This window comes from Gorilla gorilla, chromosome 5, assembly GCF_029281585.2.
Source record: "Gorilla gorilla gorilla isolate KB3781 chromosome 5, NHGRI_mGorGor1-v2.1_pri, whole genome shotgun sequence".
NCBI classification, from domain to species: Eukaryota; Metazoa; Chordata; class Mammalia; order Primates; family Hominidae; genus Gorilla; species Gorilla gorilla.
The window spans coordinates 4,339,152-4,483,330 of record NC_073229.2 but is presented as its reverse complement, the minus strand read 5'-3'; positions in this window follow the sequence as shown (position 1 = coordinate 4,483,330).

Sequence of the window (144,179 nt, the reverse complement as noted above, 5' to 3'; positions counted from 1 at the left end):
TTCATACAGATGGCGGTGAAGATATTTCCATGTTCATACAGATAGCGGTGTAGATATTTCCATGTTCATAGAGATATTGGTGTAGATATTCAGATGTTCATACAGATAGCGGTGTAGCTATTTCCATGTTCATGGAGATAGCGGTGTAGATATTTCCATGTTCATCCAGATGGCTGTGCAGATATATCCATGTTCCTACAGATGGCGGTGAAGATATTTCCATGTTCATACAGATAGCGGTGTAGATATTTCCATGTTTATACAGATAGCGGTGTAGATATTTCCATGTTCATTCAGATAGCGGTGTAGCTATTTCCATGTTCATTCAGATAGCGGTCTAGATATTTCCATGTTCATCCAGATGGCTGTGTAGACATATCCATGTTCATACAGATGGCGGTGAAGATAATTCCATGTTCATACAGATAGCGGTGTAGATATTTCCATGTTCATACAGATAGTGGTGTAGATATTTCAATGTTCATACAGATAGAGGGGCTGATATTTCAATGTTCATACAGATAGCGGTGCTGATATTTCCATGTTTATACAGGTAGCGGTGTAGATATTTCCATGTTCATACAGATAGCGATGTAGATATTTCCATGTTTATAGAGATAGCGGTGTAGATATCTCCATCTTAATACAGATGGCGGTGTAGATATTTATATGTTCATACAGATGGCCGTGCAGATATTTCCATGTACATACAAAGGGCGGTGGAGATATTTCCATGGTCATACAGATAGCGGTGTAGTTATTTCCATGTGTAAAGAGATAGCGGTGTAGATATTTCCATGTATATGCAGATAGCTGTGTAGATATCTCCATTTTCATGCAGACAGCGGTTTAGATATTTCCATGTTCATACAGATGGCGTTGAAGATATTTCCATGTTCATACAGATGGCGGTGTAGATATTTCCATGTTTACACAGATAGCGGTGTAGATATTTCCATGTCCATGGAGATAGCTGTGTAGATTACTCCATTTTCATGCAGATAGCTGTTTAGATATTTCCATGTTCAAACAGATAGAGGTTTAGATATTTCCATGTTCATACAGATAGCGGTGTAGATATTTCCATGTTTATACAGATAGCGGTGAAGATATATGCAAGTTTACACAGATAGCGGTGAAGATATTTCCATGTTCATACAGATAGCGGTGTAGATATTTAAATGTTCATCCAGATGGCTGTGTAGATATATCCATGTTCATACAGATAGCGGTGTAGATATTTCCATGTTCATACAGATAGTGGTGTAGATATTTCCATGTTCATACAGATAGCGGTGTAGCTATTTCCGTGTTCACACAGATAGCGGTGTAGATATTTCCATGTTCATACAGATAGCGGTGCTGATATTTCCATGTTTATATAGGTAGCGGAATGGATATTTCCATGTTTATACAGATAGCAGTGTGGATATTTCCATGTTTATACAGATAGCGGTGTAGATATTTCCAGGTTTATACAGATAGCGGTGTAGATATCTCGATCTTAATACAGATGGCGGTGTAGATATTTATATGTTCATACAGACGGCGGTGCAGATATTTCCATGTTCATACAGATGGCGGTGTAGCTATTTCCATGTTCGTACAGATAGCGGTGTAGCTATTTCCATGTTCATGCAGATAGCGGTGTAGATATTTCCATGTTCATCCATAGGGCTGTGTAGATATATCCATGTTCATACAGATGGTGGTGAATATATTTCCATGTTCATACAGAAAGCGGTGTAGATTTTTCCATGTTCATACAGATAGTGCTGTAGATATTTCCATGTTCATACAGATGGCGGTGTAGCTATTTCCATGTTCATACAGATAGCGGTGTAGATATTTCCATGTTCATACAGATAGCGGTGTAGCTATTTCCATGTTCATACAGATAGCGGTGTAGCTATTTCCATGTTCATGCAGATAGCGGTGTAGTTATTTCCATGTGTAAAGAGATAGCTGTGTAGATATCTCCTTGTATATGCAGATAGCTGAGTAGATATTTCCATTTTCTGGCAGATAGCGGTTTAGATATTTCCATGTTCAAACACATAGCGGTGTAGATATTTCCATGTTCAAACAGATAGCGGTGTAGATATTTCCATGTTCATACAGATAGCGGTGTAGATATTTCCATGTTCATACAGATAGCGGTGTAGCTATTTCCATGTTCATACAGATAGCGGTGTAGATATTTCCATGTTCGTACAGATAGCGGTGTAGATATTTCCAAGTTCATACAGATAGCGGTGCTGATATTTCCATGTTTATACAGGTAGCGGTGTGCATATTTCCATGTTTATACAGATAGTGGTGTGGATATTTCCATGTTTATACAGATAGCGGTGTAGATATTTCCAGGTTTATACAGATAGCGGTGTAGATATCTCCATCTTAATACAGATGGCGGTGTAGATATTTGTATGTTCATACAGATGGCGGTGCAGATATTTCCATGTTCATACAGATGGCGGTGTAGCTATTTCCATGTTCACGCAGATAGCGGTGTAGATATTTCCATGTTCATCCATATGGCTGTGTATACATATCCATTTTCATACAGATGGTGGTGAAGATATTTCCATGTTCTTACAGATAGCGGTGTAGATATTTCCATGTTCATACAGATAGTGCTGTAGATATTTCCATGTTCATACAGATACCGGTGTAGCTATTTCCATGTTCATACAGATAGCCGTGTAGATATTTCCATGTTCATCCAGATGGCTGTGTAGATATATCCATGTTCATACAGATGGCGGTGAAGATATTTCCATGCTCATATGCATAGCGGTGTAGATATTTCCATGTTCATACATATAGTGGTGTAGATATTTCCATGTTCATACAGATAGAGGGGCTGATATTTCCATGTTCATACAGATAGCGGTGCTGATATTTACATGTTTATATAGGTAGCGGTGTAGATATTTCCATGTTTATACAGATAGCGGTGTAGATATTTCCATGTTTATACAGATAGCGGTGTAGATATTTCCATGTTTATACAGATAGCGGTGTAGATTTCTCCATCTTAATACAGATGGCGGTGTAGATATTTATATGTTCATACAGATGGCCGTGCAGATATTTCCATATTCATACAGATGGCGGTGTAGATATTTCCAAGTTCATACAGATAGCTGTGCTGATATTTCCATGTTTATATAGGTAGCGGTGTGGATATTTCCATGTTTATACAGATAGCAGTGTGGATATTTCCATGTTTATACAGATAGCGGTGTAGATATTTCCAGGTTTATACAGATAGCGGTGTAGATATCTCGATCTTAATACTGATGGCGGTGTAGATATTTATATGTTCATACAGATGGCGGTGCAGATATTTCCATGTTCATACAGATGGCGGTGTAGCTATTTCCATGTTCATACAGATAGCGGTGTAGCTATTTCCATGTTCATGCAGATAGCGGTGTAGATATTTCCATGTTCATCCATATGGCTGTGTTGATATATCCATGTTCATACAGATGGCGGTGAAGATATTTCCATGTTCATACAGAAAGCGGTGTAGATATTTCCATGTTCATACAGATAGCGGTGTAGATATTTCCATGTTCATACTGATAGCGGTGTAGATATTTCCATGTTTATCCAGATGGCTGTGTAGATATATCCATGTTCATACAGATGGCGGTGAGGATATTTCCATGTTCATACAGATAGTGGTGTAGATATTTCCATGTTTATACAGATAGCGGTGTAGATATTTCCAAGTTTATACAGATAGCGGTGTAGATATCTCCATCTTAATACAGATGGCGGTGTAGATATTTGTATGTTCATACAGATGGTGGTGCAGATATTTCCATGTTCATACAGATGGCGGTGTAGATATTTCCTTGTTTATAGAGATAGCAGTGTATTTATTTCCATGTGTAAAGAGATAGCTTTGTAGATATTTCCATGTATATGCAGATAGCTGTGTAGATATTTCCATTTTCATGCAGATAGCGGTGAAGATGTATGCATGTTTACACAGATAGCGCTGTAGATATTTCTATGTTCATACAGATAGCGTTGTAGATATTTCCATGTTCATCCAGATGGGTGTGTGGATATATCCATGTTCATACAGATGGCGGTGAAGATATTTCCATGTTCATACAGATAGCGGTGTAGATACTTCCATGTTCATACAGATAGCGTTGTAGATATTTCCATGTTCATACAGATAGCGGTGTAGATATTTCCATGTTTATACAGATTGTGGTGTAGATATTTCCATGTTTATACAGATAGCGGTGTAGATATTTCCAAGTTTATACAGATAGCGGTGTAGATATCTCCATCTTAATATAGATGGTGGTGTAGTTATTTATATGTTCATACAGATCACGGTGCAGATATTTCCATGTTCATACAGATGGCGGTGTAGATATTTGTATGATTATAGAGATAGCGCTGTAGTTATTTCCATGTGTAAAGAGATAGCTTTGTAGATATTTCCATGTATATGCAGATTGCTGTGTAGATATTTCCATTTTCATGCAGATAGTGGTGTAGATATTTCCATGTTCAAACAGATAGCGGTGTAGATATTTCCATGTTCAAACAGATAGCAGTGTAGATATTTCCATGTTTGTACAGATAGCGGTGAAGATGAATGCATGTTTACACAGATAGCGGTGTAGATATTTCCATGTTCATACAGATAGCGGTGTAGATATTTCCATGTTCATCCAGATGGCTGTGTAGATATATCCATGTTCATACAGATAGCGGTGAAGATATTTCCATGTTCATACAGATAGCGGTGTAGTTATTTCCATGTGTAAAGAGATAGCTGTGTAGATATTTCCATGTATATGCAGATAGCTGTGTAGATATTTCCAGTTTCATGCAGATAGCGGTTTAGATATTTCCATGTTCAAACAGATAGCGGTGTAGATATTTCCATGTTCATAGAGATAGCGGTGTAGATATTTCCATGTTCATACAGATAGAGGGGCTGATATTTCCATGTTCATACAGATAGCGGTGCTGATATTTCCATGTTTATACAAGTAGCGGTGTAGATATTTCCATGTTTATACAGATAGCAGTGTAGATATGTCCATGTTTATGGAGATATTGGTGTAGATATTTCCATGTTCCTACAGTTGGTGGTTTAGATATTTCCATGTTTACACAGATAGCGGTGTAGATATTTCCAAGTTTATGCAGATAGCGGTGTAGGTATTTCCACTTTTAGGCAGATAGCGGTGTAGATATTTCAATGTTCAAACAGATGGCGTTGTAGATATTTCCATGTTCCTACAGAAGGCGGTGTAGATATTTACATGTTTATAGAGATGGCGGTTTAGACATTTCCACGTTCATGCAGATGGCGGTGTAGATATTTCCATGTTTATACAGATAGCTGTGTAGTTATTTCCATCTTTATGCACATAATGGTGTGGATCTTTCCATGTTTTTTGAGATAGCAGTGTAGATATTTCCATGTTTACACAGATAGCGGTGTAGATATTTCCAAGTTTACACAGATAGCGGTGTAGATATTTCCATATTTATACAGATAGCGGTGTAGATATTTCCATGTGTATACATATAACTGTGTAGATATTTACATGTTCCTAGAGATGGCTGTGTAGATATTTCCATGTTTATACAGATAGCGGTGTAGATATTTCCATGTTTATAGAGATAGCGGTGTAGATGTTTCCATGTTCCTACAGTTGTTTTTTTAGATATTTCCATGTTTACAAGAGAGTGGTGTAGATATTTCCAAGTTTATGCAGATAGTGGTGAAGAGATTTCCACTTTTATGTAGATAGCGGTGTAGATATTTCCAAGTTTATACAGAAAGCGGTGTAGATATATCTATGTTCCAACACATGGCGCTGTAGATATTTCCATGTTTATAGAGTTGGCGGTTTAGACATTTCCATGTTCATACATATGGCGGTGTAGATATTTCCATGTTTTTACAGATAGCAGTGTAGATATTTCCATCTTTATACACATAACGGTGTAGATATTTCCATGTTTATACAGATGGCGGTGTAGATATTTCCATACCCATACAGATGGCGTTGTAGATATTTCCATGTTTATAGACATAGCGGTGTAGTTATTTCCATGTTTATAGAGATATCAGTGTAGATATTTCCAGGTTTATACAGAGCGTAGTGTAGATATTTCCATGTTTATATAGATGGCTTTGTGGATATTTCCATGTTTATAGAGATAGCGGTATTGATATCTCCATGTTTACACAGATAGCAGTGTAGATATTTCCATGTTTACACAGATAGCGGTGTAGACATTTTCATGTTCATACAGATAGCGGTGTAGATAATTCCATGTGTATACAGATAACGGTGTAGATATTTACATATTCCTACGGATGGCTGTGTAGATATTTCCATGTTTGTACAGATAGCGGTGTAGATATTTCCATGTTTACACAGATAGTGGTGTAGATATTTCCATGTTTACACAGATAGCGGGGTAGATATTTCCATGTTTATACAGATAGCGGTGTAGATATTTCCATGTCTATACAGATAGCAGTGTGGATATTTCCATGTTTATACAGATAGCATTGTAGTTATTTCCATGTTTATAGAGACAGCAGTGTAGATATTTCTTTGTTTATACAGATCGCGATGTAGTTATTTCCGTGTTCATACAGATGGCGGTGAAGATATTTCCATGTTTATAGAGATAGCCCTGTAGATACTTCCATGTTTACACAGATAGCGGTGTAGATATTTCCATGTTTACACAGATAGTGGTGTAGATATTTCCATGCTTATACAGATAGCGGTGTAGATATTTCAATGTTTATAGAGTTGGCGGTGTAGATATTTTCATGTTCAAACAGGTGGCGGTGTAGATATTTCCTTGTTTATATAGATGGCAGAGTAGATATTTCCATGTTCATACAGACGATGGTGAAGATATTTCCATGTTTATACACATAACGGTGAAGATATTTCCAAGTTTTAAGAGATGGCGGTGTAGATATTTCCATGTTTACACAGATAGCAGTGTAGATATTTCCATGTTTATACAGATAGCGGTGTAGATATTTCCATGTGTATACAGATAACTGTGTAGATATTTACATGTTCCTACAGATGGCTGCGTAGATATTTCCATGTTTTTACAGATAGCGGTGTAGATATTTACGTCTTTAAACACATAATGTTGTAGATCTTTCCATGTTTTCAGAGATAGCGGTGTAGATCTTTCCATGTTTACACAGATAGCGGTGTAGATATTTCCATGTTTATACAGATAGCTGTGTAGATATTTCCATGTTTATAGAGATAATGGTGTAGATATTTACATCTTCCTACAGATGGCTGTGTAGATATTTCCATGTTTATACAGATAGCGGTGTAGATATTTCCATGTTTATGGAGATAGTCGTGTAGATATTTCCATGTTCCTACAGTTTGTGGTTTAGATATTTCCATGTTTACACAGACAGCGGTGTAGATATTTCCAAGTTTATGCAGATAGCGGTGTAGATATTTCCACTTTTAGGCAGATAGCGGTGTAGATATTTCAATGTTTAAACAGATAGCATTGTAGATATTTCCATGTTCCTTCAGATGGAGGTGTAGATATTTACATGTTTAAAGAGATGGCGGTTTAGACATTTCCACGTTCATACTGATGGCGGTGTAGATATTTCCAAGTTTATACAGATAGCGGTGTAGATATTTCCGTCTTTATACACATAATGGTGTAGGTCTTTCCATGTTTTTAGAGATAGCAGTGTAGATATTTCCATGTTTACACAGATAACGGTGTAGATATTTCCATGTTTATACAGATGTATACAGATGACTCTGTAGATATTTCCATGTTTACAGAAATTGTGGTGTAGATATTTCCATGTTTACACAGATATCGATGTAGATATTTCCATGTTTACACAGATAGCGGTGTACATATTTGCATGTATATATAGATAGCGGTGTAGATATTTCCATGTTTATAGAGTTGGCAGTGGAAATATTACCATGTTCATGCAGAAGGTGGTAAAGATATGTCCATCTTTATACACATAACGGTGTAAATATTTCCAAGTTTTAAGTGATAGCGGTGTAGATATTTCCATGTTTACACAGATAGCATTGTAGATATTTCCATGTTTATACAGATAGCAGTGTAGATAATTCCATGTGTACACAGATAACGGTGTAGATATTTACATATTCCTACATGTGGCTGTGTAGATATTTCCATGTTTATACAGAGAGCAGTGTAGATATTTCCATGTTTACCGAGATAGCGGTGTAGATATTTCCATGTTCCTACAATTGGTGGTGTAGATATTTCCATGTTTACACAGATAGCGGTGTAGACATTTCCATGTTTACACAGATAGCGGTGTAGATATTTCCATGTTTACACAGATAGCGGTGTAGATGTTTCCATGTTTATACAGATAGTGGTGTAGATATTTCCATGTTTATAGAGTTGGGGGTGTAGATATTTCCATGTTTATATAGTTGGCAGCGGAGATATTTCCATGTTCATACAGATGGCGGTGAAGATATTTCCATGTTTATTCACATAACGGTGTAGATACTTCCAAGTTTTAAGAGATAGCGGTGTAGATATTTCCATGTGTATACAGATAGCGGTGTAGATATTTACATGTGTATACAGATAATGGTGTAGATATTTACATGTTCCTACAGATGGCTGTGTAGGTATTTCCATGTTTATACAGATAGCGGTGTAGATATTCCGATGATTACGGAGATAGCGGTGTAGGTATTTCCATGTTCCTACAGTTGGTGTGGTAGATATTTCCATGTTTACACAGATAGCGGTGTAGATATTTCCAAGTTTATGCTGATAGCGGTGTAGATATCTCCACTTTTATGCAGATAGCGGTGTAGATATTTCCATGTTTAAACAGAAAGCGGTGTAGATATTTCCATGTTCCTACACAAGGCTCTGCAGATATTACCATGTTTTTAGAGTTGGCGGTTTGGGCATTTCCATGTTCATACAGATGGTGGTGTAGATATTTCCATGTTTATACAGAAGGCGGTGTAGATATTTCCATGTTTATACAGATAGCGTTGTAGATATTTCCATGTTTATAGAGACAGCAGTGTAGATATTTCCATGTTTATACACATGGCGATGTAGATATTTCCATGTTCATACAGATGTCGGTGAAGATATTTCCATGTTTATAGAGATAGCCGTGTAGATACTTCCATGTTTACACAGATAGCGGTGTAGATATTTCCATGTTTACACAGATAGCAGTGTACATATTTCCATGTTTATACAGATAGTGGTGAAGATATTTCAATGTTTATAGAGTTGGCGGTGTAGATATTTTCATGTTCAAACTGATGGCGGTGTAGATATTTCCATGTTTATATATATGGCAGTGTAGATAATTCCATGTTCATACAGATGACGGTGAAGATATTTCCATGTTTATTCACATAACGGTGAAGATATTTCCAAGTTTTAACAGATGGCGGTGTAGATATTTCCATGTTTACACAGATAGCGGTGTAGCTATTTCCATGTTCTTACAGTTAGAGGGGCTGATATTTCCATGTTCATACAGATAGCGGTGCTGATATTTCCACGTTTATACAGGTAGTGGTGTAGATATTTCCATGTTCATCCAGATGGCTGTGTAGATATATCCATGTTCATACAGATAGCGGTGTAGATATTTCCATCTTCATACAGGTAGTGCTGTAGATATTTCCATGTTCATACAGATAGCGGTGCAGCTATTTCCATGTTCATACAGATAGCGGTGTAGATATTTCCATGTTCGTACAGATAGCGGTGTAGATATTTCCATGTTCATACAGATAGCGGTGCTTATATTTCCATGTTTATACAGGTAGCAGTGTAGATATTTCCATGTTCATACAGATAGCAGTGTAGATATTTCCATGTACATCCAGACGGCTGTGTAGATATATCCATGTTCATACAGATGGCGGTGAAGATATTTCCATGTTCATACAGATAGCGGTGTAGATATTTCCATGTTCATAGAGATATTGGTGTAGATATTCAGATGTTCATACAGATAGCGGTGTAGCTATTTCCATGTTCATGGAGATAGCGGTGTAGATATTTCCATGTTCATCCAGATGGCTGTGCAGATATATCCATGTTCCTACAGATGGCGGTGAAGATATTTCCATGTTCATACAGATAGCGGTGTAGATATTTCCATGTTTATACAGATAGCGGTGTAGATATTTCCATGTTCATTCAGATAGCGGTGTAGCTATTTCCATGTTCATTCAGATAGCGGTCTAGATATTTCCATGTTCATCCAGATGGCTGTGTAGACATATCCATGTTCATACAGATGGCGGTGAAGATAATTCCATGTTCATACAGATAGCGGTGTAGATATTTCCATGTTCATACAGATAGTGGTGTAGATATTTCAATGTTCATACAGATAGAGGGGCTGATATTTCAATGTTCATACAGATAGCGGTGCTGATATTTCCATGTTTATACAGGTAGCGGTGTAGATATTTCCATGTTCATACAGATAGCGATGTAGATATTTCCATGTTTATAGAGATAGCGGTGTAGATATCTCCATCTTAATACAGATGGCGGTGTAGATATTTATATGTTCATACAGATGGCCGTGCAGATATTTCCATGTACATACAAAGGGCGGTGGAGATATTTCCATGGTCATACAGATAGCGGTGTAGTTATTTCCATGTGTAAAGAGATAGCGGTGTAGATATTTCCATGTATATGCAGATAGCTGTGTAGATATCTCCATTTTCATGCAGACAGCGGTTTAGATATTTCCATGTTCATACAGATGGCGTTGAAGATATTTCCATGTTCATACAGATGGCGGTGTAGATATTTCCATGTTTACACAGATAGCGGTGTAGATATTTCCATGTCCATGGAGATAGCTGTGTAGATTACTCCATTTTCATGCAGATAGCTGTTTAGATATTTCCATGTTCAAACAGATAGAGGTTTAGATATTTCCATGTTCATACAGATAGCGGTGTAGATATTTCCATGTTTATACAGATAGCGGTGAAGATATATGCAAGTTTACACAGATAGCGGTGAAGATATTTCCATGTTCATACAGATAGCGGTGTAGATATTTAAATGTTCATCCAGATGGCTGTGTAGATATATCCATGTTCATACAGATAGCGGTGTAGATATTTCCATGTTCATACAGATAGTGGTGTAGATATTTCCATGTTCATACAGATAGCGGTGTAGCTATTTCCGTGTTCACACAGATAGCGGTGTAGATATTTCCATGTTCATACAGATAGCGGTGCTGATATTTCCATGTTTATATAGGTAGCGGAATGGATATTTCCATGTTTATACAGATAGCAGTGTGGATATTTCCATGTTTATACAGATAGCGGTGTAGATATTTCCAGGTTTATACAGATAGCGGTGTAGATATCTCGATCTTAATACAGATGGCGGTGTAGATATTTATATGTTCATACAGACGGCGGTGCAGATATTTCCATGTTCATACAGATGGCGGTGTAGCTATTTCCATGTTCGTACAGATAGCGGTGTAGCTATTTCCATGTTCATGCAGATAGCGGTGTAGATATTTCCATGTTCATCCATAGGGCTGTGTAGATATATCCATGTTCATACAGATGGTGGTGAATATATTTCCATGTTCATACAGAAAGCGGTGTAGATTTTTCCATGTTCATACAGATAGTGCTGTAGATATTTCCATGTTCATACAGATGGCGGTGTAGCTATTTCCATGTTCATACAGATAGCGGTGTAGATATTTCCATGTTCATACAGATAGCGGTGTAGCTATTTCCATGTTCATACAGATAGCGGTGTAGCTATTTCCATGTTCATGCAGATAGCGGTGTAGTTATTTCCATGTGTAAAGAGATAGCTGTGTAGATATCTCCTTGTATATGCAGATAGCTGAGTAGATATTTCCATTTTCTGGCAGATAGCGGTTTAGATATTTCCATGTTCAAACACATAGCGGTGTAGATATTTCCATGTTCAAACAGATAGCGGTGTAGATATTTCCATGTTCATACAGATAGCGGTGTAGATATTTCCATGTTCATACAGATAGCGGTGTAGCTATTTCCATGTTCATACAGATAGCGGTGTAGATATTTCCATGTTCGTACAGATAGCGGTGTAGATATTTCCAAGTTCATACAGATAGCGGTGCTGATATTTCCATGTTTATACAGGTAGCGGTGTGCATATTTCCATGTTTATACAGATAGTGGTGTGGATATTTCCATGTTTATACAGATAGCGGTGTAGATATTTCCAGGTTTATACAGATAGCGGTGTAGATATCTCCATCTTAATACAGATGGCGGTGTAGATATTTGTATGTTCATACAGATGGCGGTGCAGATATTTCCATGTTCATACAGATGGCGGTGTAGCTATTTCCATGTTCACGCAGATAGCGGTGTAGATATTTCCATGTTCATCCATATGGCTGTGTATACATATCCATTTTCATACAGATGGTGGTGAAGATATTTCCATGTTCTTACAGATAGCGGTGTAGATATTTCCATGTTCATACAGATAGTGCTGTAGATATTTCCATGTTCATACAGATACCGGTGTAGCTATTTCCATGTTCATACAGATAGCCGTGTAGATATTTCCATGTTCATCCAGATGGCTGTGTAGATATATCCATGTTCATACAGATGGCGGTGAAGATATTTCCATGCTCATATGCATAGCGGTGTAGATATTTCCATGTTCATACATATAGTGGTGTAGATATTTCCATGTTCATACAGATAGAGGGGCTGATATTTCCATGTTCATACAGATAGCGGTGCTGATATTTACATGTTTATATAGGTAGCGGTGTAGATATTTCCATGTTTATACAGATAGCGGTGTAGATATTTCCATGTTTATACAGATAGCGGTGTAGATATTTCCATGTTTATACAGATAGCGGTGTAGATTTCTCCATCTTAATACAGATGGCGGTGTAGATATTTATATGTTCATACAGATGGCCGTGCAGATATTTCCATATTCATACAGATGGCGGTGTAGATATTTCCAAGTTCATACAGATAGCTGTGCTGATATTTCCATGTTTATATAGGTAGCGGTGTGGATATTTCCATGTTTATACAGATAGCAGTGTGGATATTTCCATGTTTATACAGATAGCGGTGTAGATATTTCCAGGTTTATACAGATAGCGGTGTAGATATCTCGATCTTAATACTGATGGCGGTGTAGATATTTATATGTTCATACAGATGGCGGTGCAGATATTTCCATGTTCATACAGATGGCGGTGTAGCTATTTCCATGTTCATACAGATAGCGGTGTAGCTATTTCCATGTTCATGCAGATAGCGGTGTAGATATTTCCATGTTCATCCATATGGCTGTGTTGATATATCCATGTTCATACAGATGGCGGTGAAGATATTTCCATGTTCATACAGAAAGCGGTGTAGATATTTCCATGTTCATACAGATAGCGGTGTAGATATTTCCATGTTCATACTGATAGCGGTGTAGATATTTCCATGTTTATCCAGATGGCTGTGTAGATATATCCATGTTCATACAGATGGCGGTGAGGATATTTCCATGTTCATACAGATAGTGGTGTAGATATTTCCATGTTTATACAGATAGCGGTGTAGATATTTCCAAGTTTATACAGATAGCGGTGTAGATATCTCCATCTTAATACAGATGGCGGTGTAGATATTTGTATGTTCATACAGATGGTGGTGCAGATATTTCCATGTTCATACAGATGGCGGTGTAGATATTTCCTTGTTTATAGAGATAGCAGTGTATTTATTTCCATGTGTAAAGAGATAGCTTTGTAGATATTTCCATGTATATGCAGATAGCTGTGTAGATATTTCCATTTTCATGCAGATAGCGGTGAAGATGTATGCATGTTTACACAGATAGCGCTGTAGATATTTCTATGTTCATACAGATAGCGTTGTAGATATTTCCATGTTCATCCAGATGGGTGTGTGGATATATCCATGTTCATACAGATGGCGGTGAAGATATTTCCATGTTCATACAGATAGCGGTGTAGATACTTCCATGTTCATACAGATAGCGTTGTAGATATTTCCATGTTCATACAGATAGCGGTGTAGATATTTCCATGTTTATACAGATTGTGGTGTAGATATTTCCATGTTTATACAGATAGCGGTGTAGATATTTCCAAGTTTATACAGATAGCGGTGTAGATATCTCCATCTTAATATAGATGGTGGTGTAGTTATTTATATGTTCATACAGATCACGGTGCAGATATTTCCATGTTCATACAGATGGCGGTGTAGATATTTGTATGATTATAGAGATAGCGCTGTAGTTATTTCCATGTGTAAAGAGATAGCTTTGTAGATATTTCCATGTATATGCAGATTGCTGTGTAGATATTTCCATTTTCATGCAGATAGTGGTGTAGATATTTCCATGTTCAAACAGATAGCGGTGTAGATATTTCCATGTTCAAACAGATAGCAGTGTAGATATTTCCATGTTTGTACAGATAGCGGTGAAGATGAATGCATGTTTACACAGATAGCGGTGTAGATATTTCCATGTTCATACAGATAGCGGTGTAGATATTTCCATGTTCATCCAGATGGCTGTGTAGATATATCCATGTTCATACAGATAGCGGTGAAGATATTTCCATGTTCATACAGATAGCGGTGTAGTTATTTCCATGTGTAAAGAGATAGCTGTGTAGATATTTCCATGTATATGCAGATAGCTGTGTAGATATTTCCAGTTTCATGCAGATAGCGGTTTAGATATTTCCATGTTCAAACAGATAGCGGTGTAGATATTTCCATGTTCATAGAGATAGCGGTGTAGATATTTCCATGTTCATACAGATAGAGGGGCTGATATTTCCATGTTCATACAGATAGCGGTGCTGATATTTCCATGTTTATACAAGTAGCGGTGTAGATATTTCCATGTTTATACAGATAGCAGTGTAGATATGTCCATGTTTATGGAGATATTGGTGTAGATATTTCCATGTTCCTACAGTTGGTGGTTTAGATATTTCCATGTTTACACAGATAGCGGTGTAGATATTTCCAAGTTTATGCAGATAGCGGTGTAGGTATTTCCACTTTTAGGCAGATAGCGGTGTAGATATTTCAATGTTCAAACAGATGGCGTTGTAGATATTTCCATGTTCCTACAGAAGGCGGTGTAGATATTTACATGTTTATAGAGATGGCGGTTTAGACATTTCCACGTTCATGCAGATGGCGGTGTAGATATTTCCATGTTTATACAGATAGCTGTGTAGTTATTTCCATCTTTATGCACATAATGGTGTGGATCTTTCCATGTTTTTTGAGATAGCAGTGTAGATATTTCCATGTTTACACAGATAGCGGTGTAGATATTTCCAAGTTTACACAGATAGCGGTGTAGATATTTCCATATTTATACAGATAGCGGTGTAGATATTTCCATGTGTATACATATAACTGTGTAGATATTTACATGTTCCTAGAGATGGCTGTGTAGATATTTCCATGTTTATACAGATAGCGGTGTAGATATTTCCATGTTTATAGAGATAGCGGTGTAGATGTTTCCATGTTCCTACAGTTGTTTTTTTAGATATTTCCATGTTTACAAGAGAGTGGTGTAGATATTTCCAAGTTTATGCAGATAGTGGTGAAGAGATTTCCACTTTTATGTAGATAGCGGTGTAGATATTTCCAAGTTTATACAGAAAGCGGTGTAGATATATCTATGTTCCAACACATGGCGCTGTAGATATTTCCATGTTTATAGAGTTGGCGGTTTAGACATTTCCATGTTCATACATATGGCGGTGTAGATATTTCCATGTTTTTACAGATAGCAGTGTAGATATTTCCATCTTTATACACATAACGGTGTAGATATTTCCATGTTTATACAGATGGCGGTGTAGATATTTCCATACCCATACAGATGGCGTTGTAGATATTTCCATGTTTATAGACATAGCGGTGTAGTTATTTCCATGTTTATAGAGATATCAGTGTAGATATTTCCAGGTTTATACAGAGCGTAGTGTAGATATTTCCATGTTTATATAGATGGCTTTGTGGATATTTCCATGTTTATAGAGATAGCGGTATTGATATCTCCATGTTTACACAGATAGCAGTGTAGATATTTCCATGTTTACACAGATAGCGGTGTAGACATTTTCATGTTCATACAGATAGCGGTGTAGATAATTCCATGTGTATACAGATAACGGTGTAGATATTTACATATTCCTACGGATGGCTGTGTAGATATTTCCATGTTTGTACAGATAGCGGTGTAGATATTTCCATGTTTACACAGATAGTGGTGTAGATATTTCCATGTTTACACAGATAGCGGGGTAGATATTTCCATGTTTATACAGATAGCGGTGTAGATATTTCCATGTCTATACAGATAGCAGTGTGGATATTTCCATGTTTATACAGATAGCATTGTAGTTATTTCCATGTTTATAGAGACAGCAGTGTAGATATTTCTTTGTTTATACAGATCGCGATGTAGTTATTTCCGTGTTCATACAGATGGCGGTGAAGATATTTCCATGTTTATAGAGATAGCCCTGTAGATACTTCCATGTTTACACAGATAGCGGTGTAGATATTTCCATGTTTACACAGATAGTGGTGTAGATATTTCCATGCTTATACAGATAGCGGTGTAGATATTTCAATGTTTATAGAGTTGGCGGTGTAGATATTTTCATGTTCAAACAGGTGGCGGTGTAGATATTTCCTTGTTTATATAGATGGCAGAGTAGATATTTCCATGTTCATACAGACGATGGTGAAGATATTTCCATGTTTATACACATAACGGTGAAGATATTTCCAAGTTTTAAGAGATGGCGGTGTAGATATTTCCATGTTTACACAGATAGCAGTGTAGATATTTCCATGTTTATACAGATAGCGGTGTAGATATTTCCATGTGTATACAGATAACTGTGTAGATATTTACATGTTCCTACAGATGGCTGCGTAGATATTTCCATGTTTTTACAGATAGCGGTGTAGATATTTACGTCTTTAAACACATAATGTTGTAGATCTTTCCATGTTTTCAGAGATAGCGGTGTAGATCTTTCCATGTTTACACAGATAGCGGTGTAGATATTTCCATGTTTATACAGATAGCTGTGTAGATATTTCCATGTTTATAGAGATAATGGTGTAGATATTTACATCTTCCTACAGATGGCTGTGTAGATATTTCCATGTTTATACAGATAGCGGTGTAGATATTTCCATGTTTATGGAGATAGTCGTGTAGATATTTCCATGTTCCTACAGTTTGTGGTTTAGATATTTCCATGTTTACACAGACAGCGGTGTAGATATTTCCAAGTTTATGCAGATAGCGGTGTAGATATTTCCACTTTTAGGCAGATAGCGGTGTAGATATTTCAATGTTTAAACAGATAGCATTGTAGATATTTCCATGTTCCTTCAGATGGAGGTGTAGATATTTACATGTTTAAAGAGATGGCGGTTTAGACATTTCCACGTTCATACTGATGGCGGTGTAGATATTTCCAAGTTTATACAGATAGCGGTGTAGATATTTCCGTCTTTATACACATAATGGTGTAGGTCTTTCCATGTTTTTAGAGATAGCAGTGTAGATATTTCCATGTTTACACAGATAACGGTGTAGATATTTCCATGTTTATACAGATGTATACAGATGACTCTGTAGATATTTCCATGTTTACAGAAATTGTGGTGTAGATATTTCCATGTTTACACAGATATCGATGTAGATATTTCCATGTTTACACAGATAGCGGTGTACATATTTGCATGTATATATAGATAGCGGTGTAGATATTTCCATGTTTATAGAGTTGGCAGTGGAAATATTACCATGTTCATGCAGAAGGTGGTAAAGATATGTCCATCTTTATACACATAACGGTGTAAATATTTCCAAGTTTTAAGTGATAGCGGTGTAGATATTTCCATGTTTACACAGATAGCATTGTAGATATTTCCATGTTTATACAGATAGCAGTGTAGATAATTCCATGTGTACACAGATAACGGTGTAGATATTTACATATTCCTACATGTGGCTGTGTAGATATTTCCATGTTTATACAGAGAGCAGTGTAGATATTTCCATGTTTACCGAGATAGCGGTGTAGATATTTCCATGTTCCTACAATTGGTGGTGTAGATATTTCCATGTTTACACAGATAGCGGTGTAGACATTTCCATGTTTACACAGATAGCGGTGTAGATATTTCCATGTTTACACAGATAGCGGTGTAGATGTTTCCATGTTTATACAGATAGTGGTGTAGATATTTCCATGTTTATAGAGTTGGGGGTGTAGATATTTCCATGTTTATATAGTTGGCAGCGGAGATATTTCCATGTTCATACAGATGGCGGTGAAGATATTTCCATGTTTATTCACATAACGGTGTAGATACTTCCAAGTTTTAAGAGATAGCGGTGTAGATATTTCCATGTGTATACAGATAGCGGTGTAGATATTTACATGTGTATACAGATAATGGTGTAGATATTTACATGTTCCTACAGATGGCTGTGTAGGTATTTCCATGTTTATACAGATAGCGGTGTAGATATTCCGATGATTACGGAGATAGCGGTGTAGGTATTTCCATGTTCCTACAGTTGGTGTGGTAGATATTTCCATGTTTACACAGATAGCGGTGTAGATATTTCCAAGTTTATGCTGATAGCGGTGTAGATATTTCCACTTTTATGCAGATAGCGGTGTAGATATTTCCATGTTTAAACAGAAAGCGGTGTAGATATTTCCATGTTCCTACACAAGGCTCTGCAGATATTACCATGTTTTTAGAGTTGGCGGTTTGGGCATTTCCATGTTCATACAGATGGTGGTGTAGATATTTCCATGTTTATACAGAAGGCGGTGTAGATATTTCCATGTTTATACAGATAGCGTTGTAGATATTTCCATGTTTATAGAGACAGCAGTGTAGATATTTCCATGTTTATACACATGGCGATGTAGATATTTCCATGTTCATACAGATGTCGGTGAAGATATTTCCATGTTTATAGAGATAGCCGTGTAGATACTTCCATGTTTACACAGATAGCGGTGTAGATATTTCCATGTTTACACAGATAGCAGTGTACATATTTCCATGTTTATACAGATAGTGGTGAAGATATTTCAATGTTTATAGAGTTGGCGGTGTAGATATTTTCATGTTCAAACTGATGGCGGTGTAGATATTTCCATGTTTATATATATGGCAGTGTAGATAATTCCATGTTCATACAGATGACGGTGAAGATATTTCCATGTTTATTCACATAACGGTGAAGATATTTCCAAGTTTTAACAGATGGCGGTGTAGATATTTCCATGTTTACACAGATAGCGGTGTAGCTATTTCCATGTTCTTACAGTTAGAGGGGCTGATATTTCCATGTTCATACAGATAGCGGTGCTGATATTTCCACGTTTATACAGGTAGTGGTGTAGATATTTCCATGTTCATCCAGATGGCTGTGTAGATATATCCATGTTCATACAGATAGCGGTGTAGATATTTCCATCTTCATACAGGTAGTGCTGTAGATATTTCCATGTTCATACAGATAGCGGTGCAGCTATTTCCATGTTCATACAGATAGCGGTGTAGATATTTCCATGTTCGTACAGATAGCGGTGTAGATATTTCCATGTTCATACAGATAGCGGTGCTTATATTTCCATGTTTATACAGGTAGCAGTGTAGATATTTCCATGTTCATACAGATAGCAGTGTAGATATTTCCATGTACATCCAGACGGCTGTGTAGATATATCCATGTTCATACAGATGGCGGTGAAGATATTTCCATGTTCATACAGATAGCGGTGTAGATATTTCCATGTTCATAGAGATATTGGTGTAGATATTCAGATGTTCATACAGATAGCGGTGTAGCTATTTCCATGTTCATGGAGATAGCGGTGTAGATATTTCCATGTTCATCCAGATGGCTGTGCAGATATATCCATGTTCCTACAGATGGCGGTGAAGATATTTCCATGTTCATACAGATAGCGGTGTAGATATTTCCATGTTTATACAGATAGCGGTGTAGATATTTCCATGTTCATTCAGATAGCGGTGTAGCTATTTCCATGTTCATTCAGATAGCGGTCTAGATATTTCCATGTTCATCCAGATGGCTGTGTAGACATATCCATGTTCATACAGATGGCGGTGAAGATAATTCCATGTTCATACAGATAGCGGTGTAGATATTTCCATGTTCATACAGATAGTGGTGTAGATATTTCAATGTTCATACAGATAGAGGGGCTGATATTTCAATGTTCATACAGATAGCGGTGCTGATATTTCCATGTTTATACAGGTAGCGGTGTAGATATTTCCATGTTCATACAGATAGCGATGTAGATATTTCCATGTTTATAGAGATAGCGGTGTAGATATCTCCATCTTAATACAGATGGCGGTGTAGATATTTATATGTTCATACAGATGGCCGTGCAGATATTTCCATGTACATACAAAGGGCGGTGGAGATATTTCCATGGTCATACAGATAGCGGTGTAGTTATTTCCATGTGTAAAGAGATAGCGGTGTAGATATTTCCATGTATATGCAGATAGCTGTGTAGATATCTCCATTTTCATGCAGACAGCGGTTTAGATATTTCCATGTTCATACAGATGGCGTTGAAGATATTTCCATGTTCATACAGATGGCGGTGTAGATATTTCCATGTTTACACAGATAGCGGTGTAGATATTTCCATGTCCATGGAGATAGCTGTGTAGATTACTCCATTTTCATGCAGATAGCTGTTTAGATATTTCCATGTTCAAACAGATAGAGGTTTAGATATTTCCATGTTCATACAGATAGCGGTGTAGATATTTCCATGTTTATACAGATAGCGGTGAAGATATATGCAAGTTTACACAGATAGCGGTGAAGATATTTCCATGTTCATACAGATAGCGGTGTAGATATTTAAATGTTCATCCAGATGGCTGTGTAGATATATCCATGTTCATACAGATAGCGGTGTAGATATTTCCATGTTCATACAGATAGTGGTGTAGATATTTCCATGTTCATACAGATAGCGGTGTAGCTATTTCCGTGTTCACACAGATAGCGGTGTAGATATTTCCATGTTCATACAGATAGCGGTGCTGATATTTCCATGTTTATATAGGTAGCGGAATGGATATTTCCATGTTTATACAGATAGCAGTGTGGATATTTCCATGTTTATACAGATAGCGGTGTAGATATTTCCAGGTTTATACAGATAGCGGTGTAGATATCTCGATCTTAATACAGATGGCGGTGTAGATATTTATATGTTCATACAGACGGCGGTGCAGATATTTCCATGTTCATACAGATGGCGGTGTAGCTATTTCCATGTTCGTACAGATAGCGGTGTAGCTATTTCCATGTTCATGCAGATAGCGGTGTAGATATTTCCATGTTCATCCATAGGGCTGTGTAGATATATCCATGTTCATACAGATGGTGGTGAATATATTTCCATGTTCATACAGAAAGCGGTGTAGATTTTTCCATGTTCATACAGATAGTGCTGTAGATATTTCCATGTTCATACAGATGGCGGTGTAGCTATTTCCATGTTCATACAGATAGCGGTGTAGATATTTCCATGTTCATACAGATAGCGGTGTAGCTATTTCCATGTTCATACAGATAGCGGTGTAGCTATTTCCATGTTCATGCAGATAGCGGTGTAGTTATTTCCATGTGTAAAGAGATAGCTGTGTAGATATCTCCTTGTATATGCAGATAGCTGAGTAGATATTTCCATTTTCTGGCAGATAGCGGTTTAGATATTTCCATGTTCAAACACATAGCGGTGTAGATATTTCCATGTTCAAACAGATAGCGGTGTAGATATTTCCATGTTCATACAGATAGCGGTGTAGATATTTCCATGTTCATACAGATAGCGGTGTAGCTATTTCCATGTTCATACAGATAGCGGTGTAGATATTTCCATGTTCGTACAGATAGCGGTGTAGATATTTCCAAGTTCATACAGATAGCGGTGCTGATATTTCCATGTTTATACAGGTAGCGGTGTGCATATTTCCATGTTTATACAGATAGTGGTGTGGATATTTCCATGTTTATACAGATAGCGGTGTAGATATTTCCAGGTTTATACAGATAGCGGTGTAGATATCTCCATCTTAATACAGATGGCGGTGTAGATATTTGTATGTTCATACAGATGGCGGTGCAGATATTTCCATGTTCATACAGATGGCGGTGTAGCTATTTCCATGTTCACGCAGATAGCGGTGTAGATATTTCCATGTTCATCCATATGGCTGTGTATACATATCCATTTTCATACAGATGGTGGTGAAGATATTTCCATGTTCTTACAGATAGCGGTGTAGATATTTCCATGTTCATACAGATAGTGCTGTAGATATTTCCATGTTCATACAGATACCGGTGTAGCTATTTCCATGTTCATACAGATAGCCGTGTAGATATTTCCATGTTCATCCAGATGGCTGTGTAGATATATCCATGTTCATACAGATGGCGGTGAAGATATTTCCATGCTCATATGCATAGCGGTGTAGATATTTCCATGTTCATACATATAGTGGTGTAGATATTTCCATGTTCATACAGATAGAGGGGCTGATATTTCCATGTTCATACAGATAGCGGTGCTGATATTTACATGTTTATATAGGTAGCGGTGTAGATATTTCCATGTTTATACAGATAGCGGTGTAGATATTTCCATGTTTATACAGATAGCGGTGTAGATATTTCCATGTTTATACAGATAGCGGTGTAGATTTCTCCATCTTAATACAGATGGCGGTGTAGATATTTATATGTTCATACAGATGGCCGTGCAGATATTTCCATATTCATACAGATGGCGGTGTAGATATTTCCAAGTTCATACAGATAGCTGTGCTGATATTTCCATGTTTATATAGGTAGCGGTGTGGATATTTCCATGTTTATACAGATAGCAGTGTGGATATTTCCATGTTTATACAGATAGCGGTGTAGATATTTCCAGGTTTATACAGATAGCGGTGTAGATATCTCGATCTTAATACTGATGGCGGTGTAGATATTTATATGTTCATACAGATGGCGGTGCAGATATTTCCATGTTCATACAGATGGCGGTGTAGCTATTTCCATGTTCATACAGATAGCGGTGTAGCTATTTCCATGTTCATGCAGATAGCGGTGTAGATATTTCCATGTTCATCCATATGGCTGTGTTGATATATCCATGTTCATACAGATGGCGGTGAAGATATTTCCATGTTCATACAGAAAGCGGTGTAGATATTTCCATGTTCATACAGATAGTGGTGTAGATATTTCCATGTCCATACAGATAGAGGGGCTGATATTTCCATGTTCATACAGAGAGCGGTGCTGATATTTCCACGTTTACACAGGTAGCGGAGTAGATATTTCCATGTTTATACAGATAGCGGTGTAGATATTTCCATGTTTATACAGATAGCGGTGTAGATATTTCCATGTTTATACAGATAGCGGTGTAGATATATCCATCTTAATACAGATGGCAGTGTCGATATTTATATGTCCATACAGATGGCCGTGCAGATATTTCCATGTTCATACAGATGGCGGTGTAGATATTTCCATGTTCATACAGATAGCGGTGTAGTTATTTCCATGTGTAAAGAGATAGCTGTGTAGATATTTCCATGTATATGCAGATAGCTGTGTAGATATTTCCATTTTCTTGCAGATAGCGGTTAAGATATTTCCATGTTCAAACAGATTGCGGTGTAGATGTTTCCATGTTCATACAGATAGCGGTGTATATATTTCCATGTTTATTCAGATAGCTTTGAAGATGTATGCAAGTTTACACAGATAGCGGTGAAGATATTTCCATGTTCATACAGATAGCGGTGTAGATATTTAAATGTTCATCCAGATGGCTGTGTAGATATATCCATGTTCATACAGATAGCGGTGTAGATATTTCCATGTTCATACAGATAGCGGTGTAGATATTTCCATGTTCATACAGATAGCGGTGTAGCTATTTCCATGTTCATACAGATAGCGGTGTAGATATTTCCATGTTCGTACAGATAGCGGTGAAGATATTTCCATGTTCATACAGATAGCGGTGCTGATATTTCCATGTTTATACAGGTAGCGGTGTGGATATTTCCATGTTTATACAGATAGCGGTGCGGATATTTCCATGTTTATACAGATAGCGGTGTAGATATTTCCAGGTTTATACAGATAGCGGTGTAGATATCTCCATCTTAATAGAGATGGCGGTGTAGATATTTATATGTTCATACAGATGGCGGTGCAGATATTTCCATGTTCATACAGATGGCGGTGTAGCTATTTCCATGTTCATACAGATAGCGGTGTAGCTATTTCCATGTTCATACAGATAGCGGTGTAGATATTTCCATGTTCATCCATATGGCTGTGTAGATATATCCATTTTCATACAGATGGCGGTGAAGATATTTCCATGTTCATACAGATAGCGGTGTAGATATTTCCATGTTCATACAGATAGTGGTGTAGATATTTCCATGTTCATACAGATAGCGGTGTAGCTATTTCCATGTTCATACAGATAGCCTTTTAGATATTTCCATGTTCATCCAGATGGCTGTGTAGATATATCCATGTTCATACAGATGGCGTTGAAGATATTTCCATGCTCATATGGATAGTGGTGTAGATATTTCCATGTTCATACATATAGTGGTGTAGATATTTCCATGTTCATACAGATAGAGGGGCTGATATTTCAATGTTCATACAGATAGCGGTGCTGATATTTACATATTTATACAGGTAGCGGTGTAGATATTTCCATGTTTCTACAGAAAGCGGTGTAGATATTTCCATGTTTATACAGATAGCGGTGTAGATTTCTCCATCTTAATACAGATTTCGGTGCAGATATTTATATGTTCATACAGATGGCCGTGCAGATATTTCCATGTTTTACAGATGGCGGTGTAGATATTTCCATGTTCATACAGATAGCTGTGCTGATATTTCCATGTTTATATAGGTAGCGGTGTGGATATTTCCATGTTTATACAGATAGCAGTGTGGATATTTCCATGTTTATACAGATAGCGGTGTAGATATTTCCAGGTTTATACAGATAGCGGTGTAGATATCTCGATCTTAATATAGATGGCGGTGTAGATATTTATATGTTCATACAGATGGCGGTGCAGATAATTCCATGTTCATACAGATGGCGGTGTAGCTATTTCCATGTTCATACAGATAGCGGTGTAGCTATTTCCATGTTCATGCAGATAGCGGTGTAGATATTTCCATGTTCATCCATTTGGCTGTGTAGATATATCCATGTTCATACAGATGGCAGTGAAGATATTTCCATGTTCATACAGAAAGTGGTGTAGATATTTCCATGTTCATTCAGATAGTGTTGTAGATATTTCCATGTTCATACAGATGGCGGTGTAGCTATTTCCATGTTCATACAGATAGCGGTGTAGATATTTCCATGTTCATCCAGATGGCTTTGTAGATATATCCATGTTCATACAGATGGCGGTGAAGATATTTCTATGTTCATACGGATAGCGGTGTAGATATTTCCATGTTCATACAGATAGAGGTGTAGATATTTCCATGTTCATACAGATAGAGGGGCTGATATTTCCATGTTCATACAGATAGCGGTGCTGATATTTCCACGTTTATACAGGTAGCGGTGTAGATATTTCCATGTTTATACAGATAGCGGTGTAGATATTTCCATGTTTATACAGACAGCAGTGTAGATATTTCCATGTTTATACTGATAGCGGTGTAGATATCTCCATCTTAATACACATGGCGGTGTAGATATTTATATGTTCATACTGATGGCGGTGCAGATATTTCCATGTTCATACAGACGGCGGTGTAGATATTTCCATGTTCATACAGATAGCGGTGTAGTTATTTCCATATGTAAAGAGATAGCTGTGTAGCTATTTCCATGTATATGCAGATAGCTGAGTAGATATTTCCATTTTCTGGCAGATAGCGGTTTAGATATTTCCATGTTCAAACAGATAGCGGTGTAGATATTTCCATGTTCATACAGATAGCGGTGTAGATATTTCCATGTTTATACAGATAGCGGTGAAGGTGTATGCAAGTTTACACAGATAGCGGTGAAGATATTTCCATGTTCATACAGATAGCGGTGTAGATATTTGAATGTTCATCCAGATGGCTGTGTAGATATATCCATGTTCATACAGATAGCGGTGTAGATATTTCCATGTTCATACAGATAGTGGTGTAGATATTTCCATGTTCATACAGATAGCGGTGTAGCTATTTCCATGTTCATACAGATAGCGGTGTAGATATTTCCATCTTCGTACAGATAGCGGTGTAGATATTTCCAAGTTCATACAGATAGCGGTGCTGATATTTCCATGTTTATACAGGTAGCGGTGTGGATATTTCCATGTTTATACAGATAGCGGTGTGGATATTTCCATGTTTATACAGATAGCGGTGTAGATATTTCCAGGTTTATACAGATAGCGGTGTAGATATCTCCATCTTAATACAGATGGCGGTGTAGATATTTGTATGTTCATAAAGATGGCGGTGCAGATATTTCCATGTTCATACAGATGGCGGTGTAGCTATTTCCATGTTCTCGCAGATAGCGGTGTAGATATTTCCATGTTCATCCATATGGCTGTGTATACATATCCATTTTCATACAGATGGTGGTGAAGATATTTCCATGTTCTTACAGATAGCGGTGTAGATATTTCCATATTCATACAGATAGTGCTGTAGATATTTCCATGTTCATAGAGATAGCGGTGTAGCTATTTCCATGTTCATACAGATAGCCGTGTAGATATTTCCATGTTCATCCAGATGGCTGTGTAGATATATCCATGTTCATACAGATGGCGGTGAAGATATTTCCATGCTCATATGGATAGCGGTGTAGATATTTCCATGTTCATACATATAGTGTTGTAGATATTTCCATGTTCATACAGATAGAGGGGCTGATATTTCCATGTTCATACAGATAGCGGTGCTGATATTTACATGTTTATACAGGTAACGGTGTAGATATTTCCATGTTTATACAGATAGCGGTGTGGATATTTCCATGTTTATACAGATAGCGGTGTAGATATTTCCATGTTTATACAGATAGCGGTGTAGATTTCTCCATCTTAATACAGATGGCGGTGTAGATATTTATATGTTCATACAGATGGCCGTGCAGATATTTCCATGTTCATACAGATGGCGGTGTAGATATTTCCATGTTCATACAGATAGCGGTGCTGATATTTCCATGTTTATACAGATAGCGGTGTAGATATTTCCAGGTTTATACAGATAGCGGTGTAGATATCTCGATCTTAATACTGATGGCGGTGTAGATATTTATATGTTCATACAGATGGCGGTGCAGATATTTCCATGTTCATACAGATGGCGGTGTAGCTATTTCCATGTTCATACAGATAGCGGTGTAGCTATTTCCATGTTCATGCAGATAGCGGTGTAGATATTTCCATGTTCATCCATATGGCTGTGTTGATATATCCATGTTCATACAGATGGCGGTGAAGATATTTCCATGTTCATACAGAAAGCGGTGTAGATATTTCCATGTTCATACAGATAGTGGTGTAGATATTTCCATGTCCATACAGATAGAGGGGCTGATATTTCCATGTTCATACAGAGAGCGGTGCTGATATTTCCACGTTTACACAGGTAGCGGAGTACATATTTCCATGTTTATACAGATAGCGGTGTAGATATTTCCATGTTTATACAGATAGCGGTGTAGATATTTCCATGTTTATACAGATAGCGGTGTAGACATATCCATCTCAATACAGATGGCCGTGTAGATATTTATATGTCCACACAGATGGCCGTGCAGATATTTCCATGTTCATTCAGATGGCGGTGTAGATATTTCCATGTTCATACAGATAGCGGTGTAGTTATTTCCATGTGTAAAGAGATAGCTGTGTAGATATTTCCATGTGTATGCAGATAGCTGTGTAGATATTTCCATTTTCTTGCAGATAGCGGTTTAGATATTTCCATGTTCAAACAGATTGCGGTGTAGATGTTTCCATGTTCATACAGATAGCGGTGTAGATATTTCCATGTTTATTCAGATAGCGGTGAAGATGTATGCAAGTTTACACAGATAGCGGTGTAGATATTTCCATGTTCATACAGATAGCGGTGTAGATATTTCCATGTTCATACAGATAGAGGTGTAGATATTTCCATGTTCATACAGATAGAGGGGCTGATATTTCCATGTTCATACAGATAGCGGTGCTGATATTTCCACGTTTATACAGGTAGCGGTGTAGATATTTCCATGTTTATACAGATAGCGGTGTAGATATTTCCATGTTTATACAGACAGCAGTGTAGATATTTCCATGTTTATACTGATAGCTGTTTAGATATCTCCATGTTAATACACATGGCGGTGTAGATATTTATATGTTCATACTGATGGCGGTGCAGATATTTCCATGTTCATACAGACGGCGGTGTAGATATTTCCATGTTCATACAGATAGCGGTGTAGTTATTTCCATATGTAAAGAGATAGCTGTGTAGATATTTCCATGTATATGCAGATAGCTGAGTAGATATTTCCATTTTCTGGCAGATAGCGGTTTAGATATTTCCATGTTCAAACAGATAGCGGTGTAGATATTTCCATGTTCATACAGATAGCGGTGTAGATATTTCCATGTTTATACAGATAGCGGTGAAGGTGTATGCAAGTTTACACAGATAGCGGTGAAGATATTTCCATGTTCATACAGATAGCGGTGTAGATATTTAAATGTTCATCCAGATGGCTGTGTAGATATATCCATGTTCATACAGATAGCTCTGTAGATATTTCCATGTTCATACAGATAGTGGTGTAGATATTTCCATGTTCATACAGATAGCGGTGTAGCTATTTCCATGTTCATACAGATAGCGGTGTAGATATTTCCATGTTCGTACAGATAGCGGTGTAGATATTGCCAAGTTCATACAGATAGCGGTGCTGATATTTCCATGTTTATACAGGTAGCGGTGTGGATATTTCCATGTTTATACAGATAGCGGTGTGGATATTTCCATGTTTGTTCAGATAGCGGTGTAGATATTTCCAGGTTTATACAGATAGCGGTGTAGATATCTCCATCTTAATACAGATGGCGGTGTAGATATTTGTATGTTCATAAAGATGGCGGTGCAGATATTTCCATGTTCATACAGATGGCGGTGTAGCTATTTCCATGTTCTCTCAGATAGCGGTGTAGATATTTCCATGTTCATCCATATGGCTGTGTATACATATCCATTTTCATACAGATGGTGGTGTAGATATTTCCATGTTCTTACAGATTGCGGTGTAGATATTTCCATATTCATACAGATAGTGCTGTAGATATTTCCATGTTCATAGAGATAGCGGTGTAGCTATTTCTATGTTCATACAGATAGCCGTGTAGATATTTCCATGTTCATCCAGATGGCTGTGTAGATATATCCATGTTCATACAGATGGCGGTGAAGATATTTCCATGCTCATATGGATAGCGGTGTAGATATTTCCATGTTCATACATATAGTGGTGTAGATATTTCCATGTTCATACAGATAGAGGGGCTGATATTTCCATGTTCATACAGATAGCGGTGCTGATATTTACATGTTTATACAGGTAGCGGTGTAGATATTTCCATGTTTATACAGATAGCAGTGTGGATATTTCCATGTTTATACAGATAGCGGTGTAGATATTTCCAGGTTTATACAGATAGCGGTGTAGATATCTCGATCTTAATACTGATGGCGGTGTAGATATTTATATGTTCATACAGATGGCGGTGCAGATATTTCCATGTTCATACAGATGGCGGTGTAGCTATTTCCATGTTCATACAGATAGCGGTGTAGCTATTTCCATGTTCATGCAGATAGCGGTGTAGATATTTCCATGTTCATCAATATGGCTGTGTTGATATATCCATGTTCATACAGATGGCGGTGAAGATATTTCCATGTTCATACAGAAAGCGGTGTAGATATTTCCATGTTCATACAGATAGTGGTGTATATATTTCCATGTCCATACAGATAGAGGGGCTGATATTTCCATGTTCATACAGAGAGCGGTGCTGATATTTCCACGTTTACACAGGTAGAGGAGTAGATATTTCCATGTTTATACAGATAGCGGTGTAGATATTTCCATGTTTATACAGATAGCGGTGTAGATATTTCCATGTTTATACAGATAGCGGTGTAGACATATCCATCTTAATACAGATGGCGGTGTAGATATTTATATGTCCATACAGATGGCCGTGCAGATATTTCCATGTTCATACAGATGACGGTGTAGATATTTCCATGTTCATACAGATAGCGGTGTAGTTATTTCCATGTGTAAAGAGATAGCTGTGTAGATATTTCCATGTATATGCAGATAGCTGTGTAGATATTTCCATTTTCTTGCAGATAGCGGTTTAGATATTTCCATGTTCAAACAGATTGCGGTGTAGATGTTTCCATGTTCATACAGATAGCGGTGTAGATATTTCCATGTTTATTCAGATAGCGGTGAAGATGTATGCAAGTTTACACAGATAGCGGTGAAGATATTTCCATGTTCATACAGATAGTGGTGTAGATATTTAAATGTTCATCCAGATGGCTGTGAAGATATATCCATGTTCATACAGATAGCGGTGTAGATATTTCCATGTTCATACAGATAGCGGTGTAGATATTTCCATGTTCATACAGATAGCGGTGTAGATATTTCCATGTTCGTACAGATAGCGGTGTAGGTATTTCCATGTTCATACAGATAGCGGTGCTGATATTTCCATGTTTATACAGGTAGCGGTGTGGATATTTCCATGTTTATACAGATAGCGGTGTGGATATTTCCATGTTTATACAGATAGCGGTGTAGATATTTCCAGGTTTATACAGATAGCGGTGTAGATATCTCCATCTTAATACAGATGGCGGTGTAGATATTTATATGTTCATACAGATGGCGGTGCAGATATTTCCATGTTCATACAGATGGCGGTGTAGCTATTTCCATGTTCATACAGATAGCGGTGTAGCTATTTCCATGTTCATACAGATAGCGGTGGAGATATTTCCATGTTCATCCATATGGCTGTGTAGATATATCCATTTTCATACAGATGGCGGTGAAGATATTTCCATGTTCATACAGATAGCGGTGTAGATATTTCCATGTTCATACAGATAGTGGTGTAGATATTTCCATGTTCATACAGATAGCGGTGTAGCTATTTCCATGTTCATACAGATAGCCTTGTAGATATTTCCATGTTCATCCAGATGGCTGTGTAGATATATCCATGTTCATACAGATGGCGGTGAAGATATTTCCATGCTCATATGGATAGTGGTGTAGATATTTCCATGTTCATACATATAGTGGTGTAGATATTTCCATGTTCATACAGATAGAGGGGCTGATATTTCCATGTTCATACAGATAGCGGTGCTGATATTTCCATGTTTATACAGGTAGCGGTGTAGATATTTCCATGTTTATACAGATAGCGGTGTAGATATTTCCATGATTATACAGTTAGCGGTGTAGATATTTCCATGTTTATACAGATATCGGTGTAGATATCTCCATCTTAATATAGGTGGTCGTGTAGATATGCATACGTTCATACAGATGTCGGTGCAGATATTTCCATGTTCATACAGATGGCAGTGTAGATATTTCCGTGTTCATACAGATAGCGGTGTAGATATTTCCATGTTTATACAGATTGCGGTGAAGATGTATGCATATTTACACAGATAGCGGTGTAGATATTTCCATGTTCATACAGATAGCGGTGCAGATATTTCCGTGTTCATCCAGATGGCTGTGTAGATATATCCATGTTCATACAGATAGCGGTGTAGATATTTCCATGTTCATGCAGATAGCGGTGTAGATATTTCCATGTTTATACAGATAGCGGTGTAGATATTTCCAAGTTTATACAGATAGCGGTGTAAATATCTCCATCTTAATACAGATGGCGGTGTAGATATTTGTATGTTCATACAGATGGTGGTGCAGATATTTCCATGTTCATACAGATGGCAGTGTAGATATTTCCATGTTTATAGAGATAGCAGTGTAGTTATTTCCATGTGAAAAGAGATAGCTGTGTAGATATTTCCATTTTCATGCAGATAGCGGTTTAGATATTTCCATGCTGAAACAGATAGCGGTGTAGATATTTCCATGTTCATACAGATAGCGGTGTAGGTATATCCATGTTTATACAGATAGCGGTGAAGATGTATGCATGTTTACACAGATAGCGGTGTAGATATTTCCATGTTCATACAGATAGCGGTGTAGATATTTCCATGTTCATCCAGATGGCTGTGTAGATATATCCATGTTCATACAGATAGCGGTGTAGATATTTCCATGTTCATACAGGTAGTGCTGTAGATATTTCCATGTTCATACAGATAGCGGTGCAGCTATTTCCATGTTCATACAGATAGCGGTGTAGATATTTCCATGTTCGTACAGATAGCGGTGTAGATATTTCCATGTTCATACAGATAGCGGTGCTTATATTTCCATGTTTATACAGGTAGCAGTGTAGATATTTCCATGTTCATACAGATAGCAGTGTAGATATTTCCATGTACATCCAGACGGCTGTGTAGATATATCCATGTTCATACAGATGGCGGTGAAGATATTTCCATGTTCATACAGATAGCGGTGTAGATATTTCCATGTTCATAGAGATATTGGTGTAGATATTCCCATGTCCATACAGATAGCGGTGTAGCTATTTCCATATTCATGGAGATAGCGGTGTAGATATTTCCATGTTCATCCAGATGGCTGTGCAGATATATCCATGTTCCTACAGATGGCGGTGAAGATATTTCCATGTTCATACAGATAGCGGTGTAGATATTTCCATGTTTATACAGATAGTGGTGTAGATATTTCCATGTTCATTCAGATAGCGGTGTAGCTATTTCCATGTTCATTCAGATAGCGGTCTAGATATTTCCATGTTCATCCAGATGGCTGTGTAGACATATCCATGTTCATACAGATGGCGGTGAAGATAATTCCATGTTCATACAGATAGCGGTGTAGATATTTCCATGTTCATACAGATAGTGGTGTAGATATTTCAATGTTCATACAGATAGAGGGGCTGATATTTCAATGTTCATACAGATAGCGGTGCTGATATTTCCACGTTTATACAGGTAGCGGTGTAGATATTTCCATGTTTATACAGGTAGCGGTGTAGATATTTCCATGTTCATACAGATAGCGATGTAGATATTTCCATGTTTATAGAGATAGCGGTGTAGATATCTCCATCTTAATACAGATGGCGGTGTAGATATTTATATGTTCATACAGATGGCCGTGCAGATATTTCCATGTACATACAAAGGGCGGTGGAGATATTTCCATGGTCATACAGATAGCGGTGTAGTTATTTCCATGTGTAAAGAGATAGCGGTGTAGATATTTCCATGTATATGCAGATAGCTGTGTAGATATCTCCATTTTCATGCAGACAGCGGTTTAGATATTTCCATGTTCATACAGATGGCGTTGAAGATATTTCCATGTTCATACAGATGGCGGTGTAGATATTTCCATGTTTACACAGATAGCGGTGTAGATATTTCCATGTCCATGGAGATAGCTGTGTAGATATCTCCATTTTCATGCAGATAGCTCTTTAGATATTTCCATGTTCAAACAGATAGAGGTTTAGATATTTCCATGTTCATACAGATAGCGGTGTAGATATTTCCATGTTTATACAGATAGCGGTGAAGATATATGCAAGTTTACACAGATAGCGGTGAAGATATTTCCATGTTCATACAGATAGCGGTGTAGATATTTAAATGTTCATCCAGATGGCTGTGTAGATATATCCATGTTCATACAGATAGCGGTGTAGATATTTCCATGTTCATACAGATAGTGGTGTAGATATTTCCATGTTCATACAGATAGCGGTGTAGCTATTTCCGTGTTCACACAGATAGCGGTGTAGATATTTCCATGTTCATACAGATAGCGGTGCTGATATTTCCATGTTTATATAGGTAGCGGAATGGATATTTCCATGTTTATACAGATAGCAGTGTGGATATTTCCATGTTTATACAGATAGCGGTGTAGATATTTCCAGGTTTATACAGATAGCGGTGTAGATATCTCGATCTTAATACAGATGGCGGTGTAGATATTTATATGTTCATACAGACGGCGGTGTAGATATTTCCATGTTCATACAGATGGCGGTGTAGCTATTTCCATGTTCGTACAGATAGCGGTGTAGCTATTTCCATGTTCATGCAGATAGCGGTGTAGATATTTCCATGTTCATCCATAGGACTGTGTAGATTTATCCATGTTCATACAGATGGTGGTGAATATATTTCCATGTTCATACAGAAAGCGGTGTAGATTTTTCCATGTTCATACAGATAGTGCTGTAGATATTTCCATGTTCATACAGACAGAGGGGCTGATATTTCCATGTTCATACAGAGAGCGGTGCTGATATTTCCACGTTTATACAGGTAGCGGTGTAGATATTTCCATGTTTATACAGATAGCGGTGTAGATATTTCCATGTTCATACAGATAGCGGTGTAGATTTTTCCATGTTTATACTGATAGCGGTGTAGATATCTGCATCTTAATACTCATGGCGGTGTAGATATTTATATGTTCATACTGATGGCCGTGCAGATACTTCCATGTTCATACAGATGGCGGTGTAGATATTTCCATGTTCATACAGATAGCGGTGTAGTTATTTCCATGTGTAAAGAGATAGATGTGTAGATATTTCCATGTACTTGCAGATAGCTGTGTAGATATTTCCATCTTCTTGCAGATAGCTGTTGAGATATTTCCATGTTCAAACAGATAGCGGTGTAGATATTTCCATGTTCATACAGATAGCGGTGTAGATATTTCCATGTTTATACAGATAGCGGTGAAGATGTATGCAAGTTTACACAGATAGCGGTGAAGATATTACCATGTTCATACAGATAGCGGTGTAGATATTTAAATGTTCATCCAGATGGCTGTGTAGATATATCCATGTTCATACAGATAGCGGTGTAGATATTTCCATGTTCATACAGATAGCGGTGTAGCTATTTCCATGTTCATACAGATAGCGGTGTAGCTATTTCCATGTTCATACAGATAGCGGTGTAGATATTTCCATGTTCGTACAGATAGCGGTGTAGATATTTCCATGTTCATACAGATAGCGGTGCTGATATTTCCATGTTTATACAGGTAGCGGTGTGGATATTTCCATTTTTATACAGATAGCGGTGTGGATATTTCCATGTTTATTCAGATAGCGGTGTAGATATTTCCAGGTTTATACAGATAGCGGTGTAGATTTCTCCGTCTTAATACAGATGGCGGTGTAGATATTTATATGTTCATACAGATGGCGGTGCAGATATTTCCATGTTCATACAGATGGCGGTGTAGCTATTTCCATGTTCATGCAGATAGCGGTGTAGATATTTCCATGTTCATCCATATGGCTGTGTATATATATCCATTTTCATACAGATGGCGTTGAAGATATTTCCATCTTCATACAGATAGCGGTGTAGATATTTCCATGTTCATACAGATAGGGGTGTAGATATTTCCATGTTCATACAGATAGCGGTGTAGGTATTTCCATATTCATGGATAGCCGTGTAGATATTTCCATGTTCATCCAGATAGCTGTGTAGATATATGCAGGTTCATACAGATGGCGGTGAAGATATTTCCATACTCATACGGATAGCGGTGTAGATATTTCCATGTTCATACATATAGTGGTGTAGATATTTCCATGTTCATACAGATATAGGGGCTGATATTTCCATGTTCATACAGATAGCGGTGCTGATATTTACATGTTTATACAGGTAGCGGTGTAGATATTTCCATGTTTCTACAGATAGCGGTGTAGATATTTCCATGTTTATACAGATAGCGGTGTAGATTTGTCCATCTTAATACAGATTTCGGTGCAGATATTTATATGTTCATACAGATGGCCGTGCAGATATTTCCATGTTCATACAGATGGCGGTGTAGATATTTCCATGTTCATACAGATAGCTGTGCTGATATTTCCATGTTTATATAGGTAGCGGTGTGGATATTTCCATGTTTATACAGATAGCAGTATGGATATTTCCATGTTTATACAGATAGCGGTGTAGATATTTCCAGGTTTGTACAAATAGCGGTGTAGATATCCGGATCTTAATACAGATGGCGGTGTAGATATTTATATGTTCGTACAGATGGCGGTGCAGATATTTCCATGTTCATACAGATGGCGGTGTAGCTATTTCCATGTTCATACAGATAGCGGTGTAGCTATTTCCATGTTCATGCAGATAGCGGTGTAGATATTTCCATGTTCATCCATATGGCTGTGTAGATATATCCATGTTCATACAGATGGCAGTGAAGATATTTCCATGTTCATACAGAAAGTGGTGTAGATATTTCCATGTTCATACAGATAGTGTTGTAGATATTTCCATGTTCATACAGATGGCGGTGTAGCTATTTCCATGTTCATACAGATAGCGGTGTAGATATTTCCATGTTCATCCAGATGGCTGTGTAGATATATCCATGTTCATACAGATGGCGGTGAAGATATTTCCATGTTCATACGGATAGCGGTGTAGATATTTCCATGTTCATACACATAGTGGTGTAGATATTTCCATGTTCATACAGATAGAGGGGCTGATATTTCCATGTTCATACAGATAGCGGTGCTGATATTTCCACGTTTATACAGGTAGCGGTGTAGATATTTCCATGTTTATACAGATAGCGGTGTAGATATTTCCATGTTTATACAGACAGCAGTGTAGATATTTCCATGTTTATACTGATAGCGGTGTAGATATCTCCATCTTAATACACATGGCGGTGTAGATATTTATATGTTAATACTGATGGCGGTGCAGATATTTCCATGTACATACAGACGGCGGTGTAGATATTTCCATGTTCATACAGATAGTGGTGTAGTTATTTCCATGTGTAAAGAGATAGCTGTGTAGATATTTCCATGTATATGCAGATAGCTGAGTAGATATTTCCATTTTCTGGCAGATAGCGGTTTAGATATTTCCATGTTCAAACAGATAGCGGTGTAGATATTTCCCTGTTCATACAGATAGCAGTGTAGATATTTCCATGTTTATACAGATAGTGGTGAAGATGTATGCAAGTTTAAACAGATAGCGGTGAAGATATTTCCATGTTCATACAGATAGCGGTGTAGATATTTGAATGTTCATCTAGATGGCTGTGTAGATATATCCATGTTCATACAGATAGCGGTGTAGATATTTCCATGTTCATACAGATAGCGGTGTAGCTATTTCCATGTTCATACAGATAGCGGTGTAGCTATTTCCATGTTCATACAGATAGCGGTGTAGTTATTTCCATGTGTAAAGAGATAGCTGTGTAGATATCTCCATGTATATGCAGATAGCTGAGTAGATATTTCCATTTTCTGGCAGATAGCGGTTTAGATATTTCCATGTTCAAACAGATAGCGGTGTAGATATTTCCATGTTCAAACAGATAGCGGTGTAGATATTTCCATGTTCATACAGATAGCGGTGTAGATATTTCCATGTTCATACAGATAGCGGTGTAGCTATTTCCATGTTCATAGAGATAGCGGTGTAGATATTTCCATGTTCGTACAGATAGCGGTGTAGATATTTCCAAGTTCATACAGATAGCGGTGCTGATATTTCCATGTTTATACAGGTAGCGGTGTGGATATTTCCATGTTTATACAGATAGTGGTGTGGATATTTCCATGTTTATACAGATAGCGGTGTAGATATTTCCAGGTTTATACAGATAGCGGTGTAGATATCTCCATCTTAATACAGATGGCGGTGTAGATATTTATATGTTCATACAGATGGCGGTGCAGATATTTCCATGTTCATACAGATGGCGGTGTAGCTATTTCCATGTTCACGCAGATAGCGGTGTATATATTTCCATGTTCATCCATATGGCTGTGTATACATATCCATTTTCATACAGATGGTGGTGAAGATATTTCCATGTTCTTACAGATAGCGGTGTAGATATTTCCATGTTCATACAGATAGTGCTGTAGATATTTCCATGTTCATACAGATAGCGGTGTAGCTATTTCCATGTTCATACAGATAGCCGTGTAGATATTTCCATGTTCATCCAGATGGCTGTGTAGATATATCCATGTTCATACAGATGGCGGTGAAGATATTTCCATGCTCATATGGATAGCGGTGTAGATATTTCCATGTTCATACATATAGTGGTGTAGATATTTCCATGTTCATACAGATAGAGGGGCTGATATTTCCATGTTCATACAGATAGCGGTGCTGATATTTACATGTTTATATAGGTAGCGGTGTAGATATTTCCATGTTTATACAGATAGCGGTGTAGATATTTCCATGTTTATACAGATAGCGGTGTAGATATTTCCATGTTTATACAGATAGCGGTGTAGATTTCTCCATCTTAATACAGATGGCGGTGTAGATATTTATATGTTCATACAGATGGCCGTGCAGATATTTCCATGTTCATACAGATGGCGGTGTAGATATTTCCATGTTCATACAGATAGCGGTGCTGATATTTCCATGTTTATATAGGTAGCGGTGTGGATATTTCCATGTTTATACAGATAGCAGTGTGGATATTTCCATGTTTATACAGATAGCGGTGTAGATATTTCCAGGTTTATACAGATAGCGGTGTAGATATCTCGATCTTAATACTGATGGCGGTGTAGATATTTATATGTTCATACAGATGGCGGTGCAGATATTTCCATGTTCATACAGATGGCGGTGTAGCTATTTCCATGTTCATACAGATAGCGGTGTAGCTATTTCCATGTTCATGCAGATAGCGGTGTAGATATTTCCATGTTCATCCATTTGGCTGTGTTGATATATCCATGTTCATACAGATGGCGGTGAAGATATTTCCATGTTCATACAGAAAGCGGTGTAGATATTTCCATGTTCATACAGATAGTGGTGTAGATATTTCCATGTCCATACAGATAGAGGGGCTGATATTTCCATGTTCATACAGAGAGCGGTGCTGATATTTCCACATTTACACAGGTAGCGGAGTAGATATTTCCATGTTTATACAGATTGCGGTGTAGATATTTCCATGTTTATACAGATAGCGGTGTAGATATTTCCATGTTTATACAGATAGCGGTGCAGATATATCCATCTTAATACAGATGGCGGTGTAGATATTTATATGTCCATACAGATGGCCGTGCAGATATTTCCATGTTCATACAGATGGCGGTGTAGATATTTCCATGTTCATACAGATAGCAGTGTCGTTATTTCCATGTGTAAAGAGATAGCTGTGTAGATATTTCCATGTATATGCAGATAGCTGTGTAGATATTTCCATTTTCTTGCAGATAGCGGTTTAGATATTTCCATGTTCAAACAGATTGCGGTGTAGATGTTTCCATGTTCATACAGATAGCGGTGTATATATTTCCATGTTTATTCAGATAGCTTTGAAGATGTATGCAAGTTTACACAGATAGCGGTGAAGATATTTCCATGTTCATACAGATAGCGGTGTAGATATTTAAATGTTCATCCAGATGGCTGTGTAGATATATCCATGTTCATACAGATAGCGGTGTAGATATTTCCATGTTCATACAGATAGCGGTGTAGATATTTCCATGTTCATACAGATAGCGGTGTAGCTATTTCCATGTTCATACAGATAGCGGTGTAGATATTTCCATGTTCGTACAGATAGCGGTGAAGATATTTCCATGTTCATACAGATAGCGGTGCTGATATTTCCATGTTTATACAGGTAGCGGTGTGGATATTTCCATGTTTATACAGATAGCGGTGCGGATATTTCCATGTTTATACAGATAGCGGTGTAGATATTTCCAGGTTTATACAGATAGCGGTGTAGATATCTCCATCTTAATACAGATGGCGGTGTAGATATTTATATGTTCATACAGATGGCGGTGCAGATATTTCCATGTTCATACAGATGGCGGTGTAGCTATTTCCATGTTCATACAGATAGCGGTGTAGATATTTCCATGTTCATCCATATGGCTGTGTAGATATATCCATTTTCATACAGATGGCGGTGAAGATATTTCCATGTTCATACAGATAGCGGTGTAGATATTTCCATGTTCATACAGATAGTGGTGTAGATATTTCCATGTTCATACAGATAGCGGTGTAGCTATCTCCATGTTCATACAGATAGCCTTGTAGATATTTCCATGTTCATCCAGATGGCTGTGTAGATATATCCATGTTCATACAGATGGCGGTGAAGATATTTCCATGTTCATATGGATAGTGGTGTAGATATTTCCATGTTCATACATATAGTGGTGTAGATATTTCCATGTTCATACAGATAGAGGGGCTGATATTTCCATGTTCATACAGATAGCGGTGCTGATATTTACATGTTTATACAGGTAGCGGTGTAGATATTTCCATGTTTCTACAGAAAGCGGTGTAGATATTTCCATGTTTATACAGATAGCGGTGTAGATTTCTCCATCTTAATACAGATTTCGGTGCAGATATTTATATGTTCATACAGATGGCCGTGCAGATATTTCCATGTTTTACAGATGGTGGTGTAGATATTTCCATGTTCATACAGATAGCTGTGCTGATATTTCCATGTTTATATAGGTAGCGGTGTGGATATTTCCATGTTTATACAGATAGCAGTGTGGATATTTCCATGTTTATACAGATAGCGGTGTAGATATTTCCAGGTTTATACAGATAGCGGTGTAGATATCTCGATCTTAATACAGATGGCGGTGTAGATATTTATATGTTCACACAGATGGCGGTGCAGATAATTCCATGTTCATACAGATGGCGGTGTAGCTATTTCCATGTTCATACAGATAGCGGTGTAGCTATTTCCATGTTCATGCAGATAGCGGTGTAGATATTCCCATGTTCATCCATATGGCTGTGTAGATATATCCATGTTCATACAGATGGCAGTGAAGATATTTCCATGTTCATACAGAAAGTGGTGTAGATATTTCCATGTTCATTCAGATAGTGTTGTAGATATTTCCATGTTCATACAGATGGCGGTGTAGCTATTTCCATGTTCATACAGATAGCGGTGTAGATATTTCCATGTTCATCCAGATGGCTGTGTAGATATATCCATGTTCATACAGATAGCGGTGAAGATATTTCTATGTTCATACGGATAGCGGTGTAGATATTTCCATGTTCATACAGATAGAGGTGTAGATATTTCCATGTTCATACAGATAGAGGGGCTGATATTTCCATGTTCATACAGATAGCGGTGCTGATATTTCCACGTTTATACAGGTAGCGGTGTAGATATTTCCATGTTTATACAGATAGCGGTGTAGATATTTCCATGTTTATACAGACAGCAGTGTAGATATTTCCATGTTTATACTGATAGCGGTGTAGATATCTCCATCTTAATACACATGGCGGTGTAGATATTTATATGTTCATACTGATGGCGGTGCAGATATTTCCATGTTCATACGGACGGCGGTGTAGATATTTCCATGTTCATACAGATAGCGGTGTAGTTATTTCCATATGTAAAGAGATAGCTGTGTAGCTATTTCCATGTATATGCATATAGCTGAGTAGATATTTCCATTTTCTGGCAGATAGCGGTTTAGATACTTCCATGTTCAAACAGATAGCGGTGTAGATATTTCCATGTTCATACAGATAGCGGTGTAGATATTTCCATGTTTATACAGATAGCGGTGAAGGTGTATGCAGGTTTACACAGATAGCGGTGAAGATATTTCCATGTTCATACAGATAGCGGTGTAGATATTTGAATGTTCATCCAGATGGCTGTGTAGATATATCCATGTTCATACAGATAGCGGTGTAGATATTTCCATGTTCATACAGATAGTGGTGTAGATATTTCCATGTTCATACAGATAGCGGTGTAGCTATTTCCATGTTCATACAGATAGCGGTGTAGATATTTCCATGTTCGTACAGATAGCGGTGTAGATATTTCCAAGTTCATACAGATAGCGGTGCTGATATTTCCATGTTTATACAGGTAGCGGTGTGGATATTTCCATGTTTATACAGATAGCGGTGTGGATATTTCCATGTTTATACAGATAGCGGTGTAGATATTTCCAGGTTTATACAGATAGCGGTGTAGATATCTCCATCTTAATACAGATGGCGGTGTAGATATTTGTATGTTCATAAAGATGGCGGTGCAGATATTTCCATGTTCATACAGATGGCGGTGTAGCTATTTCCATGTTCTCGCAGATAGCGGTGTAGATATTTCCATGTTCATCCATATGGCTGTGTATACATATCCATTTTCATACAGATGGTGGTGAAGATATTTCCATGTTCTTACAGATAGCGGTGTAGATATTTCCATATTCATACAGATAGTGCTGTAGATATTTCCATGTTCATAGAGATAGCGGTGTAGCTATTTCCATGTTCATACAGAAAGCCGTGTAGATATTTCCATGTTCATCCAGATGGCTGTGTAGATATATCCATGTTCATACAGATGGCGGTGAAGATATTTCCATGCTCATATGGATAGCGGTGTAGATATTTCCATGTTCATACATATAGTGGTGTAGATATTTCCATGTTCATACAGATAGAGGGGCTGATATTTCTATGTTCATACAGATAGCGGTGCTGATATTTACATGTTTATACAGGTAACGGTGTAGATATTTCCATGTTTATACAGATAGCGGTGTGGATATTTCCATGTTTATACAGATAGCGGTGTAGATATTTCCATGTTTATACAGATAGCGGTGTAGATTTCTCCATCTTAATACAGATGGCGGTGTAGATATTTATATGTTCATACAGATGGCCGTGCAGATATTTCCATGTTCATACAGATGGCGGTGTAGATATTTCCATGTTCATACAGATAGCGGTGCTGATATTTCCATGTTTATATAGGTAGCGGTGTGGATATTTCCATGTTTATACAGATAGCAGTGTGGATATTTCCATGTTTATACAGATAGCGGTGTAGATATTTCCAGGTTTATACAGATAGTGGTGTCGATATCTCGATCTTAATACTGATGGTGGTGTAGATATTTATATGTTCATACAGATGGCGGTGCAGATATTTCCATGTTCATACAGATGGCGGTGTAGCTATTTCCATGTTCATACAGATAGCGGTGTAGCTATTTCCATGTTCATGCAGATAGCGGTGTAGATATTTCCATGTTCATCCATATGGCTGTGTTGATATATCCATGTTCATACAGATGGCGGTGAAGATATTTCTATGTTCATACAGAAAGCGGTGTAGATATTTCCATGTTCATACAGATAGTGGTGTAGATATTTCCATGTCCATACAGATAGAGGGGCTGATATTTCCATGTTCATACAGAGAGCGGTGCTGATATTTCCACGTTTACACAGGTAGCGGAGTACATATTTCCATGTTTATACAGATAGCGGTGTAGATATTTCCATGTTTATACAGATAGCGGTGTAGTTATTTCCATGTTTATACAGATAGCGGTGTAGACATATCCATCTCAATACAGATGGCGGTGTAGATATTTATATGTCCATACAGATGGCCGTGCAGATATTTCCATGTTCATACAGATGGCGGTGTAGATATTTCCATGTTCATACAGATAGCGGTGTAGTTATTTCCATGTGTAAAGAGATAGCTGTGTAGATATTTCCATGTGTATGCAGATAGCTGTGTAGATATTTCCATTTTCTTGCAGATAGCGGTTTAGATATTTCCATGTTCAAACAGATTGCGGTGTAGATGTTTCCATGTTCATACAGATAGCGGTGTAGATATTTCCATGTTTATTCAGATAGCGGTGAAGATGTATGCAAGTTTACACAGATAGCGGTGAAGATATTTCCATGTTCATACAGATAGCGGTGTAGATATTTAAATGTTCATCCAGATGGCTGTGAAGATATATCCATGTTCATACAGATAGCGGTGTAGATATTTCCATGTTCATACAGATAGCGGTGTAGATATTTCCATGTTCATACAGATAGCGGTGTAGATATTTCCATGTTCATACAGATAGAGGTGTAGATATTTCCATGTTCATACAGATAGAGGGGCTGATATTTCCATGTTCATACAGATAGCGGTGCTGATATTTCCACGTTTATACAGGTAGCGGTGTAGATATTTCCATGTTTATACAGATAGCGGTGTAGATATTTCCATGTTTATACAGACAGCAGTGTAGATATTTCCATGTTTATACTGATAGCTGTTTAGATATCTCCATCTTAATACACATGGCGGTGTAGATATTTATATGTTCATACTGATGGCGGTGCAGATATTTCCATGTTCATACAGACGGCGGTGTAGATATTTCCATGTTCATACAGATAGCGGTGTAGTTATTTCCATATGTAAAGAGATAGCTGTGTAGATATTTCCATGTATATGCAGATAGCTGAGTAGATATTTCCATTTTCTGGCAGATAGCGGTTTAGATATTTCCATGTTTATACAGATAGCGGTGAAGGTGTATGCAAGTTTACACAGATAGCGGTGAAGATATTTCCATGTTCATACAGATAGCGGTGTAGATATTTAAATGTTCATCCAGATGGCTGTGTAGATATATCCATGTTCATACAGATAGCTGTGTAGATATTTCCTTGTTCATACAGATAGTGGTGTAGATATTTCCATGTTCATACAGATAGCGGTGTAGCTATTTCCATGTTCATACAGATAGCGGTGTAGATATTTCCATGTTCGTACAGATAGCGGTGTAGATATTTCCAAGTTCATACAGATAGCGGTGCTGATATTTCCATGTTTATACAGGTAGCGGTGTGGATATTTCCATGTTTATACAGATAGCGGTGTGGATATTTCCATGTTTGTACGGATAGCGGTGTAGATATTTCCAGGTTTATACAGATAGCGGTGTAGATATCTCCATCTTAATACAGATGGCGGTGTAGATATTTGTATGTTCATAAAGATGGCGGTGCAGATATTTCCATGTTCATACAGATGGCGGTGTAGCTATTTCCATGTTCTCTCAGATAGCGGTGTAGATATTTCCATGTTCATCCATATGGCTGTGTATACATATCCATTTTAATACAGATGGTGGTGTAGATATTTCCATGTTCTTACAGATAGCGGTGTAGATATTTCCATATTCATACAGATAGTGCTGTAGATATTTCCATGTTCATAGAGATAGCGGTGTAGCTATTTCTATGTTCATACAGATAGCCGTGTAGATATTTCCATGTTCATCCAGATGGCTGTGTAGATATATCCATGTTCATACAGATGGCGGTGAAGATATTTCCATGCTCATATGGATAGCGGTGTAGATATTTCCATGTTCATACATATAGTGGTGTAGATATTTCCATGTTCATACAGATAGAGGGGCTGATATTTCCATGTTCATACAGATAGCGGTGCTGATATTTACATGTTTATACAGGTAGCGGTGTAGATATTTCCATGTTTATACAGATAGCAGTGTGGATATTTCCATGTTTATACAGATAGCTGTGTAGATATTTGCAGGTTTATACAGATAGCGGTGTAGATATCTCGATCTTAATACTGATGGCGGTGTAGATATTTATATGTTCATACAGATGGCGGTGCAGATATTTCCATGTTCATACAGATGGCGGTGTAGCTATTTCCATGTTCATACAGATAGCGGTGTAGCTATTTCCATGTTCATGCAGATAGCGGTGTAGATATTTCCATGTTCATCCATATGGCTGTGTTGATATATCCATGTTCATACAGATGGCGGTGAAGATATTTCCATGTTCATACAGAAAGCGGTGTAGATATTTCCATGTTCATACAGATAGTGGTGTAGATATTTCCATGTCCATACAGATAGAGGGGCTGATATTTCCATGTTCATACAGAGATCGGTGCTGATATTTCCACGTTTACACAGGTAGAGGAGTAGATATTTCCATGTTTATACAGATAGCGGTGTAGATATTTCCATGTTTATACAGATAGCGGTGTAGATATTTCCATGTTTATACAGATAGCGGTGTAGACATATCCATCTTAATACAGATGGCGGTGTAGATATTTATATGTCCATACAGATGGCCGTGCAGATATTTCCATGTTCATACAGATGACGGTGTAGATATTTCCATGTTCATACAGATAGCGGTTTAGTTATTTCCATGTGTAAAGAGATAGCTGTGTAGATATTTCCATGTATATGCAGATAGCTGTGTAGATATTTCCATTTTCTTGCAGATAGCGGTTTAGATATTTCCATGTTCAAACAGATTGCGGTGTAGATGTTTCCATGTTCATACAGATAGCGGTGTAGATATTTCCATGTTTATTCAGATAGCGGTGAAGATGTATGCAAGTTTACACAGATAGCGGTGAAGATATTTCCATGTAAATACAGATAGTGGTGTAGATATTTAAATGTTCATCCAGATGGCTGTGAAGATATATCCATGTTCATACAGATAGCGGTGTAGATATTTCCATGTTCATACAGATAGCGGTGTAGATATTTCCATGTTCATACAGATAGCGGTGTAGATATTTCCATGTTCGTACAGATAGCGGTGTAGATATTTCCATGTTCATACAGATAGCGGTGCTGATATTTCCATGTTTATACAGGTAGCGGTGTGGATATTTCCATGTTTATACAGATAGCGGTGTGGATATTTCCATGTTTATACAGATAGCGGTGTAGATATTTCCAGGTTTATACAGATAGCGGTGTAGATATCTCCATCTTAATACAGATGGCGGTGTAGATATTTATATGTTCATACAGATGGCGGTGTAGATATTTCCATGTTCATACAGATGGCGGTGTAGCTATTTCCATGTTCATACAGATAGCGGTGTAGCTATTTCCATGTTCATACAGATAGCGGTGGAGATATTTCGATGTTCATCCATATGGCTGTGTAGATATATCCATTTTCATACAGATGGCGGTGAAGATATTTCCATGTTCATACAGATAGCGGTGTAGATATTTCCATGTTTATACAGATAGTGGTGTAGATATTTCCATGTTCATACAGATAGCGGTGTAGCTATTTCCATGTTCATACAGATAGCCTTGTAGATATTTCCATGTTCATCCAGATGGCTGTGTAGATATATCCATGTTCATACAGATGGCGGTGAAGATATTTCCATGCTCATATGGATAGTGGTGTAGATATTTCCATGTTCATACATATAGTGGTGTAGATATTTCCATGTTCATACAGATAGAGGGGCTGATATTTCCATGTTCATACAGATAGCGGTGCTGATATTTCCATGTTTATACAGGTAGCGGTGTAGATATTTCCATGTTTATACAGATAGCGGTGTAGATATTTCCATGATTATACAGTTAGCGGTGTAGATATTTCCATGTTTATACAGATATCGGTGTAGATATCTCCATCTTAATATAGGTGGCCGTGTAGATATGCATACGTTCATACAGATGTCGGTGCAGATATTTCCATGTTCATACAGATGGCGGTGTAGATATTTCCGTGTTCATACAGATAGCGGTGTAGATATTTCCATGTTTATACAGATTGCGGTGAAGATGTATGCATATTTACACAGATAGCGGTGTAGATATTTCCATGTTCATACAGATAGCGGTGCAGATATTTCCGTGTTCATCCAGATGGCTGTGTAGATATATCCATGTTCATACAGATAGCGGTGAAGATATTTCCATGTTCATACAGATAGCGGTGTAGATATTTCCATGTTTATACAGATAGCGGTGTAGATATTTCCAAGTTTATACAGATAGCGGTGTAAATATCTCCATCTTAATAGAGATGGCGGTGTAGATATTTGTATGTTCATACAGATGGTGGTGCAGATATTTCCATGTTCATACAGATGGCGGTGTAGATATTTCCATGTTTATAGAGATAGCAGTGTATTTATTTCCATGTGTAAATAGATAGCTTTGTAGATATTTCCATGTATATGCATCTAGCTGTGTAGATATTTCCATTTTCATGCAGATAGCGGTGAAGATGTATGCATGTTTACACAGATAGCACTGTAGATATTTCCATGTTCATACAGATAGCGGTGTAGATATTTCCATGTTCATCCAGATGGGTGTGTGGATATATCCATGTTCAAACAGATGGCGGTGAAGGTATTTCCATGTTCATACAGATAGCGGTGTAGATACTTCCATGTTCATACAGATAGCGTTGTAGATATTTCCATGTTCATACAGATAGCGGTGTAGATATTTCCATGTTTATACAGATTGCGGTGAAGATGTATGCATATTTACACAGATAGCGGTGTAGATATTTCCATGTTCACACAGATAGCAGTGTAGATATTTCCGTGTTCATCCAGATGGCTGTGTAGATATATCCATGTTCATACAGATAGCGGTGTAGATATTTCCATGTTCATACAGGTAGTGGTGTAGATATTTCCATGTTCATACAGATAGCGGTGGAGCTATTTCCATGTTCATACAGATAGCGGTGTAGAAATTTCCATGTTCATAGAGATAGCGGTGTAGATATTTCCATGTTCATACAGATAGCGGTGCTGATATTTCCATGTTTATACAGGTAGCGGTGTAGATATTTCCATGTTCATACAGATGGCGGTGAGGATATTTGCATGTTCATACAGATAGCAGTGTAGATATTTCCTTGTTCATACAGATAGTGGTGTAGATATTTCCATGTTCATAGAGATAGCGGTGTAGCTATTTCCATGTTCATACAGATAGTGGTGTAGATATTTCCATGTTCATCCAGATGGGTGTGTAGACATATCTATGTTCATACAGATGGCGGTGAAGATAATTCCATGTTCATACAGATAGCGGTGTAGATATTTCAATGTTCGTACAGATAGTGGTGTAGATATTTCCATGTTCATACAGATAGAGGGGCTGATATTTCCATCTTCATACAGATAGCGGTGCTGATATTTCCATGTTTATACAGATAGCGGTGTGGATATTTCCATGTTTATACAGATAGCGGTGTAGATATTTCCATGTTTATACAGATAGGGGTGTAGATATTTCCATATTTATACAGATAGCGGTGTAGATATCTCCATCTTAAAACAGTTCGCGGTGTAGATATTTATATGTTCATACAAATGGTTGTGCATATATTTCCATGTTCTTACAGATGGCGGTGTAGATATTTCCATGTTCATACAGATAGCGGTGTAGTTATTTCCATGTGTAAAGAGATAGCTGTGTAGATATTTCCATGTATATGCAGATAGCTGTGTAGATATTTCCATTTTCATGCTGATAGCGGTTTAGATATTTCCATGTTCAAACAGATAGCGGTGTAGATATTTCCACGTTCATACAGAAAGCGGTGTTGATATTTCCATGCTTATACAGATTGCGGTGAAGATGTATGCTTCTTTACACAGATAGCGGTGTAGATATTTCCATGTTCATGCAGATAGCGGTGTAGATATTTCCATGTTCATCCAGATGGCTGTGTAGATATATCCATGTTCATACAGATACCGGTGTAGATATTTCCATGTTTATACAGATAGTGGTGTAGATATTTCCATGTTCATACAGATAGCGGTGTAGCTATTTATATGTTCATACAGATAGCGGTGTAGGTATTTCCACGTTCATAGAGATAGCGGTGTAGATATTTCCATGTTCATACAGATAGCGGTGCTGATATTTCCATGTTTATACAGGTAGCGGTGTAGATATTTCCATGTTTATACAGATAGCGGTGTAGATATCTCCATCTTAATACAGATGGCGGTGCTGATATTTCCATGTTCATCCAGATGGCTGTGTAGATATATCCATGTTCATACAGATGGCGGTGAAGATATTTCCATGTTCATACAGATGGCGCTGTACATATTTCCATGTTCATACATATAGCTGTGTAGGTGTTTCCATGTTCATACAGATAGCGGTGCTGATATTTCCGTGTTCATACAGGTAGAGGCATAGATATTTCCATGTTTATACAGATAGCGGTGTAGATATTTCCTTGTTTATACAGATAGCTGTGTCGATATTTCCAAGTTTATGCAGATAGCGGTGAAGATGTATGCATGTTTACACAGATTGCGGTGTAGATATTTCCAGGTTCATACAGATCGCGGTGTAGATGTTTCCATGTTCATATAGATACAGGTGTAGATATTTCCAAGTTCATACAGATGGCTGTGTAGATATATCCATGTTCATACAGATGGCGGTGAAGATATTTCCATGTTCACACATAGCGGTGTAGATATTTCCATGTTCATAGAGATAGCGGTGCTGATATTTCCATGTTCATACCGAGAGCGGTGCTGATATTTCCATGTTTATACAGGTAGCGGTGTAGATATTTCCATGTTTATACAGATAGCGGTGTTGATATTTATATGTTTATACAGATAGCGGTGTAGATATCTCCTTCTTAATACAGATGGCGGTGTAGATATTTATATGTTCATACAGATGGCGGTGCAGATATTTCCATGTTCATACAGATGGCGGTGTAGATACTTCCATGTTAATAGAGATAGCGGTGTAGTTATTTCCATGTGTAAAGAGATAGCTGTGTAGATATTTCCATGTATATGCAGATAGCTGTGTAGATATTTCCATTTTCATGCATACAGCGGTGTAGATATTTCCATGTTCAAACAGATAGCGGTGTAGATATTTACATGTTCATACAGATAGCGGTGTAGATATTTCCATGTTCATGCAGATAGCGGTGTAGGTATTTCCATGTACATACAGATAGCGGTGTAGATATTTCCATCTTCATACAGATAGCGGTGCTGATATTTCCATGTTTATACAGGTAGCGGTGTAGATATTTCCATGTTTATACAGATAGCAGTGTAGATATTTCCATGTTTATAAAGATAGCGGTGTAGATATTTCCATGTTTATACAGATAGCGGTGTAGATATCTCCATCTTAATACAGATGGCCGTGTAGATATTTATATGTTCATACAGATGGCGGTGCAGATATTTCCATGTTCATACAGATGGCGGTGTAGATATTTCCATGTTCATACAGATAGCGGTGTAGTAATTTCCATGTGTAAAGGGATGGCTGTGTAGATATTTCCATGTATATGCAGATAGCAGTGTAGATATTTCCATTTTCATGCAGATAGCGGTGAAGATATTTCCATGTTCAAACAGATAGCGGTGTAGATATTTCCACGTTCATACAGAAAGCTGTGTTGATATTTCCATGCTTATACAGATTGCGGTGAAGATGTAGGCTTCTTTACACAGATAGCGGTGTAGATATTTCCATGTTCATGCAGATAGCGGTGTAGATATTTCCATGTTCATCCAGATGGCTGTGTAGATATATCCATGTTCATACAGATAGCGGTGTAGATATTTCCATGTTTATACAGATAGTGGTGTAGATATTTCCATGTTCATACAGATAGCGGTGTAGCTATTTATATGTTCATACAGATAGCGGTGTAGGTATTTCCACGTTCATAGAGATAGCGGTGTAGATATTTCCATGTTCATACAGATAGCGGTGCTGATATTTCCATGTTTATACAGGTAGCGGTGTAGATATTTCCATGTTTATACAGATAGCGGTGTAGATATCTCCATCTTAGTACAGATGGTGGTGTAGATATTTATATGTTCATACAGATGGCGGTGCAGATATTTCCATGTTCATACAGCTGGCGGTGTAGATATTTCCATGTTCCTACAGATAGTGGTGTAGATATTTCCATGTTCATACAGATAGCGGTGTAGCTATTTATATGTTCATACAGATAGCGGTGTAGGTATTTCCACGTTCATAGAGATAGCGGTTTAGCTATTTCCATGTTCATACAGATAGCGGTGCTTATATTTCCATGTTCATCCAGATGGCTGTGTAGATATATCCATGTTCATACAGATGGCGGTGAAGATATTTCCATGTTTTACAGATGGCGGTGTACATATTTCCATGTTCATACATATAGCTGTGTAGGTGTTTCCATGTTCATACAGATAGCGGTGCTGATATTTCCATGTTCATACAGGTAGCGGCGTAGATATTTCCGTGTTTATACAGATAGCGGTGTAGATATTTCCATGTTTATACAGATTGCGGTGTAGATATTTCCATGTTCATACAGATCGCGGTGTAGATATTTCCATGTTCATTCAGATGGCTGTGTAGACATATCCATGTTCATACAGATGGCGGTGAAGATATTTCCACGTTCATACAGATAGCGGTGTAGATATTCCCATGTTCATACAGATATCGGTGTAGATATTTCCATGTTCATACAGATGGCTGTGTAGATATATCCATGTTCATACAGATGGCGGTGAAGATATTTCCATGTTCATACAGATAGCGGTGTACATATTTCCATGTTCATAGAGATAGGGGTGCTGATATTTCCATGTTCATACCGAGAGCGGTGCTGATATTTCCATGTTTATACAGGTAGCGGTGTAGATATTTCCATGTTTATTCAGATAGCGGTGAAGATATTTCCATGTTTATACAGATAGCGGTGTTGATATTCATATGTTCATACAGATGGCGGTGCAGATATTTCCATGTTCATACAGATGGCGGTGTAGATACTTCCATGTTAATAGAGATAACGTTGTAGTTATTTCCATGTGTAAAGAGATAGCTGTGTAGATATTTCCATGTATATGCAGATAGCTGTGTAGATATTTCCATTTTCATGCATACAGCGGTGTAGATATTTCCATGTTCAAACAGATAGTGGTGTAGATATTTACATGTTCATACAGATAGCGGTGTAGATATTTCCATGTTCATGCAGATAGCGGTGTAGGTATTTCCATGTTCATACAGATAGCGGTGTAGATATTTCCATCTTCATACAGATAGCGGTACCGATATTTCCATGTTTATACAGGTAGCGGTGTAGATATTTCCATGTTTATACAGATAGCGGTGTAGATATTTCCATGTTTATACAGATAGCGGTGTAGATATTTCCATGTTTATACAGATAGCGGTGTAGATATCTCCATCTTAATACAGATGGCCGTTTAGATATTTATATGTTCATACAGATGGCGGTGCAGATATTTCCATGTTCATACAGATGGCGGTGTAGATATTTCCATGTTCATACAGATAGCGGTGTAGTTATTTCCATGTGTAAAGAGATAGCTGTGTAGATATTTCCATGTATATGCAGATAGCTCTGTAGATATTTCCATTTTCATGCAGATAGCGGTGTAGATATTTCCATGTTCAAACAGATAGCGGTGTAGACATTTCCATGTTCACTCAGATAGCGGTGAAGATATTTCCATGTTTATACATATTGCGGTGAAAATGTATGCATATTTACACAGATAGCTGTGTAGATATTTCCATGTTCATACAGATAGCGGTGTAGATATTTCCATGTTCATCCTGATGGCTGTGTAGACATATCCATGTTCATACAGATAGCGGTGTTGATATTTCCATGTTCATACAGATAGAGGTGTAGATATTTCCATGTTCGTACAGATAGCGGTGTAGCTATTTCCATGTTCATGCAGATAGCGGTGTAGATATTTCCATGTTCATACAGATAGCGGTGTAGATATTTCCATGTTCATCCAGATGGCTGTGTAGATATATCCATGTTCATACAGATGGCGGTGAAGAAATTTCCATGTCCATACAGATAGCGGTGTAGCTATTTCCATGTTCATACAGATAGCGGTGTATGTATTTCCAAGTTCATACAGATAGCGGTGTAGATATTTCCATGTTCATCCAGATGGCTGTGTAGATATATCCATGTTCATACAGATGGCGGTGTAGATATTTCCATGTTCATAGAGATAGCGGTGTAGATATTTCCATGTTCATACAGATAGAGGGGCTGATATTTCCATGTTCATACAGATAGCGGTGCTGATATTTCCATGTTTATACAGGTAGTGGTGTAGATATTTCCATGTTTATACAGGTAGCAGTGTAGATATTTCCATGTTTATACAGATAGCGGTGTGGATATTTCCATTTTTATACAGATAGCGGTGTAGATATCTCCATCTTAATACAGATGGCGGTGTAGATATTTATATGTTCATTCAGATGGCGGTGCAGATATTTCCATGTTCATACAGATGGCGGTGTAGATATTTCCATGTTCATACAGATAGCGGTGTAGTTATTTCCATGTGTAAAGAGATAGCTGTGTAGATATTTCCATGTATATGCAGATAGCTGTGTAGATATTTCTATTTTCATGCTGATAGCGGTTTAGATATTTCCATGTTCAAACATATAGCGGTGTAGATATTTCCATGTTCATACAGATAACGTTGTAGATATTTCCATGCTTATACAGATTGCAGTGAAGATGTATGCATGTTTACACAGATAGCGGTGTAGATATTTCCATGTTCATGCAGATAGCGCTGTAGATATTTCCATGTTCATCCAGATGGCTGTGTAGATATATCCATGTTCATACAGAGAGCGGTGTAGATATTTCCATGTTCATACAGATAGAAGTGTAGATATTTCCATGTTCGTACAGATAGCGGTGTAGCTATTTCCATGTTCATGCAGATAGCGGTGTAGATACTTCCATGTTCATAGAGATAGCGGTGTAGATATTTCCATGTTCATACAGATAGCGGTGCTGATATTTCCATGTTTATACAGGTAGCGGTGTAGATATTTCCATGTTTATACAGATAGCGGTGTAGATATTTCCAGGTTTATAAAGATAGCGGTGTAGATATTTCCAAGTTTATACAGATAGCAGTGAAGATATCTCCATCTTAATGCAGATGGCGGTGAAGATATTTATATGTTCATACAGATGGCAGTGCAGATATTTCCATGTTCATACAGATGGCGGTGCAGATATTTCCATGTTTATAGAGATAGCGGTTTAGTTATATCCATGTGTAAAGAGATAGGTTTGTAGATATTTCCATGTATATGCAGATAGCTGTGTAGATATTTCTATTTTCATGCAGATAGCGGTTTAGATATTTCCATGTTCAAACAGATAGCGGTGTAGAAATTTCCATGTTCATACAGATCGTGGTGTAGATATTTCCATGTTCATCCAGATGGCTGTGTAGACATATCCATGTTCATACAGATGGCGGTGAAGATATTTCCATGTTCATTCAGATAGCGGTGTAGATATTTCCATGTTCATACAGATAGCGGTGTAGATATTTCCATGTTCATACAGATGGCTGTGTAGATATATCCATGTTCATACAGATGGCGGTGAATATATTTCCATGTTCATACAGATAGCGGTGTAGATATTTCCATGTTCATACAGATAGCGGTGCAGATATTTCCATGTTCATACAGATAGCGGTGCTGATATTTCCATGTATATACAGATAGCGATGTAGGTATTTCCATGTTTATACAGATAGCGGTGTAGATATCTCCTTCTTAATACAGATGGCGGTGTACATATTTATATGTTCATACAGATGGCTTTGAAGATATTTCCATGTTCATACAGATGGCGGTGTAGATATTTCCATGTTTATAGAGATAGCGGTGTAGTTATTTCCATGTGTAAAGAGATAGCTGTGTAGATATTTCCATGTATATGCAGATAGCTGTGTAGATATTTCCATTTTCATGCAGACAGCGGTGTAGATATTTCCATGTTCAAACAGATAGCGGTGTAGATATTTCCATGTTAATACAGATTGCGGTGTAGATATTTCCATGTTCATACAGATAGCGGTGCTGATATTTCCAAGTTTATACAGGTAGCGGTGTAGATATTTCCATGTTTATACAAATAGCAGTGTAGATATTTCCATGTTTATACAGATAGCGTTGTAGATATTTCCATGTTTATACAGATAGCGGTGTAGATATCCCCATCTTAATACAGATGGCGGAGTAGATATTTCTATGTACATGCAGATGGCGGTGCAGATATTTCCATGTTCATACAGATAGCGGTGTAGTTTTTTCCATGTGTAAAGAGATAGCTGTGTAGATATTCCCATGTATATGCAGATAGCTGTGTAGATATTTCCATTTTCATGCAGATAGCGGTTTAGATATTTCCATGTTCAAACAGATATCGGTGTAGATATTTCCATGTTCATACAGATAACGGTGTAGATATTTCCATGTTCATCCAGATGGCTGTGTAGGTATATCCATGTTCATACAGATAGCGGTGTAGTTATTTCCATATTCATACAGATAGTGGTGTAGATATTTCCATGTTCATACAGATAGCGGTGTAGCTATTTCCATGTTCATAAAGTTAGCGGTGTAGATATTTCAATGTTCGTACAGATAGCGGTGTATATATTTCCATGTTCATACAGATAGCTGTGCTGATATTTCCATGTTTATACAGGTAGCGGTGTAGATATTTCCATGTTTATACAGATACCGGTGTAGATATTTAAAGGTTTATACAGATAGAGGTGTAGATATCTGCTTCTGAATACAGATGGCGGTGTAGATATTTATATGTTCATACAGATGGCGGTGCAGATATTTCCATGTTCATACAGATGGTGGTGTAGATATTTCCATGTTTATAGATATAGCGGTGTAGTTATTTCCATGTGTAAAGAGATAGCTGTGTATATATTTCCATGTATATGCAGATAGCTTTGTAGATATTTCCATTTTCATGCAGTTAGCGGTGTAGATATTTACATGTTCAAACAGATAGCGGTGTAGGTATTTCCATGTTCATTCAGATAGCTTTGTATATATTTCCATGTTCATACAGATAGCGTTGTAGATATTTCCATGTTTATACAGGTAGCGGTGTAGATATTTCCATGTTTATTGAGATAGCGGTATAGATATCTCCATCTTAATACAGATGTTGGTGTAGATATTTATATGTTCATACAGATGGCGGTGCAGATATTTCCATGTTCATACAGATGGCGGTGTAGATATTTCCATTTTCAGATAGCGGTGTAGATATTTCCACGTTCATACAGATAGCGGTGTAGATATTTCCATGTTCATACAGATAGTGGTGTAGATATTTCCATGTTCATACAGATAGCGGTGTAGATATTTCCATGTTCATACAGATAGCGGTGCTGATATTCCCATGTTCATACAGGTAGCGGTGTAGATATTTCCATGTTTATACAGATAGCGGTGTAGATATTTCCATGTTTATACAGATAGCGGTGTAGATATTTAAATGTTTATACAGATAGCGGTGTAGATATCTCCATGTTAATAAAGATGGCGGTGTATTTATATGTTCATAAAGTTGGCGGTGCAGATATTTCCATGTTCATACAGATGGCGGTGTAGATATTTCCATGTTCATACAGATAGCGGTGTAGTTATTTCCATGTGCAAAGAGATAGCTGAGTAGATATTTCCATGTATATGCAGATAGCAGTATAGGTATTTCCATTTTCATGCAGATAGCGGTGTAGATATTTCCATGTTCAAACAGATAGCAGTGTAGATATTTCCATGTTCATACAGATAGCGGTGTAGATATTTCCATGTTCAGATAGCGGTGTAGATATTTCCATGTTTATACAGATAGCGGTGAAGATGTATGCATGTTTACACAGATAGCGGTGTAGATATTTCCATGTTCATCCAGATGGCTGTGTAGATATATCCATGTTCTTACAGATAACGGTGTAGATATTTCCATGTTCATACAGATAGCGGTGTAGATATTTCCATGTTCATTTAGATGGCTGTGTAGATATATCCATGTTCATACAGATAGCGGTGTAGATATTTCCATGTTCATACAGATAGCCGTGTACATATTTCCATGTTCATACAGATAGCGGTGTAGATATTTCCATTTTCATACAGATAGCAGTGTAGATATTTCCATGTTTATACAGATAGCGGTGAAGATGTATGCATGTTTACACAGATAGCGGTGTAGATATTTCCATGTTCAAACAGATAGCGGTGTAGATATTTCCATGTTCATACAGGTAGCGGTGTAGATATTTCCATTTTTATACAGATTGCGGTGAAGATGTATGCATATTTACACAGATAGCGGTGTAGATATTTCCATGTTTATACAGATTGCGGTGAAGATGTATGCATATTTACACAGATAGCGGTGTAGATATTTCCATGTTCATACAGATAGCGGTGTAGATATTTCCATCTTCATACAGATAGCGGTGTAGATATTTCCATGTTCATACAGATTGCGGTGCTGATATTTCCATGTTTATACAGGTAGCGGTGTAGATATTTCCATGTTTATACAGATAGCGGTGTAGATATTTCCATGTTCATACAGATAGCGGTGTAGATATTTCCATGTTCATACAGATTGCGGTGCTGATATTTCCATGTTTATACAGGTAGCGGTGTAGATATTTCCATGTTTATACAGATAGCGGTGTAGATATCTCCATCTTAATAAAGATGGCGGTGTAGATAGTTATATGTTCATACAGTTGGCGGTGCAGATATTTCCATGTTCATACAGATGGCGGTGTAGATATTTCCATGTTCATACAGATAGCGGTGTAGTTATTTCCATGTGCAAAGAGATAGCTGAGTAGATATTTCCATGTATATGCAGATAGCAGTATAGATATTTCCATTTTCATGCAGATAGCGGTGTAGATATTTCCATGTTCAAACAGATAGCAGTGTAGATATTTCCATGTTCATACAGATAGCGGTGTAGATATTTCCATGTTCAGATAGCGGTGTAGATATTTCCATGTTTATACAGATAGCGGTATATATATATGCATGTTTACACAGATAGCGGTGTAGATATTTCCATGTTCATCCAGATGGCTGTGTAGATATATCCATGTTCTTACAGATAACGGTGTAGATATTTCCATGTTCATACAGATAGCGGTGTAGATATTTCCATGTTCATCCAGATGGCTGTGTAGATATATCCATGTTCATACAGATAGCGGTGTAGATATTTCCATGTTCATACAGATAGCCGTGTACATATTTCCATGTTCATACAGATAGCGGTGTAGATATTTCCATTTTCATACAGATAGCAGTGTAGATATTTCCATGTTTATACAGATAGCGGTGAAGATGTATGCATGTTTACACAGATAGCGGTGTAGATATTTCCATGTTTATACAGATAGCGTTGTAGATATTTCCATGTTTATACAGATAGCGGTGTAGATTTCTCCTTAATACAGATGGCTGTGTAGATGTTTATATGTTCATACAGATGGCGGTGCAGATATTTCCATGTGCATACAGATGGCAGTGTAGATATTTCCAAGTTTATAGAGATTGCGGTGTAGTTATTTGCATGTGTAAAGACGTAGCTATGTAGATATTTCCATGTATATGCAGATAGGTGTGTAGATATTTCCATTTTCATGCAGACAGCGGTGTAGATATTTCCATGTTCAAACAGATAGCGGTGTAGATATTTCCACGTTCATACAGATAGCGGTGTAGATATTTCCATGTTCATACAGATAGCGGTGTAGATATTTCCATGTTCATACAGATAGCGGTGTAGATATTTCCATGTTCATACAGATAGCGGTGCTGATATTTCCATGTTTATACAGGTAGCGATGTAGATATTTCCATGTTTATACAGATAGCGGTGTAGATATTTCCATGTTTATACAGATAGCGGTGTAGATATTTAAATGTTTATACAGATAGCGGTGTAGATATCTCCATGTTAATAAAGATGGCGGTGTAGTTATTTATATGTTCATAAAGTTGGCGGTGCAGATATTTCCATGTTCATACAGATGGCGGTGTAGATATTTCCATGTTCATACAGATAGCGGTGGAGTTATTTCCATGTGCAAAGAGATAGCTGAGTAGATATTTCCATGTATATGCAGATAGCAGTAAAGATATTTCCATTTTCATGCAGATAGCGGTGTAGATATTTCCATGTTCAAACAGATAGCAGTGTAGATATTTCCATGTTCATACAGATAGCGGTGTACATATTTCCATGTTCAGATAGCGGTGTAGATATTTCCATGTTTATACAGATAGCGGTGAAGATGAATGCATGTTTACACAGATAGCGGTGTAGATATTTCCATGTTCATCCAGATGGCTGTGTAGATATATCCATGTTCTTACAGATAACGGTGTAGATATTTCCATGTTCATACAGATAGCGGTGTAGATATTTCCATGTTCATCCAGATGGCTGTGTAGATATATCCATGTTCATACAGATAGCGGTGTAGATATTTCCATGTTCATACAGATAGCCGTGTACATATTTCCATGTTCATACAGATAGCGGTGTAGATATTTCCATTTTCATACAGATAGCAGTGTAGATATTTCCATGTTTATACAGATAGCGGTGAAGATGTATGCATGTTTACACAGATAGCGGTGTAGATATTTCCATGTTTATACAGACAGCGTTGTAGATATTTCCATGTTTATACAGATAGCGGTGTAGATTTCTCCTTCTTAATACAGATGGCTGTGTAGATGTTTATATGTTCATACAGATGGCGGTGCAGATATTTCCATGTGCATACAGATGGCAGTGTAGATATTTCCAAGTTTATAGAGATTGCGGTGTAGTTATTTGCATGTGTAAAGAGGTAGCTGTGTAGATATTTCCATGTATATGCAGATAGGTGTGTAGATATTTCCATTTTCATGCAGACAGCGGTGTAGATATTTCCATGTTCAAACAGATAGCGGTGTAGATATTTCCACGTTCATACAGATAGCGGTGTAGATATTTCCATGTTCATACAGATAGCGGTGTAGATATTTCCATGTTCATACAGATAGCGGTGTAGATATTTCCATGTTAATACAGATAGCGGTGCTGATATTTCCATGTTTATACAGGTAGCGGTGTAGATATTTCCATGTTTATACAGATAGCGGTGTAGATATTTCCATGTTTATACAGATAGCGGTGTAGATATTTAAATGTTTATACAGATAGCGGTGTAGATATCTCCATGTTAATAAAGATGGCGGTGTAGTTATTTATATGTTCATAAAGTTGGCGGTGCAGATATTTCCATGTTCAAACAGATAGCGGTGTAGATATTTCCATGTTCATACAGAGAGCGGTGTAGATATTTCCATGTTCATACAGATAGCGGTGTAGATATTTCCATGTTTTTGCAGATAGTGGTGAAGATGTATGCATGTTTACACAGATAGCGGTGTAGATATTTCCATGTTCATACAGATAGCGGTGTAGATATTTCCATGTTCATCCAGATGGCTGTGTAGACATATCCATGTTCATACAGATGGCGGTGAAGATATTTCCATGTTCATACAGATAGCGGTGTAGATATTTCCATGTTCATCCAGATGGCTGTTTACTTATATCCATGTTCATACAGATAGCGGTGTAGATATTTCCATGTTCATACAGATAGCGGTGTAGATATTTCCATGTTCATACAGATAGCGGTGTAGATATTTCCATGTTCATACTGATAGCGGTGTAGATATTTCCATGTTCATACAGGTAGCGGTGTAGATATTTCCATGTTCATACAGATAGCGGTGCTGACATTTCCATGTTTATACAGGCAGCGGTGTAGATATTTCCATGTTTATACAGATAGCGGTGTAGATATCTCCTTCTTAATACAGATGGCGGTGTAGATATTTATATGTTCATACAGATGGCGGTGCAGATATTTCCATGTTCATACAGATGGTGGTGTAGATATTTCCATGTTTATAGATATAGCGGTGTAGTTATTTCCATGTGTAAAGAGATAGCTGTGTATATATTTCCATGTATATGCAGATAGCTTTGTAGATATTTCCATTTTCATGCAGTTAGCGGTGTAGATATTTACATGTTCAAGCAGATAGCGGTGTATGTATTTCCATGTTCATTCAGATAGCTTTGTATATATTTCCATGTTCATACAGATAGCGTTATAGATATTTCCATGTTCATACAGATAGCGGTGTAGATATTTCCATGTTCATACAGATAGCGGTGCTGATATTTCCATGTTTATACAGGTAGCAGTGTAGATATTTCCATGTTTATTGAGATAGCGGTATAGATATCTCCATCTTAATACAGATGTTGGTGTAGATATTTATATGTTCATACAGATGGCGGTGCAGATATTTCCATGTTCATACAGATGGCGGTGTAGATATTTCCATGTTCAGATAGCGGTGTAGATATTTCCACGTTCATACAGATAGCGGTGTAGATATTTCCATGTTCATACAGATAGTGGTGTAGATATTTCCATGTTCATACAGATAGCGGTGTAGATATTTCCATGTTCATACAGATAGCGGTGCTGATATTCCCATGTTTATACAGGTAGCGGTGTAGATATTTCCATGTTTATACAGATAGCGGTGTAGATATTTCCATGTTTATACAGATAGCGGTGTAGATATTTAAATGTTTATACAGATAGCGGTGTAGATATCTCCATGTTAATAAAGATGGCGGTGTATTTATATGTTCATAAAGTTGGCGGTGCAGATATTTCCATGTTCATACAGATGGCGGTGTAGATATTTCCATGTTCATACAGATAGCGGTGTAGTTATTTCCATGTGCAAAGAGATAGCTGAGTAGATATTTCCATGTATATGCAGATAGCAGTATAGGTATTTCCATTTTCATGCAGATAGCGGTGTAGATATTTCCATGTTCAAACAGATAGCAGTGTAGATATTTCCATGTTCATACAGATAGCGGTGTAGATATTTCCATGTTCAGATAGCGGTGTAGATATTTCCATGTTTATACAGATAGCGGTGAAGATGTATGCATGTTTACACAGATAGCGGTGTAGATATTTCCATGTTCATCCAGATGGCTGTGTAGATATATCCATGTTCTTACAGATAACGGTGTAGATATTTCCATGTTCATACAGATAGCGGTGTAGATATTTCCATGTTCATTTAGATGGCTGTGTAGATATATCCATGTTCATACAGATAGCGGTGTAGATATTTCCATGTTCATACAGATAGCCGTGTACATATTTCCATGTTCATACAGATAGCGGTGTAGATATTTCCATTTTCATACAGATAGCAGTGTAGATATTTCCATGTTTATACAGATAGCGGTGAAGATGTATGCATGTTTACACAGATAGCGGTGTAGATATTTCCATGTTCAAACAGATAGCGGTGTAGATATTTCCATGTTCATACAGGTAGCGGTGTAGATATTTCCATGTTTATTCAGATTGCGGTGAAGATGTATGCATATTTACACAGATAGCGGTGTAGATATTTCCATGTTTATACAGATTGCGGTGAAGATGTATGCATATTTACACAGATAGCGGTGTAGATATTTCCATGTTCATACAGATAGCGGTGTAGATATTTCCATCTTCATACAGATAGCGGTGTAGATATTTCCATGTTCATACAGATTGCGGTGCTGATATTTCCATGTTTATACAGGTAGCGGTGTAGATATTTCCATGTTTATACAGATAGCGGTGTAGATATTTCCATGTTCATACAGATAGCGGTGTAGATATTTCCATGTTCATACAGATTGCGGTGCTGATATTTCCATGTTTATACAGGTAGCGGTGTAGATATTTCCATGTTTATACAGATAGCGGTGTAGATATCTCCATCTTAATAAAGATGGCGGTGTAGATAGTTATATGTTCATACAGTTGGCGGTGCAGATATTTCCATGTTCATACAGATGGCGGTGTAGATATTTCCATGTTCATACAGATAGCGGTGTAGTTATTTCCATGTGCAAAGAGATAGCTGAGTAGATATTTCCATGTATATGCAGATAGCAGTATAGATATTTCCATTTTCATGCAGATAGCGGTGTAGATATTTCCATGTTCAAACAGATAGCAGTGTAGATATTTCCATGTTCATACAGATAGCGGTGTAGATATTTCCATGTTCAGATAGCGGTGTAGATATTTCCATGTTTATACAGATAGCGGTGAATATATATGCATGTTTACACAGATAGCGGTGTAGATATTTCCATGTTCATCCAGATGGCTGTGTAGATATATCCATGTTCTTACAGATAACGGTGTAGATATTTCCATGTTCATACAGATAGCGGTGTAGATATTTCCATGTTCATCCAGATGGCTGTGTAGATATATCCATGTTCATACAGATAGCGGTGTAGATATTTCCATGTTCATACAGATAGCCGTGTACATATTTCCATGTTCATACATATAGCGGTGTAGATATTTCCATTTTCATACAGATAGCAGTGTAGATATTTCCATGTTTATACAGATAGCGGTGAAGATGTATGCATGTTTACACAGATAGCGGTGTAGATATTTCCATGTTTATACAGATAGCGTTGTAGATATTTCCATGTTTATACAGATAGCGGTGTAGATTTCTCCTTCTTAATACAGATGGCTGTGTAGATGTTTATATGTTCATACAGATGGCGGTGCAGATATTTCCATGTGCATACAGATGGCAGTGTAGATATTTCCAAGTTTATAGAGATTGCGGTGTAGTTATTTGCATGTGTAAAGAGGTAGCTGTGTAGATATTTCCATGTATATGCAGATAGGTGTGTAGATATTTCCATTTTCATGCAGACAGCGGTGTAGATATTTCCATGTTCAAACAGATAGCGGTGCTGATATTTCCATGTTTTTACAGGTAGCGGTGTAGATATTTCCATGTTTATACAGATAGCGGTGTAGATATTTCCATGTTTATGCAGATAGCGGTGTAGATATTTAAATGTTTATACAGATAGCGGTGTAGATATCTCCATGTTAATAAAGATGGCGGTGTAGTTATTTATATGTTCATAAAGTTGGCGGTGCAGATATTTCCATGTTCATACAGATGGCGGTGTAGATATTTCCATGTTCATACAGATAGCGGTGGAGTTATTTCCATGTGCAAAGAGATAGCTGAGTAGATATTTCCATGTATATGCAGATAGCAGTATAGATATTTCCATTTTCATGCAGATAGCGGTGTAGATATTTCCATGTTCAAACAGATAGCATTGTAGATATTTCCATGTTCATACAGATAGCGGTGTAGATATTTCCATGTTCAGATAGCGGTGTAGATATTTCCATGTTTATACAGATAGCGGTGAAGATGTATGCATGTTTACACAGATAGCGGTGTAGATATTTCCATGTTCATCCAGATGGCTGTGTAGATATATCCATGTTCTTACAGATAACGGTGTAGATATTTCCATGTTCATACAGATAGCGGTGTAGATATTTCCATGTTCATCCAGATGGCTGTGTAGATATATCCATGTTCATACAGATAGCGGTGTAGATATTTCCATGTTCATACAGATAGCCGTGTACATATTTCCATGTTCATACAGATAGCGGTGTAGATATTTCCATTTTCATACAGATAGCAGTGTAGATATTTCCATGTTTATACAGATAGCGGTGAAGATGTATGCATGTTTACACAGATAGCGGTGTAGATATTTCCATGTTTATACAGATAGCGTTGTAGATATTTCCATGTTTATACAGATAGCGGTGTAGATTTCTCCTTCTTAATACGGATGGCTGTGTAGATGTTTATATGTTCATACAGATGGCGGTGCAGATATTTCCATGTGCATACAGATGGCAATGTAGATATTTCCAAGTTTATAGAGATTGCGGTGTAGTTATTTGCATGTGTAAAGAGGTAGCTGTGTCGATATTTCCATGTATATGCAGATAGGTGTGTAGATATTTCCATTTTCATTCACATAGCGGTGTAGATATTTCCATGTTCAAACAGATAGCGGTGTAGATATTTCCATGTTCATACAGATAGCGGTGTAGATATTTCCATGTTCATAAAGATAGCGGTGTAGATATTTCCATGTTCATACAGATAGCGGTGTAGATATTTCCATGTTAATACAGATAGCGGTGCTGATATTTCCATGTTTATACAGGTAGCGGTGTAGATATTTCCATGTTTATACAGATAGCGGTGTAGATATTTCCATGTTTATACAGATAGCGGTGTAGATATTTAAATGTTTATACAGATAGCGATGTAGATATCTCCATGTTAATAAAGATGGCGGTGTAGTTATTTATATGATCATAAAGTTGGCGGTGCAGATATTTCCATGTTCATACAGATGGCGGTGTAGATATTTCCATGTTCATACAGATAGCGGTGGAGTTATTTCCATGTGCAAAGAGATAGCTGAGTAGATATTTCCATGTATATGCAGATAGCAGTATAGATATTTCCATTTTCATGCAGATAGCGGTGTAGATATTTCCATGTTCAAACAGATAGCAGTGTAGATATTTCCATGTTCATACAGATAGCGGTGTAGATATTTCCATGTTCAGATAGCGGTGTAGATATTTCCATGTTTATACAGATAGCGGTGAAGATGTATGCATGTTTACACAGATAGCGGTGTAGATGTTTCCATGTTCATCCAGATGGCTGTGTAGATATATCCATGTTCTTACAGATAACGGTGTAGATATTTCCATGTTCATACAGATAGCGGTGTAGATATTTCCATGTTCATCCAGATGGCTGTGTAGATATATCCATGTTCATACAGATAGCGGTGTAGATATTTCCATGTTCATACAGATAGCCGTGTACATATTTCCATGTTCATACAGATAGCGGTGTAGATATTTCCATTTTCATACAGATAGCAGTGTAGATATTTCCATGTTTATACAGATAGCGGTGAAGATGTATGCATGTTTAAACAGATAGCGGTATAGATATTTCCATCTTCAAACAGATAGCGGTGTAGATATTTCCATGTTCATACAGGTAGCGGTGTAGATATTTCCATGTTTATACAGATTGCGGTGAAGATGTATGCATATTTACACAGATAGCGGTGTAGATATTTCCATGTTCATACAGATAGCGGTGTAGATATTTCCATGTTCATACAGATAGTGGTGTAGATATTTCCATGTTCATACAGATTGCGGTGCTGATATTTCCATGTTTATACAGGTAGCGGTGTAGATATTTCCATGTTTATACAGATAGCGGTGTAGATATTTCCATGTTTATACAGATAGCGGTGTAGATATTTTCATGTTTATACAGATAGCGGTGTAGATATCTCCATCTTAATAAAGATGGCGGTGTAGATAGTTATATGTTCATACAGTTGGCGGTGCAGATATTTCCATGTTCATACAGATGGCGGTGTAGATATTTCCATGTTCATACAGATAGCTGTGTAGTTATTTCCAAGTGCAAAGAGATAGCTGAGTAGATATTTCCATGTATATGCAGATAGCATTATAGATATTTCCATTTTCATGCAGATAGCGGTGTAGATATTTCCATGTTCAAACAGATAGCAGTGTAGATATTTCCATCTTCATACAGATAGCGGTGTAGATATTTCCATGTTCAGATAGCGGTGTAGATATTTCCATGTTTATACAGATAGCGGTGAAGATGTATGCATGTTTACACAGATAGCGGTGTAGATATTTCCATGTTCATCCAGATGGCTGTGTAGATATATCCATGTTCTTACAGATAACGGTGTAGATATTTCCATGTTCATACAGATAGCGTTGTAGATAATTCCATGTTCATCCAGATGGCTGCGTAGATATATCCATGTTCATACAGAAAGCGGTGTAGATATTTCCATGTTCATACAGATAGCCGTGTACGTATTTCCATGTTCATACAGATAGCGGTGTAGATATTTCCATTTTCATACAGATAGCAGTGTAGATATTTCCATGTTTATACAGATAGCAGTGAAGATGTATGCATGTTTACACAGATAGCGGTGTAGATATTTCCATGTTCAAACAGATAGCGGTGTAGATATTTCCATGTTCATACAGGTAGCGGTGTAGATATTTCCATGTTTATACAGATTGCGGTGAAGATGTATGCATATTTACACAGATAGCGGTGTAGATATTTCCATGTTCATACAGATAGCGGTGTAGATATTTCCATGTTCATACAGATAGCGGTGTAGATATTTCCATGTTCATACAGATTGCGGTGCTGATATTTCCATGTTTATACAGGTAGCGGTGTAGATATTTCCATGTTTATACAGATAGCGGTGTAGATATTTCCATGTTTATACAGATAGCGGTGTAGATATTTCCATGTTTATACAGATAGCGGTGTAGATATCTCCATCTTAATAAAGATGGCGGTGTAGATAGTTATATGTTCTTACAGTTGGCGGTGCAGATATTTCCATGTTCATACAGATGGCGGTGTAGATATTTCCATGTTCATACAGATAGCGGTGTAGTTATTTCCATGTGTAAAGAGATAGCTGAGTAGTTATTTCCATGTATATGCAGATAGCAGTGTAGATATTTCCATTTTCATGCAGATAGCGGTGTAGATATTTCCATGTTCAAACAGATAGCAGTGTAGATATTTCCATGTTCATACAGATAGCGGTGTAGTTATTTCCATGTTCATACAGATAGCGGTGTAGATATTTCCATGTTTATACAGATAGCGGTGAAGATGTATGCATGTTTACACAGATAGCGGTGTAGATATTTCCATGTTCATCCAGATGGCTGTGTAGATATATCCATGTTCATACAGATAACGGTGTAGATATTTCCATGTTCATACAGATAGCGGTGTAGATATTTCCATGTTCATCCAGATGGCTGTGTAGATATATCCATGCTCATACAGATAGCGGTGTAGATATTTCCATGTTCATACAGATAGCCGTGTACATATTTCCATGTTCACACAGATAGCGGTGTAGATATTTCCATTTGCATACAGATAGCAGTGTAGATATTTCCATTTTTATACAGATAGCGGTGAAGATGTATGCATGTTTACACAGATAGCGGTGTAGATATTTCCATGTTTAAACAGATAGCGGTGTAGATATTTCCATGTTCATACAGATAGCGGTGTAGATATTTCCATGTTCATACAGATAGCGGTGGAGTTATTTCCATGTGCAAAGAGATAGCTGAGTAGATATTTCCATGTATATGCAGATAGCAGTATAGATATTTCCATTTTCATGCAGATAGCGGTGTAGATATTTCCATGTTCAAACAGATAGCAGTGTAGATATTTCCATGTTCATACAGATAGCGGTGTAGATATTTCCATGTTCAGATAGCGGTGTAGATATTTCCATGTTTATACAGATAGCGGTGAAGATGTATGCATGTTTACACAGATAGCGGTGTAGATGTTTCCATGTTCATCCAGATGGCTGTGTAGATATATCCATGTTCTTACAGATAACGGTGTAGATATTTCCATGTTCATACAGATAGCGGTGTAGATATTTCCATGTTCATCCAGATGGCTGTGTAGATATATCCATGTTCATACAGATAGCGGTGTAGATATTTCCATGTTCATACAGATAGCCGTGTACATATTTCCATGTTCATACAGATAGCGGTGTAGATATTTCCATTTTCATACAGATAGCAGTGTAGATATTTCCATGTTTATACAGATAGCGGTGAAGATGTATGCATGTTTAAACAGATAGCGGTATAGATATTTCCATCTTCAAACAGATAGCGGTGTAGATATTTCCATGTTCATACAGGTAGCGGTGTAGATATTTCCATGTTTATACAGATTGCGGTGAAGATGTATGCATATTTACACAGATAGCGGTGTAGATATTTCCATGTTCATACAGATAGCGGTGTAGATATTTCCATGTTCATACAGATAGTGGTGTAGATATTTCCATGTTCATACAGATTGCGGTGCTGATATTTCCATGTTTATACAGGTAGCGGTGTAGATATTTCCATGTTTATACAGATAGCGGTGTAGATATTTCCATGTTTATACAGATAGCGGTGTAGATATTTTCATGTTTATACAGATAGCGGTGTAGATATCTCCATCTTAATAAAGATGGCGGTGTAGATAGTTATATGTTCATACAGTTGGCGGTGCAGATATTTCCATGTTCATACAGATGGCGGTGTAGATATTTCCATGTTCATACAGATAGCTGTGTAGTTATTTCCAAGTGCAAAGAGATAGCTGAGTAGATATTTCCATGTATATGCAGATAGCATTATAGATATTTCCATTTTCATGCAGATAGCGGTGTAGATATTTCCATGTTCAAACAGATAGCAGTGTAGATATTTCCATCTTCATACAGATAGCGGTGTAGATATTTCCATGTTCAGATAGCGGTGTAGATATTTCCATGTTTATACAGATAGCGGTGAAGATGTATGCATGTTTACACAGATAGCGGTGTAGATATTTCCATGTTCATCCAGATGGCTGTGTAGATATATCCATGTTCTTACAGATAACGGTGTAGATATTTCCATGTTCATACAGATAGCGTTGTAGATAATTCCATGTTCATCCAGATGGCTGCGTAGATATATCCATGTTCATACAGAAAGCGGTGTAGATATTTCCATGTTCATACAGATAGCCGTGTACGTATTTCCATGTTCATACAGATAGCGGTGTAGATATTTCCATTTTCATACAGATAGCAGTGTAGATATTTCCATGTTTATACAGATAGCAGTGAAGATGTATGCATGTTTACACAGATAGCGGTGTAGATATTTCCATGTTCAAACAGATAGCGGTGTAGATATTTCCATGTTCATACAGGTAGCGGTGTAGATATTTCCATGTTTATACAGATTGCGGTGAAGATGTATGCATATTTACACAGATAGCGGTGTAGATATTTCCATGTTCATACAGATAGCGGTGTAGATATTTCCATGTTCATACAGATAGCGGTGTAGATATTTCCATGTTCATACAGATTGCGGTGCTGATATTTCCATGTTTATACAGGTAGCGGTGTAGATATTTCCATGTTTATACAGATAGCGGTGTAGATATTTCCATGTTTATACAGATAGCGGTGTAGATATTTCCATGTTTATACAGATAGCGGTGTAGATATCTCCATCTTAATAAAGATGGCGGTGTAGATAGTTATATGTTCTTACAGTTGGCGGTGCAGATATTTCCATGTTCATACAGATGGCGGTGTAGATATTTCCATGTTCATACAGATAGCGGTGTAGTTATTTCCATGTGTAAAGAGATAGCTGAGTAGTTATTTCCATGTATATGCAGATAGCAGTGTAGATATTTCCATTTTCATGCAGATAGCGGTGTAGATATTTCCATGTTCAAACAGATAGCAGTGTAGATATTTCCATGTTCATACAGATAGCGGTGTAGTTATTTCCATGTTCATACAGATAGCGGTGTAGATATTTCCATGTTTATACAGATAGCGGTGAAGATGTATGCATGTTTACACAGATAGCGGTGTAGATATTTCCATGTTCATCCAGATGGCTGTGTAGATATATCCATGTTCATACAGATAACGGTGTAGATATTTCCATGTTCATACAGATAGCGGTGTAGATATTTCCATGTTCATCCAGATGGCTGTGTAGATATATCCATGCTCATACAGATAGCGGTGTAGATATTTCCATGTTCATACAGATAGCCGTGTACATATTTCCATGTTCACACAGATAGCGGTGTAGATATTTCCATTTGCATACAGATAGCAGTGTAGATATTTCCATTTTTATACAGATAGCGGTGAAGATGTATGCATGTTTACACAGATAGCGGTGTAGATATTTCCATGTTTAAACAGATAGCGGTGTAGATATTTCCATGTTCATACAGATAGCGGTGTAGATATTTCCATGTTTATACAGATTGCGGTGAAGATGTATGCATATTTACACAGATAGCGGTGTAGATATTTCCATGTTCATACAGATAGCGGTGTTTATATTTCCATGTTCATCCAGATGGCTGTGTAGATATATCCATATTCATACAGATAGCGGTGTAGATACTTCCATTTTCATACATTTAGTGGTGTAGATATTTCCATGTTCATACAGATAGCGGTGTAGCTATTTCCATTTTCATACAGATAGCGGTGCAGATATTTCCATGTTCATAGAGATAGCGGTGTAGATATTTCCATGTTAATACAGATAGCGGTGCTGATATTTCCATGTTTATACAGGTAGCGGTGTAGATATTTCCATGTTTATACAGTTAGCGGTGTAGATATTTCCATGTTTATACAGATAGCGGTGTAGATATTTCCATGTTTATTCAGATAGCGGTATAGATATCTCCATCTTAATACAGATGTTGGTGTAGATATTTATATGTTCATACAGATGGCGGTGCAGATATTTCCATGTTCATACAGATGGCAGTGTAGATATTTCCATGTTCAGATAGCGGTGTAGACATTTCCATGTTCATACAGATAGCGGTGTAGATATTTCCATGTTCATACAGATAGCGGTGTAGATAATTCCATGTTCATACAGGTAGCGGTGTATATTTTTCTATGTTCATACAGATAGCGGTGTAGATATTTCCATGTTCATACAGATAGCGGTGTAGTTATTTCCATGTGTAAAGAGATAGCTGTGTAGATATTTCCATTTATATGCAGATAGCTGTGTGGATATTTCCATTTTCATGCAGATAGCGGTTTAGATATTTCCATGTTCAAACAGATAGCGGTGTAGTTATTTCCATGTTCATAGAGATAGCGGTGTAGATATTTCCATGTTCATAAAGATAGAGGGGCTGTTATTTCCATGTTCATACAGATAGCGGTGCTATTTCCATGTTTATACAGGTAGCGGTTTAGATATTTCCATGTTTATACAGGTAGCAGTGTAGATATTTCCATGTTAATACAGAGAGCGGTGTAGATATATCCATGTTTATACAGATAGCTTTGTAGATATCTCCTTCTTAATACAGATGGCGGTGTAGGTATTTATATGTTCATACAGATGGCAGTGCAGATATTTCCATGTTCATACAGATGGCTGTGTAGATATTTCCATGTTCATACAGATAGCGGTGTAGTTATTTCCATGTGTAAAGAGATAGCTGTGTAGATATTTCCATGTATATGCAGATAGCGGTGTAGATATTTCCATTTTCATGCTGATAGCGGTTTAGATATTTCCATGATCAAACAGATAGCGGTGTAGATATTTCCATGTTCATTCAGATAGCGGTGTAGCTATTTCCATGCTTTTGCAGATTGCGCTGAAGATGTATGCATGTTTACACAAATAGCGGTGTAGATATTTCCATGTTCATGCAGATAGCGGTGTAGATATTTGCATGTTCATCCAGATGGCTGTGTAGATATATCCATGTTCATACAGATAGCGGTGTAGATATTTCCATGTTCATACAGACAGCGGTGTAGATATTTCCATGTTTATAAAGGTAGCGGTGTAGGTATTTCCATGTTTATACAGATAGCGGTGTAGATATTTCCAAGTTTATACAGATAGCGGGGAAGGTATCTCCATCTTAATACAGATGGCGGTGTAGATATTTATATGTTCATACAGATGGCAGTGCAGATATTTCCATGTTCATACAGATGGCGGTGTAGATATTTAGATGTTCATCCAGAAGGCTGTGTAGACATATCCATGTTCATACAGATGGCGGTGAAGATATTTCCATGTTCATACAGATAGCGGTGTAGATATTTCCATGTTCATACATATAGCGGTGTAGATATTTCCATGATGATACAGATGGCTGTGTAGATATATCCATGTTCATACAGATGGCGGTGAAGTTATTTCCATGTTCATACAGATAGCGGTGTAGATATTTCCATGTTCATACAGATAGCGGTGTAGCTATTTCCATGTTCATACAGATAGAGGTGCAGATATTTCCATGTTCATAGAGATAGCGGTGTAGATATTTCCATGTTCATACAGATAGCGGTGCTGATATTTCCATGTTTATACAGGTAGCGGTGTAGATATTTCCATGTTTATACAGTTAGCGGTGTAGATATTTCCATGTTTATACAGATAGCGGTGTAGATATTTCCATGTTTATTCAGATAGCGGTATAGATATCTCCATCTTAATACAGATGTTGGTGTAGATATTTATATGTTCATACAGATGGCGGTGCAGATATTTCCATGTTCATACAGATGGCAGTGTAGATATTTCCATGTTCAGATAGCGGTGTAGATATTTCCATGTTCATACAGATAGCGGTGTAGATATTTCCATGTTCATACAGATAGCGGTGTAGATAATTCCATGTTCTTACAGGTAGCGGTGTATATTTTTCTATGTTCATACAGATAGCGGTGTAGATATTTCCATGTTCATACAGATAGCGGTGTAGTTATTTCCATGTGTAAAGAGATAGCTGTGTAGATATTTCCATGTATATGCAGATATCAGTGTGGATATTTCCATTTTCATGCAGATAGCGGTTTAGATATTTCCATGTTCAAACAGATAGCGGTGTAGTTATTTCCATGTTCATAGAGATAGCGGTGTAGATATTTCCATGTTCATACAGATAGAGGGGCTGTTATTTCCATGTTCATACAGATAGCGGTGCTATTTCCATGTTTATACAGGTAGCGGTTTAGATATTTCCATGTTTATACAGGTAGCAGTGTAGATATTTCCATGTTTATACAGAGAGCGGTGTAGATATATCCATGTTTATACAGATAGCGGTGTAGATATCTCCTTCTTAATACAGATGGCGGTGCAGATATTTATATGTTCATACAGATGGCGGTGCAGATATTTCCATGTTCATACAGATGGCGGTGTAGATATTTCCATGTTCATACAGATAGCGGTGTAGATATTTCCAAGTTTATAGGGAAAGCAGTGTAGTTATTTCCATGTGTAAAGAGGTAGCTGTGTAGATATTTCCATGTATATGCAGATAGCTGTGTAGATATTTCCATTTCCATGCAGACAGCGGTGTAGATATTTCCATGTTCAAACAGATAGCGGTGTAGATATTTCCATGTTCATACAGATAGCGGTGTAGATATTTCCATGTTCATACAGATAGCGGTGTAGATATTTCCATGTTCATACAGATAGCGGTGTAGATATTTCCATGTTCATACATATAGCGGTGCTGATATTTCCTTGTTTATACAGGTAGCGGTGTAGATATTTCCATGTTTATACAGATAGCGGTGTAGATATTTCCATGTTTATACAGATAGCGGTGTAGATATCTCCATCTTAATACAGATGGTGGTTTAGTTATTTATATGTTCATACAGTTGGCGGTGCATATATTTCCATGTTCATACAGATGGCGGTGTAGATATTTCCATGTTCATAGAGATAGCGGTGTAGTTATTTCCATGTGTAAAGAGATAGCTGTGTAGATATTTCCATGTATATGCAGATAGCAGTGTAGATATTTCCATTTTCATGCAGATAGCGGTGTAGATATTTACATGTTCAAACAGATAGCGGTGTAGATATTTCCACCTTCATACAGATAGCGGTGTAGATATTTCCATGTTCATACAGATAGCAGTGTAGATTTTTCCATGTTTATACAGATAGCGGTGAAGATGTATGCATGTTTACACAGATAGCGGTGTAGATATTTCCATGTTCAAACAGATAGCGGTGTAGATATTTTCATGTTCATACAGATAGAGGTGTACATATTTCCATGTTTATACAGATTGCGGTGAAGATGTATGCATATTTACACAGATAGCGGTGTAGATATTTCCATGTTCATACAGATAGCGGTGTAGATATTTCCATGTTCATCCAGATGGCTGTGTAGATATATCCATGATCATACAGATAGCGGTGTACATATTTCCATTTTCATACAGGTAGTGGTGTAGTTATTTCCATGTTCATACAGATAGCGGTGTAGCTATTTCCATGTTCATACAGATAGCGGTGTAGATGTTTCCATGTTCATAGAGATAGCGGTGTAGATATTCCCATGTTATAACAGATAGCGGTGCTGATATTTCCATGTTTATACAGGTAGCGGTGTAGATATTTCCATGTTTATACAGATAGCGGTGTAGATATTTCCATGTTCATACAGATAGCGGTGTAGATATTTCCATGTTCATCCAGATGGCTGTGTAGATATATCAATGATCATACAGATAGCGGTGTACATATTTCCATTTTCATACAGGTAGTGGTGTAGTTATTTCCATGTTCATACAGATAGCGGTGTAGCTATTTCCATGTTCATACAGATAGCGGTGTAGATGTTTCCATGTTCATAGAGATAGCGGTGTAGATATTCCCATGTTATAACAGATAGCGGTGCTGATATTTCCATGTTTATACAGGTAGCGGTGTAGATATTTCCAAGTTATACAGATAGCGGTGTAGATATCTCCATCTTAATATAGATGGGGGTGTAGATATTTATATCTTCATACAGATGGTGGTGCAGATATTTCCATGTTCATACAGATGGCGGTGTAGATATTTCCATGTTTATAGAGATAGCGCTATAGTTATTTCCATGTGCAAAGAGATAGCTTTGTAGATATTTCCATGTATATGCAGATCGCTGTGTAGATATTTCCATTTTCATGCAGATATCGGTGTAGATATTTCCATGTTCATCCAGATGGCTGTGTAGATATATCCATGTTCTTACAGATAACGGTGTAGATATTTCCATGTTCATACAGGTGGCGGTGTAGATATTTCCATGTTCATCCAGATGGCTGTGTAGATATATCCATGTTCATACAGATAGCGGTGTAGATATTTCTATGTTCATACAGATAGCCGTGTACATATTTCCATGTTCATACAGATAGCGGTGTAGATATTTCCATTTTCATACAGATAGCAGTGTAGATATTTCCATGTTTATACAGATAGCGGTGAAGATGTATGCATGTTTACACAGATAGCGGTGTAGATATTTCCATGTTCAAACAGATAGCGGTGTAGATATTTCCATGTTCATACAGGTAGCGGTGTAGATATTTCCATGTTTATACAGATTGCGGTGAAGATGTATGCATATTTACACAGATAGCGGTGTAGATATTTCCATGTTCATACAGATAGCGGTGTAGGTATTTCCATGTTCATACAGATAGCGGTGTAGATATTTCCATGTTCATACAGATTGCGGTGCTGCTATTTCCATGTTTATACAGGTAGCGGTGTAGATATTTCCATGTTTATACAGATAGCGGTGTAGATATTTCCATGTTTATACAGATAGCGGTGTAGATATTTCCATGTTTATACAGATAGCGGTGTAGATATCTCCATCTTAATAAAGATGGCGGTGTAGATAGTTATATGTTCATACAGTTGGCGGTGCAGATATTTCCATGTTCATACAGATGGCGGTGTAGATATTTCCATGTTCATACAGATAGCGGTGTAGTTATTTCCATGTGCAAAGAGATAGCTGAGTAGATATTTCCATGTATATGCAGATAGAAGTATAGATATTTCCATTTTCATGCAGATAGCGGTGTAGATATTTCCATGTTCAAACAGATAGCAGTGTAAATATTTCCATGTTCATACAGATAGCGGTGTAGATATTTCCATGTTCAGATAGCGGTGTAGATATTTCCATGTTTATACAGATAGCGGTGAAGATGTATGCATGTTTACACAGATAGCGGTGTAGATATTTCCATGTTCATCCAGATGGCTGTGTAGATACATCCATGTTCTTGCAGATAACGGTGTAGATATTTCCATGTTCATACAGATAGCGGTGTGGATATTTCCATGTTCATCCAGATGGCTGTGTAGATATATCCATGTTCATGCAGATAGCGGTGTAGATATTTCCATGTTCATACAGATAGCGGTGTAGATATTTCCATTTTCATACAGATAGCAGTGTAGATATTTCCATGTTTATACAGATAGCGGTGAAGATGTATGCATGTTTACACAGATAGCGGTGTAGATATTTCCATGTTTATACAGATAGCGGTGTAGATATTTCCATGTTTATACAGATAGCGGTGTAGATATCTCCTTCTTAATACAGATGGCTGTGTAGATGTTTATATGTTCATACAGATGGCGGTGCAGATATTTCCATGTGCATACAGATGGCAGTGTAGATATTTCCAAGTTTATAGAGATTGCGGTGTAGTTATTTGCATGTGTAAAGAGGTATCTGTGTAGATATTTCCATGTATATGCAGATAGGTGTGTAGATATTTCCATTTTCATGCAGACAGCGGTGTAGATATTTCCATGTTCAAACAGATAGCGGTGTAGATATTTCCACGTTCATTCAGATAGCGGTGAAGATATTTCCATGTTCATACAGATAGCGGTGCTGATATTTCCATGTTTATACAGGTAGTGGTGTAGATATTTCCATGTTTATACAGATAGCGGTGTAGATATTTCCATGTTTATACAGATAGCGGTGTAGATATTTAAATGTTTATACAGATAGCGGTGTAGATATCTCCATGTTAATAAAGATGGCGGTGTAGTTATTTATATGTTCATAAAGTTGGCGGTGCAGATATTTCCATGTTCATACAGATGGCGGTGTAGATATTTCCATGTTCATACAGATAGCAGTGTAGTTATTTCCATGTGCAAAGAGATAGCTGAGTAGATATTTCCATGTATATGCAGATAGCAGTATAGATATTTCCATTTTCATGCAGATAGCGGTGTAGATATTTCCATGTTCAAACAGATAGCAGTGTAGGTATTTCCATGTTCATACAGATAGCGGTGTAGATATTTCCATGTTCAGATAGCGGTGTAGATATTTCCATGTTTATACAGGTAGCGGTGAAGGTGTTTGCATGTTTACACAGATAGCGGTGTAGATATTTCCATGTTCATCCAGATGGCTGTGTAGATATATCCATGTTCTTACAGATAACGGTGTAGATATTTCCATGTTCATACAGATAGCGGTGTAGATATTTCCATGTTCATCCAGATGGCTGTGTAGATATATCCATGTTCATACAGATAGCGGTGTAGATATTTCCATGTTCATACAGATAGCCGTGTATATATTTCCATGTTCATACAGATAGCGGTGTAGATATTTCCATGTTCATTTAGATAGCGGTGTAGCTATTTCCATGCTTTTGCAGATTGCGTTGAAGATGTATGCATGTTTACACAAATAGTGGTGTAGATATTTCGATGTTCATGCAGATAGCGGTGTAGATATTTCCATGTTCATCCAGATGGCTGTGTAGATATATCCATGTTCATACAGATAGCGGTGTAGATATTTCCATGTTCATACAGATAGCCGTGTACATATTTCCATGTTCATACAGATAGCGGTGTAGATATTTCCATTTTCATACAGATAGCAGTGTAGATATTTCCATGTTTATACAGATAGCGGTGAAGATGTATGCATGTTTAAACAGATAGCGGTATAGATATTTCCATCTTCAAACAGATAGCGGTGTAGATATTTCCATGTTCATACAGGTAGCGGTGTAGATATTTCCATGTTTATACAGATTGCGGTGAAGATGTATGCATATTTACACGGATAGCGGTGTAGATATTTCCATGTTCATACAGATAGCGGTGTAGATATTTCCATGTTCATACAGATAGTGGTGTAGATATTTCCATGTTCATACAGATTGCGGTGCTGATATTTCCATGTTTATACAGGTAGCGGTGTAGATATTTCCATGTTTATACAGATAGCGGTGTAGATATTTCCATGTTTATACAGATAGCGGTGTAGATATTTTCATGTTTATACAGATAGCGGTGTAGATATCTCCATCTTAATAAAGATGGCGGTGTAGATAGTTATATGTTCATACAGTTGGCGGTGCAGATATTTCCATGTTCATACAGATGGCGGTGTAGATATTTCCATGTTCATACAGATAGCTGTGTAGTTATTTCCAAGTGCAAAGAGATAGCTGAGTAGATATTTCCATGTATATGCAGATAGCATTATAGATATTTCCATTTTCATGCAGATAGCGGTGTAGATATTTCCATGTTCAAACAGATAGCAGTGTAGATATTTCCATGTTCATACAGATAGCGGTGTAGATATTTCCATGTTCAGATAGCGGTGTAGATATTTAAATGTTTATACAGATAGCGGTGAAGATGTATGCATGTTTACACAGATAGCGGTGTAGATATTTCCATGTTCATCCAGATGGCTGTGTAGATATATCCATGTTCTTACAGATAACGGTGTAGATATTTCCATGTTCATACAGATAGCGTTGTAGATAATTCCATGTTCATCCAGATGGCTGCGTAGATATATCCATGTTCATACAGAAAGCGGTGTAGATATTTCCATGTTCATACAGATAGCCGTGTACGTATTTCCATGTTCATACAGATAGCGGTGTAGATATTTCCATTTTCATACAGATAGCAGTGTAGATATTTCCATTTTTATACAGATAGCAGTGAAGATGTATGCATGTTTACACAGATAGCGGTGTAGATATTTCCATGTTCAAACAGATAGTGGTGTAGATATTTCCATGTTCATACAGGTAGCGGTGTAGATATTTCCATGTTTATACAGATTGCGGTGAAGATGTATGCATATTTACACAGATAGCGGTGTAGATATTTCCATGTTCATACAGATAGCGGTGTAGATATTTCCATGTTCATACAGATAGCGGTGTAGATATTTCCATGTTCATACAGATTGCGGTGCTGATACTGCCATGTTTATACAGGTAGCGGTGTAGATATTTCCATGTTTATACAGATAGCGGTGTAGATATTTCCATGTTTATACAGATAGCGGTGTAGATATTTCCATGTTTATACAGATAGCGGTGTAGATATCTCCATCTTAATAAAGATGGCGGTGTAGATAGTTATATGTTCTTACAGTTGGCGGTGCAGATATTTCCATGTTCATACAGATGGCGGTGTAGATATTTCCATGTTCATACAGATAGCGGTGTAGTTATTTCCATGTGTAAAGAGATAGCTGAGTAGTTATTTCCATGTATATGCAGATAGCAGTGTAGATATTTACATTTTCATGCAGATAGCGGTGTAGATATTTCCATGTTCAAACAGATAGCAGTGTAGATATTTCCATGTTCATACAGATAGCGGTGTGGTTATTTCCATGTTCATACAGATAGCGGTGTAGATATTTCCATGTTTATACAGATAGCGGTGAAGATGTATGCATGTTTACACAGATAGCGGTGTAGATATTTCCATGTTCATCCAGATGGCTGTGTAGATATATCCATGTTCATACAGATAACGGTGTAGATATTTCCATGTTCATACAGATAGCGGTGTAGATATTTCCATGTTCATCCAGATGGCTGTGTAGATATATCCATTATCATACAGATAGCGGTGTAGATATTTCCATGTTCATACAGATAGCCGTGTACATATTTCCATGTTCACACAGATAGCGGTGTAGATATTTCCATTTGCATACAGATAGCAGTGTAGATATTTCCATTTTTATACAGATAGCGGTGAAGATGTATGCATGTTTACACAGATAGCGGTGTAGATATTTCCATGTTTAAACAGATAGCGGTGTAGATATTTCCATGTTCATACAGATAGCGGTGTAGATATTTCCATGTTTATACAGATTGCGGTGAAGATGTATGCATATTTACACAGATAGCGGTGTAGATATTTCCATGTTCATACAGATAGCGGTGTTTATATTTCCATGTTCATCCAGATGGCTGTGTAGATATATCCATATTCATACAGATAGCGGTGTAGATACTTCCATTTTCATACATTTAGTGGTGTAGATATTTCCATGTTCATACAGATAGCGGTGTAGCTATTTCCATTTTCATACAGATAGCGGTGCAGATATTTCCATGTTCATAGAGATAGCGGTGTAGATATTTCCATGTTCATACAGATAGCGGTGCTGATATTTCCATGTTTATACAGGTAGCGGTGTAGATATTTCCATGTTTATACAGTTAGCGGTGTAGATATTTCCATGTTTATACAGATAGCGGTGTAGATATTTCCATGTTTATTCAGATAGCGGTATAGATATCTCCATCTTAATACAGATGTTGTTGTAGATATTTATATGTTCATACAGATGGCGGTGCAGATATTTCCATGTTCATACAGATGGCAGTGTAGATATTTCCATGTTCAGATAGCGGTGTAGACATTTCCATGTTCATACAGATAGCGGTGTAGATATTTCCATGTTCATACAGATAGCGGTGTAGATAATTCCATGTTCATACAGGTAGCGGTGTATATTTTTCTATGTTCATACAGATAGCGGTGTAGATATTTCCATGTTCATACAGATAGCGGTGTAGTTATTTCCATGTGTAAAGAGATAGCTGTGTAGATATTTCCATGTTTATACAGATAGCGGTGTAGATATTTCCATGTTCATACAGATAGCGGTGTAGATATTTCCATGTTCATACAGATTGCGGTGCTGATATTTCCATGTTTATACAGGTAGCGGTGTAGATATTTCCATGTTTATACAGATAGCGGTGTAGATATTTCCATGTTTATACAGATAGCGGTGTAGATATTTCCATGTTTATACAGATAGCGGTGTAGATATCTCCATCTTAATAAAGATGGCGGTGTAGATAGTTATATGTTCATACAGTTGGCGGTGCAGATATTTCCATGTTCATACAGTTGGCGGTGCAGATATTTCCATGTTCATACAGATAGCGGTGTAGATATTTCCATGTTCATACATATAGCGGTGCTGATATTTCCTTGTTTATACAGGTAGCGGTGTAGATATTTCCATGTTTATACAGATAGCGGTGTAGATATTTCCATGTTTATACAGATAGCGGTGTAGATATCTCCATCTTAATACAGATGGCGGTTTAGTTATTTATATGTTCATACAGTTGGCAGTGCATATATTTCCATGTTCATACAGATGGCGGTGTAGATATTTCCATGTTCATACAGATAGCGGTGTAGTTATTTCCATGTGTAAAGATATAGCTGTGTAGATATTTCCATCTATATGCAGATAGTAGTGTAGATATTTCCATTTTCATGCAGATAGCGGTGTAGATATTTCCATGTTCAAACAGATTGCGGTGTAGATATTTCCACGTTCATACAGATAGCGGTGTAGATATCTCCATGTTCATACAGATAGCAGTGTAGCTATTTCCATGTTTATACAGATAGCGGTGAAGATGTATGCATGTTTACACAGATAGCGGTGTAGATATTTCCATGTTCAAACAGATAGCGGTGTAGATATTTCCATGTTCATACAGATAAAGGTGTAGATATTTCCATGTTTATACAGATTGCGGTGAAGATGTATGCATATTTACACAGATAGCGGTGTAGATATTTCCATGTTCATACAGATAGCGGTGTAGATATTTCTATGTTCATCCAGATGGCTGTGTAGATATATCCATGATCATACAGATAGCGGTGTACATATTTCCATTTTCATACAGGTAGTGGTGTAGATATTTCCATGTTCATACAGATAGCGGTGTAGCTATTTCCATGTTCATACAGATAGCGGTGTAGATATTTCCATGTTCATAGAGATAGCGGTGTAGATATTCCCATGTTCAAACAGATAGCGGTGCTGATATTTCCATGTTTATACAGGTAGCGGTGTAGATATTTCCATGTTTATACAGATAGCGGTGTAGATATTTCCATGTTTATACATATAGCGGTGTAGATATTTCCAAGTTATACAGATAGCGGTGTAGATATCTCCATCTTAATATAGATGGGGGTGTATATATTTATATCTTCATACAGATGGTGGTGCAGATATTTCCATGTTCATACAGATGGCGGTGTAGATATTTCCATGTTTATAGAGATAGCGCTATAGTTATTTCCATGTGCAAAGAGATAGCTTTGTAGATATTTCCATGTATATGCAGATCGCTGTGTAGATATTTCCATTTTCATGCAGATATCGGTGTAGATATTTCCATGTTCATCCAGATGGCTGTGTAGATATATCCATGTTCTTACAGATAACGGTGTAGATATTTCCATGTTCATACAGATGGCGGTGTAGATATTTCCATGTTCATCCCGATGGCTGTGTAGATATATCCATGTTCATATAGATAGCGGTGTAGATATTTCCATGTTCATACAGATAGCCGTGTACATATTTCCATGTTCATACAGATAGCGGTGTAGATATTTCCATTTTCATACAGATAGCAGTGTAGATATTTCCATGTTTATACAGATAGCGGTGAAGATGTATGCATGTTTACACAGATAGCGGTGTAGATATTTCCATGTTCAAACAGATAGCAGTGTAGATATTTCCATGTTCATACAGGTAGCGGTGTAGATATTTCCATGTTTATACAGATTGCGGTGAAGATGTATGCATATTTACACAGATAGCGGTGTAGATATTTCAATGTTCATACAGATAGCGGTGTAGATATTTCCATGTTCATACAGATAGCGGTGTAGATATTTCCAAGTTCATACAGATTGCGGTGCTGATATTTCCATGTTTATACAGGTAGCGGTGTAGATATTTCCATGTTTATACAGATAGCGGTGTAGATATTTCAATGTTTATACAGATAGCGGTGTAGATATTTCCATGTTTATCCAGATTGCGGTGAAGATGTATGCATATTTACACAGATAGCGGTGTAGATATTTCCATGTTCATACAGATAGCGGTGTAGATATTTCCATGTTCATCCAGATGGCTGTGTAGATATATCCATGATCATACAGATAGCGGTGTACATATTTCCATTTTCATACAGGTAATGGTGTAGATATTTCCATGTTCATACAGATAGCGGTGAAGCTATTTCCATGTTCATACAGATAGCGGTGTAGATATTTCCATGTTTATACAGATAGCGGTGTAGATATTTCCATGTTCAAACAGATAGCGGTGTAGATATTTCCATGTTCATACAGATAGCGGTGTAGTTATTTCCATGTGCAAAGAGATAGCTGAGGAGATATTTCCATGTATATGCAGATAGCAGTATAGATATTTCCATTTTCATGCAGATAGCGGTGTAGATATTTACATGTTCAAACAGATAGCAGTGTAGATATTTCCATGTTCATACAGATAGCGGTGTAGATATTTCCATGTTCAGATAGCGGTGTAGATATTTCCATGTTTATACAGATAACGGTGAAGATGTATGCATGTTTACACAGATAGCGGTGTAGATATTTCCATGTTCATCCAGATGGCTGTGTAGATATATCCATGTTCTTACAGATAACGGTGTAGATATTTCCATGTTCATACAGATTGCGGTGTAGATATTTCCATGTTCATCCAGATGGCTGTGTAGATATATCCATGTTCATGCAGATAGCGGTGTAGATATTTCCATGTTCATACAGATAGCCGTGTACATATTTCCATGTTCATACAGATAGCGGTGTAGATATTTCCATTTTCATACAGATAGCAGTGTAGATATTTCCATGTTTATACAGATAGCGGTGAAGATGTATGCATGTTTACACAGATAGCGGTGTAGATATTTCCATGTTTATACAGATAGCGGTGTAGATAATTCCATGTTTATACAGATAGCGGTGTAGATATCTCCTTAATACAGATGGCTGTGTAGATGTTTATATGTTCATACAGATGGCGGTGCAGATATTTCCATGTGCATACAGATGGCAGTGTAGATATTTCCAAGTTTATAGAGATTGCGGTGTAGTTATTTGCATGTGTAAAGAGGTAGCTGTGTAGATATTTCCATGTATATGCAGATAGGTGTGTAGATATTTCCATTTTCATGCAGACAGCGGTGTAGATATTTCCATGTTCAAACAGATAGCGGTGTAGATATTTCCACGTTCATACAGATAGCGGTGTAGATATTTCCATGTTTATACAGATAGCGGTGAAGATGTATGCATGTTTACACAGATAGCGGTGTAGATATTTCCATGTTCAAACAGATAGCAGTGTAGATATTTCCATGTTCATACAGGTAGCGGTGTAGATATTTCCATCTTTATACAGATTGCGGTGAAGATGTATGCATATTTACACAGATAGCGGTGTAGATATTTCCATGTTCATACAGATAGCGGTGTAGATATTTCCATGTTCATACAGATAGCGGTGTAGATATTTCCATGTTCATTCAGATAGCGGTGCTGATATTTCCATGTTTATACAGGTAGCGGTGTAGATATTTCCATGTTTATACAGATAGCGGTGTAGATATTTCCATGTTTATACAGATAGCGGTGTAGATATTTCCATGTTTATACAGATAGCGGTGTAGATATCTCCATCTTAATAAAGATGGCGGTGTAGATAGTTATATGTTCATACAGTTGGCGGTGCAGATATTTCCATGTTCATACAGATGGCGGTGTAGATATTTCCATGTTCATACAGATAGCGGTGTAGTTATTTCCATGTGTAAAGAGATAGCTGAGTAGTTATTTCCATGTATATGCAGATAGCAGTGTAGATATTTCCATTTTCATGCAGATAGTGGTGTAGATATTTCCATGTTCAAACAGATAGCAGTGTAGATATTTCCATGTTCATACAGATAGCGGTGTAGTTATTTCCATGTTCATACAGGTAGTGGTGTAGATATTTCCATGTTTATACAGATAGCGGTGAAGATGTATGCATGTTTACACAGATAGCGGTGTAGATATTTCCATGTTCATCCAGATGGCTGTGTAGATATATCCATGTTCATACAGATAACGGTGTAGATATTTCCATGTTCATACAGATAGCGGTGTAGATATTTCCATGTTCATCCAGATGGCTGTGTAGATATATCCATGTTCATACAGATAGCGGTGTAGATATTTCCATGTTCATATAGATAGCCGTGTACATATTTCCATGTTCATACAGATAGCGGTGTAGATATTTCCATTTGCATACAGATAGCAGTGTAGATACTTCCATGTTTATACAGATAGCGGTGAAGATGTATGCATGTTTACACAGATAGCGGTGTAGATATTTCCATGTTTAAACAGATAGCGGTGTAGATATTTCCATGTTCATACAGATAGCGGTGTATATATTTCCATGTTCATCCAGATGGCTGTGTAGATATATCCATGTTCATACAGAGAGCGGTGTAGATACTTCCATTTTCATACAGGTAGTGGTGTAGATATTTCCATGTTCATACGGATGGCGGTGAAGATATTTCCATGTTCACACATAGCGGTGTAGATATTTCCATGTTCATAGAGATAGCGGTGCTGATATTTCCATGTTCATACCGAGAGCGGTGCTGATATTTCCATGTTTATACAGGTAGCGGTGTAGATATTTCCATGTTTATACAGATAGCGGTGTAGATATTTCCATGTTTATACAGATAGCGGTGTTGATATTTATATGTTTATAAAGATAGCGGTGTAGATATCTCCTTCTTAATACAGAGGGCGGTGTAGATATTTATATGTTCATACAGATGGCGGTGCAGATATTTCCATGTTCATACAGATGGCGGTGTAGATACTTCCATGTTAATAGAGATAGCGGTGTAGTTATTTCCATGTGTAAAGAGATAGCTGTGTAGATATTTCCATGTATATGCAGATAGCTGTGTAGATATTTCCATTTTCATGCATACAGCGGTGTAGATATTTCCATGTTCAAACAGATAGCGGTGTAGATATTTACATGTTCATACAGATAGCGGTGTAGATATTTCCATGTTCATGCAGATAGCGGTGTAGGTATTTCCACGTACATACAGATAGCGGTGTAGATATTTCCATTTTCATACAGATAGCGGTGCTGATATTTCCATGTTTATACAGGTAGAGGTGTAGATATTTCCATGTTTATACAGATAGCAGTGTAGATATTTCCGTGTTTATAAATATAGCGGTGTAGATATTTCCATGTTTATACAGATAGCGGTGTAGATATCTCCATCTTAATACAGATGGCTGTGTAGATATTTATATGTTCATACAGATGGCGGTGCAGATATTTCCATGTTCATACAGATGGCGGTGTAGATAATTCCATGTTCATACAGATAGCGGTGTAGTAATTTCCATGTGTAAAGGGATAGCTGTGTAGATATTTCCATGTATATGCAGATAGCAGTGTAGATATTTCCATTTTCATGCAGATAGCGGTGAAGATATTTCCATGTTCAAACAGATAGCGGTGTAGATATTTCCACGTTCATACAGAAAGCGGTGTTGATATTTCCATGCTTATACAGAATGCGGTGAAGATGTATGCTTCTTTACACAGATAGCGGTGTAGATATTTCCATGTTCATGCAGATAGCGGTGTAGATATTTCCATGTTCATCCAAATGGCTGTGTAGATATATCCATGTTCATACAGATAGCGGTGTAGATATTTCCATGTTTATACAGATAGTAGTGTAGATATTTCCATGTTCATACAGATAGCGGTGTAGCTATTTATATGTTCATACAGATAGCAGTGTAGGTATTTCAACGTTCATAGAGATAGCGGTGTAGATATTTCCATGTTCATACAGATAGCGGTGCTGATATTTCCATGTTTATACAGGTAGCGGTGTAGATATTTCCATGTTTATACAGATAGCGGTGTAGATATCTCCATCTTAGTACAGATGGCGGTGTAGATATTTATATGTTCATACAGATGGTGGTGCAGATATTTCCATGTTCATACAGCTGGCGGTGTAGATATTTCCATGTTCCTACAGATAGTGGTGTAGATATTTCCATGTTCATACAGATAGCGGTGTAGCTATTTATATGTTCATACAGATAGCGGTGTAGATATTTCCATGTTCATAGAGATAGGGGTGCTGATATTTCCATGTTCATACCGAGAGCGGTGCTGATATTTCCATGTTTATACAGGTAGCGGTGTAGATATTTCCATGTTTATACAGATAGCGGTGAAGATACTTCCAAGTTTATACAGATAGTGGTGTTGATATTTATATGTTCATACAGATGGCGGTGCAGATATTTCCATGTTCATACAGATGGCGGTGTAGATACTTCCATGTTAATAGAGATAACGTTGTAGTTATTTCCATGTGTAAAGAGATAGCTGTGTAGATATTTCCATGTATATGCAGATAGCTGTGTAGATATTTCCATTTTCATGCATACAGCGGTGTAGATATTTCCATGTTCAAACAGATAGTGGTGTAGATATTTACATGTTCATACAGATAGCGGTGTAGATATTTCCATGCTCATGCAGATAGCGGTGTAGGTATTTCCATGTTCATACAGATAGCGGTGTAGATATTTCCATCTTCATACAGATAGCGGTACTGATATTTCCATGTTTATACAGGTAGCGGTGTAGATATTTCCATGTTTATACAGATAGTGGTGTAGATATTTCCATGTTTATACAGATAGCGGTGTAGATATTTCCATGTTTATACAGATAGCGGTGTAGATATCTCCATCTTAATACAGATGGCCGTGTAGATATTTATATGTTCATTCAGATGGCGGTGCAGATATTTCCATGTTCATACAGATGGAGGTGTAGATATTTCCATGTTCATACAGATAGCGGTGTAGTTATTTCCATGTGTAAAGAGATAGCTGTGTAGATATTTCCATGTATATGCAGATAGCTCTGTAGATATTTCCATTTTCATGCAGATAGCGGTGTAGATATTTCCATGTTCAAACAGATAGCGGTGTAGACATTTCCATGTTCATTCAGATAGCGGTGAAGATATTTCCATGTTTATACAGATTGCGGTGAAGATGTATGCATATTTACACAGATAGCGGTGTAGATATTTCCATGTTCATACAGATAGCGGTGTAGATATTTCCATGTTCATCCAGATGGCTGTGTAGACATATCCATGTTCATACAGAGAGCGGTGTAGATATTTCCATGTTCATACAGATAGAGGTGTAGATATTTCCATGTTCGTACAGATAGCGGTGTAGCTATTTCCATGTTCATGCAGATAGCGGTGTAGATATTTCCATGTTCATAGAGATAGCGGTGTAGATATTTCCATGTTCATACAGATAGCGGTGCTGATATTACCATGTTTATACAGGTAGCGGTGTAGATATTTCCATGTTTATACAGATAGCGGTGTAGATATTTCCAGGTTTATAAAGATAGCAGTGTAGATATTTCCAAGTTTTTACAGATAGCGGTGAAGATATCTCCATCTTAATACAGATGGCTGTGTAGATATTTATATGTTCATACAGATGGCAGTGCAGATATTTCCATGTTCATTCAGATGGCGGTGTAGATATTTCCATGTTTATAGAGAAAGCGGTGTAGTTATTTCCATGTGTAAAGAGATAGGTTTGTAGATATTTCCATGTATATGCAGATAGCTGTGTAGATATTTCTATTTTCATGCAGATAGCGGTTTAGATATTTCCATGTTCAAACAGATAGCGGTGTAGATATTTCCATGTTCATACAGATAGCGGTGTAGATATTTCCATGTTTATACAGATAGCGGTGAAACGTATGCATGTTTACACAGATAGCGGTGTATATATTTCCATGTTCATCCAGATGGCTGTGTAGACATATCCATGTTCATACAGATGGCGGTGAAGGTATTTCCATGTTCATACAGATAGCGGTGTAGATATTTCCATGTTCATACAGATAGCGGTGTAGATATTTCCATGTTCATCCAGATGGCTGTGTAGATATATCCATGTTCATACAGATGGCTGTTAAGAAATTTCCATGTCCATACAGATAGCGGTGTAGCTATTTCCATGTTCATACAGATAGCGGTGTATGTATTTCCAAGTTCATACAGATAGCGGTGTAGATATTTCCATGTTCATCCAGATGGCTGTGTAGATATATCCATGTTCATACAGATGGCGGTGTAGGTATTTCCATGTTCATAGAGATAGCGGTGTAGATATTTCCATGTTCATACAGATAGAGGGGCTGATATTTCCATGTTCATACAGACAGCGGTGCTGATATTTCCATGTTTATACAGGTAGTGGTGTGGATATTTCCATGTTTATACAGATAGCGGTGTAGATATCTCCATCTTAATACAGATGGCGGTGTAGATATTTATATGTTCATTCAGATGGCGGTGCAGATATTTCCATGTTCATAAAGATGGCGGTGTAGATATTTCCATGTTCATACAGATAGCGGTGTAGTTATTTCCATGTGTAAAGAGATAGCTGTGTAGATATTTCCATGTATATGCAGATAGCTGTGTAGATATTTCTATTTTCATGCTGATAGCGGTTTAGATATTTTCATGTTCAAACATATAGCGGTGTAGATATTTCCATGTTCATACAGATAACGTTGTAGATATTTCCATGCTTATACAGATTGCAGTGAAGATGTATGCATGTTTACACAGATAGCGGTGTAGATATTCCCATGTTCATGCAGATAGCGCTGTAGATATTTCCATGTTCATCCAGATGGCTGTGTAGATATATCCATGTTCATACAGAGAGCGGTGTAGATATTTCCATGTTCATACAGATAGAAGTGTAGATATTTCCATGTTCGTACAGATAGCGGTGTAGCTATTTCCATGTTTATGCAGATAGCGGTGTAGATACTTCCATGTTCATAGAGATAGCGGTGTAGATATTTCCATGTTCATACAGATAGCGGTGCTGATATATCCATGTTTATACAGGTAGCGGTGTAGATATTTCCATGTTTATACAGATAGCGGTGTAGATATTTCCAGGTTTATAAAGATAGCGGTGTAGATATTTTCAAGTTTATACAGATAGCAGTGAAGATATCTCCATCTTAATACAGATGGCGGTGAAGTTATTTATATGTTCATACAGATGGCAGTGCAGATATTTCCATGTTCATACAGATGGCGGTGCAGATATTTCCATGTTTATAGAGATAGCGGTTCAGTTATTTCCATGTGTAAAGAGATAGGTTTGTAGATATTTCCATGTATATACAGATGGCTGTGTAGATATTTCTATTTTCATGCAGATAGCGGTTTAGATATTTCCATGTTCAAACAGATAGCGGTGTAGATATTTCCTTGCTCATACAGATAGCGGTGTGGATATTTCCATGTTTATACAGATAGCGGTGAAACGTATGCAAGTTTACACAGGTAGCGGTGTAGATATTTCCATGTTCATACAGATCGTGGTGTAGATATTTCCATGTTCATCCAGATGGCTGTGTAGACATATCCATGTTCATACAGATGGCGGTGAAGATATTTCCATGTTCATACAGATAGCGGTGTAGATATTTCCATGTTCATACAGATAGCGGTGTAGATATTTCCATGTTCATACAGATGGCTGTGTAGATATATCCATGTTCATACAGATGGCGGTGAATATATTTCCATGTTCATACAGATGGCGGTGTAGATATTTCCATGTTCATACAGATAGCGGTGTAGATATTTCCATGTTCATACAGATAGCGGTGCTGATATTTCCATGTTTATACAGATAGCGATGTAGATATTTCCATGTTTATACAGATAGCGGTGTAGATATCTCCTTCTTAATACAGATGGTGGTGTACATATTTATATGTTCATACAGATGGCTGTGAAGATATTTCCAGGTTCATACAGATGGCGGTGTAGATATTTCCATGTTTATAGAGATAGCGGTGTAGTTATTTCCATGTGTAAAGAGATAGCTGTGTAGATATTTCCATGTATATGCAGATAGCTGAGTAGATATTTCCATTTTCATGCAGACAGCGGTGTAGATATTTCCATGTTCAAACAGATAGCGGTGTAGATATTTCCATGTTCATACAGATAGCGGTGTATATATATCCATGTTCATACAGATAGCGGTGAAGATATTTCCATGTTAATACAGATTGCGGTGTAGATATTTCCATGTTCACACAGATAGCGGTGCTGATATTTCCAAGTTTATACAGGTAGCGGTGTAGATATTTCCATGTTTATACAAATAGCGGTGTAGATATTTCCATGTTTATACAGATAGCGTTGTAGATATTTCCATGTTTATACAGATAGCGGTGTAGATATCTCCATCTTAATACAGATGGCGGAGTAGATATTTCTATGTACATGCAGATGGCGGTGCAGATATTTCCATGTTCATACAGATAGCGGTGTAGTTATTTCCATGTGTAAAGAGATAGCTGTGTAGATATTTCCATGTATATGCAGATAGCTGTGTAGATATTTCAATTTTCATGCAGATAGCGGTTTAGATATTTCCATGTTCAAACAGATATCAGTGTAGATATTTCCATGTTCATACAGATAGCGGTGTAGATATTTCCATGTTCATCCAGATGGCTGTGTAGATATATCCATGTTCATGCAGATAGCGGTGTAGTTATTTCCATATTCGTACAGATAGTGGTGTGGATATTTCCATGTTCATACAGATAGCGGTGTAGCTATTTCCATGTTCATAAAGATAGCGGTGTAGATATTTCAATGTTCGTACAGATAGCGGTGTATATATTTCCATGTTCATACAGATAGCTGTGCTGATATTTCCATGTTTATACAGGTAGCGGTGTAGATATTTCCATGTTTATACAGATAGCGGTGTAGATGTTTCCATGTTTATACAGATAGCGGTGTAGATATTTCCAGGTTTATACAGATAGAGGTGTAGATATCTGCTTCTTAATACAGATTGCGGTGTAGATATTTATATGTTCATACAGATGGCGGTGCAGATATTTCCATGTTCATACAGATAGCGGTGTAGATATTTCCATGTTTATAGAGATAGCGGTGAGGTTATATCCATGTGTAAAGAGATTGCTGTGTAGATATTTCCATGTATATGCAGATAGCTGTGTAGATATTTCCATTTTCATGCAGACAGCGGTATAGATATTTCCATGTTCAAACAGATAGCGGAGTAGATATTTCCATGTTCATACATAAAGCGGTGTAGATATTTCCATGTTCAGATAGCGGTGTAGATATTTCCATGTTCATACAGATAGCGGTGCTGTTATTTCCATGTTTATACAGGTAGCGGTGTAGATATTTCCATGTTTATACAGATAGCGGTGTAGATATTTCCATGTTTATACAGATAGCGGTGTAGATATTTCCATGTTTATACAGATAGCGGTGTAGATATCTCCATGTTAATACAGATGGCGGTGTAGATATTTATATGTTTATAAAGATGGCGGTGCAGATATTTCCATGTTCATACAGATAGCGGTGTAGCTATTTCCATGTTCATACAGATAGCGGTGTAGATATTTCCATGTTCATCCAGATGGCTGTGTAGACATATCCATGTTCATACAGATGGCAGTGAAGATAATTCCATGTTTATACATCTAGCGGTGTAGATAATTCCATGTTCATACAGATAGTGGTGTAGATATATCCATGTTCATACAGATAGTGGTGCTGATATTTCCATGTTTATACAGGTAGCGGTGCTGTTATTTCCATGTTTATACAGGTAGCGGTGAAGATATTTCCATGGTTATACAGATAGCGGTGTAGATATTTCCATGTTTATACAGATAGCGGTGTAGATATCTCCATCTTAATACAGATGGCGGTGTAGATATTTATATGATCATACAGATGGCCGTGCAGATATTTCCATGTTCATACAGATAGCGGTGTAGTTATTTCCATGTGTAAAGAGATAGCTGTGTAGATATTTCCATGTATATGCAGATAGCTGTGTAGATATTTCCATTTTCATGCAGATAGCGGTTTAGATATTTCCATGTTCAAACAGATAGCGGTGTAGATATTTCCATGTTTATACAGATAGCGGTGAAGATGTACGCATGTTTACACACATAGTGGTGTAGATATTTCCATGTTCATACAGATAGCGGTGTAGCTATTTCCATGTTGATACAGATAGCGTTGTAGATATTTCCATCTTCGTACACAAGGCAGTGTAGATATTTCCATGTTCATACAGATAGCTGTGCTGATATTTCCATGTTTATACAGGTAGCGGTGTAGATATTTCTATGTTCATACAGATAGCGTTGTAGATATTTCCATGTTCATCCAGATGGGTGTGTGGATATATCCATGTTCATCCAGATGGCTGTACAGATATATCCATGTTCATACAGATGGCGGTGAAGATAATTCCATGTTCATACAGATAGCGGTGTAGATATTTCCATGTTCATACAGATAGTGGTGTAGATATTTCCATTTTCATACAGATAGCGGTGTAGCTATTTCCATGTTCATACAGATAGCGGTGTAGATATTTCCATGTTCATCCAGATGGCTGTGTAGATATATCCATGTTCACACAGATGGCATTGTAGATATTTCCATGTTCATACGGATAGCGGTGTAGATATTTCCATGTTCATACAGATAGCGGTGTAGGTATTTCCATGTTCCTACAGATAGAGGGGCTGATATTTCCATGTTCATACAGATAGCGGTGCTGATATTTCCATGTTTATACAGGTAGCGGTGTAGATATTTCCATGTTTATACAGATAGCGGTGTAGTTATTTCCATGTTTATACAGATAGCGGTGTAGAAATTTCCATGTTTATACTGATAGCGGTGTAGATATCTCCATTTTAATACAGATGGCCGTGTAGATATTTATATGTTCATACAGATGGCGGTGCAGATATTTCCATGTTCATACAGATGGCGGTGTAGATATTTCCATGTTCATACAGATAGCGGTGTAGTTATTTCAATGTGTAAAGAGATAGCTGTGTAGATATTTCCATGTATATGCAGATAGCTCTGTAGATATTTCCATTTTCATGCAGATAGCGGTGTAGATATTTCCATGTTCAAACAGATAGCGGTGTAGACATTTCCATGTTCATTCAGATAGCGGTGAAGATATTTCCATGTTTATACAGATTGCGGTGAAGATGTATGCATATTTACACAGATAGTGGTGTAGATATTTCCATGTTCATACAGATAGCGGTGTAGATATTTCCATGGTCATCCAGATGGCTGTGTAGATATATCCATGATCATACAGATAGCGGTGTAGATATTTCCATGTTCATACAGGTAGTGGTGTAGATATTTCCATGTTCATACAGATAGCGGTGTAGCTATTTCCATGTTCATACAGATAGCGGTGTAGATATTTCCATGTTCATAGAGATAGCGGTGTAGATATTTCCGTGTTCATACAGATAGCGGTGCTGATATTTCCATGTTTATACAGGTAGCGGTGTAGATATTTCCATGTTTATACAGATAGCGGTGTAGATATTTCCATGTTTATACAGATAGCGGTGTAGATATTTCCATGTTTATAAATATAGCAGTGTAGATATCTCCATCTTAATACAGATGTTGGTGTAGATATTTATATGTTCATACAGATGTCGGTGCAGATATTTCCATGTTCATACAGATGGCAGTGTAGATATTTGCATGTATATAGAGATAGCGCTGTAGTTATTTCCATGTGTAAAGAGATAGCTTTGTAGATATTTCCATGTATATGCAGATCGCTGGGTAGATATTTCCATTTTCATGCAGATAGCAGTGTAGATATTTCCATGTTCAGATAGCGGTGTAGATATTTCCATGTTCATGCAGGTAGCAGTGTAGATATTTCCATGTTTATACAGATAGCGGTGAAGATGTATGCATGTTTATACAGATAGCGGTGTAGATATTTCCATGTTCATCCAGATGGCTGTGTTGATATATCCATGTTCATACAGATGGCGGTGAAGATATTTCCATGTTCATACAGATAGCGGTGTAGTTATTTCCGTGTGTAAAGAGATAGCTGTGTAGATATTTCCATGTATATGCAGATAGCTGTGTAGATATTTCCATTTTCATGCAGATAGCGTTTTAGATATTTCCATGTTCAAACAGATAGCGGTGTAGATATTTCCATGTTCATAGAGATAGCGGTGTAGATATTTCCATGTTTATACAGATAGTGTTGAAGATGTATGCATGTTTACACAGATAGCGGTGTAGATATTTCCATGTTCATACAGATAGCGGTGTAGATATTTCCATGTTCATCCAGATGGCTGTGTAGACATATCCATGTTCATACAGATGGTGGTGAAGATATTTCCATGTTCATACAGATAGCGGTGTAGATATTTCCATGTTCATCCAGATGGCTGTGTAGTTATATCCTTGTTCATACAGATAGCGGTGTAGATATTTCCATGTTCATACAGATAGCGGTGTAGATATTTCCATGTTCATACAGATAGCGGTGTAGATAATTCCATGTTCATACAGATAGCGGTGTAGATATTTCCATGTTCATACAGGTAGCGGTGTAGATATTTCCATGTTCATACAGATAGCGGTGCTGATATTTCCATGTTTATACAGGCAGCGGTGTAGATATTTCCATGATTATACAGATAGCGGTGTAGATATCTCCTTCTTAATACAGATGGCGGTGTAGATATTTATATGTTCATACAGATGGCGGTGCAGATATTTCCATGTTTATACAGATAGCGGTCTAGATATTTCCATGTTTATTCAGATAGCGGTATAGATATCTCCATCTTAAAACAGATGTTGGTATAGATATTTATATGTTCATACAGATGGCGGTGCAGATATTTCCATGTTCATACAGATGGCGGTGTAGATATTTCCATGTTCAGATAGCGGTGTAGATATTTCCATGTTCATACAGATAGCGGTGTAGATATTTCCATGTTCATACAGATAGCGGTTTAGATATTTCCATGTTCATACAGGTAGCGGTGTAGATTTTTCTATGTTCATACAGATAGCGGTGTAGATATTTCCATGTTTATACAGATAGCGGTGTAGTTATTTCCATGTGTAAAGAGATAGCTGTGTAGATATTTCCATGTATATGCAGATAGCTGTGTGGATATTTCCATTTTCATGCAGATAGCGGTTTAGATATTTCCATGTTCAAACAGATAGCGGTGTAGATATTTACATGTTCATAGAGATAGCGGTGTAGATATTTCCATGTTCATACAGATAGAGGGGCTGATATTTCCATGTTCATACAGATAGCGGTGCTATTTCCATGTTTATACAGGTAGCGGTTTAGATATTTCCATGTTTATACAGGTAGCAGTGTAGATATTTCCATGTTTATACAGAGAGCGGTGTAGATATATCCATGTTTATACAGATAGCGGTGTAGATATATCCATGTTCATACTGATGGCGGTGAAGTTATTTCCATGTTCATACAGATAGCGGTGTAGATATTTCCATGTTCATACAGATAGCGGTGTAGATATTTCCATGTTCATACTGATAGCGGTGCTGATATTTCCATCTTTATACAGGTAGCGGTGTAGATATTTCCATGTTTATACAGATAGCGGTGTAGATATTTCCATGTTTATACAGATAGCGGTGTAGATATTTCCATGTTTATACAGATAGCGGTGTAGATATCTCCATCTTAATACAGATGGCGGTGTAGATATTTATATGTTCATACAGTTGGCGGTGCAGATATTTCCATGTTCATACGGATGGCGGTGTAGTTATTTCCATGTTCATACAGATAGCGCTGTAGTTATTTCCATGTGTAAAGAGATAGCTGTGTAGATATTTCCATGAATATGCAGATAGCAGTGTAGATATTTCCATTTTCATGCAGATAGCGGTGTAGATATTTCCATGTTCAAACAGATAGCGGTGTAGATATTTCCATGTTCATACAGGTAGCGGTGTAGATATTTCCATGTTCATACAGATAGCAGTGTAGATATTTCCATGTTTATACAGATAGCGGTGAAGATGTATGCATGTTTACACAGATAGCGGTGTAGATATTTCCATGTTCAAACAGCGGTGTAGATATTTCCATGTTCATACAGATAGCGGTGTAGATATTTCCATGTTTATACAGATTGCGGTGAAGATGTATGCATATTTACACAGATAGCGGTGTAGATATTTCCATGTTCATACAGATAGCGGTGTAGATATTTCCATGTTCATCCAGATGGCTGTGTAGATATATCCATGTTCACACAGATGGCGGTGAAGATATTTCCATGTTCATACAGATAGCGGTGTAGTTATTTCCATGTGTAAAGACATAGCTGTGTAGATATTTCCATGTATATGCAGATAGCTGTGTAGATATTTCCATTTTCATGCAGATAGCGGTTTAGATATTTCCATGTTTAAACAGATAGCGGTGTAGATATTTCCATGTTCATACAGATAGCGGTGTAGATATTTCCATGTTCATCCAGATGGCTGTACAGATATATCCATGTTCATACAGATGGCGGTGAAGATAATTCCATGTTCATACAGATAGCGGTGTAGATATTTCCATGTTCATACAGATAGTGGTGTAGATATTTCCATGTTCATACAGATAGCGGTGTAGCTATTTCCATGTTCATACAGATAGCGGTGTAGATATTTCCATGTTCATCCAGATGGCTGTGTAGATATATCCATGTTCACACAGATGGCATTGTAGATATTTCCATGTTCATACGGATAGCGGTGTAGATATTTCCATGTTCATACAGATAGCGGTGTAGGTATTTCCATGTTCCTACAGATAGAGGGGCTGATATTTCCATGTTCATACAGATAGCGGTGCTGATATTTCCATGTTTATACAGGTAGCGGTGTAGATATTTCCATGTTTATACAGATAGCGGTGTAGTTATTTCCATGTTTATACAGATAGCGGTGTAGAAATTTCCATGTTTATACTGATAGCGGTGTAGATATCTCCATTTTAATACAGATGGCCGTGTAGATATTTATATGTTCATACAGATGGCGGTGCAGATATTTCCATGTTCATACAGATGGCGGTGTAGATATTTCCATGTTCATACAGATAGCGGTGTAGTTATTTCAATGTGTAAAGAGATAGCTGTGTAGATATTTCCATGTATATGCAGATAGCTCTGTAGATATTTCCATTTTCATGCAGATAGCGGTGTAGATATTTCAATGTTCAAACAGATAGCGGTGTAGACATTTCCATGTTCATTCAGATAGCGGTGAAGATATTTCCATGTTTATACAGATTGCGGTGAAGATGTATGCATATTTACACAGATAGCGGTGTAGATATTTCCATGTTCATACAGATAGCGGTGTAGATATTTCCATGGTCATCCAGATGGCTGTGTAGATATATCCATGTTCATACAGATAGCGGTGTAGATATTTCCATGTTCATACAGGTAGTGGTGTAGATATTTCCATGTTCATACAGATAGCGGTGTAGCTATTTCCATGTTCATACAGATAGCGGTGTAGATATTTCCATGTTCATAGAGATAGCGGTGTAGATATTTCCGTGTTCATACAGATAGCGGTGCTGATATTTCCATGTTTATACAGGTAGCGGTGTAGATATTTCCATGTTTATACAGATAGCGGTGTAGATATTTCCATGTTTATACAGATAGCGGTGTAGATATTTCCATGTTTATACATATAGCGGTGTAGATATCTCCATCTTAATACAGATGTTGGTGTAGATATTTATATGTTCATACAGATGTCGGTGCAGATATTTCCATGTTCATACAGATGGCAGTGTAGATATTTGCATGTATATAGAGATAGCACTGTAGTTATTTCCATGTGTAAAGAGATAGCTTTGTAGATATTTCCATGTATATGCAGATCGCTGGGTAGATATTTCCATTTTCATGCAGATAGCAGTGTAGATATTTCCATGTTCAGATAGCGGTGTAGATATTTCCATGTTCATGCAGGTAGCAGTGTAGATATTTCCATGTTTATACAGATAGCGGTGAAGATGTATGCATGTTTATACAGATAGCGGTGTAGATATTTCCATGTTCATCCAGATGGCTGTGTTGATATATCCATGTTCATACAGATGGCGGTGAAGATATTTCCATGTTCATACAGATAGCGGTGTAGTTATTTCCGTGTGTAAAGAGATAGCTGTGTAGATATTTCCATGTATATGCAGATAGCTGTGTAGATATTTCCATTTTCATGCAGATAGCGTTTTAGATATTTCCATGTTCAAACAGATAGCGGTGTAGATATTTCCATGTTCATAGAGAGAGCGGTGTAGATATTTCCATGTTCATAGAGATAGCGGTGTAGATATTTCCATGTTTATACAGATAGTGTTGAAGATGTATGCATGTTTACACAGATAGCGGTGTAGATATTTCCATGTTCATACAGATAGCGGTGTAGATATTTCCATGTTCATCCAGATGGCTGTGTAGACATATCCATGTTCATACAGATGGTGGTGAAGATATTTCCATGTTCATACAGATAGCGGTGTAGATATATCCATGTTCATCCAGATGGCTGTGTAGTTATATCCTTGTTCATACAGATAGCGGTGTAGATATTTCCATGTTCATACAGATAGCGGTGTAGATATTTCCATGTTCATACAGATAGTGGTGTAGATAATTCCATGTTCATACAGATAGCGGTGTAGATATTTCCATGTTCATACAGGTAGCGGTGTAGATATTTCCATGTTCATACAGATAGCGGTGCTGATATTTCCATGTTTATACAGGCAGCGGTGTAGATATTTCCATGATTATACAGATAGCGGTGTAGATATCTCCTTCTTAATACAGATGGCGGTGTAGATATTTATATGTTCATACAGATGGCGGTGCAGATATTTCCATGTTTATACAGATAGCGGTCTAGATATTTCCATGTTTATTCAGATAGCGGTATAGATATCTCCATCTTAAAACAGATGTTGGTATAGATATTTATATGTTCATACAGATGGTGGTGCAGATATTTCCATGTTCATACAGATGGCGGTGTAGATATTTCCATGTTCAGATAGCGGTGTAGATATTTCCATGTTCATACAGATAGCGGTGTAGATATTTCCATGTTCATACAGATAGCGGTTTAGATATTTCCATGTTCATACAGGTAGCGGTGTAGATTTTTCTATGTTCATACAGATAGCGGTGTAGATATTTCCATGTTTATACAGATAGCGGTGTAGTTATTTCCATGTGTAAAGAGATAGCTGTGTAGATATTTCCATGTATATGCAGATAGCTGTGTGGATATTTCCATTTTCATGCAGATAGCGGTTTAGATATTTCCATGTTCAAACAGATAGCGGTGTAGATATTTACATGTTCATAGAGATAGCGGTGTAGATATTTCCATGTTCATACAGATAGAGGGGCTGATATTTCCATGTTCATACAGATAGCGGTGCTATTTCCATGTTTATACAGGTAGCGGTTTAGATATTTCCATGTTTATACAGGTAGCAGTGTAGATATTTTCATGTTTATACAGAGAGCGGTGTAGATATATCCATGTTTATACAGATAGCGGTGTAGATATATCCATGTTCATACTGATGGCGGTGAAGTTATTTCCATGTTCATACAGATAGCGGTGTAGATATTTCCATGTTCATACAGATAGCGGTGTAGATATTTCCATGTTCATACTGATAGCGGTGCTGATATTTCCATCTTTATACAGGTAGCGGTGTAGATATTTCCATGTTTATACAGATAGCGGTGTAGATATTTCCATGTTTATACAGATAGCGGTGTAGATATTTCCATGTTTATACAGATAGCGGTGTAGATATCTCCATCTTAATACAGATGGCGGTGTAGATATTTATATGTTCATACAGTTGGCGGTGCAGATATTTCCATGTTCATACAGATGGCGGTGTAGTTATTTCCATGTTCATACAGATAGCGCTGTAGTTATTTCCATGTGTAAAGAGATAGCTGTGTAGATATTTCCATGAATATGCAGATAGCAGTGTAGATATTTCCATTTTCATGCAGATAGCGGTGTAGATATTTCCATGTTCAAACAGATAGCAGTGTAGATATTTCCATGTTCATACAGGTAGCGGTGTAGATATTTCCATGTTCATACAGATAGCAGTGTAGATATTTCCATGTTTATACAGATAGCGGTGAAGATGTATGCATGTTTACACAGATAGCGGTGTAGATATTTCCATGTTCAAACAGCGGTGTAGATATTTCCATGTTAATACAGATAGCGGTGTAGATATTTCCATGTTTATACAGATTGCGGTGAAGATGTATGCATATTTACACAGATAGCGGTGTAGATATTTCCATGTTCATACAGATAGCGGTGTAGATATTTCCATGTTCATCCAGATGGCTGTGTAGATATATCCATGTTCACACAGATGGCGGTGAAGATATTTCCATGTTCATACAGATAGCGGTGTAGTTATTTCCATGTGTAAAGAGATAGCTGTGTAGATATTTCCATGTATATGCAGATAGCTGTGTAGATATTTCCATTTTCATGCAGATAGCGGTTTAGATATTTCCATGTTTAAACAGATAGCGGTGTAGATATTTCCATGTTCATAGACATAGCGGTGTAGATATTTCCATGTTCATACAGATAGCGGTGCTGATATTTCCATGTTTATACAGGTAGCGGTGTAGATATTTCCAAGTTTATACAGATAGCGGTGAAGATATCTCCATCTTAAAGCAAATGGCGGTGTAGATATTTTAATGTTCATACAGATGGCGGTGCAGATATTTCCATGTTCATACAGATGGCGCAGTAGATATTTCCATGTTTATAGAGATAGTGGTGCAGTTATTTCCATGTGTATAGAGATAGCTTTGTAGATATTTCCATGTATATGCAGATAGCTGTGTAGATATTTCTATTTTCATGCAGATAGGGGTTTAGATATTTCCATGTTCAAACAGATAGCGGTGTAGATATTTCCATGTTCATACAGATCGCGGTGAAGACATTTCCATGTTCATCCAGATGGCTGTGTAGACATATCCATGTTCATACAGATGGCGGTGAAGATATTTCCATGTTCATACAGACAGCGGTATAGATATTTCCATGTTCATACAGATAGCGGTGTAGATATTTCCATGTTCATACAGATGGCTGTGTAGATATATCCATGTTCATACAGATGACGGTGAAGATATTTCCATGTTCATACAGATAGCGGTGTTGATGTTTCCATGTTCATACAGATAGCGGTGTAGATATTTCCATGTTCATACCGATAGCGGTGCTGATATTTCCATGTTTATACAGGTAGCGTTGTAGATATTTCCATGTTTATACAGATAGCGGTGTAGAAATTTCCATGTTTATACAGATAGCGGTATAGATATTTCCATGTTTATACAGATAGCGGTGTAGATATCTCCTTCTTAATTCAGATGGCAGTGTAGATGTTTATATGTTCATACAGATGGCGGTGCAGATATTTCCATGTTCATACAGATGGCGGTGTAGATATTTCCAAGTTTATAGGGATAGCGGTGTAGTTATTTCCATGTGTAAAGAGGTAGCTGTGTAGATATTTCCATGTATATGCAGATAGCTGTGTTGATATTTCCATTTCCATGCAGACAGCGGTGTAGATATTTCCATGTTCAAACAGATAGCGGTGTAGATATTTCCATGTTCCTTCAGATAGCGGTGTAGATATTTCCATGTTCATACAGATAGCGGTGTAGATATTTCCATGTTCATACAGATAGCGGTGTAGATATTTCCAGATTCATACATATAGCGGTGCTGATATTTCCTTGTTTATACAGGTAGAGGTGTAGATATTTCCATGTTTATACAGATAGCGGTGTAGATATTTCCATGTTTATACAGATAGCGGTGTAGATATCTCCATCTTAATACAGATGGCGGTGTAGTTATTTATATGTTGATACAGTTGGCGGTGCATATATTTCCATGTTCATACAGATGGTTGTGTAGATATTTGCATGTTTATAGAGATAGCGCTGTAGTTATTTCCATGTGTAAAGAGATAGCTGTGTAGATATTTCCATGTATGTGCAGATCGCTGTGTAGATATTTCCATTTTCATGCAGATAGCGGTGTAGATATTTCCATGTTCAAACAGATAGCGGTGTAGATATTTCCATGTTCATGCAGATAGCAGTGTAGATATTTCCATGTTTATACAGATGGCGGTGAAGATGTATGCATGTTTACACAGATAGCGGAGTAGATATTTCCATGTTCATACAGATAGCGGTGTAGATATTACCATGTTAATCCAGATGGCTGTGTATATATATCCATCTTCATACAGATGGCGGTGAAGATATTTCCATGTTCATACAGATAGCGGTGTAGTTATTTCCATGTGTAAAGAGATAGCTGTGTAGATATTTCCATATATATGCAGTTAGCTGTTTACATATTTCCATTTTCATGCAGATAGCGGTTTAGATATTTCCATGTTCAAACAGATAGCGGTGTAGATATTTCCATGTTCATAGAGATAGCGGTGTAGATATTTCCATGTTCATACAGATAGCGGTGGTGATATTTCCATGTTTATACAGGTAGCGGTGTAGATATTTCCATGTTTATACAGATAGCGGTGTAGATATCTCCTACTTAATACAGATGGCGGTGTAGATGTTTATATGTTCGTACAGATGGCGGTGCAGATATTTCCATGTGCACACAGATGGAGGTGTAGATATTTCCAAGTTTATAGGGATAGCGGTGTAGTTATTTCCATGTGTAAAGAGGTAGCTGTGTAGATATTTCCATGTATATGCAGATAGCTGTGTAGATATTTCCATTTCCATGCAGACAGCGGTGTAGATATTTCCATGTTCAAACAGATAGCGGTGTAGATATTTCCATGTTCATACAGATAGCGGTGTAGATATTTCCATGTTCATACAGATAGCGGTGTAGATATTTCCATGTTCATACAGATAGCGGTGTAGATATTTCCATGTTCATACATATAGCGGTGCTGATATTTCCTTGTTTATACAGGTAGCGGTGTAGATATTTCCATGTTTATACAGATAGTGGTGTAGATATTTCCATGTTTATACAGATAGCGGTGTAGTTATCTCCATCTTAATACAGATGGCGGTGTAGTTATTTATATGTTCATACAGTTGGCGGTGCATATATTTCCATGTTCATACAGATGGCGGTGTAGATATTTCCATGTTCATCCAGATGGCTGTGTAGACATATCCATGTTCATACAGATGGCGGTGAAGATATTTCCATGTTCATACAGATAGCGGTGTAGATATTTCCATGTTCATACATATAGCGGTGTAGATATTTCCATGATCATACAGATGGCTGTGTAGATATATCCATGTTCATACTGATGGCGGTGAAGTTATTTCCATGTTCATACAGATAGCGGTGTAGATATTTCCATGTTCATACAGATAGCGGTGTAGATATTTCCATGTTCATACAGATAGCGGTGTAGATATTTCCATGTTCATACAGGTGGCAGTGTAGATATTTCCATGTTCAGATAGCGGTGTAGATATTTCCATGTTCAAACAGATAGCGGTGTAGATATTTCCATGTTCATACAGATGGCAGTGTAGATATTTCCATGTTCAGATAGCGGTGTAGATATTTCCATGTTCATACAGATAGCGGTGTAGCTATTTCCATGTTCATACAGATGGCAGTGCAGATATTTCCATGTTCATACAGATAGCAGTGTAGATATTTCCATGTTCATCCAGGAGGCTGTGAAGATATATCCATGTTCATACAGATGGCGGTGAAGATATTTCCATGTTCATACAGATAGCGGTGTAGTTATTTCCATGTGTAAAGAGATAGCTTTGTTGATATTTCCATGTATATGCAGATAGCTGTGTGGATATTTCCATTTTCATGCAGATAGCGGTTTAGAGATTTCCATGTTCAAACAGATAGCGGTGTAGATATTTCCATGTTCATAGAGATAGCGTTGTAGATATTTCCATGTTCATACAGATAGAGGGGCTGATATTTCCATGTTCATACAGATAGCGGTGCTGATATTTCCATGTTTATACAGGTAGCGGTTTAGATATTTCCATGTTTATACAGGTATCAGTGTAGATATTTCCATGTTTATACAGAGAGCAGTGTAGATATATCCATGTTTATACAGATAGCAGTGTAGATATCTCCTTCTTAATACAGATGGTGGTGTAGATATTTATATGTTCATACAGATGGCGGTGCAGATATTTCCATGTTCATACAGATAGCGGTGTGGTTATTTCCATGTGTAAAGAGATAGCTGTGTAGATATTTCCATGTATATGCAGATAGCGGTGTAGATATTTCCATTTTCATGCTGATAGCGGTTTAGATATTTCCATGATCAAACAGATAGCGTTGTAGATATTTCCATGTTCATTCAGATAGCGGTGTAGCTATTTCCATGCTTTTGCATATTGTGGTGAAGATGTATGCATGTTTACACAAATAGCGGTGTAGAAATTTCCATGTTCATGCAGATAGCGGTGTAGATATTTCCATGTTCATCCAGATGGCTGTGTAGATATATACATGTTCATACAGATAGCGGTGTAGATATTTCCATGTTCATTGAGATAGCGGTGTAGATATTTCCATGTTCATACAGATAGCAGTGCTGATATTTCCATGTTTATACAGGTAGCGGGGTAGGTATTTCCATGTTTATACAGATAGCGGTGTAGATATTTCCAAGTTTATGCAGATTGCGGTGAAGATATCTCCATCTTAATACAGATGGCGGTGTAGATATTTATATGTTCATACAGATGGCAGTGCAGATATTTCCATGTTCATACAGCTCGCGGTGTAGATATTTAAATTTTCATACAGATGGCTGTGTAGATATATCCATTTTCATACAGATAGAGGTGTAGATATTTCCATGTTCATACAGATAGCGGTGCAGATATTTCCATGTTCATCCAGATGGCTGTGTAGATATATCCATGTTCATACTGATGGCGGTGAAGATATTTCCATGTTCATACAGATAGCGGTGTAGTTATTTCCATGTGTAAAGAGATAGCTGTGTAGATATTTCGATGTATATGCAGATAGCTGTGTAGATATTTCCATTTTCATGCAGATAGCGGTTTAGATATTTCCATGTTTAAACAGATAGCGGTGCTGATATTTCCATGTTTAGACAGGTAGCGGTGTAGATATTTCCAAGTTTATACAGAGAGCGGTGAAGATATCTCCATCTTAAAGCACATGGCGGTGTAGATATTTATATGTTCATACAGATGGCGGTGCAGATATTTCCATGTTCATACAGATGGCGCTGTAGATATTTCCAAGTTTATAGAGATAGTGGTGCAGTTATTTCCATGTGTATAGAGATAGCTTTGTAGATATTTCCATGTATATGCAGGTAGCTGTGTAGATATTTCTATTTTCATGCAGATAGGGGTTCAGATATTTCCATGTTCAAACAGATAGCGGTGTAGATATTTCCATGTTCATACAGATCGCGGTGTAGATATTTCCATGTTCTTCCAGATGGCTGTGTAGACATATCCATGTTCATGCAGATGGCGGTGAAGGTATTTCCATGTTCATACAGACAGCGGTATAGATATTTCCATGTTCATACAGATAGCGGTGTAGATATTTCCATGTTCATACAGATGGCTGTGTAGATATATCCATGTTCATACAGATGACGGTGAAGATATTTCCATGTTCATACAGATAGCGGTGTAGATATTTCCATTTGCATACAGATAGCGGTGTAGATATTTCCATGTTCATACCCATAGCGGTGCTGATATTTCCATGTTTATACAGGTAGCGGTGTAGATATTTCCATGTTTATACAGATAGCGGTGTAGAAATTTCCATGTTTATACAGATAGCGGTGTAGATATTTCCATGTTTATACAGATAGCGTTGTAGATATCTCCTTCTTAATACAGATGGCGTTGTAGATGTTTATATGTTCATACAGATGGCGGTGCAGATATTTCCATGTGCACACAGATGGCGGTGTAGATATTTCCAAGTTTATAGGGATAGCGGTGTAGTTATTTCCATGTGTAATGAGGTAGCTGTATAGATATTTCCATGTATATGCAGATAGCTGTGTAGATATTTCCATTTCCATGCAGACAGCGGTGTAGATATTTCCATGTTCAAACAGATAGCGGTGTAGATATTTCCATGTTCATACAGATAGCGGTGTAGATATTTCCATGTTCATACAGATAGCGGTGTAGATATTTCCTTGTTCATACAGATAGCGGTGTAGATATTTCCATGTTCATACATATAGCGGTGCTGATATTTCCTTGTTTATACAGGTAGCGGTGTAGATATTTCCATGTTTATACAGATAGCGGTGTAGATATTTCCATGTTTATACAGATAGCGGTGTAGATATCTCCATCTTAATACAGATGGCGGTGTAGTTATTTATATGTTCATACAGTTGGCGGTGCATATATTTCCATGTTCATACAGATGGCGGTGTAGATATTTCCATGTTCATACAGATAGCGGTGTAGTTATTTCCATGTGTAAAGAGATAGCTGTGTAGATATTTCCATGTATATGCAGATAGCAGTGTAGATATTTCCATTTTCATGCAGATAGCGGTGTAGATATTTCCATGTTCAAACAGATAGCGGTGTAGATATTTCCATGATCATACAGATAGCGGTGTAGATATTTCCATGTTCAGATAGCGGTGTAGATATTTCCATGTATATGCAGATAGCAGTGTAGATATTTCCATTTTCATGCAGATAGCGGTGTAGATATTTCCATGTTCATACAGATAGCAGTGTAGTTATTTCCATGTTTATGCAGATAGCGGTGAAGATGTATGCATGTTTACACAGATAGCGGTGTAGATATTTCCATGTTCAAACAGATAGCGGTGTAGATATTTCCATGTTCATACAGATAGAGGTGTAGATATTTCCATGTTTATACAGATTGCGGTGAAGATGTATGCATATTTAAACAGATAGCTGTGTAGATATTTCCATGTTCATACAGATAGCGGTGTAGATATTTCCATGTTCATCCAGATGGCTGTGTAGATATATCCATGATCATACAGATAGCGGTGTACATATTTCCATTTTCATACAGGTAGTGGTGTAGATATTTCCATGTTCATACAGATAGCGGTGATAATATTTCCATGTTTATACAGGTAGCGGTGTAGATATTTCCATGTTTATACAGATAGCGGTGTAGATATTTCCATGTTTATACATATAGCGGTGTAGATATTTCCAAGTTATACAGATAGCGGTGTAGATATCTCCATCTTAATATAGATGGGGGTGTAAATATTTATATCTTCATACAGATGGCGGTGCAGATATTTCCATGTTCATACAGATGGCGGTGTAGATATTTGCATGTTTATAGAGATAGCGCTGTAGTTATTTCCATGTGTAAAGAGATAGCTTTGTAGATATTTCCATGTATATGCAGATCGCTGTGTAGATATTTCCATTTTCATGCAGATATCGGTGTAGATATTTCCATGTTCAAACAGATAGCGGTGTAGTTATTTCCACGTTCATACAGATAGCGGTGTAGATATTTCCACGTTCATACAGATAGCGGTGTAGATATTTCCATGTTCATACAGATAGCGGTGTAGATATTTCCATGTTCATACAGATAGCGGTGTAGATATTTCCATGTTAATACAGATAGCGGTGCTGATATTTCCATGTTTATACAGGTAGCGGTGTAGATATTTCCATGTTTATACAGATAGCGGTGTAGATATTTCCATGTTTATACAGATAGCGGTGTAGATATTTAAATGTTTATACAGATAGCGGTGTAGATATCTCCATGTTAATAAAGATGGCGGTGTAGTTATTTATATGTTCATAAAGTTGGCGGTGCAGATATTTCCATGTTCATACAGATGGCGGTGTAGATATTTCCATGTTCATACAGATAGCGGTGTAGTTATTTCCATGTGTAAAGAGATAGCTGAGTAGATATTTCCATGTATATGCAGATAGCAGTATAGATATTTCCATTTTCATGCAGATAGCGGTGTAGATATTTCCATGTTCAAACAGATAGCAGTGTAGATATTTCCATGTTCATACAGATAGCGGTGTAGATATTTCCATGTTCAGATAGCGGTGTAGATATTTCCATGTTTATACAGATAGCGGTGAAGATGTATGCATGTTTACACAGATAGCGGTGTAGATATTTCCATGTTCATCCAGATGGCTTTGTAGATATATCCATGTTCTTACAGATAACGGGGTAGATATTTCCATGTTCATACAGATAGCGGTGTAGATATTTCCATGTTCATCCAGATGGCTGTGTAGATATATCCATGTTCATACAGATAGCGGTGTAGATATTTCCATGTTCATACAGATAGCCGTGTACATATTTCCATGTTCTTACAGATAGCGGTGTAGATATTTCCATTTTCATACAGATAGCAGTGTAGATATGTCCATGTTTATACAGATAGCGGTGAAGATGTATGCATGTTTACACAGATAGCGGTGTAGATATTTCCATGTTCAAACAGATAGCGGTGTAGATATTTCCATGTTCATACAGGTAGCGGTGTGGATATTTCCATGTTTATACAGATTGCGGTGAAGATGTATGCATATTTACACAGATAGCGGTGTAGATATTTCCATGTTCATACAGATAGTGGTGTAGATATTTCCATGTTCATACAGATAGCGGTGTAGATATTTCCATGTTTATACAGATAGCGGTGTAGATATCTCCATCTTAATAAAGATGGCGGTGTAGATAGTTATATGTTTATACAATTGGCGGTGCAGATATTTCCATGTACATACAGATGGCGGTGTAGATATTTCCATGTTCATACAGATAGCGGTGTAGTTATTTCCATGTGTAAAGAGATAGCTGAGTAGTTATTTCCATGTATATGCAGATAGCAGTGTAGATATTTCCATTTTCATGCAGATAACGGTGTAGATATTTCCATGTTCAAACAGATAGCAGTGTAGATATTTCCATGTTCATACACATAGCGGTGTAGATATTTCCATGTTCATACAGATAGCAGTGTAGATATTTCCATGTTTATAAAGATAGCGGTGAAGATGTATGCATGTTTGCACAGATAGCGGTGTAGATATTTCCATGTTCATCCAGATGGCTGTGTAGATATATCCATGTTCATACAGATAACGGTGTAGATATTTCCATGTTCATACAGATAGCGGTGTAGATATTTCCATGTTCATCCAGATGGCTGTGTAGATATATCCATGTTCATACAGATAGCGGTGTAGATATTTCCATGTTCATACAGATAGCCGGGTACATATTTCCATGTTCATACAGATAGCGGTGTAGATATTTCCATTTGCATACACATAGCAGTGTAGATATTTCCATGTTTATACAGATAGCGGTGAAGATGTATGCATGTTTACACAGATAGCGGTGTAGATATTTCCATGTTTAAACAGATAGCGGTGTAGATATTTCCATGTTCATACAGATAGCGGTGTAGATATTTCCACGTTTATACAGATTGCGGTGAAGATGTATGCATATTTACACAGATAGCGGTGTAGATATTTCCATGTTCATACAGATAGCGGTGTATATATTTCCATGTTCATCCAGATGGCTGTGTAGATATTTCCATGTTCATACAGAAAGCGGTGTAGCTATTTCCATGTTCATACAGATAGCGGTGTAGATATTTCCATGTTTATACAGATAGCGGTGAAGATGTATGCATGTTTACACAGATAGCGGTGTAGATATTTCCATGTTCAAACAGCGGTGTAGATATTTCCATGTTCATACAGATAGCGGTGTAGATATTTCCATGTTTATACAGATTGCGGTGAAGATGTATGCATATTTACACAGATAGCGGTGTAGATATTTCCATGTTCATACAGATAGCGGTGTAGATATTTCCATGTTCATCCAGATGGCTGTGTAGATATATCCATGTTCACACAGATGGCGGTGAAGATATTTCCATGTTCATACAGATAGCGGTGTAGTTATTTCCATGTGTAAAGACATAGCTGTGTAGATATTTCCATGTATATGCAGATAGCTGTGTAGATATTTCCATTTTCATGCAGATAGCGGTTTAGATATTTCCATGTTTAAACAGATAGCGGTGTAGATATTTCCATGTTCATACAGATAGCGGTGTAGATATTTCCATGTTCATCCAGATGGCTGTACAGATATATCCATGTTCATACAGATGGCGGTGAAGATAATTCCATGTTCATACAGATAGCGGTGTAGATATTTCCATGTTCATACAGATAGTGGTGTAGATATTTCCATGTTCATACAGATAGCGGTGTAGCTATTTCCATGTTCATACAGATAGCGGTGTAGATATTTCCATGTTCATCCAGATGGCTGTGTAGATATATCCATGTTCACACAGATGGCATTGTAGATATTTCCATGTTCATACGGATAGCGGTGTAGATATTTCCATGTTCATACAGATAGCGGTGTAGGTATTTCCATGTTCCTACAGATAGAGGGGCTGATATTTCCATGTTCATACAGATAGCGGTGCTGATATTTCCATGTTTATACAGGTAGCGGTGTAGATATTTCCATGTTTATACAGATAGCGGTGTAGTTATTTCCATGTTTATACAGATAGCGGTGTAGAAATTTCCATGTTTATACTGATAGCGGTGTAGATATCTCCATTTTAATACAGATGGCCGTGTAGATATTTATATGTTCATACAGATGGCGGTGCAGATATTTCCATGTTCATACAGATGGCGGTGTAGATATTTCCATGTTCATACAGATAGCGGTGTAGTTATTTCAATGTGTAAAGAGATAGCTGTGTAGATATTTCCATGTATATGCAGATAGCTCTGTAGATATTTCCATTTTCATGCAGATAGCGGTGTAGATATTTCAATGTTCAAACAGATAGCGGTGTAGACATTTCCATGTTCATTCAGATAGCGGTGAAGATATTTCCATGTTTATACAGATTGCGGTGAAGATGTATGCATATTTACACAGATAGCGGTGTAGATATTTCCATGTTCATACAGATAGCGGTGTAGATATTTCCATGGTCATCCAGATGGCTGTGTAGATATATCCATGTTCATACAGATAGCGGTGTAGATATTTCCATGTTCATACAGGTAGTGGTGTAGATATTTCCATGTTCATACAGATAGCGGTGTAGCTATTTCCATGTTCATACAGATAGCGGTGTAGATATTTCCATGTTCATAGAGATAGCGGTGTAGATATTTCCGTGTTCATACAGATAGCGGTGCTGATATTTCCATGTTTATACAGGTAGCGGTGTAGATATTTCCATGTTTATACAGATAGCGGTGTAGATATTTCCATGTTTATACAGATAGCGGTGTAGATATTTCCATGTTTATACATATAGCGGTGTAGATATCTCCATCTTAATACAGATGTTGGTGTAGATATTTATATGTTCATACAGATGTCGGTGCAGATATTTCCATGTTCATACAGATGGCAGTGTAGATATTTGCATGTATATAGAGATAGCACTGTAGTTATTTCCATGTGTAAAGAGATAGCTTTGTAGATATTTCCATGTATATGCAGATCGCTGGGTAGATATTTCCATTTTCATGCAGATAGCAGTGTAGATATTTCCATGTTCAGATAGCGGTGTAGATATTTCCATGTTCATGCAGGTAGCAGTGTAGATATTTCCATGTTTATACAGATAGCGGTGAAGATGTATGCATGTTTATACAGATAGCGGTGTAGATATTTCCATGTTCATCCAGATGGCTGTGTTGATATATCCATGTTCATACAGATGGCGGTGAAGATATTTCCATGTTCATACAGATAGCGGTGTAGTTATTTCCGTGTGTAAAGAGATAGCTGTGTAGATATTTCCATGTATATGCAGATAGCTGTGTAGATATTTCCATTTTCATGCAGATAGCGTTTTAGATATTTCCATGTTCAAACAGATAGCGGTGTAGATATTTCCATGTTCATAGAGAGAGCGGTGTAGATATTTCCATGTTCATAGAGATAGCGGTGTAGATATTTCCATGTTTATACAGATAGTGTTGAAGATGTATGCATGTTTACACAGATAGCGGTGTAGATATTTCCATGTTCATACAGATAGCGGTGTAGATATTTCCATGTTCATCCAGATGGCTGTGTAGACATATCCATGTTCATACAGATGGTGGTGAAGATATTTCCATGTTCATACAGATAGCGGTGTAGATATTTCCATGTTCATCCAGATGGCTGTGTAGTTATATCCTTGTTCATACAGATAGCGGTGTAGATATTTCCATGTTCATACAGATAGCGGTGTAGATATTTCCATGTTCATACAGATAGTGGTGTAGATAATTCCATGTTCATACAGATAGCGGTGTAGATATTTCCATGTTCATACAGGTAGCGGTGTAGATATTTCCATGTTCATACAGATAGCGGTGCTGATATTTCCATGTTTATACAGGCAGCGGTGTAGATATTTCCATGATTATACAGATAGCGGTGTAGATATCTCCTTCTTAATACAGATGGCGGTGTAGATATTTATATGTTCATACAGATGGCGGTGCAGATATTTCCATGTTTATACAGATAGCGGTCTAGATATTTCCATGTTTATTCAGATAGCGGTATAGATATCTCCATCTTAAAACAGATGTTGGTATAGATATTTATATGTTCATACAGATGGTGGTGCAGATATTTCCATGTTCATACAGATGGCGGTGTAGATATTTCCATGTTCAGATAGCGGTGTAGATATTTCCATGTTCATACAGATAGCGGTGTAGATATTTCCATGTTCATACAGATAGCGGTTTAGATATTTCCATGTTCATACAGGTAGCGGTGTAGATTTTTCTATGTTCATACAGATAGCGGTGTAGATATTTCCATGTTTATACAGATAGCGGTGTAGTTATTTCCATGTGTAAAGAGATAGCTGTGTAGATATTTCCATGTATATGCAGATAGCTGTGTGGATATTTCCATTTTCATGCAGATAGCGGTTTAGATATTTCCATGTTCAAACAGATAGCGGTGTAGATATTTACATGTTCATAGAGATAGCGGTGTAGATATTTCCATGTTCATACAGATAGAGGGGCTGATATTTCCATGTTCATACAGATAGCGGTGCTATTTCCATGTTTATACAGGTAGCGGTTTAGATATTTCCATGTTTATACAGGTAGCAGTGTAGATATTTTCATGTTTATACAGAGAGCGGTGTAGATATATCCATGTTTATACAGATAGCGGTGTAGATATATCCATGTTCATACTGATGGCGGTGAAGTTATTTCCATGTTCATACAGATAGCGGTGTAGATATTTCCATGTTCATACAGATAGCGGTGTAGATATTTCCATGTTCATACTGATAGCGGTGCTGATATTTCCATCTTTATACAGGTAGCGGTGTAGATATTTCCATGTTTATACAGATAGCGGTGTAGATATTTCCATGTTTATACAGATAGCGGTGTAGATATTTCCATGTTTATACAGATAGCGGTGTAGATATCTCCATCTTAATACAGATGGCGGTGTAGATATTTATATGTTCATACAGTTGGCGGTGCAGATATTTCCATGTTCATACAGATGGCGGTGTAGTTATTTCCATGTTCATACAGATAGCGCTGTAGTTATTTCCATGTGTAAAGAGATAGCTGTGTAGATATTTCCATGAATATGCAGATAGCAGTGTAGATATTTCCATTTTCATGCAGATAGCGGTGTAGATATTTCCATGTTCAAACAGATAGCAGTGTAGATATTTCCATGTTCATACAGGTAGCGGTGTAGATATTTCCATGTTCATACAGATAGCAGTGTAGATATTTCCATGTTTATACAGATAGCGGTGAAGATGTATGCATGTTTACACAGATAGCGGTGTAGATATTTCCATGTTCAAACAGCGGTGTAGATATTTCCATGTTAATACAGATAGCGGTGTAGATATTTCCATGTTTATACAGATTGCGGTGAAGATGTATGCATATTTACACAGATAGCGGTGTAGATATTTCCATGTTCATACAGATAGCGGTGTAGATATTTCCATGTTCATCCAGATGGCTGTGTAGATATATCCATGTTCACACAGATGGCGGTGAAGATATTTCCATGTTCATACAGATAGCGGTGTAGTTATTTCCATGTGTAAAGAGATAGCTGTGTAGATATTTCCATGTATATGCAGATAGCTGTGTAGATATTTCCATTTTCATGCAGATAGCGGTTTAGATATTTCCATGTTTAAACAGATAGCGGTGTAGATATTTCCATGTTCATAGACATAGCGGTGTAGATATTTCCATGTTCATACAGATAGCGGTGCTGATATTTCCATGTTTATACAGGTAGCGGTGTAGATATTTCCAAGTTTATACAGATAGCGGTGAAGATATCTCCATCTTAAAGCAAATGGCGGTGTAGATATTTTAATGTTCATACAGATGGCGGTGCAGATATTTCCATGTTCATACAGATGGCGCAGTAGATATTTCCATGTTTATAGAGATAGTGGTGCAGTTATTTCCATGTGTATAGAGATAGCTTTGTAGATATTTCCATGTATATGCAGATAGCTGTGTAGATATTTCTATTTTCATGCAGATAGGGGTTTAGATATTTCCATGTTCAAACAGATAGCGGTGTAGATATTTCCATGTTCATACAGATCGCGGTGAAGACATTTCCATGTTCATCCAGATGGCTGTGTAGACATATCCATGTTCATACAGATGGCGGTGAAGATATTTCCATGTTCATACAGACAGCGGTATAGATATTTCCATGTTCATACAGATAGCGGTGTAGATATTTCCATGTTCATACAGATGGCTGTGTAGATATATACATGTTCATACAGATGACGGTGAAGATATTTCCATGTTCATACAGATAGCGGTGTTGATGTTTCCATGTTCATACAGATAGCGGTGTAGATATTTCCATGTTCATACCGATAGCGGTGCTGATATTTCCATGTTTATACAGGTAGCGTTGTAGATATTTCCATGTTTATACAGATAGCGGTGTAGAAATTTCCATGTTTATACAGATAGCGGTATAGATATTTCCATGTTTATACAGATAGCGGTGTAGATATCTCCTTCTTAATTCAGATGGCAGTGTAGATGTTTATATGTTCATACAGATGGCGGTGCAGATATTTCCATGTGCATACAGATGGCGGTGTAGATATTTCCAAGTTTATAGGGATAGCGGTGTAGTTATTTCCATGTGTAAAGAGGTAGCTGTGTAGATATTTCCATGTATATGCAGATAGCTGTGTTGATATTTCCATTTCCATGCAGACAGCGGTGTAGATATTTCCATGTTCAAACAGATAGCGGTGTAGATATTTCCATGTTCCTTCAGATAGCGGTGTAGATATTTCCATGTTCATACAGATAGCGGTGTAGATATTTCCATGTTCATACAGATAGCGGTGTAGATATTTCCAGATTCATACATATAGCGGTGCTGATATTTCCTTGTTTATACAGGTAGAGGTGTAGATATTTCCATGTTTATACAGATAGCGGTGTAGATATTTCCATGTTTATACAGATAGCGGTGTAGATATCTCCATCTTAATACAGATGGCGGTGTAGTTATTTATATGTTGATACAGTTGGCGGTGCATATATTTCCATGTTCATACAGATGGTTGTGTAGATATTTGCATGTTTATAGAGATAGCGCTGTAGTTATTTCCATGTGTAAAGAGATAGCTGTGTAGATATTTCCATGTATGTGCAGATCGCTGTGTAGATATTTCCATTTTCATGCAGATAGCGGTGTAGATATTTCCATGTTCAAACAGATAGCGGTGTAGATATTTCCATGTTCATGCAGATAGCAGTGTAGATATTTCCATGTTTATACAGATGGCGGTGAAGATGTATGCATGTTTACACAGATAGCGGAGTAGATATTTCCATGTTCATACAGATAGCGGTGTAGATATTACCATGTTAATCCAGATGGCTGTGTATATATATCCATCTTCATACAGATGGCGGTGAAGATATTTCCATGTTCATACAGATAGCGGTGTAGTTATTTCCATGTGTAAAGAGATAGCTGTGTAGATATTTCCATATATATGCAGTTAGCTGTTTACATATTTCCATTTTCATGCAGATAGCGGTTTAGATATTTCCATGTTCAAACAGATAGCGGTGTAGATATTTCCATGTTCATAGAGATAGCGGTGTAGATATTTCCATGTTCATACAGATAGCGGTGGTGATATTTCCATGTTTATACAGGTAGCGGTGTAGATATTTCCATGTTTATACAGATAGCGGTGTAGATATCTCCTACTTAATACAGATGGCGGTGTAGATGTTTATATGTTCGTACAGATGGCGGTGCAGATATTTCCATGTGCACACAGATGGAGGTGTAGATATTTCCAAGTTTATAGGGATAGCGGTGTAGTTATTTCCATGTGTAAAGAGGTAGCTGTGTAGATATTTCCATGTATATGCAGATAGCTGTGTAGATATTTCCATTTCCATGCAGACAGCGGTGTAGATATTTCCATGTTCAAACAGATAGCGGTGTAGATATTTCCATGTTCATACAGATAGCGGTGTAGATATTTCCATGTTCATACAGATAGCGGTGTAGATATTTCCATGTTCATACAGATAGCGGTGTAGATATTTCCATGTTCATACATATAGCGGTGCTGATATTTCCTTGTTTATACAGGTAGCGGTGTAGATATTTCCATGTTTATACAGATAGTGGTGTAGATATTTCCATGTTTATACAGATAGCGGTGTAGTTATCTCCATCTTAATACAGATGGCGGTGTAGTTATTTATATGTTCATACAGTTGGCGGTGCATATATTTCCATGTTCATACAGATGGCGGTGTAGATATTTCCATGTTCATCCAGATGGCTGTGTAGACATATCCATGTTCATACAGATGGCGGTGAAGATATTTCCATGTTCATACAGATAGCGGTGTAGATATTTCCATGTTCATACATATAGCGGTGTAGATATTTCCATGATCATACAGATGGCTGTGTAGATATATCCATGTTCATACTGATGGCGGTGAAGTTATTTCCATGTTCATACAGATAGCGGTGTAGATATTTCCATGTTCATACAGATAGCGGTGTAGATATTTCCATGTTCATACAGATAGCGGTGTAGATATTTCCATGTTCATACAGGTGGCAGTGTAGATATTTCCATGTTCAGATAGCGGTGTAGATATTTCCATGTTCAAACAGATAGCGGTGTAGATATTTCCATGTTCATACAGATGGCAGTGTAGATATTTCCATGTTCAGATAGCGGTGTAGATATTTCCATGTTCATACAGATAGCGGTGTAGCTATTTCCATGTTCATACAGATGGCAGTGCAGATATTTCCATGTTCATACAGATAGCAGTGTAGATATTTCCATGTTCATCCAGGAGGCTGTGAAGATATATCCATGTTCATACAGATGGCGGTGAAGATATTTCCATGTTCATACAGATAGCGGTGTAGTTATTTCCATGTGTAAAGAGATAGCTTTGTTGATATTTCCATGTATATGCAGATAGCTGTGTGGATATTTCCATTTTCATGCAGATAGCGGTTTAGAGATTTCCATGTTCAAACAGATAGCGGTGTAGATATTTCCATGTTCATAGAGATAGCGTTGTAGATATTTCCATGTTCATACAGATAGAGGGGCTGATATTTCCATGTTCATACAGATAGCGGTGCTGATATTTCCATGTTTATACAGGTAGCGGTTTAGATATTTCCATGTTTATACAGGTATCAGTGTAGATATTTCCATGTTTATACAGAGAGCAGTGTAGATATATCCATGTTTATACAGATAGCAGTGTAGATATCTCCTTCTTAATACAGATGGTGGTGTAGATATTTATATGTTCATACAGATGGCGGTGCAGATATTTCCATGTTCATACAGATAGCGGTGTGGTTATTTCCATGTGTAAAGAGATAGCTGTGTAGATATTTCCATGTATATGCAGATAGCGGTGTAGATATTTCCATTTTCATGCTGATAGCGGTTTAGATATTTCCATGATCAAACAGATAGCGTTGTAGATATTTCCATGTTCATTCAGATAGCGGTGTAGCTATTTCCATGCTTTTGCATATTGTGGTGAAGATGTATGCATGTTTACACAAATAGCGGTGTAGAAATTTCCATGTTCATGCAGATAGCGGTGTAGATATTTCCATGTTCATCCAGATGGCTGTGTAGATATATACATGTTCATACAGATAGCGGTGTAGATATTTCCATGTTCATTGAGATAGCGGTGTAGATATTTCCATGTTCATACAGATAGCAGTGCTGATATTTCCATGTTTATACAGGTAGCGGGGTAGGTATTTCCATGTTTATACAGATAGCGGTGTAGATATTTCCAAGTTTATGCAGATTGCGGTGAAGATATCTCCATCTTAATACAGATGGCGGTGTAGATATTTATATGTTCATACAGATGGCAGTGCAGATATTTCCATGTTCATACAGCTCGCGGTGTAGATATTTAAATTTTCATACAGATGGCTGTGTAGATATATCCATTTTCATACAGATAGAGGTGTAGATATTTCCATGTTCATACAGATAGCGGTGCAGATATTTCCATGTTCATCCAGATGGCTGTGTAGATATATCCATGTTCATACTGATGGCGGTGAAGATATTTCCATGTTCATACAGATAGCGGTGTAGTTATTTCCATGTGTAAAGAGATAGCTGTGTAGATATTTCGATGTATATGCAGATAGCTGTGTAGATATTTCCATTTTCATGCAGATAGCGGTTTAGATATTTCCATGTTTAAACAGATAGCGGTGCTGATATTTCCATGTTTAGACAGGTAGCGGTGTAGATATTTCCAAGTTTATACAGAGAGCGGTGAAGATATCTCCATCTTAAAGCACATGGCGGTGTAGATATTTATATGTTCATACAGATGGCGGTGCAGATATTTCCATGTTCATACAGATGGCGCTGTAGATATTTCCAAGTTTATAGAGATAGTGGTGCAGTTATTTCCATGTGTATAGAGATAGCTTTGTAGATATTTCCATGTATATGCAGGTAGCTGTGTAGATATTTCTATTTTCATGCAGATAGGGGTTCAGATATTTCCATGTTCAAACAGATAGCGGTGTAGATATTTCCATGTTCATACAGATCGCGGTGTAGATATTTCCATGTTCTTCCAGATGGCTGTGTAGACATATCCATGTTCATGCAGATGGCGGTGAAGGTATTTCCATGTTCATACAGACAGCGGTATAGATATTTCCATGTTCATACAGATAGCGGTGTAGATATTTCCATGTTCATACAGATGGCTGTGTAGATATATCCATGTTCATACAGATGACGGTGAAGATATTTCCATGTTCATACAGATAGCGGTGTAGATATTTCCATTTGCATACAGATAGCGGTGTAGATATTTCCATGTTCATACCCATAGCGGTGCTGATATTTCCATGTTTATACAGGTAGCGGTGTAGATATTTCCATGTTTATACAGATAGCGGTGTAGAAATTTCCATGTTTATACAGATAGCGGTGTAGATATTTCCATGTTTATACAGATAGCGTTGTAGATATCTCCTTCTTAATACAGATGGCGTTGTAGATGTTTATATGTTCATACAGATGGCGGTGCAGATATTTCCATGTGCACACAGATGGCGGTGTAGATATTTCCAAGTTTATAGGGATAGCGGTTTAGTTATTTCCATGTGTAATGAGGTAGCTGTATAGATATTTCCATGTATATGCAGATAGCTGTGTAGATATTTCCATTTCCATGCAGACAGCGGTGTAGATATTTCCATGTTCAAACAGATAGCGGTGTAGATATTTCCATGTTCATACAGATAGCGGTGTAGATATTTCCATGTTCATACAGATAGCGGTGTAGATATTTCCTTGTTCATACAGATAGCGGTGTAGATATTTCCATGTTCATACATATAGCGGTGCTGATATTTCCTTGTTTATACAGGTAGCGGTGTAGATATTTCCATGTTTATACAGATAGCGGTGTAGATATTTCCATGTTTATACAGATAGCGGTGTAGATATCTCCATCTTAATACAGATGGCGGTGTAGTTATTTATATGTTCATACAGTTGGCGGTGCATATATTTCCATGTTCATACAGATGGCGGTGTAGATATTTCCATGTTCATACAGATAGCGGTGTAGTTATTTCCATGTGTAAAGAGATAGCTGTGTAGATATTTCCATGTATATGCAGATAGCAGTGTAGATATTTCCATTTTCATGCAGATAGCGGTGTAGATATTTCCATGTTCAAACAGATAGCGGTGTAGATATTTCCATGATCATACAGATAGCGGTGTAGATATTTCCATGTTCAGATAGCGGTGTAGATATTTCCATGTATATGCAGATAGCAGTGTAGATATTTCCATTTTCATGCAGATAGCGGTGTAGATATTTCCATGTTCATACAGATAGCAGTGTAGTTATTTCCATGTTTATGCAGATAGCGGTGAAGATGTATGCATGTTTACACAGATAGCGGTGTAGATATTTCCATGTTCAAACAGATAGCGGTGTAGATATTTCCATGTTCATACAGATAGAGGTGTAGATATTTCCATGTTTATACAGATTGCGGTGAAGATGTATGCATATTTAAACAGATAGCTGTGTAGATATTTCCATGTTCATACAGATAGCGGTGTAGATATTTCCATGTTCATCCAGATGGCTGTGTAGATATATCCATGATCATACAGATAGCGGTGTACATATTTCCATTTTCATACAGGTAGTGGTGTAGATATTTCCATGTTCATACAGATAGCGGTGATAATATTTCCATGTTTATACAGGTAGCGGTGTAGATATTTCCATGTTTATACAGATAGCGGTGTAGATATTTCCATGTTTATACATATAGCGGTGTAGATATTTCCAAGTTATACAGATAGCGGTGTAGATATCTCCATCTTAATATAGATGGGGGTGTAAATATTTATATCTTCATACAGATGGCGGTGCAGATATTTCCATGTTCATACAGATGGCGGTGTAGATATTTGCATGTTTATAGAGATAGCGCTGTAGTTATTTCCATGTGTAAAGAGATAGCTTTGTAGATATTTCCATGTATATGCAGATCGCTGTGTAGATATTTCCATTTTCATGCAGATATCGGTGTAGATATTTCCATGTTCAAACAGATAGCGGTGTAGTTATTTCCACGTTCATACAGATAGCGGTGTAGATATTTCCACGTTCATACAGATAGCGGTGTAGATATTTCCATGTTCATACAGATAGCGGTGTAGATATTTCCATGTTCATACAGATAGCGGTGTAGATATTTCCATGTTAATACAGATAGCGGTGCTGATATTTCCATGTTTATACAGGTAGCGGTGTAGATATTTCCATGTTTATACAGATAGCGGTGTAGATATTTCCATGTTTATACAGATAGCGGTGTAGATATTTAAATGTTTATACAGATAGCGGTGTAGATATCTCCATGTTAATAAAGATGGCGGTGTAGTTATTTATATGTTCATAAAGTTGGCGGTGCAGATATTTCCATGTTCATACAGATGGCGGTGTAGATATTTCCATGTTCATACAGATAGCGGTGTAGTTATTTCCATGTGTAAAGAGATAGCTGAGTAGATATTTCCATGTATATGCAGATAGCAGTATAGATATTTCCATTTTCATGCAGATAGCGGTGTAGATATTTCCATGTTCAAACAGATAGCAGTGTAGATATTTCCATGTTCATACAGATAGCGGTGTAGATATTTCCATGTTCAGATAGCGGTGTAGATATTTCCATGTTTATACAGATAGCGGTGAAGATGTATGCATGTTTACACAGATAGCGGTGTAGATATTTCCATGTTCATCCAGATGGCTTTGTAGATATATCCATGTTCTTACAGATAACGGGGTAGATATTTCCATGTTCATACAGATAGCGGTGTAGATATTTCCATGTTCATCCAGATGGCTGTGTAGATATATCCATGTTCATACAGATAGCGGTGTAGATATTTCCATGTTCATACAGATAGCCGTGTACATATTTCCATGTTCTTACAGATAGCGGTGTAGATATTTCCATTTTCATACAGATAGCAGTGTAGATATGTCCATGTTTATACAGATAGCGGTGAAGATGTATGCATGTTTACACAGATAGCGGTGTAGATATTTCCATGTTCAAACAGATAGCGGTGTAGATATTTCCATGTTCATACAGGTAGCGGTGTGGATATTTCCATGTTTATACAGATTGCGGTGAAGATGTATGCATATTTACACAGATAGCGGTGTAGATATTTCCATGTTCATACAGATAGTGGTGTAGATATTTCCATGTTCATACAGATAGCGGTGTAGATATTTCCATGTTTATACAGATAGCGGTGTAGATATCTCCATCTTAATAAAGATGGCGGTGTAGATAGTTATATGTTTATACAATTGGCGGTGCAGATATTTCCATGTACATACAGATGGCGGTGTAGATATTTCCATGTTCATACAGATAGCGGTGTAGTTATTTCCATGTGTAAAGAGATAGCTGAGTAGTTATTTCCATGTATATGCAGATAGCAGTGTAGATATTTCCATTTTCATGCAGATAACGGTGTAGATATTTCCATGTTCAAACAGATAGCAGTGTAGATATTTCCATGTTCATACACATAGCGGTGTAGATATTTCCATGTTCATACAGATAGCAGTGTAGATATTTCCATGTTTATAAAGATAGCGGTGAAGATGTATGCATGTTTGCACAGATAGCGGTGTAGATATTTCCATGTTCATCCAGATGGCTGTGTAGATATATCCATGTTCATACAGATAACGGTGTAGATATTTCCATGTTCATACAGATAGCGGTGTAGATATTTCCATGTTCATCCAGATGGCTGTGTAGATATATCCATGTTCATACAGATAGCGGTGTAGATATTTCCATGTTCATACAGATAGCCGGGTACATATTTCCATGTTCATACAGATAGCGGTGTAGATATTTCCATTTGCATACACATAGCAGTGTAGATATTTCCATGTTTATACAGATAGCGGTGAAGATGTATGCATGTTTACACAGATAGCGGTGTAGATATTTCCATGTTCATACAGATGGCGGTGTAGATATTTCCATGTTCATCCAGATGGCTGTGTAGACATATCCATGTTCATACAGATGGCGGTGAAGATATTTCCATGTTCATACAGATAGCGGTGTAGATATTTCCATGTTCATACATATAGCGGTGTAGATATTTCCATGATCATACAGATGGCTGTGTAGATATATCCATGTTCATACTGATGGCGGTGAAGTTATTTCCATGTTCATACAGATAGCGGTGTAGATATTTCCATGTTCATACAGATAGCGGTGTAGATATTTCCATGTTCATACAGATAGCGGTGTAGATATTTCCATGTTCATACAGGTGGCAGTGTAGATATTTCCATGTTCAGATAGCGGTGTAGATATTTCCATGTTCAAACAGATAGCGGTGTAGATATTTCCATGTTCATACAGATGGCAGTGTAGATATTTCCATGTTCAGATAGCGGTGTAGATATTTCCATGTTCATACAGATAGCGGTGTAGCTATTTCCATGTTCATACAGATGGCAGTGCAGATATTTCCATGTTCATACAGATAGCAGTGTAGATATTTCCATGTTCATCCAGGAGGCTGTGAAGATATATCCATGTTCATACAGATGGCGGTGAAGATATTTCCATGTTCATACAGATAGCGGTGTAGTTATTTCCATGTGTAAAGAGATAGCTTTGTTGATATTTCCATGTATATGCAGATAGCTGTGTGGATATTTCCATTTTCATGCAGATAGCGGTTTAGAGATTTCCATGTTCAAACAGATAGCGGTGTAGATATTTCCATGTTCATAGAGATAGCGTTGTAGATATTTCCATGTTCATACAGATAGAGGGGCTGATATTTCCATGTTCATACAGATAGCGGTGCTGATATTTCCATGTTTATACAGGTAGCGGTTTAGATATTTCCATGTTTATACAGGTATCAGTGTAGATATTTCCATGTTTATACAGAGAGCAGTGTAGATATATCCATGTTTATACAGATAGCAGTGTAGATATCTCCTTCTTAATACAGATGGTGGTGTAGATATTTATATGTTCATACAGATGGCGGTGCAGATATTTCCATGTTCATACAGATAGCGGTGTGGTTATTTCCATGTGTAAAGAGATAGCTGTGTAGATATTTCCATGTATATGCAGATAGCGGTGTAGATATTTCCATTTTCATGCTGATAGCGGTTTAGATATTTCCATGATCAAACAGATAGCGTTGTAGATATTTCCATGTTCATTCAGATAGCGGTGTAGCTATTTCCATGCTTTTGCATATTGTGGTGAAGATGTATGCATGTTTACACAAATAGCGGTGTAGAAATTTCCATGTTCATGCAGATAGCGGTGTAGATATTTCCATGTTCATCCAGATGGCTGTGTAGATATATACATGTTCATACAGATAGCGGTGTAGATATTTCCATGTTCATTGAGATAGCGGTGTAGATATTTCCATGTTCATACAGATAGCAGTGCTGATATTTCCATGTTTATACAGGTAGCGGGGTAGGTATTTCCATGTTTATACAGATAGCGGTGTAGATATTTCCAAGTTTATGCAGATTGCGGTGAAGATATCTCCATCTTAATACAGATGGCGGTGTAGATATTTATATGTTCATACAGATGGCAGTGCAGATATTTCCATGTTCATACAGCTCGCGGTGTAGATATTTAAATTTTCATACAGATGGCTGTGTAGATATATCCATTTTCATACAGATAGAGGTGTAGATATTTCCATGTTCATACAGATAGCGGTGCAGATATTTCCATGTTCATCCAGATGGCTGTGTAGATATATCCATGTTCATACTGATGGCGGTGAAGATATTTCCATGTTCATACAGATAGCGGTGTAGTTATTTCCATGTGTAAAGAGATAGCTGTGTAGATATTTCGATGTATATGCAGATAGCTGTGTAGATATTTCCATTTTCATGCAGATAGCGGTTTAGATATTTCCATGTTTAAACAGATAGCGGTGCTGATATTTCCATGTTTAGACAGGTAGCGGTGTAGATATTTCCAAGTTTATACAGAGAGCGGTGAAGATATCTCCATCTTAAAGCACATGGCGGTGTAGATATTTATATGTTCATACAGATGGCGGTGCAGATATTTCCATGTTCATACAGATGGCGCTGTAGATATTTCCAAGTTTATAGAGATAGTGGTGCAGTTATTTCCATGTGTATAGAGATAGCTTTGTAGATATTTCCATGTATATGCAGGTAGCTGTGTAGATATTTCTATTTTCATGCAGATAGGGGTTCAGATATTTCCATGTTCAAACAGATAGCGGTGTAGATATTTCCATGTTCATACAGATCGCGGTGTAGATATTTCCATGTTCTTCCAGATGGCTGTGTAGACATATCCATGTTCATGCAGATGGCGGTGAAGGTATTTCCATGTTCATACAGACAGCGGTATAGATATTTCCATGTTCATACAGATAGCGGTGTAGATATTTCCATGTTCATACAGATGGCTGTGTAGATATATCCATGTTCATACAGATGACGGTGAAGATATTTCCATGTTCATACAGATAGCGGTGTAGATATTTCCATTTGCATACAGATAGCGGTGTAGATATTTCCATGTTCATACCCATAGCGGTGCTGATATTTCCATGTTTATACAGGTAGCGGTGTAGATATTTCCATGTTTATACAGATAGCGGTGTAGAAATTTCCATGTTTATACAGATAGCGGTGTAGATATTTCCATGTTTATACAGATAGCGTTGTAGATATCTCCTTCTTAATACAGATGGCGTTGTAGATGTTTATATGTTCATACAGATGGCGGTGCAGATATTTCCATGTGCACACAGATGGCGGTGTAGATATTTCCAAGTTTATAGGGATAGCGGTGTAGTTATTTCCATGTGTAATGAGGTAGCTGTATAGATATTTCCATGTATATGCAGATAGCTGTGTAGATATTTCCATTTCCATGCAGACAGCGGTGTAGATATTTCCATGTTCAAACAGATAGCGGTGTAGATATTTCCATGTTCATACAGATAGCGGTGTAGATATTTCCATGTTCATACAGATAGCGGTGTAGATATTTCCTTGTTCATACAGATAGCGGTGTAGATATTTCCATGTTCATACATATAGCGGTGCTGATATTTCCTTGTTTATACAGGTAGCGGTGTAGATATTTCCATGTTTATACAGATAGCGGTGTAGATATTTCCATGTTTATACAGATAGCGGTGTAGATATCTCCATCTTAATACAGATGGCGGTGTAGTTATTTATATGTTCATACAGTTGGCGGTGCATATATTTCCATGTTCATACAGATGGCGGTGTAGATATTTCCATGTTCATACAGATAGCGGTGTAGTTATTTCCATGTGTAAAGAGATAGCTGTGTAGATATTTCCATGTATATGCAGATAGCAGTGTAGATATTTCCATTTTCATGCAGATAGCGGTGTAGATATTTCCATGTTCAAACAGATAGCGGTGTAGATATTTCCATGATCATACAGATAGCGGTGTAGATATTTCCATGTTCAGATAGCGGTGTAGATATTTCCATGTATATGCAGATAGCAGTGTAGATATTTCCATTTTCATGCAGATAGCGGTGTAGATATTTCCATGTTCATACAGATAGCAGTGTAGTTATTTCCATGTTTATGCAGATAGCGGTGAAGATGTATGCATGTTTACACAGATAGCGGTGTAGATATTTCCATGTTCAAACAGATAGCGGTGTAGATATTTCCATGTTCATACAGATAGAGGTGTAGATATTTCCATGTTTATACAGATTGCGGTGAAGATGTATGCATATTTAAACAGATAGCTGTGTAGATATTTCCATGTTCATACAGATAGCGGTGTAGATATTTCCATGTTCATCCAGATGGCTGTGTAGATATATCCATGATCATACAGATAGCGGTGTACATATTTCCATTTTCATACAGGTAGTGGTGTAGATATTTCCATGTTCATACAGATAGCGGTGATAATATTTCCATGTTTATACAGGTAGCGGTGTAGATATTTCCATGTTTATACAGATAGCGGTGTAGATATTTCCATGTTTATACATATAGCGGTGTAGATATTTCCAAGTTATACAGATAGCGGTGTAGATATCTCCATCTTAATATAGATGGGGGTGTAAATATTTATATCTTCATACAGATGGCGGTGCAGATATTTCCATGTTCATACAGATGGCGGTGTAGATATTTGCATGTTTATAGAGATAGCGCTGTAGTTATTTCCATGTGTAAAGAGATAGCTTTGTAGATATTTCCATGTATATGCAGATCGCTGTGTAGATATTTCCATTTTCATGCAGATATCGGTGTAGATATTTCCATGTTCAAACAGATAGCGGTGTAGTTATTTCCACGTTCATACAGATAGCGGTGTAGATATTTCCACGTTCATACAGATAGCGGTGTAGATATTTCCATGTTCATACAGATAGCGGTGTAGATATTTCCATGTTCATACAGATAGCGGTGTAGATATTTCCATGTTAATACAGATAGCGGTGCTGATATTTCCATGTTTATACAGGTAGCGGTGTAGATATTTCCATGTTTATACAGATAGCGGTGTAGATATTTCCATGTTTATACAGATAGCGGTGTAGATATTTAAATGTTTATACAGATAGCGGTGTAGATATCTCCATGTTAATAAAGATGGCGGTGTAGTTATTTATATGTTCATAAAGTTGGCGGTGCAGATATTTCCATGTTCATACAGATGGCGGTGTAGATATTTCCATGTTCATACAGATAGCGGTGTAGTTATTTCCATGTGTAAAGAGATAGCTGAGTAGATATTTCCATGTATATGCAGATAGCAGTATAGATATTTCCATTTTCATGCAGATAGCGGTGTAGATATTTCCATGTTCAAACAGATAGCAGTGTAGATATTTCCATGTTCATACAGATAGCGGTGTAGATATTTCCATGTTCAGATAGCGGTGTAGATATTTCCATGTTTATACAGATAGCGGTGAAGATGTATGCATGTTTACACAGATAGCGGTGTAGATATTTCCATGTTCATCCAGATGGCTTTGTAGATATATCCATGTTCTTACAGATAACGGGGTAGATATTTCCATGTTCATACAGATAGCGGTGTAGATATTTCCATGTTCATCCAGATGGCTGTGTAGATATATCCATGTTCATACAGATAGCGGTGTAGATATTTCCATGTTCATACAGATAGCCGTGTACATATTTCCATGTTCTTACAGATAGCGGTGTAGATATTTCCATTTTCATACAGATAGCAGTGTAGATATGTCCATGTTTATACAGATAGCGGTGAAGATGTATGCATGTTTACACAGATAGCGGTGTAGATATTTCCATGTTCAAACAGATAGCGGTGTAGATATTTCCATGTTCATACAGGTAGCGGTGTGGATATTTCCATGTTTATACAGATTGCGGTGAAGATGTATGCATATTTACACAGATAGCGGTGTAGATATTTCCATGTTCATACAGATAGTGGTGTAGATATTTCCATGTTCATACAGATAGCGGTGTAGATATTTCCATGTTTATACAGATAGCGGTGTAGATATCTCCATCTTAATAAAGATGGCGGTGTAGATAGTTATATGTTTATACAATTGGCGGTGCAGATATTTCCATGTACATACAGATGGCGGTGTAGATATTTCCATGTTCATACAGATAGCGGTGTAGTTATTTCCATGTGTAAAGAGATAGCTGAGTAGTTATTTCCATGTATATGCAGATAGCAGTGTAGATATTTCCATTTTCATGCAGATAACGGTGTAGATATTTCCATGTTCAAACAGATAGCAGTGTAGATATTTCCATGTTCATACACATAGCGGTGTAGATATTTCCATGTTCATACAGATAGCAGTGTAGATATTTCCATGTTTATAAAGATAGCGGTGAAGATGTATGCATGTTTGCACAGATAGCGGTGTAGATATTTCCATGTTCATCCAGATGGCTGTGTAGATATATCCATGTTCATACAGATAACGGTGTAGATATTTCCATGTTCATACAGATAGCGGTGTAGATATTTCCATGTTCATCCAGATGGCTGTGTAGATATATCCATGTTCATACAGATAGCGGTGTAGATATTTCCATGTTCATACAGATAGCCGGGTACATATTTCCATGTTCATACAGATAGCGGTGTAGATATTTCCATTTGCATACACATAGCAGTGTAGATATTTCCATGTTTATACAGATAGCGGTGAAGATGTATGCATGTTTACACAGATAGCGGTGTAGATATTTCCATGTTTAAACAGATAGCGGTGTAGATATTTCCATGTTCATACAGATAGCGGTGTAGATATTTCCACGTTTATACAGATTGCGGTGAAGATGTATGCATATTTACACAGATAGCGGTGTAGATATTTCCATGTTCATACAGATAGCGGTGTATATATTTCCATGTTCATCCAGATGGCTGTGTAGATATTTCCATGTTCATACAGAAAGCGGTGTAGCTATTTCCATGTTCATACAGATAGCGGTGTAGATATTTCCATGTTCATACAGATAGCGGTGCTGATATTTCCATGTTTATACTGGTAGCGGTGTAGATATTTCCATGTTTATACAGATATCGGTGTAGATATTTCCATGTTTATACATATAGCGGTGTAGATATTTCCAAGTTTATGCAGATAGCGGTGTAGATATCTCCATCTTAATATAGATGGGGGTGTAGATATTTATATCTTCATACAGATGGCGGTGCAGATATTTCCATGTTCATACAGATGGCGGTGTGGATATTTGCATGTTTATAGAGATAGCGCTGTAGTTATTTCCATGTGTAAAGAGATAGCTTTGTAGATATTTCCATGTATATGCAGATCGCTGTGTATATATTTCCATTTTCATGCAGATATCGGTGTAGATATTTCCATGTTCTAACAGATAGCGGTGTAGTTATTTCCACGTTCATGCAGATAGCGGTGTAGATATTTCCATGTTCATACAGATAGCGGTGTAGATATTTCCATGATCATACAGATAGCGGTGTAGATATTTCCATGTTCATACAGATATCGGTGCTGATATTTCCATGTTTATACAGGTAGCGGTGTAGATATTTCCATGTTTATACAGATAGCGGTGTAGATATTTCCATGTTTATAGAGATAGCGGTGTAGATATCTCCATCTTAATAAAGATGGTGGTGTAGATAGTTATATGTTCATACAATTGGCGGTGCAGATATTTCCATGAACATACAGATGGCGGTGTAGATATTTCCATGTTCATACAGATAGCGGTGTAGTTATTTCCATGTGTAAAGAGATAACTGAGTAGTTATTTCCATGTATATGCAGATAGCAGTGTAGATATTTCCATTTTCATGCAGATAGCGGTGTAGATATTTCCATGTTCAAACAGATAGCAGTGTAGATATTTCCATGTTCATACAGATAGCGGTGTAGATATTTCCATGTTCATACAGATAGCAGTGTAGATATTTCCATGTTTATACAGATAGCGGTGAAGATGTATGCATGTTTACACAGATAGCGGTGTAGATATTTCCATGTTCATCCAGATGGCTGTGTAGATATATCCATGTTCATACAGATAACGGTGTAGATATTCCAATGTTCATACAGATAGCGGTGTAGATATTTCCATGTTCATCCAGATGGCTGTGTAGATATATCCATGTTCATACAGATAGTGGTGTAGATATTTCCATGTTCATACAGATAGCCGTGTACATATTTCCATGTTCATACAGATAGCGGTGTAGATAATTCCATTTGCATACAGATAGCAGTGTAGATATTTCCATGTTTATACAGATAGCGGTGAAGATGTATGCATGTTTACACAGATAGCGGTGTAGATATTTCCATTTTTAAACAGATAGCGGTGTAGATATTTCCATGTTCATACAGATAGCGGTGCAGATATTTCCATGTTTATACAGATTGCGGTGAAGATGTATGCATATTTACACAGATAGCGGTGTAGATATTTCCATGTTCATACAGATAGCGGTGTAGATATTTCCATGTTCATCCAGATGGCTGTGTAGATATATCCATGATCATACAGATAGCGGTGTACATATTTCCATGTTCATACAGGTAGTGGTGTAGATATTTCCATGTTCATACAGATAGCGGTGTAGCTATTTCCATGTTCATACAGATAGCGGTGTAGATATTTCCATGTTCATAGAGATAGCGGTGTAGATATTCCCATGTTCAAACAGATAGCGGTGCTGATATTTCCATGTTTATACAGGTAGCGGTGTAGATATTTCCATGTTTATACAGATAGCGGTGTAGATATTTCCATGTTTATACATATAGCGGTGTAGATATTTCCAAGTTATACAGATAGCGGTGTAGATATCTCCATCTTAATATAGATTGGGGTGTAGATATTTATATCTTCATACAGATGGCGGTGCAGATATTTCCATGTTCATACAGATGGCGGTGTAGATATTTGCATGTTTATAGAGATAGCGCTGTAGTTATTTCCATGTGTAAAGAGATAGCTTTGTAGATATTTCCATGTATATGCAGATCGCTGTGTAGATATTTCCATTTTCATGCAGATATCGGTGTAGATATTTCCATGTTCAAACAGATAGCGGTGTAGTTATTTCCACGTTCATACAGATAGCGGTGTAGATATTTCCATGTTCATACAGATAGCGGTGTAGATATTTCCATGTTCATACAGATAGCGGTGCTGATATTTCCATGGTTATACAGGTAGCGGTGTAGATATTTCCATGTTTATACAGATAGCGGTGTAGATATTTCCATGTTTATACTGATAGCGGTGTAGATATTTAAATGTTTATACAGATAGCGGTGTAGATATCTCCATGTTAATAAAGATGGCGGTGTAGTTATTTATATGTTCATAAAGTTGGCGGTGCAGATATTTCCATGTTCATCCAGATGGCTGTGTAGATATATCCATGTTCATACAGATAGCGGTGTAGTTATTTCCATGTGTAAAGGGATAGCTGAGTAGATATTTCCATGTATATGCAGATAGCAGTATAGATATTTCCATTTTCATGCAGATAGTGGTGTAGATATTTCCATGTTCAAACAGATAGCAGTGTAGATATTTCCATGTTCATACAGATAGCGGTGTAGATATTTCCATGTTCAGACAGCGGTGTAGATATTTCCATGTTTATACAGATAGCGGTGAAGATGTATGCATGTTTACACAGATAGCGGTGTAGATATTTCCATGTTCATACAGATAGCGGTGTAGATATTTCCATGATCATACAGATAGCGGTGTAGATATTTCCATGTTCATACAGATATCGGTGCTGATATTTCCATGTTTATACAGGTAGCGGTGTAGATATCTCCATCTTAATAAAGATGGTGGTGTAGATAGTTATATGTTCATACAATTGGCGGTGCAGATATTTCCATGTACATACAGATGGCGGTGTAGATATTTCCATGTTCATACAGATAGCGGTGTAGTTATTTCCATGTGTAAAGAGATAGCTGAGTAGTTATTTCCATGTATATGCAGATAGCAGTGTAGATATTTCCATTTTCATGCAGATAGCGGTGTAGATATTTCCATGTTCGAACAGATAGCAGTGTAGATATTTCCATGTTCATACAGATAGCGGTGTAGATATTTCCATGTTCATACAGATAGCAGTGTAGATATTTCCATGTTTATACAGATAGCGGTGAAGATGTATGCATGTTTACACAGATAGCGGTGTAGATATTTCCATGTTCATCCAGATGGCTGTGTAGATATATCCATGTTCATACAGATAACGGTGTAGATATTCCAATGTTCATACAGATAGCGGTGTAGATATTTCCATGTTCATCCAGATGGCTGTGTAGATATATCCATGTTCATACAGATAGCGGTGTAGATATTTCCATGTTCATACAGATAGCCGTGTACATATTTCCATGTTCATACAGATAGCGGTGTAGATAATTCCATTTGCATACAGATAGCAGTGTAGATATTTCCATGTTTATACAGATAGCGGTGAAGATGTATGCATGTTTACACAGATAGCGGTGTAGATATTTCCATGTTTAAACAGATAGCGGTGTAGATATTTCCATGTTCATACAGATAGCGGTGTAGATATTTCCATGTTTATACAGATTGCGGTGAAGATGTATGCATATTTACACAGATAGCGGTGTAGATATTTCCATGTTCATACAGATAGCGGTGTAGATATTTCCATGTTCATCCAGATGGCTGTGTAGATATATCCATGATCATACAGATAGCGGTGTACATATTTCCATGTTCATACAGGTAGTGGTGTAGATATTTCCATGTTCATACAGATAGCGGTGTAGCTATTTCCATGTTCATACAGATAGCGGTGTAGATATTTCCATGTTCAGATAGCGGTGTAGATATTTCCATGTTTATACAGATAGCGGTGAAGATGTATGCATGTTTACACAGAAAGCGGTGTAGATATTTCCATGTTCATCCAGATGGCTGTGTAGATATATCCATGTTCTTACAGATAACAGTGTAGATATTTCCATGTTCATACAGATAGCGGTGTAGATATTTCCATGTTCATCCAGATGGCTGTGTAGATATATCCATGTTCATACAGATAGCGGTGTAGGTATTTCCATGTTCATACAGATAGCCGTGTACATATTTCCATGTTCATACAGATAGCGGTGTAGATATTTCCGTTTTCATGCAGATAGCAGTGTAGATATTTCCATGTTTATACAGATAGCGGTGAAGGTGTATGCATGTTTACACAGATAGTGGTGTAGATATTTCCATGTTCAAACAGATAGCGGTGTAGATATTTCCATGTTCATACAGGTAGCGGTGTAGATATTTCCATGTTTATACAGATTGCGGTTAAGATGTATGCATATTTACACAGATAGCGGTGTAGATATTTCCATGTTCATACAGATAGCGGTGCTGATATTTCCATGCTTATACAGGTAGCGGTGTAGATATTTCTATTTTTATACAGATAGCGGTGTAGATATTTCCATGTTTATAAAGATAGCGGTGTAGATATTTAAATGTTTATACAGATAGCGGTGCAGATATTTCCATGTTTATACAGATAGTGGTGAAGATGTATGCATGTTTACACAGATAGCGGTGTAGATATTTCCATGTTCATCCAGATGGCTGTGTAGATATATCCATGTTCATACAGATAACGGTGTAGATATTTCCATGTTCATACAGATAGCGGTGTAGATATTTTCATGTTCATCCAGATGGCTGTGTAGATATATCCATGTTCATACAGATAGCGGTGTAGATATTTCCATGTTCATACAGATAGCCGTGTACATATTTCCATATTCATACAGATAGCGGTGTAGATATTTCCATTTGCATACAGATAGCAGTGTAGATATTTCCATGTTTATACAGATAGCGGTGAAGATGTATGCATGTTTACACAGATAGCGGTGTAGATATTTCCATGTTTAAACTGATAGCGGTGTAGATATTTCCATGTTCATACAGATAGCGGTGTAGATATTTCCATGTTTATACAGATTGCGGTGAAGATGTATGCATATTTACACAGATAGCGGTGTAGATATTTCCATGTTCATACAGATAGCGGTGTATATATTTCCATGTTCATCCAGATGGCTGTGTAGATATTTCCATGTTCATACAGATAGCGGTGTAGCTATTTCCATGTTCATACAGATAGCGGTGTAGATATTTCCATGTTCATAGAGATAGCGGTGTAGATATTTCCATGTTCATACAGATTGCGGTGCTGATATTTCCATGTTTATACTGGTAGCGGTGTAGATATTTCCATGTTCATACAGATAGCGGTGCTGATATTTCCATGTTTATACAGGTAGCGGTGTAGATATTTCCATGTTTATACAGATAGCGGTGTAGATATTTCCATGTTTATACAGATAGCTGTGTAGATATTTAAATGTTTATACAGATAGCGGTGTAGATATCTCCATGTTTATAAAGATGGCGGTGTAGTTATTTATATGTTCATAAAGTTGGCGGTGCAGATATTTCCATGTTCATACAGATGGCGGTGTAGATATTTCCATGTTCATACATACAGCGGTGTAGTTATTTCCATGTGTAAAGAGATAGCTGAGTAGATATTTCCATGTATATGCAGATAGCAGTATAGATATTTCCATTTTCATGCAGATAGCGGTGTAGATATTTCCATGTTCAAACAGATAGCAGTGTAGATATTTCCATGTTCATACAGATAGCGGTGTAGATATTTCCATGTTCAGATAGCGGTGTAGATATTTCCATGTTTATACAGATAGCGGTGAAGATGTATGCATGTTTACACAGATAGCGGTGTAGATATTTCCATGTTCATCCAGATGGCTGTGTAGATATATCCATGTTCTTACAGATAACGGTGTAGATATTTCCATGTTCATACAGATAGCGGTGTAGATATTTCCATGTTCATCCAGATGGCTGTGTAGATATATCCATGTTCATACAGATAGCGGTGTAGATATTTCCATGTTCATACAGATAGCCGTGTACATATTTCCATGTTCATACAGATAGCGGTGTAGATATTTCCATTTTCATACAGATAGCAGTGTAGATATTTCCATGTTTATACAGATAGCGGTGAAGATGTATGCATGTTTACACAGATAGCGGTGTAGATATTTCCATGTTCAAACATATAGCGGTGTAGATATTTCCATGTTCATACAGGTAGCGGTGTAGATATTTCCATGTTTATACAGATTGCGGTGAAGATGTATGCATATTTACACAGATAGCGGTGTAGATATTTAAATGTTCATACAGATAGCGGTGTAGATATTTCCATGTTCATACAGATAGCGGTGTAGATATTTCCATGTACATTCAGATAGCGGTGCTGATATTTCCATGTTTATACAGGTAGCGGTGTAGATATTTCCATGTTTATACAGATAGCGGTGTAGATATTTCCATGTTTATACAGATAGCGGTGCAGATATTTCCATGTTTATACAGATAGCGGTGTAGATATCTCCATCTTAATAAAGATGGCGGTGTAGATAGTTATATGTTCATACAGCTGGCGGTGCAGATATTTCCATGTTCATACAGATGGCGGTGTAGATATTTCCATGTTCATACAGATAGCGGTGTAGTTATTTCCATGTGTAAAGAGATAGCTGAGTAGTTATTTCCATGTATATGCAGATAGCAGTGTAGATATTTCCATTTTCATGCAGATAGCGGTGTAGATATTTCCATGTTCAAACAGATAGCAGTGAAGATATTTCCATGTTCATACAGATAGCGGTGTAGATATTTCCATGTTCATACAGGTAGTGGTGTAGATATTTCCATGTTTATACATATAGCGGTGAAGATGTATGCATGTTTACTCAGATAGCGGTGTAGATATTTCCATGTTCATCCAGATGGCTGTGTAGATATATCCATGTTCATAGAGATAACGGTGTAGATATTTCCATGTTCATACAGATAGCGGTGTAGATATTTCCATGTTCATCCAGATGGCTGTGTAGATATATCCATGTTCATACAGATAGCGGTGTAGATATTTCCATGTTCATACAGATAGCCGTGTACATATTTCCATGTTCATACAGATAGCGGTGTAGATATTTCCATTTGCATACAGATAGCTCTGTAGATATTTCCATGTTAATACAGATAGCGGTGAAGATGTATGCATGTTTACACAGATAGCGGTGTAGATATTTCCATGTTTAAACAGATAGCGGTGTAGAAATTTCCATGTTCATACAGATAGCGGTGTAGATATTTCCATGTTTATACAGATTGCGGTGAAGATGTATGCATATTTACACAGATAGCGGTGTAGATATTTCCATGTTCATACAGATAGCGGTGTATATATTTCCATGTTCATCCAGATGGCTGTGTAGATATATACATGTTCATACAGATAGCGGTGTAGATACTTCCATTTTCATACAGGTAGTGGTGTAGATATTTCCATGTTCATACAGATAGCGGTGCAGCTATTTCCATGTTCATACAGATAGCGGTGTGGATATTTCCATGTTCATAGAGATATCGGTGTAGATATTTCCATGTTCATACAGATAGCGGTGCTGAGATTTCTATGTTTATACTGGTAGCGGTGTAGATATTTCCATGTTTATACAGATATCGGTGTAGATATTTCCATGTTTATATATATAGCGGTGTAGATATTTCCAAGTTTATACAGATAGCGGTGTAGATATCTCCATCTTAATATAGATGGGGGTGTAGATATTTATATCTTCATACAGATGGCGGTGCAGATATTTCCATGTTCATACAGATGGCGGTGTAGATATTTGCATGTTTATAGAGATAGCGCTGTAGTTATTTCATGTGTAAAGAGATAGCCTTGTAGATATTTCCATGTATATGCAGATCGCTGTGTAGATATTTCCATTTTCATGCAGATATCGGTGTAGATATTTCCATGTTCAAACAGATAGCGGTGTAGTTATTTCCACGTTCATACAGATAGCGGTGTAGATATTTCCATGTTCATACAGATAGCGGTGTAGATATTTCCATGTTCATACAGATAGCGGTGTAGATATTTCCATGTTCATACAGATAACGGTGCTGATATTTCCATGTTTATACAGGTAGCGGTGTAGATATTTCCATGTTTATACAGATAGCGGTGTAGATATTTCCATGTTTATACAGATAGCGGTGTAGATATTTAAATGTTTATACAGATAGCGGTGTAGATATCTCCATGTTAATAAAGATGGCGGTGTAGTTATTTATATGTTCATAAAGTTGGCGGTGCAGATATTTCCATGTTCATACAGATGGCGGTGTAGATATTTCCATGTTCATACATACAGCGGTGTAGTTATTTCCATGTGTAAAGAGATAGCTGAGTAGATATTTCCATGTATATGCAGATAGCAGTATAGATATTTCCATTTTCATGCAGATAGCGGTGTAGATATTTCCATGTTCAAACAGATAGCAGTGTAGATATTTCCATGTTCATACAGATAGCGGTGTAGATATTTCCATGTTCAGATAGCGGTGTAGATATTTCCATGTTTATACAGATAGCGGTGAAGATGTATGCATGTTTACACAGATAGCGGTGTAGATATTTCCATGTTCATCCAGATGGCTGTGTAGATATATCCATGTTCTTACAGATAACGGTGTAGATATTTCCATGTTCATACAGATAGCGGTGTAGATATTTCCATGTTCATCCAGATGGCTGTGTAGATATATCCATGTTCATACAGATAGCGGTGTAGATATTTCCATGTTCATACAGATAGCCGTGTACATATTTCCATGTTCATACAGATAGCGGTGTAGATATTTCCATTTTCATACAGATAGCAGTGTAGATATTTCCATGTTTATACAGATAGCGGTGAAGATGTATGCATGTTTACACAGATAGCGGTGTAGATATTTCCATGTTCAAACATATAGCGGTGTAGATATTTCCATGTTCATACAGGTAGCGGTGTAGATATTTCCATGTTTATACAGATTGCGGTGAAGATGTATGCATATTTACACAGATAGCGGTGTAGATATTTAAATGTTCATACAGATAGCGGTGTAGATATTTCCATGTTCATACAGATAGCGGTGTAGATATTTCCATGTACATTCAGATAGCGGTGCTGATATTTCCATGTTTATACAGGTAGCGGTGTAGATATTTCCATGTTTATACAGATAGCGGTGTAGATATTTCCATGTTTATACAGATAGCGGTGCAGATATTTCCATGTTTATACAGATAGCGGTGTAGATATCTCCATCTTAATAAAGATGGCGGTGTAGATAGTTATATGTTCATACAGCTGGCGGTGCAGATATTTCCATGTTCATACAGATGGCGGTGTAGATATTTCCATGTTCATACAGATAGCGGTGTAGTTATTTCCATGTGTAAAGAGATAGCTGAGTAGTTATTTCCATGTATATGCAGATAGCAGTGTAGATATTTCCATTTTCATGCAGATAGCGGTGTAGATATTTCCATGTTCAAACAGATAGCAGTGAAGATATTTCCATGTTCATACAGATAGCGGTGTAGATATTTCCATGTTCATACAGGTAGTGGTGTAGATATTTCCATGTTTATACATATAGCGGTGAAGATGTATGCATGTTTACTCAGATAGCGGTGTAGATATTTCCATGTTCATCCAGATGGCTGTGTAGATATATCCATGTTCATAGAGATAACGGTGTAGATATTTCCATGTTCATACAGATAGCGGTGTAGATATTTCCATGTTCATCCAGATGGCTGTGTAGATATATCCATGTTCATACAGATAGCGGTGTAGATATTTCCATGTTCATACAGATAGCCGTGTACATATTTCCATGTTCATACAGATAGCGGTGTAGATATTTCCATTTGCATACAGATAGCTCTGTAGATATTTCCATGTTAATACAGATAGCGGTGAAGATGTATGCATGTTTACACAGATAGCGGTGTAGATATTTCCATGTTTAAACAGATAGCGGTGTAGAAATTTCCATGTTCATACAGATAGCGGTGTAGATATTTCCATGTTTATACAGATTGCGGTGAAGATGTATGCATATTTACACAGATAGCGGTGTAGATATTTCCATGTTCATACAGATAGCGGTGTATATATTTCCATGTTCATCCAGATGGCTGTGTAGATATATACATGTTCATACAGATAGCGGTGTAGATACTTCCATTTTCATACAGGTAGTGGTGTAGATATTTCCATGTTCATACAGATAGCGGTGCAGCTATTTCCATGTTCATACAGATAGCGGTGTGGATATTTCCATGTTCATAGAGATATCGGTGTAGATATTTCCATGTTCATACAGATAGCGGTGCTGAGATTTCTATGTTTATACTGGTAGCGGTGTAGATATTTCCATGTTTATACAGATATCGGTGTAGATATTTCCATGTTTATACATATAGCGGTGTAGATATTTCCAAGTTTATACAGATAGCGGTGTAGATATCTCCATCTTAATATAGATGGGGGTGTAGATATTTATATCTTCATACAGATGGCGGTGCAGATATTTCCATGTTCATACAGATGGCGGTGTAGATATTTGCATGTTTATAGAGATAGCGCTGTAGTTATTTCATGTGTAAAGAGATAGCCTTGTAGATATTTCCATGTATATGCAGATCGCTGTGTAGATATTTCCATTTTCATGCAGATATCGGTGTAGATATTTCCATGTTCAAACAGATAGCGGTGTAGTTATTTCCACGTTCATACAGATAGCGGTGTAGATATTTCCATGTTCATACAGATAGCGGTGTAGATATTTCCATGTTCATACAGATAGCGGTGTAGATATTTCCATGTTCATACAGATAACGGTGCTGATATTTCCATGTTTATACAGGTAGCGGTGTAGATATTTCCATGTTTATACAGATAGCGGTGTAGATATTTCCATGTTTATACAGATAGCGGTGTAGATATTTAAATGTTTATACAGATAGCGGTGTAGATATCTCCATGTTAATAAAGATGGCGGTGTAGTTATTTATATGTTCATAAAGTTGGCGGTGCAGATATTTCCATGTTCATACAGATGGCGGTGTAGATATTTCCATGTTCATACATACAGCGGTGTAGTTATTTCCATGTGTAAAGAGATAGCTGAGTAGATATTTCCATGTATATGCAGATAGCAGTATAGATATTTCCATTTTCATGCAGATAGCGGTGTAGATATTTCCATGTTCAAACAGATAGCAGTGTAGATATTTCCATGTTCATACAGATAGCGGTGTAGATATTTCCATGTTCAGATAGCGGTGTAGATATTTCCATGTTTATACAGATAG